At 46.0% G+C, this 116,723-nt stretch overlaps 1 protein-coding gene and 1 pseudogene across 3 annotated transcripts; one reads left to right on the forward strand and one right to left on the reverse strand.

The window, feature by feature from the left end:
• Nucleotides 1-288: 288 nt before the first annotated feature.
• Nucleotides 289-37,226, forward strand: LOC146205297 (uncharacterized; annotated as a pseudogene).
• On the reverse strand, nt 9,300-93,711 carry Prp4k (Pre-mRNA processing factor 4 kinase). 3 transcript variants are annotated; one of them, XR_014704165.1, is made up of 18 exons: nt 93,466-93,711; nt 90,474-90,938; nt 87,983-88,702; nt 85,523-85,717; nt 82,094-82,207; nt 77,246-77,330; nt 73,412-73,516; nt 66,099-66,204; nt 61,758-61,819; nt 61,566-61,653; nt 56,197-56,344; nt 51,131-51,268; nt 50,624-50,777; nt 43,754-43,868; nt 42,378-42,616; nt 38,252-38,457; nt 30,447-30,536; nt 9,300-10,887 (listed from the first exon to the last, which is right to left on the reverse strand). XR_014704165.1 is itself a non-coding variant. In XM_084589961.1 (17 exons), the coding sequence occupies exons 1-16, from the start codon at nt 92,940-92,942 to the stop codon at nt 38,254-38,256; spliced, it is 2,985 nt and encodes a 994-aa protein (XP_084446087.1). In that variant the 5' UTR covers nt 92,943-93,062; the 3' UTR covers nt 9,305-10,887; nt 38,252-38,253. The 3 variants fall into 3 exon arrangements, 2 of the variants coding, with proteins under 2 accessions (XP_084446087.1, XP_084446086.1); XM_084589961.1 differs by lacking the exons at nt 30,447-30,536; nt 93,466-93,711 and adding an exon at nt 92,896-93,062 and having other exon boundaries at nt 9,305-10,887; XM_084589960.1 differs by lacking the exon at nt 30,447-30,536 and having other exon boundaries at nt 9,313-10,887; nt 93,466-93,710.
• Between the last annotated feature and the right edge of the window lie 23,012 nt (nt 93,712-116,723).

The following is a 116,723-nucleotide window of genomic DNA, read 5'->3' on the forward strand; positions in this document are numbered from 1 at the left end:
GCTGTATGAACCTACATCATATTGTTATGTATATGCCACCGAAGAGAACGACGATGAAAAACAGTGAGAGACGACGAAGCCGAAGCCAGGGTTGGTGCTTGCCAGAACACTTACTTCTGTCATCAGCTGTTGTGGTTTTCCAGAACTAGCCTTCTGCCACGTATCATCTTGGTGGAGGTGAATCAAGATCCCCGTGCGCACAGATTAACCCATTTACGCTGCCAAAAGCTGAATTTGCGCAGCAGCCGTCATCTACCTGGCATCACGACGACGTCAAAAACAGTCACGATGACCTCCGAGGCAGTAGCCCCTACCACCGCGGGACCATCACCTCAGCCAGTAGTACTCATGAAACTTCGCCACCCTCCCATCTTTAATGGCGACGACCACCCAGACGTGGACGATTGGCTCGATGAGTATGAGCACAGCAGCAGGAACAACCACTGGGACGCAACTATCATGTTCGCTAACATCATCTTCTATTTGGTGGGAACAGCTCGAACATGGTTTCAAAATCCCGAACAAGAGCTCGTTACTTGGGACATCTGCAAGAAAAAGCTTCAGGACCTGTTCGGGAAGCCCATTGGGCGGGCTCTGGCCGCAAAAACGGAAGGAACTTTCTTCTTGTGTCCAATCCCCGACGGAGTCCTACCTTGCCTACATTCAGGACGTGCTCGCGTTGTGTCGCAAGGTCAACAGCTCCATGGCGGAAATTGACAAGGTAGGGCATATCCTCAAGGGTATCGCGGATGATGCCTTCCACATCCTGTTTCGCACGGACTGCTCCACTGGGGAATCAGTGCTTCAAGTCTGCAGAAAATTTGAGCAGGCAAAACAAAGACGTCTCGTGCATCACTTTGAGCGTCTTCCAAGAATGGTGGCTACTTCATCCTGCGATGACCTGGCCCCTTTGCACCAGCCCTCCCATCCCACGACTGTCACTCGGATCATCCGGAGAGAACTCGAGGCCCTAACTCCTACACCACTCCTGTCTCCGCTGCCCGACACCGTGGTCATGATACAAGCCGTTGTCCGCCAGGAACTTGCAAACGTCAGCCTCTCCTCCAGCCCCGTGCGGCCCCCGCCACCATTGCACCCTGTTCCTTTAGTGGCTGCTGCAACCACCAGCCCAGCCTCCCCACGTCGCTACGTTGGTCACAATCCTGCAGAGTGGCGCACTCAGACGACAGGCCTATCTGTTTTATTTGCTGTCGCGCCGGCCACACTTTGTGTTATTGCCGTAGACATACCTTCCCCACCCCTCGCCCAGCCGAGCCCCACCCCGCCTATGATGGACCTGGCCACTTTCCTCCTCAATCGGATGAGCCTCGCACCGAAACCGTCCCAACTGCTCGTCGCTCCAGTCAATCTCCATCTCCCCTCGCTCCTCGATCTCGTTCCCCGGTACCTCGTCGCAGCTCCTCCCCATCATACGCCGGCACCTACTCGGGAAACTAGCGAATGCAGTGCTCGGGAGTGACACTGCATTACCAACCCGGACTGCCAACTTGGTACTGACCCCCGCACCTAGACGTAACCTCATTGATATTCTTGTGGATGGAGTCCCTATTTCTGCACTTATTGATACTGGCGCCCACATTTCTGTCCTCAGTTCTTCGCTCCGCCGACACCTAAAGAAAGTCCTCACACCCGCTACCTCATCTACCATCCGTGTTGCGGATGGCAACACAGCTACTGTTATCGGCATGTGTACTGCACAAATTAGCATTGCTGGCCACAACATCCTTGTGTTATTTACAGTCATCACCAGTTGCCCTCAAGATGTTATATTGTAACCCGCGCTAACCGTGTCAGTACTGGAGGGGGAAGAAGACGAAGATCGTGCGGAGTGCGTGTGGTTCTGGGCCACCGCTGCTTTTGCCTGGTCAAGCGCCTGCTTTCTGCCTCCTGTGCCTCTGCGCCCCAACCCCGTCCTTTGACCCTGTCCTTCTGGACTGCCGTCCGGGTAGCGATAGAACCCGTGACAATATTAGGCCTCGACTTTTTACCCGACAACCTCGGCTCTTATTGACTGTTCTTCTGGACTGCTTCATCTAGACCTGCCGCTCTGTCCTGACGAACAAGCTCATGAAACTTCAACGCTCTGTCTTCACTCCGCTGCATTTACTTGTCTGCCACCTGAAGCCGCTGCGTATGTGCTCATGTCGCCTTTTCCCCCCATTCCTGATGGCGATTACGTTGTTTCCCCCTTAACCGACGTGACTCTGCAGCGTAGCATAGCTCTCCCTCACAATATCGTGCACGTAGCGAATAACCACGCTCATATTCCCGTCCTCAACTTCAGCTTTTCTGTGCAAGTTCTTCCTGAGGGCATTTCTCTCGCCGAACTGTCCGCACTGTCTGACTTTAATGTGTCAACCCTTTTACCTGACACTACTGCTGGAGTATCGACACGACCTGCACAGTCCCCGCCTATGAAGGCCGCATATCAGGAATGGTAGCTCCTGACTTGTATCCTGATCGTTCTCAAGCACTTACGCACCTTCTGACTTTGTACAGTGACATTTTTGATTTTGGTAACAGACCCTTGGGACAAACGTCCCTCGTTACTCATCGCATCGATACTGGAGATGCCAGACCAATTCACAGAAGACCTTACTGAGTCGCCGTTTCTGAATGTCGCGTCATACAAGATGAAATGGACAAGATGTTGGCAAGAAACATTATAGAGCCTTCGAGCAGCCCCTGGGCGTCCCCTGTCGTGCTTGTTAAAAAGAAGGACAATACCTGGAGGTTCTGCGTTGATTACCGACACCTCAACAAAGTTACAAAGAAGGACGTTTACCCACTTCCCAGGATAGATGATGCCCTCGACTGCTCGCACAGTGCCAGTTATTTCTCTTCGATTGATCTTCGTTCCGGTTATTGGCAGATCGCAGTCGATGAACGAGACCGAGAGACCGCCTTCGTCACACCCGATAGCCTGTACCAATTTAAGGTGAAGCCTTTTGGCCTATGTAACGTGCCCGCTACATTCGAGCGTATGATGGACTCTCTTTTACGTGGTTTCAAATGGACGACGTGCTTATGTTATCTCGATGACGTCATTGTTTTTTCTTCGACCTTCGAGAGCCATCTTCACCGCCTTGATGCCGTTATTGGAGTCTACCGAAGAGCTGGCCTTCAGCTGAATTCAGAGAAGCGTAGCTTCGGTCGACGTGAACTCAAAGTGCTCGGACACCTGGGCGACGCCCACGGCGTTCAACCCGACCCCGACAAAATTCGTGCTGTAAGTGCATTTCCTACACCCCGCTGTACCAGTGATGTTCGTAGTTTCCTTGGCCTTTGCTCGTATTTTTGGCGGTTTGTCCCTAAATTTGCGGACACGGCTCGTCCACTCACACTTCTTCTGAAAAACAACGTTCCATTTTGCTGGGGCCAAGCCTTTTCTGCGCTCATCGCAGCCCTCACCAACCCGCCCATCCTGGCACGCTTCAACCCCTTAGCATGAACGGAGGTATGCGCAGACGCCAGTGGTCACGGTATTGATGCCATTCTCGCCCAACAGCAGACGGGCCGCACTCGCGTCATTGCTTATGCCAGTCGCCTCCTTTTCAGCGGCTGAGCGGAATTATTCGATCACAAAACGAAAGCGTTTAGTCCTCATGTGGGCCATTACAAAGTTTCTTCCTTACTTGTTTGGCCGCCCGTTCTCCGTCACCACCGACCACCACGCCTTATGTTGGCTTTCTATGCTGAAGGACCCTACTGGTCGTCTTGGGCGTTGGGCACTGCGTCTTCAGGAATACACTTTTTCTGTCGTTCACAAGTCCGGCCGGCTACACACTGATGCCGATTGCCTGTCCCGCAACCTGGTAGATCTGCCGCATGAAAGCGAGCGTGACGATGAGACCTGTGTGCTGTCCATCTCTGACCTTTTAAACATTCGTCATGAGCAGCGCTTCGATCCCAAGCTTTGCGACATTATCAACCGCCTCAGCACTGATCACTCTAACGCTACCCTTGCTTTGTTTGTGCTCCACAACGGCACTTTATACCGGCAGAATATGCGCCGAGATGTCATTGAGCTTCTGCTTGTAGTCCCCGACCACCTGCGAGCCACCGTTCTTGAGCAGCTGCATGACGCACCCACTGTTGATCACCTTGGCGTATCTCGTACGTACGACAGCGTCCGCCAACGCTTCTTTTGGCCAGGCCTCTACCGCTCTGTTCGTCGTTACGTGGCTTCTTGTGACAGATGTCAGCGGCGGAAGAAGCCCTCGGTTGTGCCTGCTGGATCCCTACAGCCGATCGACATTCCAATATGCCCATTTTACAGAGTTGGCCTTGATCTCCTCGGGCCTTTCCCTCTGTCTGCTTCGGGGAATAAATGGATTGCAGTTGCTACGGACTATACTACGTGCTGTGCCATTACACGAGCGATACCCACCAGCTGTGCAACTGACGTGGCTGCGTTTCTCCTCCACGACGTTATCCTGCTCCACGGTGCTCCACGCCAGCTGCTCACTGACCGTGGCCGTTGCTTTCTTGCTCGAGTAGTCGAAAAAATTCTCCGATACTGCTCCATTAAGCACTACTTCACCACCGCTTACCATCCACAAACGAACGGCCTCACCGAACGCCTCAATCGCACACTCATGGACATGCTGTCAATGTATGTATCGGCTGATCACCGTGACTGGGATATTACTTTACCGTTTGTTACATTTGCGTATGATTCCTCCCGTCATGATACAATGGGCTGCTCGCCCTTCTATCTTCTGTTCGGCCGTGACCACTCTCTTGCGTTTGACAACGTACTGCCTCACGCTGCTGATGCAAGCTCCCATGTTCGTGACGCCATATCCCGAGCTGACGCTGCCTGTGTTGTTGCTCGCCGCCGACTGGCTTCTTCCTAGAACTCCCAAAAACTGCGCCATGATTCTTGACATCGCGATGTCCACTACTCTCTGGACTCCCGCTCATAGAGTTGGGCTCTGTGAGAAGCTCTTGCCGCGATACACAGGCCCCTACCGTGTTTTACGGCCAGTCACTTCTGTGACATACGAGGTCACCCCTGTGCACCCACGCCGACAGTTCGATACGTCACGTTCCGAAATCGTTCATGTCGCTCGCATGAAGCCCTAGCACTCCAGCTGTAGTTCCCCGACATAGTACGCACCGGGACAGTGCTTTTCGTGGCGGGGTAATGTTACGTATATGCCACCGAAGAAAACGACGATGAAAAACAGTGAGAGACGACGAAGTCGAGGCCAGGGTTGGTGCTTGCCAGAACACTTACGTCTGTCATCAGCTGTTGTGGTTTTCCTGAACTAGCCTTCTGCCACGTATCAATATTATTACCAGTCCAAATGTGACATTCTTTGCAGAAGTTTCAAAGCTTTAACTGCATTTTATAATCATTACTACTTGCCATAGGAATATGGCACAATTTGAGGCGTTTGTTTGGCTGTCATTTTCCATCAGAAGAATGAACTTGGCCAAAGAAGTGCCTTACTAGCACCCAAACGCTGTGCGAGTGACATAAAGCTCAAATTCAAACGAGCTAAGGCAATTGACATGTCCACATTTTCTACATTCCAAAGTGCTGCAGACAAACAGCCTACTTATATCCTCTCAGCCTTTTGAGCAAATGCAGACAGCAGCACACATATCTGTTCATTTTCCAATGTTGTAAATGGACTAAGAAAACAGGGATGTGCTCCCAACACGTCTCCCGCAATAAAGAATTTTGTTGAGTTATGTATATCTAATGAAAACGATGAGGATCTATAGGTGGTGAAAACAAATTTGACCAAGAATGTGTATGACATAGAAGGAAAAAAAGGAACTCCATGAGAGCGCTCTGATGATGCAAGTGAATGTAATTAGCAATATAACAACTTTTACATAATGCACAAAGAATACAGTCACAAAAGGTAGCACAATTAATCTAGGAAAATCTACAGTAGTGATTGGAAACCAATTTCTTATAGCACTAAATGGCACTTCTCACATGCGCAAATTATAAGCACCACACACAAGCACACACACAAAAATATCTTAATTAAGAGCTGCATTTCCTACCTACAAGTAAAGACCAATGGTAAGTCTGTGATGTTCCAGTGATGCATGCACAAACTGACAGCATGCTGAAAGAATTATTGCTGTGGGAGGCTGACAATTCATTTCCATTGTATCAGTTCCAATTTTATATCCATATAGCAGATCCAAATATTTCCCGCAGTACTTATGCACTGAATTATTAGAACGAAATTACCACAACGCAAATATATGAGTAGCAGCAACCTCCATCTATTTTGCCACAATTTCACATACTTGACACAGAACCACTAGTATATTTCAGCTCACATTCGTATGCGTTGAATAATGCACACGCACACTAGTTGACCAATAAAGTAACCAACTGATTTTTCGAACTCTAATAATTTAGACTAGCGATATACAGCCGAACCCAGATATAACAAAATCGACAGGAATCACAACTAGTATGATATATCAAAATTCGATATATATAAAATGTGCCAACAGGTGAACTCCTTTGTAACCCAGAGGCGTGAATATGATGCACCCACGCTAGGATCGTGCTGCCAGTCGAAACACTGGCAGCCCCCACTCTCCACGAGTGCACTGACCCGCAAGGCACACGCGCAAGCATGCAAAGCAGCCATCTGTGCCAGGTGTCAAAAAGGGGGGCACTTTGGGCGCAGTGCCATTCCGTGGGCCAGACTGGAGCATTGGAGCTAGCGCTGCTAGCGCCTCGTGCAACACGGCAAAAGTGCCATTGTAGTTGGGGATTGCGTAAAAGCTGCAACGAATGGTGCTTTGGGAAAGGCCATTACCGGTCATAAGGTGACTAGCTCTGTTACTGGTACATTATAAATGCAATAACGACTTTAAAAAAATCTGGGTACACCGGATTCCTGCGTTGCCTTCAGCAACGAAGCTGGCCACGCGAGAGCTAGACTGGCTTCACCGCACCACTAGTACACCAAACAATGGCTTCTTCGCATAACAGCAGTGTGACGTTCAAAACAAAGATTCCAAACCAGAGGCCACTATTCGACGGATTAGTTCACCTGGTAACACAGTTTTACAGCGTTAGCACTGCCAGCAGGTGCCCAAGGATGCTCAGCCTACCCGGCTCCATATGCGTAAAGTTATTGAGGAAGCACCCTTAGGAGAAGCGTCCCTTGCAGGGGCATGGTAAACAGTTTGATCATTGTATGTTCCGTTATCAGGAGTTTGATAAACGCGAATAACACTGCTATACTTTCGCCTGGGATTTCCAAGGGGATATTCAGGCAGTTCGATATAAACACTAATATCTTATACCTGGGTTTGACTGTATTTCAGACTTTACTGAGGAACTCTCATCCATGTCATAGGAAAGTGTACATAATGATGACCAATATTTCGGGTTCTTTGAAGTCATAAAGGACTGGAACAGATGGCAGCAATATTGTGGGGATAGTTTCTTCCGACACAGAGCTTCTTCGACATATTATATGAAAGGGCCATTGAAAGGGGGTCTCTCAAAAGGTAAAAAAAATGCCAATCCGCCTTTTGCGGGAGGATATGGTGCCATCATGCGGGAGCGGGCGAGAAAGACATTGGACGGCAGTGTAGCAGACGACACGAAGGCGCACCATATGGAAAGGCCATGCCAACGCAGGTAGAAAGCGAAAGCTCCCCCTTCTTTTGGCCTCGGGGCAGAAAATAGTAACAGTGATTGCAGTATATCATGTTCACGCAGTATGGGGGAATGTACAGCGTTTTCACAATCCACTCATAACGCACGCATATACTATCTTCGTATTGTAAGAGCGTGTAGCGCGGGCCGTGTTCGACGTGACAGAATGAGACGCTCTCAGCGTGCAGGTTTTCGGAAGACAGGAGAGCGCGGAGGCAGAGAGAAAGAGAGAGGGATCTCAAAGGGCAAAGCAGCCAGGGGTTTGTTGATGCTGCAGAGCTAGGTGGAATCGTCTCCTGTGACTTCGAGTGGCGCAGATGCGCGGGTTGTCTTGAGTTACCGAGCACAATGCGGTCACCGCGGCGCCGGCATGCTGCGATGGGCGTCGCTTCCTCCTCGCGTCATCTACAAGCGTGCAGCTATAGGATTTCATCTACGAAGCTTGGCAGAGAGGCACTTATACACACCCCCTGAAAAGGGCATTGTCCCGGCCGGAATGCACACCTGCAGGAAACGCGCGGCATTTTTCTGCCAACGGATGATTCAGCGCTGTAGCCGATTTCTGCCCTCGTGAGTCAGAACGGATGTGGTCGCAGTGGTGAAAAGGTTCTCAGTGCACAGCGAATGATCATTCTGGTGTGAAAGGATCCACAACCTTTCTGCCTCCGCCGCGATTTCTGCGGAATCAACGACTTGGTGACACATGTGCATCTCTAACATGTCGGATGCGCATTTCGGCCAGGAACCAACCCTGTTCTATGTCCAGAGCGATCCACTCTGCAAGTGAACGAGCATGAACCCTCCAGGAGACTCATTTGTGCCGGGCGGTTTCCTTGCCGTTGCAAACGGTTGGACGAAGACGACGATTATCAAGCTCCCTAACGAAGTGCATCTGATTGCATACACCAAAGGAACAAAATCTGAATGTTTTGGCGTGCACGAAGGCGAGCATTTAAGGTAAAAAAAAATACTGTACGTCGTGCAAGAGTGTCAAGGGCGTCATATGGTCCGAGCGGCAAAAACACAGATACTACAGGTATGTATGCGTCTAAAGGAAATATGCATGATGGAAAGTACCTACTAGAGTTTGCACCCAGCCTGTAACGCACCAGTGATAGCTGCAAAGAGGATTTCTTCGGTGCGTGATTGCTTTAGTTGCGCCGGGGCCTGAAGGCGATGTATTTTGTCGTTTCTTTATGTGCGAAAGGGCTAGGTAGCTTAGATATCACAGGCGGCTGTGTGCGCTAGGCCGTAATATTTAGCATTTTTTATTGTGACTGCCACCTGACTAACAAGAAAAAAAATACGCCGTTTTAATGCACTGCCGTTCGCGAGCCTCTTGACCAGCTCAACCACTCGGCTCGCGAACGGCGGTGCATCACAACAAACGCCCAATCGTTTTTTCTTTTTAGTCAGGCGGCAGTCGCGATAAAGCATGCTAAATATTACGGTGTAGCGCACACAGCAGCCTGTGATATCTCCGCTACCCGGCCCCTTCGCACATAAAGAAAACAAACGACAAAATACATCGCCATCAGACGCGCCGAACAAATGCTCATTGTGGCTATCACTGGTGGGTTACAGGCTTGGTGCAAACTCCGGTAGATACTTTTCATCATGCACATTTCCTTTAGATGCATACATACCTGTAACGAAGTGTTTTTCGCACAGTCGAGCGTACGCAGTCGGTTGCTAAGGTCGGCCATTCACATCTTGACGCTTGGTGGTCCTAATTCAAGCTTCACGTCGTTGTTGGTCGCGGCTCGCCGAAGGAAACCTGAAAAACCGCGTCTTGCATCTTGGCACGCTTAGAGAGTGGCAGCTGTACGCGGCAGGTGTGGTTGGCATCGCTTTGCCAAGCCTGTGACGGTCACCGTGCCGCCCGGTGCCGCCAGCCCCCATGCATTGGCGGCGCCGAGAAACGCCGTCCAATGTGTTTCCATCGGTCGCCGCTACGACTTCGCGCATGCGCAGAAAATTCGCGCAAAAGGCGGATTAAACTGGCAGATACTGAATCGCCTATCATCCCTCCTCAAAATTTTCGATCTATCTTCTGTAGCGCCAGAGATACGGGTAATAAAAAATGGCCCTCTTGTTTTCTCTCTCAAGTGCAGTCTCTAAACCCTAGAAGCTGCAGCCATGTTTTTCCTTCTATGCTCCACAGTGTATCACTTTTACTTTAGATAAGCCTGGTGATGTAAGCACAACAGGGCACTGTGTATGTGCATGTGTGTGTGTGTAGGTCACCTGTTGTAAAAGCATCCAGGCCAAAAAGGCACTGAACAGAGTCAGTACGGAGGATTACAGTGACACAGTTATTGCTCCTACTGAGCGGTTTCGTGAATAAAAGAGCTGAAGCGTAACTGTGCTAACATTAGCAAGCTTGCACAAACTTATGATCACAGTCAAGTTATCAAGAAACGTGTGTGTCTCTCCTCTGATCACTGGTGTGCTGGCCTGGAAACTTATGCAAAGCATAGCACATATGTACGGCTTTGTTACGCAGTGGCGAGCAGCTAGCACCAGACAAAAGTGGACTCAAGCAATGCTTTTTAGTAGCGTTTACCCACAAGCATACATTCTATAGCCCGAAATAATTCCTAGCAAGCATATATGGTTGGCAATTAAAACAAAATGCATCATTAACAACAAAGAGGAGAAAGAAAACCTCCCTGACAAGACACATGCAGGGGCACTGCACGAGTTTGAAGTCAAGTGAATAAAATACTCAACTACTTTTATCTTTTTTTTTTAGCATTTTTATTGTGTTTTTGATATGCAGTTCTTATGTAACATAAACTAAAGGGGTGAATGTGGTGGAGAAATGAACAGCAGTCATCACTGTGGGATATAATGTCGGAAACGATGTGACATTGCATGGCGAACTACATTTAAGCAACGTATGATGCACCAAGGGACAGTTATCGATATTCTGCTTAAAATTTCAACACAGCAGTGTCGTAGTGCCTACCATTTGTCATAAATCCATTGTATGCTCTCTGCCCCAAGATGTATAAAGTAAGAATGTAAGCAAAATGCTCAATGTAAGCCGACAGTTGTACTGTACTAGAAATACCTGTCAGAAGGCAGTCCAAAGCCTCTATCAGTTTGCAACAAATTGGCAAGTAACCGGAGCTGCCACATGCACCTCCACATGAAGTTGGAAAAATTCTTCAATCCATTGATCGGCAACTTCAGAAAGGTCCATTGCCCTACAAGAAAGAAAAAAAAGTTTTTAATGACCACCTTCAAACTTGTGGCTCACTGCCATTTTCAGCTACAAGGAAAACCTGCTCCGCAAGGACAAGCAAAGCTACTAACAATGACTTGATACATTCACAGCTTCAGGCAGACTAGATAGAGTGCCTACCTTCATTTTCACTTTCTTCTGCAGATTGTTGGAGAGAACTACTGGCTATGTTCCTACCATACTAGGCATAATTAGGTTACTAAATAAGTAAAAGGTAGCAATCATTACAGTAAACTTATTCGGCCAGTACAAGATTAAAGCAAGGTAACAAACTATTTCACACTAAAATGTTTGACTACCTCTTTCGAGTGATCAGCTTTAAACCTGGCTTTGATGTCTAGGGTGCTTAAGGAGCAACTCCGGAGGTTTTTAGACGTTTACATGTTCTGGTAAAAATACTACTGTACGTTTTCCTCGTCACCCTGATGCATTCTACCAAATTTGGGCACTAAGCGATAATTCATTCATGCACAACTGAATTTTAAAATGTGCAGGTTTTGTGGCCTTAGTTCAGATGATTTCTGCGGGCAACATTGCATATGATTTGTGACACCACAAACATTACTACCCATGCTACTAGTAGCCTGCTTCCCATGTGGTCATGAAATTTTGAGGCCTGTGTAAGGCTAGCTCAGGTACTTTGTGCACTGTGTTATGATTTCCAGACTATTTCCACCATCTAAAGAGCACGCGAGTGTTTTTCGAATACTGTATATGACATCCCAATATGCCAACTGGAATGTCGTTTCTGGCCATGAAACCCATTTCGGTTTGCTGTTCTTTCATTTTAAAAATAGTTCCCCACTTGGAATTTCAAAAAATCTTTCTTTTTTTGTGTGTGTCCGAGTTGGGACACACCGATGAATGTAATGAAATTAATTACTCGAACTGATGAAAAAAACCATCGAAATTGCCCTTCAATGAAGCACATGGAACACTTTACATGTCAATCACAACAGATCATCGATAGCTGGCTTTCAAAAGGCTTCTTAAGAGCCAAGAAGGCAAAAGAGCATTCTTTTACTTTCACCTTTCAGTTCCCACTTGAAGCAAGTTGTCACCAACCTCAATAACATCGCCTATGTAACGAATAATTTCAAAAACACAAATTCGCCACAACTGCCTTTTTTAATACTGTGCCAAAGCAAACAAGAACATCACTCATGTTCTCACTAGCGTCAGCCACATTACATTAAGGCAGCTGACAGCTTACCAAAGCATTCCATTTACTTATCCTTGTCACATTATCCAGGCAGGCTACATGGAAGTGTTGAACTTGGTGCCCCTTTTCAGCACTGCTGATAAGCAGCCTTGTTATAATACAACAGTTTATAAGAGGACAATCCCAAAAGTAAGGTCTCCAAAGGGCTGAGGCCGCAGGGAAATTATTTGCGGGGAAACTATTTTTCCTTCTCTCTCAAACAAGCCATGACTCAGCCCGAAAGGGACAGTCAGTCTTGACTCGGCAGCCGTTTGAAATGGCTCCCATTTGTCGCTACCACCAGGTGCAAACTTCGTGTAGTTATTTGGTTTTTAATGCAACAGGCATTCAACCTATCGAAATTCATCTCCAGTTGACAAGTGTACAGAGATGCGTGCATGGATATTAAAAACATCCGCAAGTGTGTAGGTATAGTTTGCAACTGGTTGCACTGAAATTCACGACAAAGAAGCGAGAGACCCTCAAGTTCTGGCGAGACAGTCGCGGAGGTCGAAGAAACGATGCAGCAAGATCGACGAACTCTGCATTTTGGTTCCCGATGTTTCTAGAAGCCATATTCATCAGATTTTTGACAGAAAAGTTGAAATATCGGCAGGTGTGCGCAAGATGGGTCCAGCGAATGCTCACAGTGACCATCAACAGCAACACTTTGGCTCCTCCCACAAATTTTTCTGGAGCTATCGAGATGAAAAGGACATCATTTTGGATAAACATTGTTACAAGTGAGGAAACCTGGGCATTCCACTTCACACCCGAGACTAAACAAGAATCGGGAGTAGCGGCATTCCTCTTCACCCACGCCGCAGAAATTCAAGTGAACACAGTCTACCGACAATATCATGGCAACTTTGCTTTGTGATCGAAAGAGGGTTTTGTTGGTAGACTTCATGGCTCCTAGGACCACAATAAATGCGGACAGATATTGTAGGACACCTAAAAAACTCAGACGGGTGATTCAAAATTGCAGAACAGAAATGTTAGCAAGGGCATGTGCCTTCTTCACGAAAACTGCCCGCACATTGCCCGCCAAACCATCGCTCTCCTGCAACAGTTTGGCTGGAATGTCATCACCCACACATCCTACAGTCCGGACTTCACACCTAGTGGCCATAGATGTGTGCAAGGTTCTACATTAGGGGGAGCCAAGTTTCACAGCAGCATCCCCCCCCCCCACCCCCTCACCCCCCAGGCCTCTACAGCGCAGAAGTGAGGAATTGGTTTGGTTTGGTTTGTGGCGTTTAACGTCCCAAAGCAACTCAGGCTATGAGAGACACCGTAGTGGAGGACTCCGGAAATTTCGACCACCTGGGGTTCTTTAACGTGCACTGACATTGCACTGCACACGGGCACCTTGCTTTTCGCCTCCATCGAAAAGCGGTCGCCGAGGCCGGGATTCGATCGGAGTCGAGCGCCGTAACCACTGCACCACCCCGGCGGGGCAATTGTTGCTAAACATTTACTTCACTGTGATGGAATTGCAAACATATACAAAATATTGTGCGCTTAAAAACAAAGCAAAGTTCACAACAGCGATTATGTGGGTGAAAAAGGAATGACCAGCCTTTCAGATGATTTGTAAACTACAGAAAATAAACATTTCTGTCCACTTATAACAAAACTGCAGACCTTATTTTTGGGATGACTCTCTTTAGGAAAGCACAGCCTACACATCGCGCAGTTATATAAATACGTAAGCATTAAGTGGGTATGTTTTCAAGGTCGGGTCATCAGAAGTTTGTCAGCAATAATAAGTTAGAACGAAACGAGTGATAAGAAAACGAATGGTTGCACATAGAGGATAAAAAAATCTCGCTGGGGAAGAAATTTGGTGCATGCAGAGTAATAAAAGCCAATTAAGTCAATCAGACGTCGGGTATTGTCACCAGCGGCAGGATTACGTTAGAACGAGAAGCGTGATAAGAAAAAGAATGGTTGCACTAGATAGAGGATGAAAAATTTTTCTCGGGGAGAAAATTTGGTGCATGCAGCATAATTAATTAGAGCCAATTAAGTCAACCAGATGTCAAAATAGCCAAGAAGGATAATGTTGATGTCCAAGGGGAGTCACGTGGTACCCCACTTCCATCCACATGACCTATGAGGACGTCGGAATAGTGACAGTTATGTTGACGTCGGATGTGACGTCTTTAAACCAGAAATGGACCTGTTTAGACATGAAAAAGCCGAATAAACGAGTGAAAGTGATAAGAAAGTGTATACAGGGTGTCAATTAATCAAAGGAAGTATAATTGAAGCGAACAGAAGGGAAAAAAGGCGTCCGAAAATATGTAACAAGTATGACGTACAAAAGACGCGGTTGATATAGTAGCTGCGCCTAGCAACGCGTGACATGCTTACGCATTCCCCCAATACAAATGGCCACAGTGATCTTAAACGTTGTATATTTATTCAGTCACAAGACACCTCAGCTTTAGGGACTAGCTACCCAACTGTGATAACTAGGAAGTTAATTAGTTAATTTCAGTTAATTCGCTTGTCAATTAGAGGTGTCTTGCAGCATATAGTGCCTGCCATATCGGAGAGTTCGTTCCTGCAAATATCTTTTTTTCTATTTTGAACCTCCTGTTATGTTTGTCCATTGTCTGAGACGCTGACGACACGGACCAGCCCAGTTGTGAACAGAAAAGAAACTGAGGTTTATTCAGGATTGAGCTTGGTTTGCTGTTATGTAGGTGGCACTGGCTGTGGAGTCTTGTTACGAGTGAGGCGGCCACGTAGAGATGGCGCGACAGGATGAAAAGCCGAGTTGCTGTTGTGCGTACATATAACACGCCCTTCTTTAACGAAAATTGAGAAGGTTGCACACGGAATATCCTGATTATCTGAAGTCACTGATTGTGCTTGGATAATGTGCAGGAGGCTTGATCCTTCTTCCTGATCTAGTAGTATGAGGTGGGCGAGGAGGTACTTGAAGTGGTTGGGGAGGAAGCACCGGATATTCTGGGTTCTGTTGAGGAGTGCTTGAATCGATTACCTCGTAGTCTGCCGGCGAAGTTTGGGCAGTAGGACGTTCCGCTGTTCGAGGTCACAGGTGGATTCGATTTCTTACAAAGATGCCTCCGGTGTCTGTTTCCATGGTGTACCTTCTAGGCTCTGGGCCCACGTTTACCATGGTGACTTTTGTCCAGTTGCGGCTATTTCGTAGCCATACGAGTTGGCCAGAAACAAGCGGGGGAAGGTTTCTTGTGTGCAGGTCAGCATGCTTGTGTTGTTGTTCCTGCCGTTCTTGCAGAAGATTCTGGTGAGCCTCAGTTGGAAAGCTTGGTTTCAAGGCACTTGGTAGTGTTGGTAGGAATGTGCGAAGCTTTCTACCCATCAGGAGCTCAGCCGGTGATTTTTTTCCTGGTATTGGCATGGAGCGGTAGTTGAGGAGCACTACTGCTAGGTCCTTGCCTTCCTCGGTTGCTTTAGTTATCATTGCCTTGATGGTTTGTATTGTTCTTTCCGCTTGACCATTGCTATGGGGGTACAAGGAAGAAGACTGCTGGTGTGTCACATCCCAATCACGAAAGAACTTTCTGAGCTCGTCGCTGTCAAAGGGTGCTCCCTGATCAGATATGACTGTCACTGGAATGCCAAACCTGGCAAATGTTTCCTTCAGTACCTGTATCAGCAAACTTGCTGTGGTTGTCCTCATTTGCCGGACCTTTGTATACTTGGAAAAATAATCGACAATCGACAGGTATGTCTTTCCCTGCAGATGGAAGAAGTCCATGGCGAGTTGTTGCCAAGGTCGATCAGGAAGGTCTTGGTCCAATACAGGCTGGTGTGGATTGCCAATTTGATGTAATATACCCCCCCCCCCCCTCCCCCCATATGTAGCAACTCTAGACGAAAGTCTCGATGTCCTGTTTTAGAGTTGGCCAAGACACACTCTGGCTTGCCAAATTCTTGCACGCAACGATTCTGCAGTGTGCTAGGTGGAGCGTGCAAAGCACATTTGCCTGGCATGCTGCTGGTATAACCAAGCGTTGGCCGTAGCACACGAAGCCTTCTATTGTGTAGAGCTCGCTTCTCATATCCCCTTCAGGCGCTGTGTCCACATATGTGGACGTGACCCAAATTTCCTATATCTTTCCATGGAGTGCGAATTTCTGCTTTTGAATTTGGCACCCGTAACATTTGGAATCGCCCTGTCGAGTACATGGCGCCATATCTTGTTGCTACAGCGAAATGTTTTTGTAAACAGCAAGCAAAGATGGACGTCGCAGCGTTTCACGCCAGGACGAATCAGCAGCTCTAATTATTGCATGCCTCTTTCTAAACCGATGCCTAATAATACTATTTCTTGTAATGAAGGTGTCAATAAGGGAATGTAGATGTTACGTGTAAGATTTCGTTATCTTAGACATTGAAAAAGTGCTTCAGTGGACTTTCAAAGTTTCGCGTCCACAAATGTGGACACGGTGTCTTAATGCCGAAATTGTTGAAGTGGCCGCGGCACTTCGTTATTTCGTGCAGAGCAGTACGTAATACGCTTATTTGCGTGCAGGTGTCATAGTCTTGAAAGCGCAAGGTATTCTGAGAGGAAAACATTTATTCATGCCTAATAATTAGTTATAAAATGCAGAAAATGCTAAAATGTTTTCATTCCTGTAGCAGCTTTGAGGCGCGAAAAAAATATAAATATTTCTGCATAATTTTTTATATTTGAATTCTGCAAGGCCTACTGATCACGCCTGGCGCAAAAAAAAAATTTTCCTTTCAAAAACTTTAATTGGCGCCTGAAGGGGATATGGTAGAATGGTTTGACTGTTGTCTACCTGTGTGAGTCTTTGAGGCCATCCTTCTTTGATGTATTTGGTTACTGTTTGAAGAGTCGAATCTCGTGATGTCTCCTCAGCGATCTCATGAAGTCTGCTAGGAGTTGCTTGAACCAAACTTGAAACGTCAAGTCCGGGGTCGTGATCTGCTGTTTCTATTCTTGTTGACCCATCAAGAGCTCTTGACAAGGCATCTGCAACTGCTAGCTGTTTTCCTGGAACGTAAGTCAGTCACGGTGTACCGATGGAGGCACAGTAGTAGCTTTTCAAGTCGGGGTGACACTTTGTTCAGGTCCTTATTCTGCAGGCTAATCAGAGGTTTGTGATCCGACTGTATGGTCACTTCTCGTGCGAACGTCTAGTAATGAAATATTTCACACGCAAACACGACAGCTAGCAGTTCTTCCTCGATTTGTGCATACTGCTGCTGGGTGACTGCGAGAGCTGCTGAAGCGTAGGCCACGGGTCTGCCTTCTTGCAGTAAGACTGATCCCATTCCGTAGGAGCTGGCATCCGTAGAAATTGTCACGGGCTTTAATGGATCAAAATAGTGAAGCACGGGTGCTGTAATCAACCTTGACTTCAAGAGCTTGATGATGTCGGTATGTTGCTGCATCCAGTGCCAGTAGACATCCGTCTTCAGTAGTTCATGAAAAGGGCTTGCGAGTTCCGAAAAGTTGGCAATGAATTTCGTCAAGTAGGTAACCATTCCAAGAAATCTCTGCAGTTCTTGCTTGTTTGTTGGCAGTGGCATAGATTCGATGGTTGTCACTTCTGCTGGATCTGGAGCAATCCCATGGGATGATAGTTGGTGTCCAAGGTATGTAATGGACGTCAAAGCCAGCTGGAGCTTTTCCTTGTTAAGCTTTAGGTTGTTGGCTCTGGCAATGGTCAGCACTTGTCTCAGGTCGCTTGCATGTTCTTCAAGGCTTCTTGATGCCACAAGGATGTCGTCAAAATAGGGCTTGACAGTGAGTTGCTGCTCAAACACCCTGTCTATGGCTTGTTGGAAAAGTTCAGGAGCTGCTGCAAGGCCGAATGGAACCCAAAGAAAACGATAGCGTCCTCAGGGTGTCGTGAAAGTGCACAAGCGCGAGCTTGGCTCGTCTAGGACCAGCTAGAGGAATGCACTTTTAGCATTGAGAACAGGGAAAATCTTTGCACCATTCAGCATTGCGAACAACTCTTCAGGGACTGGAACCTGATAGTGCTGTTTTTTCACAGCTGCGTTCAGGTTGCGAGGGTCCAAACACAGTCTTACGTTGCCATCGTTTTTGCGAATAATGACAACTGGGTGAACCCACTCAGATGGCTCTGTCACCTTCATTATGATGCCGTTCTCTTCCATACGTTGCAGTTTGGCCTTCACTTTGTGCTCTATTGCGCAGGGTACTCGGCGTGGAGCTGACACCGTAGGAATCACTCCTTTCTGTTGTATGGAGCACACCCCAGATAATTTCCCAATGCCTTCAAATACATCAGAAAAGTCGTTTAGCATGTTCCTTATAGTCTGGGTTGCTGTGCATGCAGTTACAGTTGTTCGCTGCGGCTGTACTCTTTTGATGAGATGCAATGCCTTGCACGCGTCGGCCCCTAAGATTGGCTTCAGCGGCTGGTTGACGACGAGGAAGTTCAAGATGCAGGAGTTTTCGCCCGCTGAGCATTGAAGTTGGCATTCAGCATATATAGGAAGTTCCTGCCCGCTGTACGTCGTCACTCGTGCATATGCCAATTTCTGATTTGATGCATGGGCATGATGTTCACGTCGGAGCCGGTGTCTAACTTGAACCCGATGCTGTGACCATTCATGCAGACTGTTTCAAACCATTCTAAGGCGTGGTTTACGTTGAGGAGGTCAAGACTCTCCAGAAAGAATTCTTGTTGTTGATCCTGCTGCTGAGGACCTTCAAGGAGCTCGATTTGCTGTCTTGTGGAGCTGCTGCCTCGTTGGCGTTGTTTACACATGCGCGAAAATGCCCGAATTTGCTGTAGGCGTAACAGTTGTGACCGTAAGCAAGACAGGTGCGCGGCTTGTGCGTTGTTCCAGAGCGCGAGCATTCGCGTTGCTGCTTCTGCTTCGGAATTGAATGCGAGGTCCTCGAAGCTAGTTGTTTTGAAGAGTTCCATCTTTTCTGATTGCTTATGGCTTGCACTTCAAGCTTGAGCTCTTGCAGGTCTTTTACGTGCTTCTTAGAAAATCTCTGCTGCTTTGCATGTTGTAATTATTGTCAAGCGTGAGGTGCTGTTCGGAAAAGTTGCTCCCTCAATGCTGCAGCTCCGACAACGATGCGGTCCCCGATGAGCCTCTCTGCTTTTTCTCCAAAATCGCATTTTTCTGCTCGTCTCGAGAGGTCAGTTACAAAGTCGTTGAACGGCTGCTTTTCGTTACATGCTGTTGAAGACAGCCGACGCTTGTGTTACGTTTTTGTATCGCTTGTACAGAGAATCGAACTGCTTGAGGAGCTATGTAACTTGATCCGGCGTCTGCGCGCCGTCGGCGCTCGGAGGTTGAGGGAGGAATGTCTGGGCGACGCGTCGGCCGCGGGGCCTGAGAGCATGGAGGAGTAGGGCCTTGCAAGTAGCGGGAGGCTTGCTGGCGTACTCACATGCGAGTTCGTAAATGTTGTAGGAGTCTTTCCAGTCCTCCCATGCCTGATGCAGGTTGTCGCCGGGCTCGAAGTGAGGAAATGGTTGCAGAAACACACTGGCCATATTTACGGGGTTCTAGGTTGCTCTGACACCATGTTATGTTTGGTTATTATCGGAGAGGCTGACGACACGAACCAGCCCAGTTGTGAACAGAAAAGGAACTGAGGTCTATTCAGGATCGAGCTTGGTTTGCTGTTACGTAGCTGGCACTGGCTGTGGAGCCTTGTTAGGAGTGAAGCGGCCACGTAGAGATGGCGCGACAGGATGAGAAGGAGAGTTGCTATTGTGCGTATACATAACACTCCTATTTTCAGGAATTTTTGAAAAGGTTCATTGAAACACCCAGTACATATACTGCCAAGTTTCTGCAATGCTCCATTAAAAAGTAACATTGTATAGAATGTTTTGGCCTGACACCTTTACCGCAGCAGGAAATCCTGTTCTGATTACCGGCAGCATGCCTTAGCAGGTTCACTGTTCGGTTCCCAAGAATGCTTCATTAAGAAACAAAATTTTTATCATGCCTGAGTGAGAACTCAAAGGCTATGTGCTCCACAAAAACGCCAAATGAAAAGTGTCTTCCAAATGTGCAATACTGCACTTCTGCCAAAAGCATATTCACGATGAGCACATAAAAAAAAAATGTTCCACATCATAATTCTGTATCAAAACAACTTCCATAAGTCAGCTGGCATACGCGGGCATGACTTTTTCAAAAGGAGAGAAAGTCTACTCTTCGTTAATACTTACTTCAAGAAAAGCAGAAACTCAGAACTCGCTAATAACCTGTGTTAACAGGCTTTCTCAATGGCCACATGGAAAAAAGGCACAGGACACAAGGATGACATCAGATAAAAAATTATGCTCATGACCCAGAGAGTCTGATTTTACAGTAGCATTTATTTTCCACATGATAATTTCAAGATTCTTCTGAATCGGCAAAGGCTGATAAAAAGACAGTATGAAAAGTCATTCGCATACAACAAGTGCAAAAAAAAAAAAAAAAATGTTAACACGCTTTTAGTTAGTAACAGGCATTTGTCAGTAATAATTCCTTTGCCCTAAACGCAATAACCTGGCTAACATATATAGTCAATCCTGGATATATTGAACATGGATATATGGAATTGCTGCTGACAGAATTGAACTCTCAAAATATCTTCTTGAAAATCCCATGCAACATATAGGAGTGGTATTCGCACTTGCTGAACTCCTGTTTAGTGGAACATTCAATATATGAAATGGCATGCCACACCCCTACAAAATGTGCTTCTCCTAACAGCACACCCAGAATCATTTTGTGCGTGCGAAGCAGGGTTGGCTGTGCAGCCTTGGGTACCTACTGGCAGTTGCTAACACTAAAACTGCATGACAAAGTAAACGTGCTTTTCAGTCTGCCATGCTTGCCTTCCACGCAACACTGCTGTAATGTGGTAAAGCCAGCCTTGCTGACTGAAGGCTTACAGTGGCTCTCACTTGGCCCACTTTGCTGCTGAGAAAGGAGAAGAAATCAACTGCACCATTTTTTACCCATGTTTTTACTGCATATACAGTGTACCAGTAACAAAATTAGGCCTTTTACAACTAGCAATGGCTTCTCTCATCTGTAGCAGCTCTGAAGTGAACTCAACGGCACTTGTGCTGTACAGTGCGAGAAGCGAGGTGCGAGCAGCGCAAGGTCCAATGCTCCATACCAGAGTTGGAGCGTGCTCGTACCTAGTGCGCCCCTCATTCCGATCCCTCGCCTGAGGTAAAGCTTGGTGCTCAGGTGTGCACATCACTACAGGAAGCACGCCGTTAGCATGGGTACACCATATCCACGCTTCTGTGTTACAGTGAAGGGCCTCACGATATACAACATGCAGCCCCATCTCCCACACATCCTACGCGGGGAAGGTGATGGAGTGCATGGTCCTTCGCCAGCTGCAGAAGCACCTCGAAGAAACGGATTAGATGCCGGAGACGATGTACAGCTTCAGGCAACATCTCAGCACCCAAGACATGATGATTCAACTTCACGAACTGGTCGTCAAGCCAGCAACGAGGTAAGTGCCATGCAAGATACTCGCCCTTGACTTGAAGGGAGAGTTTGATAATGTGTCCCACGCGAGCTTGTTGCAGAATCTGAATATGACCAAGTGTGGCCGAAAGACATTCAGCTACATCAAAGATTTTCTGTCAAACCGAACAGTGACCATCAGGATAGGGGAAGAGAAGTCGGACCCTGTCAAGCTCGGTGATAAGGACACCCCACAGGGATCAGTCTTGTCGCCCCTGCTCTTCAATCTGGCCCTCCTGCCCCTGCCTGATCTACTCAAGCAAATCGAAGCCGTGGACCACGCGTTCTACGCTGACGATATTAAGATGTGGACGGCTCGAGCCGGGTCTGATGCCTGGATGGAGAAAGCCTTGCAGAAGGCGGCAACGACCGTGCACGAGTATGCAAAGTTGTGCGGACTGAGCTGCGCTCCCCAGAAATCAGAGCTGCTTATTATCCAACCGGGAAAATCCAAGAAAGAGCTGCTGCCAAACGTGATCGTCACCATCGACGAAACGACCATCAAGCCAAGAAAGCAGATTAGGATCCTTGGCCTACTACTTCAGACTGACGGGAAGGCACACGCCACCGTCACAAAGATAAAGATTGGTTGGTTTGGTTAGTTTGTGGGGTTTAACGTCCCAAAGCGACTCAGGCTATGAGAGATGCTGTAGTGGAGGACTCCGAAAATTTCGACCACCTGGGGTTCTTTAACGTGCACTGACAACACACAGCACATGAACTGAACAACCGAACAGATACTCAGTATAATTAGAAGGGTATCTAACAGAAACCGAGGCCTCAAAGAGGACGATGCCATGCGCCTGATACGCGCGTTCGTCGTGTCGTGGGTTACCCACTCCGCCCCCTATCTCCAGCTGACGAAGGCAAATAGGGACACCCTAAACACGATGCTTCGTAAGGCATCGTGTTCACTTAAGTTCTTAAGTTAAGCGTTCATTTAAGCTGTTTGTAGGCATCAGCTCACTAGCAGGTAGCAGGCAACACCATCGCAGACTACCATGCCCGAGAAATGTCAATCCGGGGCGAGCACGAGCCGGAAGAGCTACCGCTTCCGGTTACCAGCTTTTGGGAAATTACCTGGATGTACCGAGAGGAAAGGTGCAGACCGCCAGAACCGCACCCTAAACTCACCAGGCAACAACAGACGATCCTGCGTCGAGTGCAGGCGGGATCGCTTGCGCATCCCGTACTGATGAATCGCATGTACCCTGCGGAACACGATATGCTCTGTCCTTTGTGCAAAAAAGAAAAGGGCACCCTGCCGCACGTTTTGGCAGAGTGCACAAAACTCAAGACCACCCCCCCACCCCTTCCCGCCAATACCCCCAATCCCCAACCCCTTGAGCGATGGGAGGCCTTGTTATCCAGCCCCGCCCTATCGATGCAGCTCGCACTGATGGACAGGGGCCAGGAGTTGCTGGGAACATATGGGTCCCGTAACTAGAGAACCACACCGTCTGGTGCCTGCATGCACCGCCGAATTATTTCGGGCCTAATAAATGTTGATTCCTACTCCTCATCTGTTGGCATGTTTTATATACCGAAATATTGATATACCGAACTATTTTGTGATCCCCTTCGTAGATATATCCAGGATCGACGACTGTATTAGTAAATGGAATACACGCAAACAAGGAGGGCAGCAGACACAATGACTGAAATCCAGACAGACTCAGTGCAGTGGTGGAACTTGCAACTGGCTTTTTGTAGCAGCTTTTGTAGCAGAAGAAATCACAGTTTGTAGCAGAAAAAATGGCATTTTGTAGCAAATATTTGAGCTTCTGTAGCAGAAAAGGGTGCAGCGGTGGCGTAGTAGTAGAACATCCGCCTCGCATGCAAGAGGACCGGGGTTCAAATCCCAGTGCCGAGCAATTCTCCACCGGATGAAAAAAAATTTTTAAAAATCCGCGTGTCGATGGAATTGCATACACAGGTTTGGGGTGCGACCTGATGCCGGTGAACACCTCCGGCAACGCACTCCTTCACCAGAACAGGAATTGGCCACCCTGGTGCAGTAATTGGCCACAACCTCCTATGATAAGCTCCATAAAACCCCGGCCCTCAGTTACCAGCGGCTGCGGAACAACTGACCACGGCGGCGGTCAGACCTGTGACGCAGCAGGGGGTGCTAAGAAAGCCTGGCTCCGCCGGACAGGCCGCCATTGGAAACTGACCCTGGCAACGTTTAATGCTAGAACCCTAGCTAATGAAGATAGTTTAGCAGTGCTGTTAGAGGAACTACAGGGCATGAAATGGGATGTCATAGGGCTTAGTGAGGTTAGGAGGCCAAATGAGGCATATACTGTACTGAAGGATGGGCATGTACTGTGTTATCTAGGTTTACCAGAAAGGCGACAACTAGGAGTAGGTTTCCTTGTCAGTAAGTATATAGCGGGTAATATAGATGACTTCTATAGTATTAATGAGAGGGTTGCAGGCATCGTAATTGGGCTTAATAAGCGGTATAAACTGAAGGTTGTACAGGCCTATGCACCTACATGTAGTTACGATGACCAGGCAGTTAAAAGCTTCTATGAAGATGTAGAATCGGCAATGTGAAAAGTAAAAACGCAGTATACTGTACTGATGGGCAACTTCAATGCCAAGGTAGGGAAAAAACAGGCAGGAGACAAGACAGTAGGTGACTATGGCATTGGTTCTAGAATAGCAGGGGGGAGTTACTAGTTGAGTTTGCAGAGCGCAATAACTTACGAATCATGAATACCTTCTTCAGCAAATGGAAGAACCGGAAATGGACATGGAAAAGTCCTAACGGAAAGACTAAAAAAGAAATCGACTTCATAATGTGTTCAACCCCCGCCATTGTGCAGGATGTAGAGGTAATCGGCAAAGTGCGATGCAGTGACCACAGGATGGTGAGGTCCCGAATTAGCCTAAATCTGAAGAAGGAACGCAATAGATTAGTAAGAAAGAAACCCATCAACAAATTAGCGGTGAGGGGGAGGGCAGAAGAGTTCAGGATCTCGCTACAGAATAGATATTCAGCTCTAACCGAGGCTGGCGACATTACCCTAGAAGCAATGAACAATAATTTCAGAGATATCATTACTGAGTGCGCGGTAGAAGTAGGCGGTAGGATAGTTAGAGAGGTTACCGGTAAGCTGTCTAAGGAGACGAAAGATTTGATTAAGAAACGCCAGAGTATGAAAGCTTCCAATCCAACAGACCAGATCGAATTGGCCGAGATATCAAAGCTAATCAATAAGCGCAAGGTGGCCGATATAAGGAAGTATAACATGGAGAAAATTGAGCATGCTGTAAAGAACGGCGGAAGCCTTAAAGCGGTAAAGAAGAAATTGAGCATAGGCAAAAACCAGATGTATGCGATAAGGGACAAGGCGGGCAACGTCATCACTAATATGGACAAGGTAGTCAAAGTAGCCGAGGAGTTCTATACAGATCTCTACAGTAGCCAAAGTAGTCAGGACCGTAATGAGATTGGCGGTAGGGAAAAACAGTCAGACGTTCCACCAGTGACGAAGGACGAGGTCAAGAAAGCACTAGAAACTATGAAAAGGGGGAAATCAGCTGGAGAGGATTAGATAACTACAGATTTGCTGAAAGACGGGGGGGATATCGTGCTAGAAAAACTGGCCACCCTGTACACGCAGTGCCTGGTGTCATCGACAGTACCGGAACCATGGAAGAATGCAAACATTATCCTCATTCACAAGAAAGGGGACTCTAAGGACCTTAAAAATTACAGACCAATCAGCTTACTGTCTGTTACGTATAAGGTATTTACTAAGGTAATCGCTAATAGAATCAGGACAACCTTAGACTGCAATCAAGCAAAGGATCAAGCAGGGTTTCGGAAACAGTACTCTACTATCGATCATATCCATACCATCAATCAGGTGATAGAAAAATGCTCGGAATATAACCAGCCCTCATACATAGCATTCATCGATTACGAAAAAGCATTAGACTCAGTTTAAACCTCGGCGGTGATGCGGGGCAGACGAGCCGTACGTGAAAGTGCTGGAAGATATATATAGTGGCTGCACAGCAACCATAGTTCTGCATAAAGAAAGTAACAAAATTCCCATAAAGAAAGGTGTTAGGCAAGGAGGCACAATCTCCCCAGTACTATTCACAGCTTGTTTAGAGGAAGTATTCAGAGACTTGGAATGGGAGCAGTTAGGGATAAGGGTAGATGGAGAATACCTCAGTAATCTGCGATTTGCTGATGACATTGCCTTGCTAAGCAACTCGGGGGATGAACTGCAAATAACGATTGATGACCTAGACAGAAAAAGTAGAAAGGTAGGCTTGAAATTCAATATGCAGAAGACTACGGTAATGTTCAACAGCCTCGGGAAGGAACAGCAGTTTACATTAGGTAGCGAAATACTGGAAGTAGTAGGCGAATATGTCTACTTAGGACAGGTAGTAACCGCAGATCCAGACCATGAAAAGGAAATAACAAGAAGAATAAGGTTGGGATGGAACGCATTTGGCAAGCACTCGCAGATTATGACTAGCAGCTAACCGGTATCGCTCAAAAGGAAAGTATACAACAGTTGCATCTTGCCTGTACTCACCTATGGGGCTGAAACGTGGAGGCTAACGAAGAGAGTTCTACTTAAGTTGAGGACAACCCAGAGGGCTATGGAACGAAAAATGGTAGGGGTAACATTAAGAGATAGAAAGCGTGCAGAGTGGGTCAGAGAAGTAACTCAAGTTACCGACATTCTAGTGGAAATTAAGAAGAAGAAATGGACTTGGGCAGGACATGTAGTGCGAAGAGAGGATAACCGATGGTCGCTGAGGGTAACAAACTGGATTCCAAGGGAAGGAAAGCGTAGCAGGGGGCGGGAGAAAGTTAGGTGGGCGGATGAGATTAAGAAGTCCGCAGGGGTCAAGTGGATGCAGCTAGCACAGAACCGCGTTAAGTGGAGAAATATGGGAGAGGCCTTCGCCCTGCAGTGGGTATAATCAGGCTGATGATGATGATGAGCAGAAAAAAAAAAAAAACTTTTTGTGGCATAATTTCAAATCTCAAGACGCTTAAATAAAGAAGGCTTGTTTTATTTCTGGAACTCAATTGCTCAGATGGCTATAACAACCACAGCCATGCAAAAACAAGCTTCAAGTTCAAATGCAGTTTAAAGTGCTGTTCTTTCCTTAAAAACCCCCCAAATTAGGCAAACAGGAGGTTTTGCTAAAAACAAAGCCGTTTTTATTCGGGGGAAGGCATAATGAAATATGCAACAACCCTATAAACACTGAAGCCTTGGAAAGAAAGTAAGTTAGCTGTCTTAAATTAAAAACTCCCTGTAAAAATTCAGAACTGCCGCTCCTTAAACCTGCAACTTTAAGGCACTATTTCTTTTCTTGCCTTGGTGACTCCAGCTTGGACAATGCCGGTGCGAGCCTTTCCTGTCCATTCTTCAGAAAGACTTGTCCACTCTCAACGTCTCCAAAATTTTTAGGCTTGACGCCTTTTGTGAAAAGCAGCTCAGCATTGGTGCTCATATTCCTGGCCAGCCTATCACTTCCTGTACCTTTTCCTAATTCTGACCTCTTTTCTGGGTGTCCTTGTCCTGTACATCAGGGTAACATTGATGCGCCTTTTTCCTTCAAGACCCGTGCTGATAGAAGGGAAAAGGGGAAGAATATTTTTGCAGATCCTGGGAGATTTTTTTTTTCCCCTCGAGAGAGGCGCGCTGCTGGCGCTGCTTAGTCAAAAAGTGTGTTGCGCGGGGATGTAGAGTGAGCGCCGATTCTGTGCGTTCGCAATTTTGCTTTCGTTTTTTTTCTTCCAGTGGTTTGGCGGGGTGGCTGGTTAATCAAAGCGACGCAGGGACTCGGAGCCATGAGTTTGCTTCTTTGCAGCGCACTGCAGGGATTGTGCGTATGCATTCCTCAATGTAATGATAACGTCCAAGGGTACTTAATGACCGTATGCGGGGCTGAAAATATACTGAGTGCCTGCGCATGAGCTATTTGCCCACGCGCGCGCCCACACACATGCAGTTTTGTAGTGGCGGAAAAGAAATAACTGTCAAGATTGAGATAATATTCTAAAGGGTGCGTAAATGTTGACGTTTTATACAAGATGTTCTACATAAGGGGTTGGACTTAAAGTATGAAAGCGGCCAACAGAGTCCAGTGCGCACGCACAGAAGCAGTCAAATTCTTAACGCTCCTTCCGCTGCTACTCAGGCCATCACAGCCCATACTTCACCGATATAAAAAACAAAAAACAAAAGAAGCAGCGTTTATACTGCTCCAGCTGTGCTTTGCCGAGGGCAGTTCTTAACCGTCACTCGTTTCAAACCGCGCCATCTGCGTTGGCCAGCCTGCTCGCACATCCTTTGCACACACACACACACGCATGAGTGCGCATGCACACAAAATAAGCGAGCGCTCAGGGCAGCTCGAAGCTGTCACGCGTTTGAACGTGCTTGGACCCTTCGACAGCCAGCCTCCCAGCCCCTCTTTTCACCCTTCCCGCGCATTGGACTTGAGCAGACTTGAGAGATATCTTGCAGCCCCTCTCACTCCCTCCCAGTAGATCGAAAAAAAAAAAAAAAAAAAAAAGAGACACCGTGTAGACAAACGTAAATTTTGGGCCATGTGATTGTCTGCCCAGGACCTGCAAAAATGTTCTTCCTCCTTGCACAGTATTGCCAACAGATCTAAGTTTTGGTTGCGCGAGAGTTCAGTTTCGCTGTCGGCAGAGTTATTCAGCAACTTTTCGCGCATGTGTGGCGCAGAAGGAGGCAAAAAATCAATTTTGTAGCAGCATGCAGCAGGAATTCTGATTTGACGCAGTTTGGCGCAGTTTGGCACGATTGGCGCAGCAGTTCCACCACTGTCAGTGCCACCATGTCAATATGCAATGCAATGTTAGGTCTCTTCCATTTGGCTGCACCAGCTGCACTAGTTCAAGTAATGCAGCACCGCCGTCCTCGTTTTGTCAGTGCCACGCGTGCCGTCTGCACTTCTCTCCTCGTTTTGTCAAGGTGCAGGACTAGTTCTGCACTAGTTCTCGCCCGTTCCTGCACTCACTCCAGAGAAGGTGCAGAAAAAAGTGCTGCATGGCGTACGCGCCGCTCGGCCAAGAGCAGACGACGCTGCGCATCATTCTGCAGAGCTTTGTAAACTCCATCTCCTTCAGAACCCGGACGGTTTGTTGAACGGATCCGCAAATGGTTCCGTATACAGGGTAGTTGGGCTGCATGCTGGTGATTATCATTTTGTATTTGGAGGAGCGGTATTACATGTATTTGTGGCCACATATGTAGCAGTACATGGCCGCGATACGACACCTTCGCACGAGCTGTCCTGTAGTTTTTTTTTTTTTTTTATCGTGTTGTGTGGTACTGGTCTTAACCAAAGAAGACGGGTAGCTGCGAACAGAATTGAGTTTCGTGCGCAGCGACTCTTCGACATCAAACTTGTCGCCCATGGAGTACATAGACTGCGCAATGAGGTACGTATGTCCTTTCAGCAACAGTGCGCTTTTGGACAGAAGACCGGAATTTCTCAATTGGATTTATGCCGCTGAACCAGTCAAGTATCTCGTTGGGCAGTCGTATTTAAACTAATACACGTGGCAACTGCTTACAACGTTAATTCTCTCGTACCCAGGCACACGAATGGCACCTTCGCAGACTGATATAACGATTGTGCAGTCACTGTGCAATTGGTACAGTTGCGGGTACGTTGGCAGCTGGCTTCAAAATTGGACATGATCATGCTATAGCACGCGATACATGAAATTGAAATGTATACTGCACACATGCATCTGCTAGCTAGTTGCAGAGTCCTAGACTTGCGTACTCATTTTGGCAGCTGAGTGTCGGAACTGGCACTGTACGCTCACGTGACCCCTGGCACTGCTGCAGCACCTTTCAGAACTAGTGCAGCCAGTGCAAGCCAAATCGAAGAGACCTGTTATACAGTGGGCACTATTACACATGACGTGTATCCTGCCACCGCAAGGGTTGTGCCACCCAAGTTTCCTTGCATGTTAGGGTGCATCGAACATGCCTACAACCCGTTCTAGCTTTCGCACAGGATAATACTTTGTCCTTTCTGGTGTGGACGCACAGCACACGACAAATCAGCATCGCTGAAGCACCCTGTGTTTCCAGGCAGGGTCCAGTGTGAGGAACGACACATTCATGGTTGTAATGATTGTTGCAGGTGATTATCATCTATATTAGCTCCCAGCAGAACATACAACACAGCCAAAATTATGCATCCATAGAATATTTTTGTAATTGCCAGCTGCCAAGTTGGGGGCTCTCACACGAGTATATACAGTATTGCTAGCATTTAGCAAGCATTCACAGAGTTAAGCCTCTTGCAAGAAAAAAAAAAAAAAAAAAAAAGAAAACAATGCAGGAATCAGGTTTCCATGTTTATTAAGATTCCAAATGCACCCTACATTTCTTGCTTTGCATTTGCCTTCTCAATGTGTAAACAAGCAGCACTGCTGATTGCAAAGCAATTTGGAGCGCATTTCTACAATCATTCAGAACAACATAAACGCAACTGGGACAATGTGCAACAAGCACAAAAACCCAAGGTGCCGAAGAAATCACTACCTGTGTTGCTTACACAACGCCCAAAATGTGGTGGCTGTCATGATTTACATGACCAGTAATGAAGCAGCCTTTGGGTCTAGCCACACAAAATAGCTAGAAATCATACAAGACAAACCATAAAATGCAATTAAACTGAAAAAGAAACGCTTGAATGTTTACCCCTGCTCATCTGATCAGTTTTTAGCAGACTCTGATGATTGTATAAATGTTGTATAAACTTACATTTAATCCTTATAATCTCTTTCCAGGAAGCAAATTAAATACATCAATCTTGGATTACCAAACAAGCCAGCTGGTCAATGGTGCCTCAGACTAGGAGTTGGCAAAACAAAACAAACAAAAATGTCAGCAAAACTATGTCAACATCTGTTTAGTCCCACCACATTGCAGCTACTGAGCCCCCATGACAACTTTAAAAGTCTTGATGGGCACCAAAAAAAAGCGAACAAAAGTTGGTGCCTCAAGACGACATGCCTTCTACCCAGTTCCATTGTTACAAGAATGCTAGAAGAATGTTTTTGAACTCTACAGCCACAGAATTACAGATGCTGTTTTATTCTCTTCATTTCTCATGTTTTTCATGACCTTAATTAAAGTATTTGCTTCATACAGGTGCTCACTGATGGTACTGTTAGGTTATCTGGGGTTTAGCATCTTGAGGTGATTCAGGTTTTGAGGGATGCTGTAGTGAAAGGCTCCAGATTGATTTCTATCACCTGGGGAACGTGCACTGACATACAGAAGCCTGTTGAGTATTGCCTCCACCGACATGGCCACTATGTCTACTTGCTTTCTCAACTTCAGCTAAAATAAAACTTTCCACCACAACGATAATAAAAAACAAACACTCATGAAGGCATATCCTGCTAAGAAAACAAAGACAGCAAAAATAATTTCAACTTTCCAGCAAGTACCTTTAAAATTCAACTGTGCAACAATTTCCCTATTCAAGGCAATTCTGAAACACATGTACAGTTAAACCTCTATGTAACGAACCTCCATGTAGTGAATTCCTCTATATTACAAAGTTTTTCAATTCCCCAATGCCGCCCCCAAGGAAGTGCGTGCATTTGAAAACTCCATGTAATGAACATGTCACAGCGATTGACCTCAATATAACGAACTCGCGGCGCCGATTAGGTATCTCTTAGCTAGTGCTGAATTACTGGAAGTTTGGTAGAAGCCTGCAAGTTTCATGACAACAAACCACCAACCGACGTGGAAGGAATGTCTACGACAGCAACAAGCAACCCCAGTTGATACAATGTGCCGCGTTTCAGCACCGACAGCAAATATACGTGGCAACCGCAGCTGTCTCGCTGCTTTTGCTTTTGGAGCATGGCACAATACTTCATGTTTAAGAGCTGCTCAAGAGAAGAGAAAAATAGCATGCTCATGCTCACATATTTAAATAACATGTTATTGTTCGAGAGATAAAAAATAGCAAAACAAAGAAAAAGAGACACGGCGACAGCAGTATGCGCTCACTGCCACAACGTGGTTGCTCGCAAACTCACGCATGTCGGCAGAGGGAACAGGGGCTTTATGCCAGCGATGCGAAGCAGAGTCGGTTTCGTGGGGTGGATAACTTTATATTGCACGCATGACAGTTTGGCACATGAAAGTCTCTGGACACCCGCATGGCCACACTGCACTCAAATGTTCATGTCCCGAAGGCTTGGTTTGGTTTGGTTTTGTGGGGTTTAACATCCCAAAGCGACTTAGGCTATGAGAGACGTCGTTGTGGAGGGCTCCAGAAATTTCGACCACCTGGGGTTTTTTGACATGCACCGAAGTTGCACAGCACATAGGCGCCTTGCTTTTCACCTCTATCGCCGAGGCCGGGATTCGGTCCCGCATCCCTGGGCACAGTAGTCGAGCGCCATAACTACTGCACCACCCCGGCAGGGATGTCTCGAAGGATCATGATGATGGCAGCTTGGTCTGTAGCAATGACTTGCTTGGCCGGGTCCTTGGAACGCAAAAGGATCTTCCAAGCCTCCCTAATGGTAAGGTGCTCCAGGCCCCGCGGGGCAGAGTCCGCCAGAGGAGGATATGTTCGAGGGTAGCTTTGGGGTGGTGGCAGAGGGCACAGGAAGAGTTTGTGTGTACCTGGTGATAGCGCAAGTGTATGTAGGGGGAAGGTAGGGTGTTTGTTTAAAGGCACCTCCAAAGTATCTGGCGATAACTGTCGAGGAAGGTGTGGGGTGGGAGGTAGAGCAGACGCTCAGCCCTGTAGGCCTGTGTTAGCTCACTGAACGAGAGCCTGCACTCTCGCGAGTGCCCCAGATCGGAGGCCGCCAGTGCCCGGTTGAGAACCTCAGGCTAAAGCGTTGGCGGCCTTGTTTCCAAGATACCCGGAGTGGGCAGGCACACATATCAGCTCCCCGTGACGGAGTGGGTGTGCGAGTCCGGTACACAAAATGTATGGACATGAATTCTCCCACAGGCAAAATTTAGTATACTGCAGTTTTGGAATTTGATAGTATGTATTGGGCATCTGTGTGCATCATTGCTGGAGCGACATATCCCCCACTGCCACCGGGGAATACGTGAAGGAGGGAGGCGTTGGCGATGGTTACTACTGCATCCGGGCCCATGCATGCGGCATCCACCCACACAGCATCCGATTCAGTGCCGTAGTATTTGTGCAGTGCCTGCATGCGGGCTCTGCGACGGGGTTCGCGATAGGTGGGGTGCATGTTTTTGGGGAGAGGTCTAATAATTAGTTCCCTTGGTGAATATGGTGGGGGATCTGGAGAAGTGTGGTATTCGTGGCTGATATGTAGATGCGGAGGGTGCATAGGATGTGCCTGCTGGCAGCGGCTTTTGAGATCTGTATGTCTGTCAATGGGCCCGATAAATTCCCCTACCATGTTTTGTAGGCCCATTTTCGGTTGAGGTGTTTGGAAGCAGGTGAAGTAGTGTTTTAAATGCTGTTTGTATCATGTCATGGCATCCAGAGTGGAGATTTCTTGGGCCTGTAGTTCAAGATAGGGGAGCGTGTAGAGAAGGCGGATGAGGACGAAGGCATAAATCTGACAACATAGGTCATGCTCCGTCATGCCTCAATGATGTCCGGAAACTCGGCGGTTGAGGTGGGAAATCGTCATGGTGGTCTGTTTTAGCTTCTGAATGGTGAGTGCGTTTTCCCATTGCTCTGGATGTGGAGGCCCAGGACCCAAAGATTGTCCACCTCCGGGATTTGCCAGTTTTCCAGCCTCACAGTGATGGGGCTGTGGCACAGTTTCGGGTGGTGGGGCGGAGTATGAGGAGCTCCGACTTCTCCGGAGAGCAGGAGAACCCAATACTCCACACGTTTGCTTTGGTGAGGGTAACCGCCAACTGTAGGGTATCCTGTATGTCTCCATCATTGCCATGGGTGGTCCATAGTGTGATATCATTGGCATAGAGGGTATGCTGAAGGTCTGGGGGGTGTCAACCCCGCTATGGGCGTATGGCGGGGATGTGTGAGGGCCTAAGTGAATTTCGACAGTGTGGTTAATAAACAATGCTTAAATCTAGGTGTACACACGTTCTCCTATGTTCAAAAAAGGGAGGGCTGCCACGATCGCACGATGGTCAAGGCAATCCAAGGCTGAGACAGCCTTTATGTGACCCGGGATTAGAGCATTGAAAATGTCCTCTGTGAGCTGGAGCATGGCGCCCTGTGCCGAAAGGTGGGGATAGAAGCCCACCATGCTGTGTGGGTAGAGGTGTTGTTCTGCCATGTGTTGGGTGAGTCGGGTGAATACGATGTGTTCGAAGAAATTACCTAGACATGAGGTTAGTGAGATGGGATGGAAATTTGCTGATGTGAGAGGTTTGCGGGGTTTATGTATGAATGTAACTTTGGCATGACATCAGGGCTGGGGGAGGGTTCCTGCTGCCAACGTTTGTTGAAGTACTCCCGTGAGCTGGACGATCGATTGATCATCCAAATTGCGGAGCATGCTATTGGAGATCAGGTCAACTCCTGGAGTGGAGTTAGAGCGCAGTCAGGAGGGCCACTCTGACTTCTGCTTTTGTGATTTCGGCATCTAGGTCGCGGTTCGGGGTGCCTGTAAGAGCGCAGTCAGGAGGGCCACTCTGACTTCTGCTTTTGTGATTTCGGCATCTAGGTCGCGGTTCGGGGTGCCTGTATAGGGGGGGGGGGGGGGGGGGGCGAGGTTTGAGGTGCTGGAGGTTATGTGAGTATTTAAGTGTATCAATGAGTGCACATGGGGAAAGGTCGGTGTTGTGTATAAGGCGTGTGATGTGGTGTTGTGCGGCTGTTTTGGATTGTGTGGGGACGATTAAGTGACGGAGGAGCTGCCAGCTGTATTTAGAGGACAGATTGCCAGCCAAGCTATCACAAACCTGTTCCCAGTTGGATCTACAGAGCTCTTCCACGTGTTCAGTAATTTTTGTTTGCAGCATGGCTAGCCGCTTTTTAAGGGTACGATTGAACTTTTGTCCTTTCCAGCGCTCTAAGAGGCTATGGTGGGCTTCCCAGAAGTGGGCGAGCCTGGAGTCGAGGTTGGGGGTACCTGATGTGGCGAGGGTTTGTGTGTATGTGGACACTTTGATTATGAGTGATACCACCAAGTAGTCGATTGGGAGCAACAGAGAGGATCATCTGTGCTGTGCGGACCGCATCCCAATCATGAGTTTGTGGGTCAGGTGGCGGGTCTTTGCTTGTATGGTACCGGTATAATGATCACTTCCTAATTTATGTTGTGTTCTGTTCCCTGTAATACCTATGAGGTTGCGGCTCAGTGTGAAGTATGCGCTGGTGTCCGCGCTGACGCTGTTGCCTATTCTCATGGGCACATTATTGTGTATGGTGATGCAGAGCTCCTGTACCAAGGACTAGAGTCTCCAGCCTTGAGCCATCGTCATGGGGTAGCCCCAGCTCGTATGCCGACAGTTGAAATCCCCTCCGATAATCAATGGATGCTTGCCTGCTAGGTGATGAAGACTTTCCAATAAAGCCACTGGCTGGAATAGTGGGTGGTATATGCTGGCAAGAAAAATTAATGGTATGGAGTGTGCGTGGTGTGACTCGGTAATCAAGCAGGGTGTCTCGGAGGAGGTCTTGTGTGTTTGGTGCGTAATGGAGCGATGTATGAGTGTTGTAGACCTGGGTGTTAACTGTGTCCGAGTAGGCAGAAGTGTAGCTAGGAAGTGTGGCAATGCTGTTTGAGTCCTGGAGGAGAAGGATGTGGAGTGTGGGGATGAGTGGGGACGAGTGTGGGGAGGAGGAGTTGGAGCAGTGAACGCTTGCCTCAAAAGTGGCAGCAGTTTCAGTGCAGAACAGAAAAAGAATTAGGAGGCCGCCCCACCGTACTGAAGCATGGGTGGAGCGAGGATAAGTGGATTGCGTGAGGTATTCTGTGTGGTAGGTGTACTGGGTTGAAGCCGTGGATTGAAGAAGGGTAGCGAGGGTAGGGCCTGCTCTATGGTTTGGAGGCGGGTTTGTTGCTGTGCAAGGCTCACTTCTAGGATGTGCATCATGCAGGTAAATGCCACTTCAATTTGCTTCTCGAAGCATTGAGAGAGGCGGTCAATTAGGTGATTAAATTTTGCCTCTAGACACGAGTCCATTTTGGAGAGTTTAGAGTCCATGCATAACCTCTAGAGCTTTAAGGTCATCCTGAGCCACTGGGGAGGCTGCTCTGTTGCCCGTTTTTTCTTAGGTAGTGGACAGGAGGTGTGGGATTTGGAGTGTTACATGTGCTCAGTTGGTATTTGGGGTAGTGGAGGAAGTTGAGAGGAAGCGAGAGTGGGGATTTTTACGAGGGAGGCAGGACGACTCACCTCTTCTCGCAAGGCCCATAGATTCTGGTCATGTGTGTCTACCTGTGGGTGCTGGATAGTAGTGGGCTTAGTCATATTGTTGATTTTGTTGCCTGCTGCTTTGTCGGCCCAGGAAAGTTGTTGAGGCTGTTTGACCTAACCGTGGCAGGATGATGAGCGAGACTTGCTTGAGCGGCGGATGCTAGTATGGTCAGTCTTTCTCAGTCTAGTGCGTGAGGGATGTGGTGCTGTAGCAAGGTGGACGATGAGCGGCATCCCCTGGCTTTGCATTTTTTGGTGCCAGTCATGTGAGTGCCTCTACGTAGAATACAGACTGGGGTAAACGTCAAGGTGTCCTCTCGATGGTTAGGGACACCACATTTTGAACAGTTGTGCGTCTGCGGAAGGGTGCACACATCCGTGCGGTTTTGGTGCTGTTCGTGCAAGCTTCCATGTGTCCTCTTTACAGGGTGCAGCTGTGCAGCCCGCCTCTGTAGATGAACCAGGGCAACAGACCCTCCCGGAAGGTGATCAGTATAGAGCGGGTCTGCCCCATGTGGCGCGTGTCGATGACGGGAGATTGGAGGTTGCCCATGAAGAGGTCTTGCAAGATCTGCATTAGGGTCTTTTGCTTTTGCCAGTATGCGTTGGTTATTACCCCTCTGGCTGCACCATAAGGGGGAGGGAAGGGGGGGGGGGTGACGGTGTAGGTTTGGGACTGTATTGTGAGCTGCATTATGGCAACCAGGCGTAGGGCATTGCTTTTATGCAGGCTGTTCATGGTGCACGCGTTATTGATGGGGTGGATGCGTAGGTAGCAGCCTTCAGATCTTGGAGATCTTTGGCATCAGCTATAAGGGAAAGTTAAAGCTTCGTGGCTTTACGTCAGTAAGCATAAGTCCTCCATTCGAATGGAACACTACCTTATGATCCTCCGCATGTAATAGCGACTGCTGTTGCGACTTTTATGCTGCGCATCGTGTGAAGCTGGCATGTCTGCTGTGTTTGGTATGTGGGAGCTGCAGGTGATGAACTGGCGCTGTTGATGGAAGTGGCGGTGATGTTGTCGGTACGCTTGGTGCTGTGCAGCATGGTGAGCCCAGACTTGACATTGTCTTGAATTTTCTGCAGTTGTTTCTGGTGGGCTGGCAGGCTCAGGATATGGTTCCAATTTCTGTGATCACAACCCTTTGGGTCGATTTCCTCTCCATGCTGTCGGTGTAGGTGAGGCCGAAAAACCTGGCAGGCAGTGACTTACGGGATGCGGGCTCGCAGTCCGCACTATCCACCGGGTGGAGAAAACAGCCACAGCTCCGCGAGGTTGGCTACACGGTTTTCCAGGAACCCCGGCCCTGCTTGGGGCGGGGGAGAGGCACTGGAGCTATGGAAAAAGTGTCCGCCCTCGGTGCATGCTCGAAAAAAACTTTCTGGGGCAATGGTGGTGGGCAAGTGAGAACATGCACCTCCTTGCTCAGCGGCGGTGCGAATGCGCACGCTCTCCCCCAGACTGACTTCTATGTCAACCTCCTTTCCCCGCTCCCTCGTAGACATGTCGTGCGAGCCGCGGTTGAGGTGGAGGCTGCAGCCATGCCATGCCCTCAGCGCAATCGTGAAACGTTTCACTGCTTTTAAAACTTATTAACCATAAGTACTTTCAAGGTGGTCTCCCTTACTATCAAATCTTAATCTTGTTTTTGCTATGCATTATCTTTATGAGTCTTCACACGAAAACTGCATATAACAAAAACCTGGTGTAGCGAAACATCGCAGACATTTTACAGTTTCATTATAACCAGGTTTAACAGCATGCACACATACACACAAGAAAAAAAAAACAGGTTTATGTATATTATCAAATTCCTTATTAACTTTCCAGAAATCAGCCACAGAAGAAACAAACCGAATTTCCTTTATGTACAGTTCAAAACATTCAACAAAAGTCAATCATACAGACATCTTACAAAGCAAGCTAGACCGTGGTGCCATGGTATCATCCAATAAATAAGTGATACCAACACTGCAAGTTTCGCATGGCTTCTCAAAGCAAGGCACCACTGCACAAATCATAGCACCTTGCTTTAAGAACATTTTCAAATAATGCAAAATACATCATGACAAAATAGAAAAATTTTTACCACTGATGATGTAAAGTGCACAGGCACCACACCGTATGCACTTCTTTATATCACCCTCTATACTATATAATTTGTGTGCTAATATTACTGAACTATAAATGGGTAAGTACTCACACTTAAATCTTGTCATGAATGAATGGGTGGGCCAGAGCATGATTGATCGATATTCGCTTTGCAGGGTCTAGCATCAATGTCTTCTCCAGAAGATCCTTCAATTGGCCCACTTTCTTGACTTGGTCCTCTGGCAGCCGCTGTCGTCCAATTAACTCACAGGACAGGTCGCGCGTCTGGTTGATGTTGGTCATGACTACTACTTTCTCCTACATGGTAGCAAACAAAGCATTGATGTTAGCAAGCAATGAATCTCGGTTTAAATAATGAACAATGCAGACTCTTACAGCAATAAGACGCTGCATGCAAGGCACCATAAGGCACCGACTTTTGCACAAGCCTTCTATGACAAACCAGCCGTAGAAGAAGCATGATTAGCATATATATGCTCCGATTATTAGATGACCACTTGCTGCCTTTTCACACAAACAACCTGACAAGTCCTAACCTCAATAACCCTTTCGCTGTCACGAACATACCGGTATTTTTTAGTGCTTCCCTCCCACAGTGTCACTGACATACAGGTACGTTCGCTACCATGCATTCAAAACTTAGCTGGCGAGCTTGGACTGGCTGCGCCACCTGTCAAGTCTTTCTACGCCGCCTTCTTTACTGGGAGGCGCGGTTGCTGTGCGCGCCCTACTCTCTCGCGCTAAGCGATCATGTGGCGCGTGTGTGCGGTTACGGGTTCAAGGGTTGCTCTGCCATCGGCCGCAGGTTTGCAGGTTTTTAGGCCCGTTCGATTCACCTACACTGCCTACACTAGTTCTCTTCGTGGAGCACTTCGCCATTCGTTTCACGAGTGTAGCCTAGCACCCTGTATAAGACGTTGTTCTTTTCACCTAAGTATAGATGTCGTGCAGTCCTAGTTGAGAAAAATTCTACACCCTCTCGACTAACAGTGCCGATTGCGTGCAGCCAGTGCCGCAGCAGACGACAGCGAGAGGCACACGTAACTTCTCCCTTCAGTATTTCAGTTTCAAATGACGGCAGTGTGTTCGGCGTTGTCAACGGCGTAAACACATTATGAAGCCTATCGTTGGAGAAGACGGCCAACAAATGGGCTCAGAGGATGGATATATGTACGCTACACCAGGTAAGACTTCACTCAGTCAACAAAAAGAGAAACACGTGCATGCGTTTCTTTATGCACCGACGCCGTGCTTGCATGGCACTTGTTCTTTTTTGGCTTATTTTACTCATCTAATTTGCTTCTCGCCTTTTTTTCTTGTTCCCCGTAAATGAGCTTGGTATAAACCAAGTTCGTAGTTAGATAGCTTGGCATGTTTGCTATCCAACCTTTTTAAATATGTTGGCTTTATCTAGCTGTGCGTGCGTCGCCTCTTCTCCTTTGACCTTTGACAGGTTTTATTCAAACCTATGACCCAGATTTTAACTATACTGCTTTATTTCGCTGTAGCTCCCAGAACATCAATATTATACTCTCGCAAAGATGGCACAATCGTATCGGCGTCGTTGAGCGACGACACCAGTCACCAAGCTAACCACCCGACTGATTGCCAAACGTCCACGCCGCTGCAGAGTTCCTCAAGTTCCTCTTCGTCACTGCTGCTGGAGCCTACAAGCTCCATAGCTGCTTGTATGCGGTCCATTTTCTTTTCTTTCGTAGCTCAGAGAACAGACAGCAAGCAATAATAAGCGTGACAAGCGCGCCCACGCGTCGTGAACGAAGCAGAAGGCTTGCACTACTCATTCGTTTCTATCTGGCGCTAGTGTCGAGCTGCGCCTGCACATCTGAACTGGCGCTGCATGAGTGCAGCACTTGCACGGCACTTGCTGTGCACTGCATGAACTAGTGTAGATCGTGCAGGGTGAATCAAACGGACCATTTATTTTTATTCTGTTGGCGTGTCTGCTACAACGCTTCAAGTTCAGGGGTGAGCGCCGTTCCCTCTCCAAAAGGTCGACATACGACTCGATCGCTGCTTTCGCTCTCTCTCACCGCGCCCTTGCTTGCGGCTAGCAGCAGCAAAGAAGGTTGTTTTAGCCTCTTTCCATCTCCCTCTGTCATCTTGATTTCACAATGTGCTATTTATCTCTGTTGTGCAGGCCACTAAAAGTGTGCCCTCCGTGCGTGCGATTACTTTCGGATGGCTGACCGCACGGGACCTCGACTGTCGACTGGAGCGATGGCTCTTCTGATTATGAATATGAGCCAAGCTCAGATTCAGACTCTCAAGAAGTATCGAGCAGTGTTTTTTTTTCTTATATTATCCTCATTTGTCTCATTTATAGTCAGATTGATGATGAGATGACTCTAATTAAGAACACCTGCAGAACACTGAAATGCTCATATTCTGTTGACTATGTTATTTGTATAGCAATCATAATCAAAAATAAATCACTACAGCGCGTTGCACAATTAGAGGCGCGATGTAGAATGCTTCTCCCAGCTAAACCGCGGAATCCTCGCAGTTCAAATTTTGCACAGAAATGGTATTTTGTTGCTAGTATTTTTTAATACCAAATTTGTTTGGGGTACTTGCCTGATTCGATCAAAAGAAGTCAAATGTTCCCATCTTATGCAGTGGCGACGACGCCAGACGAGCCGCTGCCCCAGCGATGGTACTGGTGGCACCACCTCATGCTGCTACAACTCTGTAGCAGGAAAAGAGGGGGCGAACGTTTCTGGCAGGAGGTTTGAGTTGTTGTAAGCACCATGAGGTGGCGCCACCAGTACCATCGCTGGGGCAGCGGCTCGTCTGGCGTCGTCGCCGCCGCATAAGATGAGAACATCTGACTTCTTTTGATCGAATCGGGCAAGTACCCCAAACAAATTTGGTATTAAAAAACACTAGCAACAAAATACCATTTCTGTGCAAAATTTGAACTGCGAGGATTCCGCGGTTTAGCTGGGAGAAGCATTCTACATCGCGCCTCTAATTGTGCAACACGCTATATGCTCGTTACCTGATATGCTCGTTCCCTGAAACCAAGCCGACACTGGGGGTGTGTCATGGCCAGAAACACCCTACAGCGAAAGGATTAACTCATTTAAGGTACCCATGTACTATGCGATGTGAGTACATGTCAAAGAATTCCAGGTGGTAAAATTTCTGCAGCTCGTCACTATGGCATCCCACATAGCCTAAGTCGCTTCAGAATGTTAAACCCTATAAACCTATAACCCATTAAAACATAAGTGACATTGGAACCCCTACAAATTACTCTAAAAAAAAAAAAAAAAAAGTGAATAGTACAGCATCTACACCCTTCACTGCTCAAATTTTTTTCGCGGTCATGCTTTTACTTTGGTGGTGACAAAAAGACATACTAGGGTCGTCCGGGAATATGTTATGGATGATTAGCATGTTTTCGTTGCCACAAGCAACAACAATAAATCTGAACAGCAGAGTGCATTAGCACCACGCTATATGCACCTCACTTTGTCACCCTCAGGTGATCCCGGATATATCGAACTCAACGAGAATTGCGAAACGGTTCGATATATCGATAATATAGAACATGCCAAGAGATGAGCTAACGGCACGCTTCCTGCAGCGATGTATTTCACGCCAGTGTACCAGCAGCTCATCGCTCTGCTCGGGCGTAGCGACCCGCGCTGTGCATGTATGCGCACCTTGCGCACCCATGCGCAGAGCCTCGCCAGCCACCAAAAAGAGGAGCGCACCCCAATTTGCCACTCCGTGAACGTAAGCGCAAGCTCTAAGTAATTGGTGAAGTCCGATCGAAGCGTCGAAGCTTACCCTGCTCGCACCTAGCGTCTAGCACCGCTTGGCACACGTGCCGTTGTTGTTGGGGATCCCATCAAAGTTACTGCGGACGATGCTTTAGGAAACCGTTCACTGTAAGAGGTGTGAATCTGTTGGTTTGGTTAACTGTATTTAACGCCCCAAAGCGACTCAGGCTACGAGAGATGCCGCAATGGAGGGCTCCAGAAATTTCAACCACCTGAGGTTCTTTAACGAAGCACTGACATCGCACAGCATATGGCCGCTTTGCATTTTGCCTCCATAAAAAAGCGACCGCCACAGCCAAGTTTCGATCCCGTATCTTTGGACACAGCAGTCAAGCGTTGTAGCCACTGCGCCACCGTGGAGGTGTTCACAGAAAAGACTAATCCCAAAATAAACAAGAAAAAACTTACCCGTTCAGTAACCTTGTCAACTTCATGATAGAGGAAGTTGCAATTAGCATCAAAATGCTGATCTCTGAAGATTCCTTTCCGTATAAGGCGATTGGGAAACTTTCCCTTCAGGTCCATACAGAATTTGAGCATCTGGTTATTAGATTTGCCAGGAAACATAATTTTGCCCGTGTAAAGCTCATACAGAGTGCATCCAACGCTCCACATGTCAATTCCAAAGTCATAACCCAGGCCAAGAACTGCAAGTATATTCAAAGGTATAGAAAAATCCAAAATTATTACCTGCGAAAGCAAAATGTTTCATGCACAAGAAGTTCAAACAGTCCTTTTTTTTTTCCACTGCGTTTCTTCTCAGCTATAAATTTCATAGCACATTTAATACCACTCACTTGTACTTAAATTAGCATTAATTCACAACAATTACCATACATGATAGCTAAGTTTTTCTGTATCCCATAATCAATAAATTACCCACCAATCTTCAATTCCTCTGTGTTCTATGATAGACTCCTGATGCGATATGCTTTGCAAACTGAATAAGCTATGTTTCAGGAACCACCTTGCCTTAGGCAATGCAGTTTCAGCTGTAAACGTTAAATGTGGTTCCATCTGGAAGATGCCACTACAAAAAGAAAGCTGTTTGGAACCAATGTCGCTGCTACTGCCAACGCTGCGCTTCAATCAAATCATGGCTTTTACGTAGGAACAAACAGAAAATGCATAATAAAGCATGTAACTCAATTTATAGTTGCACTTCCAGTTGTCATAACAGCTACAGGAATACCGTCAGGAAGCTGGTGTGAAGATTCAAGTTTTTTCGATCCCAATGGAATTCATACAAGAGTGAAGCGAGACAGCATGCAGACTTTTGTGTAAGCATAAGGTTTGGTTACTCCTTCTAGACATGTGCCTAAATCTATGTTCACAATTTGTGATCTTACGTCAGTCTGGACCAGAGCCTATGGCAACCAGCGCATGCAATGCAAGTGTGCAGCGTTTGGGTATAACCGAATTACACATATGGTAAAAAAAAATATGAGCAGCAGAAAATGAAACCCCTCCAACCAGAAGTTGTACACAACGCCCTTCATTTGGACAGCTGCTGCATATTTGACGAAAGCTAGAGCGCACCCAAGGCACCTATAAGCATTCCCGGCCATGAACAGATAGTGACTTTCTTTGCACTAATGCTGTTAGAAAGCAGCAGACATTTCATGACTCGCACGAGAAACACTAAACTGCTTTTCGTGTGAGGTGGTGCTACTTGTACTGGAGTAGTTGTACCTTCATACCAGTGCATGAGGCCTATAGCTCTCTAAAAAAGTGCCATGCTTAAGACAGCACAAGGGCCATGGCATCAAAGATTTTTTTCTTACCTATTTCTGGAGCACGATAAAATCTGCTGACAAGGTATGGTGTGATGTCGTTTTCAGCCACGTGAGATGCAGAGCCAAAATCACAGAGCTTTAAAACAAGCTTGGTTTCGTTTACCTTGAACAAAAAAAATAAAAAGAATATGACTGCCATGACAAAGAAACAATGAAGCATTCAAAGCTGCAGCACGTATGCCATTTGCAGATTCGACAAGAGTGGTTTGTCAGCGAAGGAAACACACGAAGACCCCAAGCAACCATGTGAACTTTCCTTTTCTTCTACAAAATATAGTTCATAGTGCTGCAAAAAGACAAACTTCTTTCAATAAGCATTCAAGCATTGCATAAAACACTTTCTCAATTCTCATTTTCTTAACTTCTCATAGCTCTTCACATGCAGTAGAACCGTTTCATTCTCTAGCAGATGTAGTCAAAGATGCAATGAAAATCTGCCTGGTCAAGCACAGAAGACAAAGAAAGGATTTATTTTCACTGACGAAGGTGAAACAGAAAGATGCTTTGATCTGTCTAAAAAAAGAAAAGAACAGCAATCCCAGCTCAATATGGTACAACCCAAACTTTCTAGAAATTCATTTTGAAGGTAGCGCAAAAAACGAGAACCAAGGAGTAGAAGGACACAACACGAGCGCTTATGTTTCTAGAAATGGCTAACCTGACTATACTGTAGTGAAAATTGAAAAACAAGCGTTACAGCCGAAGACAGCAGATCCAAATATCTTTGCTGTCAGTGCAGGCATTCCGTATGTCCACAGCATTCCATATGTGTACAGAATAAGAAAGGAATTTTCCCACGTACTTGCAAAGCATGAATTCCGCATTATGCACAAGCCAACCTGCAAGCTATGGAACTTGCTTTAGAGGTGTGCATGGACAGAAAACTTAAGCCCGAGCCCGGCCCGGGCCCGACGCTACAGACCCGAGCCCAGCCCGGCCCGACTTGGATAGGGACCGAGCCCGGCCCATCATGCTATAAATGCAGTTGAAGCTAGCGATGAAAAAAAATAATAATTTCAGGATGATAGGTTTATCCAACATCTTAAAATGTTGAGTTGTCTCGTTTGAAATAACAAATTTGTTGAATATATAGGGGCACATGATGTACGTACAATTAATTTATTGCGCAAAAACAAGTTATCCATCAAATTGAGGCACTTGCGGCGCTCTTGGATAACGAACCCGGTAGCACTGAAGTTTATTTCGGTGCTAAAACTTTTGGCTGGAAAGACTAACACGTTTTTCGATAGCAAAGCAAGTTTTCGGTAAGCAGCCTGTTTGCTTCTCCAAATAAGCACCAGCTCTAAACCTAAATAAGGGGTTAATTTTGTGGCCAAGTACTCGGTGAGCTTGCCTGGCTCACCGAGTACCTGGCTCCTTTAACGTGACATTTTCGCAACAAGAGAAACAAGAGGAAACTCTTGCACTGAAGATGCTTTGAGCTATGTCCCGCTTCAAATGAGGTCATGTTGAGGCAGGAGTAAGTCACAGCAGAGACGTGTGATAGGCGACAGCATGGCACGAATTTTGAAACTGATACCTAAGCATCAGCGCCGGTGTTACCACAACGGAGATGCGACACTCGAAACTAAATAGCCCACATGCGGTCTCTCTGCTCGGTCATTGACGGATACCAAAAATCCGTTTGCAGCGAGGAGGAAAGACGGGCCGATGCTGGCAAAGAACTCGGAAGCTCTTGCATGGAGACGACGCGGGAAAATGCTGTGCATTCTAGACGCTTATCACACCATAGAGTAAGATATATATATTGAGGACACTCCCATAGGGCCCCAGCGGCTCACTTTTGGGTTTCAGCGCATAGCGGAGTTGGCGAAGCATGCCAGCCTCAGAGCGGGGCGCTTAAAAATACCAAATCTCGAAGGCTGCAACGTTACTTTTGGTTTCGGTTTTCCGCATGCGTCTCAACCAAACACACAAGATACTGCCGTGTACAAAAGAACAAAGACATGCGTTAAGACTAAGACCAAGGAAAGGAGCACTACCACGCCTTACTGTTACGAAGAATGTCAGCAAAGAGGCATCAACCTACTCTTGCACCCCTTTTATAGGGCACGACAGGGATGCAAAAAGTGTTCGCACGGGCATATGGATCTATGAATAAAGCAGAACCCTCAGAATCGGGAGGTTGTGGCGAATGCCACCTAGCCGTGACAATAAATACTATTTGCACCTAATCTTGCCTTACTTTTACTTAACCTTGCCTTACTTTTAGTAACCAAGTAATCTATATTCCGTTACTTCGACCTGTCTACAGTCTATTGTTAATTATATACAATCCTGAAGCTAAAACTTTTTTTTTTTTTTGATGCAACGCCGTCTGGCGGAGTTGTGGAACCTTGAGCTGGGCCGCAAATGGTGTCGAGTGTCCTCTTTTTATATATATACCTGACTCTATGATCGCACTAAGGCCGTAATCGTGCTTTCGCAAATGTTGCATGTGTTCGTGATCGGGGTGTCCGGCCCAAGACAAATATCCCTTGGCCTGGGCCCGGCCCAAGCCCGAGCAAAAGGGCTTTTGAGCAGTCCGAGCCCATGCACAGCTCTAACTTGCTCGTTAATTATAAGGACTGCCTGCCAGACATCAACTTTTTTGGTGTTGTCTACCAAATTCCTTGTGGAGACTGCAGCCAGGTCTATACTGGCAAGATGGAGAAGTCCAAGAAGTTCAGTTATGCTACTGGCAAAATGCAAATCTGAGCAATTTTTGAAGCACTAAAATTTCCAATTTGGAGCACTTTGCAGTAGAAGGACACTGATTTAGGAGCAGTCTGGAGCAATTAGTTCCCGACCTGGAGCACTTTGGAGTAATAAAACACTGATTTAGATGCATTTCCAGAGTTTATGTTGGGCAGACGGAACAGCATTACCAGTCTCTGAAACTGGACAATGGCGCCAATCTTCCTAAACACTGCAGAGAATGCGGAGGCTGCTACCCCTTGCTGAACAAGGCCTCCATTATCGGAAGGGGAAAAATTAGGCTCGAAAGGAAAATTTTAGAAGCGGCATACATGAGCAAGCTTAGATCTGAAACATGTGTAAGTAAGCCATCTGTGGCTTTTTCAGTAAAGAGACACTGTTCTTAACCAATCAGTGACGCACATGTCTTCACACTTTTCTGCAGTGTTCAATGGTTATCTCGCCTACCTTTGACGAGTAATAATGTTTTGGCTGGATATTTTCTTTGTAATGCGCAGATACCACTTTTGTTGCTAAAGGGTTTTTTCCAATAAGCCTCAGTTGCAAGTTACCACTCGTCCTGTCCCCTTCTTGTCCTTTGTCCAGTCTGAAGTAGCAATTCTTTTTCCCGACAACAATGTCTTTAATCCTTTGCACAACGCAACATGGCCGTAGCAAGAGTGTTCTCAGTTTAAATTTCGCGGTTTTTCTCACTGCGATTCGTGCGCATTCTTTGCATACATGATGAGCCATCTCAGTTGAAGTTTACTTCTTTTTGCACTAGAGTGGAGCACAACGTTCAGCACGGCTTCTGCATACCAGAGCGTTCTCACTTGCGCACGGAACTGCACATTCGCGCGGTTCGCTGAGAATCATGGCCACTTTTTCACTGCATGCGTTTTACAGTGATGGATTTAGTGAAAGCGATGATGACTTCAGAGAGGAGAATTACGTGCCTCCATCGGATAGTGATGACAGTGATTCGACAGAAGCGAGTGAGGAAGACGACGGTGGTGGTGAAGACAGCACCTCTGTTGACACACAAGGGAACAGTGCGCGACCACGTGCTGCGGACTGGAAGGTGTACGCGAATAATGTGCCTGATTTCACTCAATTTCCCTTCACTGTCACGAACTCAGGATCACAAGTAAGCACTTACAATCTCAGCTATGAGCTGGATTATTTTCAGCTGTTTTTTACAGATGAGCTGATGAACAATATTGTGCGTGAAACAAACCGGTATGCGCGTGAAAAGATTTCAAGTGCCGGTGAGCTTCCAAAGGACTCAATTTGGAAGGACTGGAAAGACGTGACCTTGACAGAATTCAAAGCTTTTCTTGGAGTAATTATACACATGGCTTTGAATCCGAAACCAGAACTGAAGGAGTATTTTAGCCAAGATATTGTAAACAAGATGCCTTTCTTTCTGCACATTTTTTGCCGGAAAAGATTTCTGCAAATATTTTGGATGTTGCACGTTGCCCCATGCCATGATGCCTCTTCAGGTCGGCCGGCAACTCATGGAAGCAAGATCAGGGACGTTGTGCATTACATCGCAGCGAAATGCAGAGAGCCGGCCCCCAAATTTGCATCGATAAGAGCACCGTTGGATTCAAGGGCCATGGCTCGTTCAAATGCTATAATCCGCAAAAGCCAACCAAATGGAGCATGTGTGTTTACATACTTGTCGACTGCCAAACGGGGTACATTTCTGCAACTGAGCTCTACTACGGCAGCACAACAACTGACAGTCTCAGCCGCACCTGTCGGATTGTTCTCCACCTGCTCCAGAAAGTGCAGCAAGCTACGCCGGGGAGTGGCTACCACCTCTACATAGACAGATATTACACTTCGCCAATGCTTGCCAAGGAGTTACTTCGACAGAGAATACTACTGACTGGTACCGTGACGCCAAATTGCAAGCAAATGCCACAGCAGGTCAAGAAAAACCTAAAAAAGGGTGAAGTGGCAGCTTACAGAAAAGGAGACTCCTACATGGTGCTTGCTTAGCGAGACAAGTATCAAGTGACAATGCTTAGTTCTGCCCACAATGTATCTCTGAAAGAAGTGACAAGGACACAAGCAGGAGGGAAGAAAGTGACGATGAAGAAACCAGTGGTCATATGTGACTACACAGAACACATGGGGGCAGTTGACCGTGTGGATCATTACTGTGCGAGCTACGCATTTTGTCAAAAGACAATGAAATGGTTCCGAAAGCCTTTTTCTTAGCTTCTAGAGATTTTCATTGTCAATAGCTTTATTTTGAGGTGCACACAGCTGCAGAATCATGGTGAGGAAGAACAGCAACACCTGTAGTACCGATGCAACCTCATCCAACAGCTGGTGGGTCACGTGAGGGCTAGAGCCAAAACGTGGGGATGTCTGCGCGAAAGGAGTGCGAGGAAAGGCTAGATGGGAGGAGCCATTTCATCTACAAGCTCCCAGGCCGAAAGAGCAAGGAATATGCTGTTTGTAGCAATCGAAAAACAAAAGGAGGCAGAGGTAGAGGAGTTGCCTGCAAAACGCAAGAGAAAAAATAAATATCCCGTGAAGTTTTCTTCCACAGTTTGTGTTTTTCGCGGCGCCACAGACTGGCAAAATAGTTTCGGACCAGGACAGCCGGAAAGTGGGTAAACGTTTCGGACCGCAAAGGGTTAAAGCTGCAAAGTGGCTATGCTATGCTTTCCCACACGAAGTGTAGACAATGGAAGAGCAAGCCCAATGTACACATTTCACTGACATAAAAAGTGCAGCACATTCATAAATACGCTGTGTGCGTGCATGCTATTCTAGGCTTGAGACCACAGTAGATATTGACCTTATTGCAATTGTTTATGTTACTATATACTACCACTGTAAACCCCACAGCCAGTAAGTAACTGCCAGAATTTTTTTTGTGCTTAGCACTACTAGCCGCAATTACGGATTTCACCGATGTCTGTCCAAAGTTGCTCATTCTCTTTCTCTTCGTGAACTTGAAGTGGAGAAAAAGAAACTGGCGACATTGAAAAGGCGGAGTGGCCGCGTGGCTGCAGCAGAAGGCTTTCTCTCTCTCTCCGTCTCGCCGTGAACTTGAAGGGAAAGAGAAGGTGGCGACACTCGCATTACGAGACTTAACAGTGAGGGGGCGGAGTGGCCGCACAGATCCAACCAGAGAGAGTGGGGCATGTCACAGTTGCAGACGTCGCGGCCTCCATATTGTACAAGCGTGTGCTACTCCGGACTGAGCAGACATCTCTGTTGCTCATGCGTCCTCAATTTCGGCATCTCTCCCCTCTCATCAGTCACTCCTCAGCCTTCACGGACAGCAGACATTTACACGCGGTGCTCCCTGGACCTCGGCTCCGAGCCACTCGCTGTGTCGTGAAGCAATTTGTGCTTACCTCCTCGCCTTAACTGGCGCTTGCCTACAAGCGCGTTTCCTTGCTCTTGGATTACCTTTCTTCGTTTTGGAGATCTTCTTTCATGCTCGGAATGTGTTGATGCAGAAACTCTGGAGCATCTGTTTTGTTCATTCTCTACATTCTCCTCAAATCTCTCTTTCTCTCCCCCTTTGATCCCACCCCAGACCTTTCAGGCTCAGAGCAGTGCATTCCTAAGAGGGATGCAATACATCGTGCCTATTTTCGCTCATTTGTAATAAGAACCCCTGAACATGGTGTCAGGAAAGCTGAAGATGCGGCTGCGCTGCACGTTTGCTTTGCATCGCAATGGATGAAGCCTGGCTTTCTGGCACTGCGGCGCAAGTTTGCAGTACTCGATGTGCTGAAGTGTAACGGTTACGAAGACAGCGGGAACGCAACTAATGATTCTGATATTGCAACTAAACGGCACAAGAACTTACAAGCACAAAGAATGAGAAAACGCGCCGAGCGTGCTGATGCAAAACGAAGCATAACAAAGTGTAAAATGCATGAAAAATAGAGCAGGGATAAGCAGTGCTACGCAACTATTTCACTGTAATTGTTTTTTTTTTTTTGTTTGTTTTCTTGAAGCAAAATGAGCTCTAGAAACTACTCTTTTATTTCCTTCATTATGAATTCCAACAAACCAGGAACCAACATACAAGCCTTGCTCTCTATGCCATAACTCAACAATTAGCTTTTAAATCTAAGCTACAAGGCCAACGAATAAAAGGATCAAGTTAAGGAAACTCACCAAAATGTTGTCAGGTTTGATATCAGCATGCAGAATGTTACATCTCTTCAGCAGTTTGAGGGCAAAAAACAACTGCTGGCTGTAGGACCGCACAGCTTTGATGTGCAAGCCAACATCCTTGCCATATTTTTTCAGTACTTCTCTGAGGTTCATGCTGAAAAAAAAAAAAAAAAAAGCAAATATGGTTTAACACAACCCATTTAATAACATGGCATTAAAAACAGCATACTAGAACTGTCACACCAAACACATTCACTGAAATATGGTAGTGCTCTAATCACCAGTACACACTCCACAAACTATCAATCCATTTGTTATAAAGCAGATCATTATTGCCTAGAGCTGCAATCTACGATTGTGCCACATGAATAACAATTACTGAAAGATGGCCCCAACAAGACTAAACACGATTCTTTTACCCTTCTAATATACAGGCATTATTAGCATATTTGCGTGCATTCTCTCGTTCTTTTTAAAGACCAATAACCTGAAAGGAAGAAATCTTACCTCAATGGCTCAAATACAAGGCACAGATGTTGTTTGTGAAAGAAATGCCTGAACAATCGAAGGCAATGAAATTTATCATCAGGATCAGCGTCATTCAGACGCCTTAGCATTTCCAGCTCTTTCAGACCTGTACGATGCCTGGAAAAAAATGCACCTGGTTAAACTTTTTGAAACAGAAAACAGCTCAATTCTACAATTTCAGCAAAAATCCATAAATCCTAACATTTGCTTCCAAAAACTGCACGGTGCACTCACCTATGGGGCTAAAATGCGGAGGCTAAAGAAAAGGATTTTATTTAAAGCTGAGGACACAGAGAGCTACGGAACAGAAAATGGTCGGTGCAGCGCTAAGAAATTGGAAGCGTGTAGAGTGGGTCAAAGAAATAACTAGAGTTAATGACATTCTAGCGGAAATCAAGAAATGGGCACGGGGTGGTGGTCGCTAAGGGCAACAAATTGGATTCTGAGGAAAAAAAAAGCGTTGAAAGGGGAGGCAGAAAGTTAGGTGGGTGGATGAAGTTAAGAAGTTCGCAGGGGTCAAGTGGATGCAGCTAGCACAAGATATGGGAGAGGCCTTCGCCCTGCAGTGGGTATAATCTGGCTAATGGTGACGTGATATGATGATGACAGTGATGACAATGATGATGATGATGCATGTCACGTGGCAAGCGGGTTGGCTCCACCTTTTATGTGCTACCAGCTACCATGTGCAGGCAGATAGCAGACAGTGCAGCTGATACATTCACTGGACAACCGAAGAGCCTGGAAAGCGTGAAGTCAGCATTGAGGAATAGATGTAAATGATGCAGCTTTTACGAAGTAAGCACAACTTTTGGTAGACTTGGTACTTTCTGGCAAAGATGTGGGAGAGCCCATTTACTACAAACATCAGACATACCACAAGGTTCAAGTGGGCTTGACTGCAATGGTTTGACAATATCCACAAACCAGTCAAATTCTAACTCTTAAAATTCAACACAAGATGAAAAAGATAACTCTTCTTTCATTCTATCACACACTGGCAATGGCTTCACGCAAAATAAATTAGGTTTGGACTTATTTCACGTGATCTGAGTTAACCTTTGTAAACCCTCATAAACTATATGTTGCGAATTCGCGACATACTGTGAATGTTGTGTGCTCATTACCACACAGAGCTCAGATACAAAGTCTGACATGTACATGCTCTCAGTAGCAACAGCTTTCTGGTTAAAATGTGTGGCATCACTGTGAACAAGCTACGTAGGGAAAAAGGGGAAAAAGTTACAGGACTGCGCTTAAGCCTATTTGAGAGCGGAAATGATGAAAGCCACTTTACAGTACTATTTTCACTAGCTACATTGTTTTCACAAACTGTATCGTCGTCGTGACCACTATTAGCCTCACACTAAACAAGGGGAATTACGATCAATTTTTCACGCGCCCGGTGTGGCCTAGTGGTTGGCGTGCTAGGGACCACAGGGATAGTGGTTCGATTCGCAGTAGAGACAGACTTTTTTTTCTTGCCCGTTAAACATACCCTGCAACAAACATTTCCTGCAAACATATCCTGCGAGCATTTCCGCAGTTCACGAGCCTAGAAAGGCTTTTGCCTAAATAAATTATAATTGCAGCAAATAGGAAGACATGCGTCACGATAAAAAATTCATACAAGCTCTGGGCTTTCTAGTTCAAGACCTTAAATTTGCTCTTATATAATATTTGGACCAAACAAAATTAACCAAAAATGGCTGATAAGCCCAATAATGTACCCAAACCAAAGCACTTAACAATATCACGAAATACCATTGCTGTCACTTAGCCTTTGTCTCAAATGCATATTCCAAGCATTCATCAGATAAAACTACTGTGAAGCAAACGGTTCTTGGCAGTTTTTAGGGTCATTTGATAATTCGAACATCTTTTCTGGTCCCTTGAAGGCTGAATGAATGTCCAGTCCCTTGAAGGCGCTACGCATGTTTGGCTCTGCTGAACAAAGTTCGATATTCGGGTTTTTTTTTTTTTCTTGATTCGATTTCATATTTCCTTCAAGTGTTCCTATTTGGTATTTGCACACATCTGCTCAAAACACATCTCACTACTACCGAGTGTTTCTCTGCATTCTGCAATGCCGAAAAAGTGGCCATCTTCAAACAAATTGTAAAAACAAGTTCTATCATTATGATCCTGGCTACACATGGTAATGTTTATTTTGTTTACCTCACTGCACAACTCACTTAATTAAAAAGTAGTGACAATGAATGTCCCTCCAAGACAATAAACACAGCCACCATGTTATTATGCAAAATCTTGCCCAAGTTATAGATATGTTCCTGTACTAGCATGGCTCAGAAGTACACATCAAATATGCTATAGACAATTGCCATAGGCCCTCCACACATCAAATATAATTAAACTTTGATACAAAGTATAAAAACATTGCAAATTATTGACTACATTGAACTCCTCCTATATATTTTGATAAACACAAGTAAACTTCACTTTATATATCAAAAGCAGTCCACCCTAGAACGAACACAGTCGAACCTCAATATAATGAAGTCCTACTTACAGGCTAAAATTTCATTAAATCACGAATTTCATTACGTCGAGGTTCCCATGTTTCAGCTGTACAAATAAAGTAACAGGTTCATGGAAAACTGCTAGCAGATAGGAACTTGTAAATTACGAATTCAGGTAATAAGCAAGAAACTCTAGCAATAAACGCACTGACAAGGGCACCGGATGTTCTTTTATATATCAGGAGCATAATGAGTGATAGCAAACGAACGTGAACGCTTTTTCTCCGTGTGCACATAGATAAGAGCAAGCACAGCGCCTAGTACTACTCAAAGCTGCCAGAGGTTGCCACTGCTGGTATCATCACCATCCAACATTTCCAAATGAGGACTAAAGTCTCTAGATAAGCTGGTCTAGGGACTTTAAAGGGGATGCTGTTACATGTTAGCATCGCCCACACCAGAACGGCTACCTTGGGAGTGGCAATCTTTTTCTCAGGCCTCACGTACACATATTTTCCAGCTAGCACCTTCTTGTTCCAACTGGCCAGTGACGTCATGGCGTGACGCGTCCTGAAACTTCTGCAGTGCAGATTTTGTATGCACACGACAGATGGCATGGTGCACGTTCCCATCATTATCGTTTCGTTTCGCTCGCAGATCCCAGACTGCCAGCAAAATTGGCGCGTAAAAGGGAAAATACAAGATGCACTTTGTCTTGACTAATGTTTTAGTTCTCATTCGTTTGTCAAGGTGGCTCCTGGTACATGCATGCAATGTGTCGGAAGTGCAGCAAACATGGTTTTCAACAGGGCGAAGATGGAGACATTAAAAAAAAAATGCGTTGCATCGCAAAGTTCGTTACACTGAGGTTTATTATATCAAGGTTTCACTGTATACTAAACTTCTAAGCGCCAAACGGTGGCCGCTCAGAAGTAGGACACTAATACTGCCACACTACACAAGTGACTGGTAGAGATGCAGCAAGTGTTCCCACCATGGTTCGTGCTTGTTTCTCGTGCTGTTGTGCTCATATCTCATCCTCATCAACCGCACTATGGAAGGTTTGAAAGCCAAATGACCAGCACATGTTACGCCCTTCGCAACCATCGACAGCACCATGGAAGCAGAAGCATGGGCGGTTGTAGCCTTGCGGCAAACATCCTGCACTCATGTCAGCTGTCATGAAGGTAGTGAAAACGACAAACGCTTTCGCTCGTACATAAAATTTTCCATCCTACATAGCAGTAATATACGGAAGCCAACCTAACCAATGCTTGAACCGCAACAGTTGCATACTGCCCGCGCTGTTGAGGAAACCAACCTAATTCCCGCTCAGTTTTTTTGCAGTCTCTGGAATTGCTGCGAGCACCTTCGAAACACAACTTAAGCTCAGGAAAAGGCCTCCCCGTTTCTTGTACTTGGTATAATGAGGTGTTACTGTACCATGGAAAATGGACTCGGATCATTATTTTTAACCTTTTCACGATGTACCGGAACATTTTTGCATTTCCCCTTTGCAGTGTCACTGACGCACCCGTATGTTCTACACTGTGTGCTCAAACATTCGCACCTGAGCGCAAAGCTGACGTGCTCGGACTTGTCCCGCCATATGCTGAATCGTTTTAGAAGCTCATATGTTCATTCAGCGCTGTTGGAGTGTGTATACTGAAGAGTGCTGTTCAGGGGCGAGCGGTCACTCTGCACATGTTACTCCCTCGTGCAGAGCGATCATGTGCGTGTGTGACTTGGTGTACAAAGGTTATTCTGCCACCTGCCACAGATTTGCAGGTGGTTTTTTTTTTTGTTCTGTTGCGGTTTTTGCTACGTCGCATCAAGTTCAGGCACGCACTGTTGCTTGCTCGCTGCTATTAGCAGCAAATCAGGTCCTTGTATTCTCTTTCGATCTCTCTATGTCATACTTTTTTTTTTACAGCCTGCCGCTTCTATTCCTTGTGTGGGCCATTCAAAGTGCTCCGTCCGTGCATGTGATTACTTTTGGATGACTGCCGCACGGGACCTTCGACTGCAGATTAGAGCGGAGCATGGCCCTTTTGATTCCGAATAAGAGCCGAGCTTGGATTCCAGTGGCATAGACAGAAATATTTTTCAGGGGCGTGATATGTCACGGTTGGAAAAAATAAATAAATAAAGGCCAGAATGTGTGGGGGGATGCAGCATCAGGAAATTTTGAGCGATGGGGGAGGGGGTTCTGGCACCAACATCCATGACGGATTATGATTCTGAGAACACTAAAATGTGCATTTCCCGTTAGCTACATTACTAGTATAATGTTCCTAATCAAAAAAAAATTATGTTCAATCCCAGATATTCCCGAAACCAAGCCAGGAACACCCAACGGTGAAAGGGTTAAAGCTATAGACATTTAAGTGCCCCCCCCCCAGCTTTCTTCACGGAAAAAATTATGTGATTCCTGATGTCCACTTACAGGTATAGAATTTGCATTTACCTCTTTTGGAATGATTCGTGGCTCAAACAATCCTATGGCTTCTGATCAGCCTATGATTAGCCTCACATCAAGTAGAACATATGGCAACATTCACTCACATCACTTCATTGTTCCGTATGATCTTCACTGCAACATCCTGATTGCCTCGTGCCATATCCCTTGCCCTCACAACGTTGCTGAAGACTCCTTGACCCGTGTATCCATAAACAGTGTAACGAGTGTCCAGCACTTCACCAATGCGGACACCTGCGTCCCGGGAAAAAAAAAACAATGTGAGCATCCATCTACAACTGCAAACACCACTCCTCTCAAGCTAAACAGATATTTAAGTGTATAAAGTGAATTTCTGCTTACTAATAAGCTATCGTATTCAACACAAATGCATAACCATACACACTATATGTACCTACCACAATCAGTCGCATCAGGTGTGCAAACACATTTCCAAATATAACACATGCACCATCATTGCTGCAATTTATCAGATTGTGTGGGTTGGAACTCACTTGCATAGTTTTAGTCATTCACAATTGCACCAGCTACACTATCTAGCCCACCCCCCCTCTCCCTGCTCCCCATTTAGGCCAAAGAGCCAACCTAGCTCAATAAACGCTTTTACCTTCACCATCTAGTAAGCAATGCTCATGGCCACAACAGCTGAACGAAAATATCACTCAGGCTTTGCACCCTACTTCAGGAAAAATGCAACCGCAATAGCAGTACAGCAGCTTACTCCAAGGCCCACTCTATCCAGATCCACCATCTACTGATGCTGTAATAGGCACATGGCCTTACAACCTTTATGCTGCAATCGTGCCAAGCCAATTTTCACTCATGTAAATCAATGTTGCATATTTTTATTGCCCACCTTTCTCACTTGGCACACTACCAAGCTGAATCACAATTGTCAGCTGAAGGCAGAATTACTAAGTTTTCAGTTACAATGTATGCAGGTAGAGTACAGTCAGTATCACCCTTGCCTAAGACGCTCGCACAATGGGCACCTGAAAATAAAACCCTACACTCTACAGCAGCCAATGGTTTCCAAATGAGGCTCTCATGCCCACCTCACCTGTAAGTCTAAGTGGGTTCACTCACGCAGTGACACAGACTCTATGTATTCAAGGTATGTACTGCCATTGTCAAAGTTTCCTAATCTGTTTGGGTCTTCCGAAATCATGACGAAAAATGCCCGGTCACAGGCACAATAATGAGGTGCATAATGGAAGCCAAGGGAAATCGGCTTGGTGGAGTAGACAGTTAAAGTATGTGCGACAGAATACTCTTGTCAATTATTCGTCGCTATAACTGGATCCAACCGTTTGTCCCGCCAAACTGCACTTTCCATCTAGAAAAACTGCTTTCCATGCCTAATGAAGCACACTGTTTACTTCCCCGTGAATGTCATTTGTCAACAACACTGTCGCAACTTTATGTAGTTAATACACACAGCAAGGCATCGCAGAAGTTAATCATGGCACGACAGCTAGTCACACATAGTGCTGTGCTAAAGCGCCCTATTCTTGCTGCTCCAATATAAGCAAATACACTCGATACCAACCAGCACAACAAACTTAGGCTGTAAACACTTGGGATTTCCTGATGTTTTCTTTTTTTTTTCTATGAAATAACAGTCGAAAGCTACACAAATAATTTTCCCTAAATATACACAACCATACTAAACAAATGGGCACAAGCTAGAAGGGTTTTTCAAAAGGTAACAGCAAACTGATATCAATAGGAGCAAATATAATGGAAAATTTAAACCTTCAACTTGGAAAGACATAGTATGATTAACGAGTGCATTGCTGCCTAGTAAGCGCCAAAATATGCTTAACCGGAAATGAAGCACCTATAACTTGGCAGCACCGTTCATTGTTTGCATGCCAGAGGTGCAGTGAGTAGTAATCAAATTTTGGGAGTCAGTGCCGAACAATGAAATTCAGAAGAACTGACATTCAATCATAGAGATGCCTACAACACTGAGCGAAGACTACCTAGCTGAGAAGACATGTTCTTAAATAGGCAAGCATCAAACTTCGGCATTCCTATTGTTAAAAAAGAGGCCGTGCCCTCTGATCACACCCCGCCATCTGTTTCACATTGGGAATTAGTCGAACCTCGATACAACGAAGTCCTACTTGCAGCCGAAAATTTTGTTATATCGCGAATTTCGTTACGTCGAGGTTGCCATGTTTTAGCTGCCCAAATGATGTAACAGGTTTGTGAAACACTGCTGGAAACATGTAAATTACGAATTCAGGAAATACGCAAGGAATTCTAGCAATAATAGCGCTAACAAGGTCACTGGATGTTATTTTGTAAATCAAGAGCACATAATAGAGACCTTTGGTTTGCCGCTGCCGCTTACCGCAACCATCTACCGCTACAGCGCCCCGTCAGCACAGCATGCGCTGATTGGTCCCTGCGTGCAGAGTCCGTCAGAATTTGACAGAAATGTAGCCCCATCTTTCGTCCGCGGGGTGATCTGCGCATGCGTACTGACGCTCACGTGGTAGTGGTAAGCGGTAGCGCTAAACTAAAAGCCTCTAATGAGGCATAGAAAATGGGCGTGAATGCATAATTTTTCTCCGCGTGTGCAAAGAGCGAGTGCAGTGCTTAACACTCAAAACCGCCGCCAGATGTTGCCACTAGTATCATCGTTTGCAAACGGAGACAAGTCTCTAGATCAGCTGATCTAGGGGCTTAAGGGGGTATGGCCGTATTATAGTGAACTAGATAAGTCTATGTCCACATTGCCCACACCGCTGAGGCTACCTTGGTGGCCACAATCTTTTGCTTAGGCTTCACGTGCGCGTACCGTATTTACTTACATAAGAGCCCACCTCTCATTTTTGCCACTGAGAAATTGGGGAAAAAAAAAAAAATCTAGTCGTTAGCGCGTCCCTCTGTTCGCCTCACAGTCCAGCGTATTTTCTGGCAGTGCACCAAGGTGCTGCACAGCGAGAACATCACGATGTGCTTCGTCTTTAGGCCTAGTGGTGGTGTGAAAAAGAAGAGGGGGGGGGGGGGAGGGGGGCGAACTTGGCAGAGTGCCAGCGGCCTTAAGAGGAGTGCTTGCGGGGTGGTCGTCCCACCCCGCAAGCCCAATTTTGAGTAGGTTCGCTTTATCATGCAGGGATTGGGATGGGCGCTGTCCGCTACCACAAAATCATTGGAATGTGTGATAACAACAAGCACCTTTTGAAGCCAATGATGCTGAAAGCCGGCGTCATGATCACCACTGACCACGTGCTTTCTTTGATGATCGATGGCTGGGATAGACGACTCGTAAAAAAAAAGAAAGAATCTAAACTTTTTCCGCATATTTCAACCTCCCCTCAAACTCACGTCGATTTCTCTTGGAAAAAAAAAAAAGCAGGTTCATTACGTGAGTAAATACGGTATTTCCGGTTAGCGCTTTGTCATTCAGACTGGCCAGTGACATCACGGCATGACGTGTCCTAAAGGTTCCGCATCGCGGGTTTTGTATGCACGCGACGAATGGCACCGTCATCATTTTGTTTAAATTGCAGATTCCAGACTGCCGGCAAAATTGGTGCGTAAAAGGGCAAATTTAAAATGCAGCATGTCGGGGCTGAAGTTTTAGTTCTCATCCGATTGTCCCCGTGGCTGCCGGGTGCTTGCATGCGATGTGCGAAGACTTCGGAATAAAGTGCGGCATAAAATTAGTTCATTAAATCGCAAAAAAATACATGGTTTTCAATGGGGCAGAGATTGGGAAATAAAAAAGTTTGTTACATTGCGAATTTCATTACACTGAGGTTCGTTATATCGAGGTTCGGCTTATTTATTCATACCTCAATTGCCCCTGTGTAGGGGTTTTGCATGAGGGGTATTATATTCTAACAGTTATTGTAATTTTGTGTTCCTAGTGTGCATCTAAAATGCTAACTGTACACAGACTACCAGACACTTTTATCGCAGTACTACGATAAAGCAGAAGAGGCCGCTGAAATTCTTGATAAAATGATATTTGAGATCAATTAATTTAGGTACATCACTGAGAGTGCAAACAGAAGAGGCCACCTTAATTATGGTAGCATACGTATAACCCTCAGCTTAAAATGTACACAAGCAAACTTTGGACCACTGCCACAATAAAGGTAAAGCTGTGAATAGAGCCTTATAAAGCGCAGCGTTAACAAATGAGCTGAAGCCAGCAACATACTAAAGCTATTAGATTGGATTTATGCCTAATGGCATTCATCTTCACGATAATGCACGCCCTTACACGACTGGTGCAACCCTTGACACCATTCGGAAGTTGCGATTCCAGATCTTGGAGCACGCCCCATACAGCCTGGATCTTGGTGCCTGCGATTATCATTTGTTTAGACTGATAAAGGACACAGATAAACAAAGAGTAATTGGGTGATGACAAGGCCCGAGAAGACGTGCAACCCTGGCTCAGACAGCATAGCCTTGCTTGTAGAAAATAGCATGAAATACAGAAGTCGCTTTACCGGTAAGAAATACATTATAAACCTGAGTCATAATATGGACAAAAAATATGTCTTGTACTGATGTCATTTGTATTGCACTTTGCATCACATGTGCCTCAAGATGTTTAGCTGTTACGTTTTGAAACACCCTCATGCCTGCCCTGCAAAATACAAGGTTCTGTTTAGACAAACTTGCTGCCACTGACAGTGCATGCTATCATTAGAACATCTTGAAAATGCTGAATTCCCAATAAATTACTGAGAACTATACTTCGTCTCACAAAATGTTTGCAGCACTGGGTAAGGCAGAGGCACCCCGGCCCAATCAGGATCATGCGCACTACAATAGGCAATTGTGCTCCTGTGTGCCTCTCGCCCCACAAATTGGCAGTGGTGACAGTAGGAGCACAATTTTCTATTACAGTGCGCAGGGGCGAGAGGCACTTAGGAGCCCAATTGCAAGGGCTCCTCTGCCTTTCACAGTGCTGCAGATATCTTGTGAGACGACGTATATATAACGAAACACCAGCAACTGCCTAGTCGCAAGCTTTTCATTACCAATCATTACAGATGAAAATCCTCGATGCACCTGAAATACTATAAAAAAACATACATTACAGCATCTTACACAACCCAAATACAAATGCACAAAGCCTCAATTATGCACCTCGGTTTATAACAAAGTGAGAGTACATGGAAAACAAAGCAAATGGCGCCAACAATGTTGCTCTTGTCAAACAAAGCTCCTAAACATAAACGCTCAGGTTTTTATTAGGTATCTTTGGAGACAAGCTAGCTTGCAATCAATTTCTATGCATTATGTCAATCTGTGTCCAAAAAGAGCTTCAGGTGATCAGCACTGATGAAGTTTGCAACATTTTTGGCCAAAACAGCTCTGCTGCTACTGAAGAAGACCTCCATACCTGCGCATTACCTTATAATGTTCATATCAGAAACATCACACTAAAATACCATGATAAATAAATGCATGGCATACTCACGATAATAGCCTTCTGCATCATCCCAATTGTCTGTAAGGTTAGGGTTTTCTTGGGCACGTGATGAAATCTTTTGAACAGAGCTGGGACTCTAGAAGTACATATGTTTAAAAGTAGCCAAGAGGTCACTCAATCAGAAATACACTACAAATATAAGAAAGCAAAAAATTTAGTAAATGAAATGCTTTCACTTACAGAATAATTTTCAGCAAACATGTCCTCCGAAAACATATCCAACTGCTTCTTTTTCTCTTGACCTAATAGGAATTTTAAAACAGAGGCTTACACCCTACATATGTAACAGCCAACTCAGAAAGAAGCTTGCGAACGCGTGCAAATCAGGCAAAGTTTCAAAAAAGAGAAAGAAAAAAAAACGTAACGATGCACACAGTCACAACACAGCCAAGCTTCTCTGTAATCAAAATAGCTAAGACCAAGTTACACATATGCGAAAAATGTGCGAATGTAACGACAGCAAGCGTCGCGCAAAGCCTTCGCGTGAACAGAAATGCACGTGTTGCAAAGATTTGCCGAAATAGAAAATTTCGCTCTTCACACGAAAGTACAACTGCAATCAGCAATAAATGCTCAACGTATGCCACTGCCGCTCATTTCACACGTTTTTTTGTTTTCTTAAGTGTTACTTGTGTAATGTGCATTGTGAATTGTGGCGTAAACTCTGCGCTTTGTATGAACACTGGCGAATGGCTAAGGATTCAATGAACGTCTAATCGCAACCAAAAAACAAAAGGTCATGTGACTACTTATATACACTGCAAGTTAACACATGTTAAACGGTTCAAATACAATACCGTGTGTTGTAAATGTGTTTTGTTTTCAATGTTGTTGCAAAATACTTCAATTCTTGAAATTGTCATGACTGTTGTGGCATTTGCAAATAGTTTTACGATGCACTGTGCCAGCAACACAAAGCGTTATCGTCGTTTTGAGTTGCCGTTTGTTCGCCCACGCTGTCGCGAGCATGTATCTTTCCCACTAGGCGACGGAGCGAATGATGATCACTTTCGCCGTGCTGCCTCGTCGTGTCGCTCCCTTTTTCACTTACGCATAGCTCAGTCTTTATCCTTATTTTTTCCGGAAATTGGGTGCTTGGTGTGCACTACTATCAAACAGTGCAAGTGCTGTGGTAAAGACATAACTTTAAGTAGATAAATTTAGAGAAAAGTTTACCTTCAAGATTATAGAAAAATCACTCCTTTCACATCAAAAAGTGGGACAATGTATAGTAATAATTTCGTTATTAGTATAAACCAAATACAAAGGGCCTGAAAAAAAAAATGTTGTCACAGTGGCACCTGCGCCATGTGAAATAGGTAGTGATTTTAGAAATCACTGCATCGAGGTTTTGTCAACAAGTCAGAATAAGCCGCTTAACAGCTTGAAAGAATGAGACGCTCGACCCTTTCAAAAGGAACTTTGACTTTCAAGAGTATTCTGCGGTACTCGTCAGAGCACCCACACGCCGAAAGGGCTAGAAACTCCAGCAAATTCTTAATTTAAACCCATATTCACACACCAAGGGCATGCCACATGGCACTTATACATTTGGCCGTTGGCTGTTTTCAATTCCTTGAATGAAGAAATCCAGAACAGTGATATATTAACTGAGAAATTAAAACTGCTGTGCCAGTAAAATGTCAATTTCTGAACGTCTTGAATCATGGCGCCCCTCATGCTGTGCTCTGGCCACAGGCCACAACTCTCTCCACGTGTGGCGCCCATCACTGTAAAAGTTGGCATCTAGCCTCATAGTGTGCAGCATGACTATCTATGCTGGTTCTTCCTCAAAGTAGCTCCGACAAAACAATAAAATGGGGCACGCATACTCTCTCACATACTGTAAAATTAATACCACATAACAGGATCATTCTATATACTGTGTAGCAGTAAACTTAAATTTAGTTGTTTTTTTTTTAACAACAATAAAATTTACAGTTCTGATTCACTTTTACTCACAGTTTTATAACTTGGCGCAGGTGACTGCACAACTATGCTTTGAAAGACACCTCAGGAAACTTGATACGCTGTAGTACAGTGGGGATTTGATATTCTTCACATTGGAAAGAAAACTCAAGCTAGCACTGCATCTATACTGCATTTCAGAGCAGGCATTACAGAAGAGCCCCCATCACTTTTGGCTCTAGTGCTCTAATCAACCAGTGCACACTGATATCCAAGAAATAACCAACATATAATGCTGGCCCTTGGCATTGCATGGTTAGCCTATAAAGAAATTTTAATATAAAAGAAAATGCCATTTTAAAGATCAAGCTATGCTTTACCTGCTCACAACTATTTGCTTTACTTGTGTCACACACGCACGTAAACCCAATTTCCTTTGAGAATCACCTGTAGCTAAAGTGCTTTGGTGCTATTAGCTCGTACTATATTCATGATCAGTCTGTAGATGCTCAATGGTGTTTAAGCATCAAGTTCAGCAAGCTAATTCACCTTTTCCATTTAAATGCACAGCTACCATTTGTACAGGCCTAAAAATTGAAGAGAAGGACAGAGGGCAAAGTGCCACACTTTCAGTCTGCACCCAGCATGGGAGGCACCCCAGAGATTAAGTTGCTTGCCTTGTCAACTTCAATGCGTAACTCTTCATTTGTGGTTTTATCAATGGTAGTGCCTTCTGGGCAGCATTTAACACCTGAACCTTTCAAGCACCCAACGACGGCTAGGCAAGGAGCCTATGGCAGGCTTCTGCAAACACAGAGGGCATCAGATTCATCAGCACCTGTAGCTGCCCATAAAAGTAATAAGAACCTTCCATCAGCAGCTCAAGCAGGTCTGCAAATAATGATAGTGCTTTCTTTTTGTGGAGCTGCATTAGTGTGAGGTCACATACAGGGGGGCAGTGGGTCAGAACTACGGGCAATATCGGGAAATGTATCCAGTATGTTTAACTCTTGGAATTTCTCTTCAAAACAGAGGCAGAGTGGTCATTGCTTGTGGCTTGTTGCTAAACAGTGTTCTAGATGGACACCTTGTACCTGGGATAGCAGACATGTTTCGATAGCGAATGAATCTTTAGAATGTATGAGCATGTGAACATGGTTCCTCTGTCTGCAGTGGCGGTTCATTTATTTCCCCATACAGAGTGTTTATAGGCAACATCCTATGTATACCGGCTGAAAGATACAAACCTAAATTATTTACTCGGTTCAGTTCTTTCAGGCATGAGGGTCTTGCAGACCCATATGCTGTACTGCCATAACCTATGCAAGAACATACAATGGAGCAATAGGTCTGTAAAAGCAGCTCCTGTCAAATCTCCAGTTTCCATGTAAGCACTTTCAGTTATGTTCAGAAATTGGGAGGCTTTCTTTTTGAGGTTGTTTATGTGATGAAAAAAAATGTGACTTTTCTTTCACAAGCACTAATGCCCAAAAATTTGTGCTTATGTTTTAGTGGTGATGCAATTTCATTGAGAAAGGGTGTGGGATCAGTTTGGTATGGTCAGTTAAATGAAGTTTTACTAGTGCTTAATATGTAAGCAGACTGAACTCTATCAAACCTTCAACTACAAAAGGTGACATAGAATGTGAAACTGCTAATCAAAGAAAGATTCCATTGCATTGTGAGCACCTGTCCTAATTACCCGACTGCCCATGTCAAAAAATGCTTTCAGACAGTCTTGACACACCTGATGACTACTTAAGCATCATGTTAACAAACAGCCTCACAATGGCGTCGAAGCTGACTTTGTGCAGCATACAGGAGTAAACAAATGAGCTTTACATGTGTGCACGAACGTGGGCGCATGTGCAAGAAAAAGCCCTCGCTGCTTCTCAAAAGCTGCAGCCATTTCCAACACGCCAGGTCAGGTCACCCATGACAAATTTTGCCACTTTTTCATTAGGACTTAGCGCACGCACAGTTGTATTGGAAAAACAAAATGGTTCATGAAAGGCGAGCAATTTGAATACGCATTATACTCAAGATCCAAGAGTCTGCTGCAAGCTTGGTACAGTGTCAGCCAAGTACTATTAACCCTTTCGCTGTCACGAACGTACCAGTATGTGTGCTTCCCCCCCCCCCCCCCCCCCAGTGTCACCGACGTACCGGTAAGTTCTCTATTATGCGTTCAAAACTTTGCGCCTGAGCGCGAAGCTGGCGTGCTTGAATGTATTTTTGCCCCGCGCTGTGTTGGTACGTATATATTGAAGAGTATGGAGTGACTATGCCCATCCTCGTCACCTTCTTTGCTGGGAGGCGCGGTCGCTCCCCGCCCCCCCCATGCTACTCTATCGCGCTAAACGATCATGCGGCGCGTGCGGGCGGTTACGGGTTGTTCTGACATCTGCTGCAGGTTTGCAGGTTTTTATTTTATTCTGTTGGCAAGGGTTAAAGAACCAAAAATATCTGACCCCAACAGCAGCTAGCAGCATATAGTAGCAGGATTTGCACAAACAAATTTATTGTGCTACTCTAAAATTCATATTGCATCTATGCTACCCTACCAAGCTCTGAATGTACACTGTATGGCCAATACAGAGCTTGATTACCTACCTGTGTCTGTTTCAGTGTTGCCTTCTTGGACAATCATTTGCCTCTTGGCCATTATAGCAGCCTCAAAGTCTGCAGTGTCTTCACTATTTTCATTCATGTCAGTTGCCTGGGGAAAAAATTAAAAAGTGCAACTTTAAACCCATTCGTTACTTAAAACACTTTACGGACCTGCCCTTTAGTATATTTACCTACACAGATGAGTTTTTTAGATATTTGCACACTGTCCCAGCAATCATGCTTGCATGAGTGCACGCGTGCGTATGGCATGAAGCCTACACGCGTGATCTACCTTAAGTCGAACATAGGGAAACCACAGTCAGAGCCCATTCACCAGCATTGTTGCCCGAGCATCTGTTCATTCAGAAAAGGACACAAACGCTATAGCCAGTCACCTTGAGTGGTCACACCGAGCTGCTAAGCGTGATGGTAAACATCAAAATAGCACTGGATTTAGGAGGTAGCACAGCACTTTTCTCTATTTGCACTTTCGTAAGCTTCTACAAGTGATTCATCATCAATCGTAGAAGCACACGTCACTAATCTCGACAAACAATGTAATGTTATTTCGCAGACTAAATTTCAATTTTCTCAAGGAAGCTAGTCGTCGTTCATAACCCCTAACAAACACAAAAATGTAACGCACACTTTTATCGATCAAAATATGAATGATGTTTATGGCACACTGAAGTCTCAAACTGAAATCGAGTAGTGGGGATGCAAAATAAGCAGGATAAGGTGACGCACACTGGAATAAAAAAAATTTCGAAGTTGGTTGGCTTGTTGATTGGTTTGTGGGGTTTAACGTCCCAAAGTGACTCAGGCTATGAGAGACGCCGTAGTGGAGGACTCCGGAAATTTCGACCACCTGGGTTTCTTTAATGTATAAATTACAACAGCTCAGAGTGAGTGCAATTTTCACTAGAAACTCATGAAAAACGCCTGCACATCCAATTGTGTACCTCCTCTATAAAGCCAAAAGAGCAAAATGGGCATTCATGTGGACCTGCAAGCACGCACCATCTGTGAATGACCTTGACTGCATGGTGCCTCAAGTGTCTTTTTCTCAAGCAGAATAAAACAAGTTAGCAGCCCACTCTGTGAAGTTACAAAAAGCAAAGAAGTGGAGCTCTCCCTATTCAAAGAAACTGTATGGATTAAACTGCTAGTAATACCGTATACACGCGTGTAATGGCCGCACGCATGTAATGGCCGCAGCCTGAACTTCAGAAAAAAAAATTGGGAAAAAAAACTTTTAAAAAATTTCCCGAGTAAAAGCCTCACCATGAGTTTCAGGAAGTTGGGCAGTGCCGTCTACTGTGCGGTGCAAGAAATATGGAACGTTTTGTGGTTACTGCCGCCAGGTGGGGCCCAAAAATCAAGTGAAAGCCAAAATGAAGCGTAAGGTTAGAAATAGAATTGCCAATAAGAATTAAGAACAAAATATTTGAGGAAAAAAAAAGTCGAGCATGGGGGCAGCGGCCACCACCTCCGTTACAAAGGGGGCGCTCCTAGCCGCAGCGATGCCCGCCCGTTACAAAGGGTGAGGCCAGCAAATCCAATCCAATCCAATCCAATCCAAGTCTGTTCGCTCCTCCGTTTTACAGCCATTTCCCCGATTGCCCGAAGCATATCACATGCGATCTCGCAATCGGAATGCATCGCTGCCCTGATTTGTTCTGCGCTCGTGAGCTGAAGATTTTCTTTTTCCTCGATGGGAAAATACGTTAGTTATACCGCTCACTTTAAGCTGAAAGTGATTCACTACGCGAAAGAAGGAAAGAGCGGCTAGACGAAAGTTCGGCGTTGACGAAAAATGTGTATGGCGACCGGCCGACTGAAACGGGCATCGCTTGTAGCCGTTTGCCACTGGATACTCGAAGCGTGGGCCACGGTTTCGTGCGAGACTGTGGAAAAAAGTTTCAAGGTGACAGGGATATCAAACAGGCTGGACTGTATGGAGGATGACCTCATCTGGGACAAGGATGAGCCTGAAGTCCCGATGAGTTCGGAGGAGGAGGAGGACGACGACGAGAAGTGATGTTTTGGACACGGGACGAGCCTGAAATCTGACGAGTTTAGCGGAGGAGGACGAGGAGTTTTTTGACAATAATAAAGGCAGGTACCACCGCAAATAATTTTTTTCGCTGTCTTTTTTCTTATGTAATCGCCACACCCCCTGATTTTCATCCCAATCTCTGAAAAAAAAGAGCGGCCATTACACGCGTGTATACGGTATTCTAAGTTTTCTACAGTGAAGCTGCTTGGAGAAGCAGTTTCAAAGACAGCATTGCTTGGCGTGTAGGCATGCTTCGTTTGTGCCTACATCCCACGTTGCTTCAGGCCGCACCAGCTATTTACAAACATGGCGCTTGTCTACAGGTGCTGCTGGACTGTTCCGTGGCGCAACATGCAAGTGAGCTTTTTCTAAGTGCGGCAAGGCACAGAAGGGTTGAAATCACTGTCAACACCTGAGTCACTTTATGCTCCCTTGTGTTTTACTTGCTGGGACTGAATGAATACTCATCCGCACGACTACTGAGAGCATGGTTAACTATAGCACCACTTAAAATAAATGGTCAGCCTGAGCGCACACGCTCTAACATTTGAGCCTATGCATGCATTCAAACATTGAGCAGCCTAATGCGCTGATGTGTGTTCAGAGGACTGCCACGCCAAGTAGAGAACGATCATTTTTGGCTGCCTGGGGTTCTTTAATGTGCGCAGAAATCTTAGAGGCGATTCCGTATTTTGCTTGTATTAGGAATACCGCCTTCGCAGCTATGATCGAGCCCGCATTATCGAGCCCGAGATATCTTAGTGGGTTAAGAGAGCTCGGCAACTGCGCCAAAAGAGGCCGGTACAATTCCGGTTACGACGGCAGCGCTTAGACGGATGCGAAACACAAAAGGCATTCATGTGCTGTGTGATGCAAGCAAATAAGGAATCAAAGGTGACCTAAGATGAACCGGAGCTCTCCACTGCTGCGGCATCCTTTTTAGCATACGTGGCACTTCAGGATGTCAAACTGTGATAATTACATTTATTATCACACCGCAGCCTGATTAGCCATTTTGTTTAACCAGCAAATTTAGTGTTGCAACTGGTCTTGCTGAGAGATGTGGTTTCATGTATCCCCAACGTTAGACTAGCAAGAACATTAGTTGATCACAGCTTAGTGGCCCACTGTACTGTAGCCAGAAGCCCAGACCCTTGCAGCAGTACCGCATTCATTTACTTCTCCGACAAATTCGCATATCTCTCAGGAACATGCATCCACTGAACACTAAACTTAGACATTAACGCTCAGTTGCAATATCCTATCTGCTCTGGGGGACTGCCCGTCGCCACAGTTCCAGGCAAGCATGCATTGATGCAACTTTAAAAAAGCAGCATTCGATCCATGCAAGTTTTAACACCAAACCACTTCTTACCCCCGCAAACAACTTCTTCCAGACGCGGCTGAAATTCGCACTTGTGCTACAACAGTAAAAAAAAATCCACACGCACAAAGGCTTCACTGGCTCGGCCATAGGAGCTCGCGCAACGATTGCTCTGACTGCTACCAAACCACAAAAGAGAAAGCCTAGTTTTAGCAAAACTTGCTCAGCCACAAGCACCCAACAACACAGAAGCAGAAAACCTAGCTGTCATGCTTTGTGATGTACTCTGGTAGCACAAAATACAGCCCAAAACAGCTCCAAAAAACTGGGCACGCCGCTCTGCAAGCAATGGATACTCGCTGCGTTCGACGCACATGCCAGTACCAGAGCACGAATGCAACCTGCGCACAAATGTCCAGCCTCAACTGCTTCTCGCACATGCTGAGATAACATCAAAGTAACAATGCATCCTTATACTCATCTAAGCAGTGCACCAACATGAAATATTTCCGTCAACAGTGCTCTGTTCCACAGGGTACAAAACAGCTCTTCATATGCAATAAAATGGTAGGTAAACAGCATACATGCATAAAAACACAGTAAAAGCATTTACGCTTTCAAACTTGCCAATGCCCATCTAGTGAGCTGTTTCCAACCCTACATGTAAATAACACATTAGAGCTTGAAAACCTCAAAGCTTTTTCCAAGCCCAACAGCTATCAGCAGGCTTTAGCGGACGCTAGACAGATGCCATGTGATGCAGGAATACCCAAACTGGCTTCCACAGGCAAGTGTGCTACACCTGGCATAGATATAAGGTCATAGATAGAGATATAAAAAGACAAATGTGGTGGGTGATGCGTGCACCGCACTGAGATCTGCCATGACCGGCTCTCTGTGTTGTGCCTGTGCCACACAGCATGGCATCACACCAAGTGCTTTCATATCTATCGAGGCAAGTACAGCAGGTGAAACGCACACCATACAGAAATAAAATGCGGCCAGACCTTAGAGCACCGTGCGTCACCTACAAAGCATTGCCTCTGGTCGAACGAAAGGCACTGGGTGCTTGTAAAGCTGGTAACAGCTGTGCTGCGGAAAGAGTGATATACAAGAGAGAAAGAAAGAAAAAAAGAGGCAATCGTGATCTTGGAACCTGTGCCACTCGGCAGAAAGCAAAGCACTGAAGGAGCACTCGGATCTGAAAGTGAACCAAAACAATGCTTTTTTGTCACATATCATGCAATGAATGCTCCTTTTGCAGTTTTCTTGCTTCAAGGCAGTTTAATTCAGTTTCCATGTGACAGACACTTGGGTACACCTGGAATGCTCACATGTATGTTTTGGCGACTTCAATGCCATAGTAGGCAAAAAGCAGGCTGGAGACCAGGCAGTGCGTGAATATGGCATGGGCTCTAGGAATAGCAATGGGGAGTAGTTCGCAAAATGCAATAAATGCAATAAAGAGTTCACAGAATACAATAACTTATGAATCATGAATACCTTCTTCAGCAAACGGAAGAAGCGCAAGTGAACATGGAAAAGCCTAAATAGGGAGACTAAAAATGAAATTGACATCATACTGTGCTCTAACCTTGGAATTGTACAGGATGTCGAGTCTGGCAGGTGCGATGCAGAGACTACAGGATGGTATGGTTTCAAATTGGTCTAGATTTGAAGACTGAATGTAACAGACTACAGTAAAATCTCAGTGATATGAATCCGGTTGATACGAATTTCCGGATGGCACGCATTCGCGAAATTCCCCGGCCGGAGTGCATTGTGTACAATGGGAAAATTTTCGGATGTTCCGAACTCTATCCCGTGCCACTACGAATGGTACGAATGCACGAACTGCGACCGCAACCTTGAGCACAACACACTGTTCACACATCATTGACTCCGCGATCGCCAGCCGCGCTGTATGTACGCATCACGAGCAGTTTGCAGTGACGCGTGGTCCGCACTTCACCAATGTCGCAATTGCCTGTCGGGCTCACGGTGCAAAAATCTTTCAGCAGCGCGCGGCCCACAAACCACAGAGAAACGGCGTCATACACGGCGGGCGCGCATGGACCACACATTGCTGGCTCTGCGATCATGATCCTCAAGCAATTTGCGGCGCCACGCAGCCCCCATGTCGCCATCTCCTGTCGTGCTGTAAGCGCCCCGAGAGTACGCGGAAGCGGGCAGACCGCACATCGCCGACATCACGATCGTTTTCCGCGAAAAGTTTGTAGCGACAGTGCTGTTCCGTCGATTTGCTTGTCCTTCATCTGTCGCACTATGTGTTTAAGAAAAGCACGGCTGTGAGTAGTAGTCGGTGGCACACGCAGCAGGTGCACACAGGCCACACGTCGCAAACTTCGCAACCGCTAGTCATGCTGTACGCATTGCGAGCAGTCTGCTGCGCCGCGTGGCCGGCACGCCGCCATCTCTTGTCCTGCTTTACGCGCCGCGAGAAGTCCGCAGAAGCATGCGGCCCACACATCGCTGACGACGCGATTGCCTGTCGCTCTGTGTGTGCCACGAGTGCCCAACTGTGGCACACACACTCCCAAGTACTATTCACCACTTGCTTATAAGAAGTATTGAGAGTCCTGGAATGGGAGCAATTAGAAATAAGGGTTTATGTAGAATGCCTCAGTAATCTGCAATTCGCTGATGACATTGTCGTGCTAAACAACTTACAGAAAAAATTGCAAAGACTGATTAATGACCTGGACAGTATATAAGCAGAAAGGTAGGCCTAAAAATTAATATGCAAAAGTCTAAGGCAACATTCAACCGCCTCGGAAAGAGACAGCAGTTTACAATAGGTAGCGAAGCACCGGAAGTGGTATTGGAATTTGTCTACTTAAGATAGGTAGTAACCGCAGACCCAGACCATGAAAGGGAAATAACTAGAAGAATAAGATTAGGATATGGAGCATATTTAGCGAGTACTCACAGATTACGACTAGCAGCTTACCGGTATTGCTCAAGAGGAAAGTATATAAGAGTTGCATCTTACCGATACTTGCCTATGGGGCTGAAATGTGGAGGCTAACGAAAACGTTTCTAGGTAAACTGAGGACAATGCAGAAAGCTATGGAACAGAAAATGGTAGGTGTAACGTTAAGAGATAGGAAGTATGCAGAGTCGGTTAGAGAGATAACTCAAGTTACTGATATTCTAGTCGAAATTAAGAGAAGAAATGGGCATGGGCAGGACATGTAGTGCGAAGAGAGGATAACCAATGGTCGCTTAGGGTAACAAACTGGATTTGAAGAGAAGGTAAGCGTATCAGGGGGCGGCAGAAAATTAGGTGGGTGGATGAGGTTAAGAAGTTTGCAGGGGTCAAGTGGGTGTAGCTAGCACAGGACTGGGTTAAAAGGAGGAATATGGGAGAGGCCTTTGTCCTGCAGTGGGTACAGTCCGGCTGATGACGATGACTATGTCGTTTTGGTGGCATTCAAACTTCTGATAAGATACTGATGACAATGACTATGTCGTTTTGGTGGCATTCAAACTTCTCATAAGATAAATTTTCACAATCACTTCAAGTTCATTTCAAAAGGAGCCTACCATACTTCCAAACACACTGCGGACAGAGATAAGATCAGGGAGCAAGAGATGGAAGAAGACATCAAATGCACACACCTGACAAGACAAACAAAATTTGAACAAGTTTATTATTTCAAGGTAGGTTTCACTCCTGAGAACAGCAGCTGAAATTCCTGTCAAATTTTATTTAAGAGAGGAAGTTGCTGATGTCCAATCCAAAATACATTCTGGAAACAAGGGGAATGTTACACACCTGGCAACAAAAATTGTAGCCCACACCCTAATCCCATCTCCTCGAGGTTGAAATAAACTCGAGTGGAAGACTTACTGCCGAGGTTTGTGGCACTACATAAAATTTACAATTTAGAAAGTCCAAAAATCCCTCACCATGTTATCAATGGTAACAGAGTCCGGAGTATGGGTTCCGCTTCCTGGAGAGTGCACAGGTGATGAAAACCCACTGCTTTCTACTTGGTTCTCAACACCCAACCTCTGGAAAACATGGTGTTGTAAGATTTAAGTTGAAGGCAATTTCAGTGTAACATTGAATCAGTGGCATGGCTGCACACACACACACAAAAAAAAGAAGAAAAATCTCCACAAAATAAAAAATTGTAGAGGTTTAAGTATTCTTGAGCCAAGTCTCTCGAGCGCAAGCCATGGGCCGCAACCATAGTTGCTGCTGCTGCTTAAATTGTGGATCGTGGGCTTCTCATTGTTCGGGGGTCTCGGCAGCCTGTCTGGCAAGGCTGCCTATGTCTTCAGTGAGGATGGATGGATGGAATATAGGAGCGTTCCCTTTGAAATAGGGTGGTAGCAGTTGTTGTCATGCTCATTTTTCCCCCTATATCTTTATTATTGTTTTAGATTGGTTAACTATACCATCATTCTATTTATTGAATTTTTCCGTGCAGAATGGCTTCTGTGCACCACGCCACCTAGTGGATTCGCCCAACACTACGGTCTCAGACCTCGCCCAGATGGCGCTTGTGTATAGAGTATTTACCTAGGTTAAATGAAGGAGCAGCGCAGATGAAACTTTATAAATAAGACGATATCGATTCCACAGCGCGAGGACGTGTTGCAGTTGGAAATTGATGAGGTTGACTATGTTTCCTGCACAGCGTGACAGTGTGTTGCAGTTTTACACGACACATGTTCGCTGCAAAGCACAAGGGCTCAAGGTTGAATGTTTGGAGCCAGATGACCTTGAGATTCGGCATGGAAACAGTAGAGCTTACGTTCTAAAAACCATCTCACGGATATTCAAAGTTCTTAAAGAGCAAGTACACTGCAATTGCATTCTACGACAGATTATTGAACTCAAAGGAGATCGCAAAATAGTTAGACATATCAATAACTTGACTAGTAAACGATAGCAACAGATAAGCTTATCTGCAACCTAGAAGAGTGCAGTGTACCAATGCTAGGAATGCATGTTCTGAAACGATGAGCTGCCAGCTAGACATAATACTGGCAGTGTGCCACTTGCCGGGTGCCACTAGGCCTAGTCTGCATTGCATCGAAGACTTGCTTTGTAATTAGGCTAGCGTATTAAGGGGAGACAGGGCTCTTGAAGTGCCAAAAATTGCAAAGACAAAAAAAAAAGCAACTTTTTGTCAGACGTTTTGAAAATCTGCAACCCATCCTCCTACATACCTACTAATTTATTCACTCCCTGGGTCATTCACTCCTTTTATAGGATGCAAATGAGCCAAATAAATCTCATCTCAGTTCATTCGTTCTTGTTTTCTCAAAACAAATTTTTGATAGTTTGCTAGTTTACAAGGATATCTTCACATCTAAAGCAGGTAAGGAATAATCTTTATTGCAGCATGCTCCTGAGTAATTAAACTGTACAATGTTGGGAACAGATTTCTCATTTTATGCTTGCTATATTTTTTGCGTGCCCCAATTTAAATGACTCGTAAACCACTTTTTCTTGCATTCAACTTCAACAAGTTGTAAAATGAGACTAATATTGCCTTAATTAAAAATGTAGTTCCATCGTTGTATTCCTTATACTATATACTATCTAGCCACATACTAATAATAGTTTTCTGATCGGTGGATTATTCTCTACGGAAAGTGATTGATGAACCATGTAAATTAAAGTTAAAAAAAAATTAGAAAGAGCAAAACGAGAAATCTGTTCTCAACATTGTACTTTTTTAATCACTCAGGAGCATGCTGCAATAAAAATTATTCCTTTTTCTGCTCTAGATGTAAAGATATTCTTGTAAACTAGCAATCTGTCAAAGATTTGTGTTAAAGATTTGTGTTTTGTGAAAAACGAGAAAACAAAATGGGGAGATTGGACTTATTCAGCTCGTTAGCACCTTATAAGGTTGAGTTAATTGCCCAGGGAGTGAATAAATTAGTTGCTATCTAGGAAATGGGCTGCAGGTTCCCAAAATGTTATTTTCAAAATGTCACTTTTTTTTGCGCGTTTCGGCCCATCAAGAGCGCTGTCCTTCTTTAAGGTACAGTTGGTTATTAGGCGAGCAGTTGAATTAAGGTGAGCATAGCAAGCCTGCGGCGACCTGTCTGTGGCCATCAGTCAGCCAGGTTAGCTTCACTGCATAGCCAGCACTGCACCAAATTCCAACTTCCCTGCATGGCAACAGTGTAGTGCTTGCTATGCTTTTGCATAGGATTTTCAAACTGCTCTTCCAGTGTTCAATGTAAGCAATAGTTCAATATATACGGGTTCAACGCACTTGAGATATTTTGGGAACCGGGCAGTACATAAGGCCTATTAGGCTTTATATAACTACACAAACCCAAAAGCAAAGTCCATAATACTCTCTTCGCACAGGTCTCAGAAGAGCAGCAATTACAAGAACACACTACAACCGGCAACATAGACTCCCAGATCCCTTCTGTATTGAATCATGTTGAACAAACAAGCTGCCAAAAATTTTCTTAAAGCCCCATCACTAAAGTGTGACATTGCGTGTGCATAATTTACGTACTATTATTCACTGTTCTTTCTTCTGTACCTGGGAATGTGTGTTTTACATTTCTTTACCTGCACTATCACCAAGTGCCACCAAATATTTATAGCATATATATAGACCGGTTTCATTTCTGATTTTCTGATGTTTGGTTATTGCAAAACAATTAGCAATGTTATATACACTGCATCTTATTATGTTACTCATTAGTCATGTTTTACTTTTTGCCATCCCTTGAAATTTTCATGTGTCCAGTGTAACTTTGTATTTATGACCGCTAAGTAATACCGCTGTCACACAGACGCTTGGGATCGCAATTGATAACGATTGTGATTGAAGTTTCAAGTGCGGTCGAGATGGATCATGCTACACGTACCCACTCGACTCCGATCGACAATTTAGGTCGCTACACAAGAGATGGCGCTGTGCACACGATGATCATACATGACCATCAGTTGAAATGCACGCTTGATTAAAACTAAGTTCTTTTTCAGACCGCAGCTTCTGTAGACGAGAAGCAGTTGTGTCGTCCATTGTGCATGCAGCCAGGACACCAGGCGATCAGCAAGTGTGGGGACTGGCAAGCGTGTTCAAGCCTCGCATGTTTGTTTACCACTAGCAATGCCTGCATGTGGTGCCGAGACTTAGACCATAGGTTTGCAATTCAAATTGCATAAATTTTTAAATTGTATGTTTTTCTAGTAAACCATTTTATTAATCTTTACATTTAGTTGGTATATTTGACTGATGTCTGGGAACAAGGATGACAATGACAGCTCAACCGCGACAGAAGCGGTACAGCAGGGTAGTGGGCGATTGCGACATCCACATTGAGCTCGATTTTCATTGACTTAAAAACGATCAAAAGTGCCTATGTGACAGGCGTATAAATTTTCAAGTGCTTTTGTGCAAATTTCTTCTGACAAATTTCTTTGCCTTTTTGCCAAGCACCACCTGAGCCTTTGTCACCAATGCCTTTGTCAGGCATTGTAGCCTTTAACTTTTGCTTCAGCTTTTTGTAAAGGAAAGAAACAAATAAAGAAAGAGATTAATCATATGAGCATTCTGTGTGAAAGCAAACATGAAATGCCTTTGAAAATCAATACACAAATATCATTTCTAAGATTTGTAAGATGGCAGTGTGAACATAATGTCAAGAAAACCTAATGAATGCTATGACGCATGCATGCTCAACCATGAAAGCCGCACACCTTTTTTAAACATATCACAAATGAAATTCAAACAAACATTTTGCTGATAATACCTTAAGCAACTCCTGCCTTTGCTGTCGCTGCCGTTCAATCACCTTCTCTTCATCTTCATCTTCCTCGATTTCTATGTCTTCAATCCTATCAGATGTCCAAGGTATGTATTAGACTCAAAAAATACAAATAAAATGTAAATCAAGAGTGAACAGCAAAACTGGATAAAGAACACAGGTGCACAAGTGAAGTATATAAATGATCAAATCAAATCAAGCACAAATAATAGTGACTAATATTTGAGGCTTAGTGGAATTTATGTAGAATTCCAGGAAAATAAACCAGAGTATGGAAGCCAAGTCACTCACTTGGGTGAACATTTTTACACCATACAGTCAGTCACCCTACTGTACCTCTTAACACAGACTTTACATTGAAAAAGATGCTAGTGCTATTTGCATATTTTTCTAATAGCATGTTATAAGTCCCCTGCATAACAAGGATACAATCACAAATGTAATACCCTTGTCACATGGATATTGTTGACCAGAGTTATGGGTTAAGCGAAACCGCAGTTAGCCCATGTTACATGGCTGATTAAACTCCAGTTACACCACTAAACTAGATTATGAGGGCGTCTGCGACCAGAAAATGCGCATCAGCACCCGAGTGTGAAAAGCGCATGGGCTGGCCCGCGACAACAAGGTACAATTTTCACCAATCACGTTTCAAGAACAACACATAAAGTAAGCAGCGTCCACAGTGGCATCCAACGGTGCCCTTTTTAACAGCCTTCAAGTATGCCCTACGGCGCAGCAATTTCATGCTGTCCCCCCCCCCCCCCCCCCCCTCCCGTCCCCTCTTTGCAGCATTGTGTGTGTGGCGCGCGGTTGAGTGTAACATCAAAAGGTCTGGCCTCAGTGGCATCATGCCACTAAGATGGCAAATTCATAACACTTCCAGCACTGGATGCCATGAGACGATGATGGCGCTCTGATGTCACGCCTAGACTGTTTCACATCGAAGCCACCGCAGACAGTCCTTTGGGATTCACCAGTGCTGTAGTTGGTCTATTCATGGAACTGCTTCACTGTCATTCCCATTCTCTCATAACAAAAGAATGACATGATTCTTAACTGTTCTTAGCTGAATTGTTGCTGGGTCTTTTGTATGAATGTACTGTTCACAGTGCTTTTGCCTTTCCCTTTGCATACCCCCAGTACTTACTCTAATGCCCAGAGGGGCGATTTGTACGTACTCAAATAAATGAATAAATTTTAAAAATTTGTTACAATGACACCTTACCAGCGAAACTAACATACAAGGAGACCAGATGAGCATCACCGCACTGGTGGCAGCTTACTGCCTGCAGGAGCTTGCTTGTACGCAGTTACTGCTCATAACAGCAATTTGTCAGGTCAGTGATCCTCCACAAGGGTTAATTTTTTACATTCAGCTTATTAAAGTAACACATTTTTGCACACCCTTCTGAAGCTGCCGCAAAGGATCCACCCTATCGTTGGCACGGACAGCTTGTAGGAGGCGTGGCCGGCACGAAAAGTCTTCACAGAAGTGCAAGAAGTGCCGCCATTGGACGACACTCCAGAGAAGTGTTACAAACAAGATATTTGCAAATGCAGCTTCGTTATAGTAGGCAATAATTTCTATAATTGAGAATGGCGGCGAGCTATGTAACAACAGTGAATCGCGGCTAAGTCGGATAAACTCAGTTAGCAGCAACCACGGTTAAGTTGGCCATAACACTAAGATATAATTAATTCTATTTCAAATGCAGCGAGCATGTTTTTTTTTTTTGTTGTTGTTTTTTTTACTCTTCAAACTCTCCACTTCCATAATTTTTGGTGCTTTAGAATACAGGGCCCCAAGGTCTGGAGCATCAAAACGCACATGCGCAAAACTCAAGGCACGCTTTGCATATTGTATTAAAGTTAACAACAGACGCTATTTTTCTGAAATAGCATGTGCTTTATGAAATAGCATGTGCTTCGAACCACCTTGCATTACGGCAATGTGGCAGCATCCATTCAAACGGGTGCCACTGCTGCTGAACTGTAAAGATGTATGAAGCTTTTGTCTCGCCTGGAAATGACAAAGAGTGCAGGAGTTCTGAGCAAAAAAAAAGAAAAAAAAGGAGAGACACACAGTACTGACGTTGAATCACCAAGTTGCTTTTATATTTTGAGTGACTTCAATTCCTCATGGATACAGAAAAATTCCATTTGAGAGACTTACTGCCGGGAGCATAAATTTTTGGCCGATATGGCACTGCATGTGGCAAATAACAAAAAAAAAAAAAAAGCAAAGGCATTCCTTGCTATCTGCACAGTAATCAGCATTATTGCACATGCATCACATGATGCAGAAAGATAACCAGAGATACAGTAAAACCTCTCCAGTTCAAAGTCACTGGGACAACAAAAAATATTCCAATTAATCCGAGCACAGCAAGAAGAAAAGGGTGGGGGGCACAGGCGAAACATTTTTTTGCACTGCCTTTATTGAATGAACTTGCCTGTATTATTTAGCCACACAAAAGTTGACACCCAAGCTTGTAGCTCTTTGGTGTCCAGGAAGAACAAAAAAAGAGGCCGAATCGAAATGCTATGTCGACCCCGCCACTTCATCCCGCCACCATCACGTGTTTTAGTTTCCCATTGGGTGGCATCATGGCGCGTGCACCGCAGAGCAACAAAGGCATAATGGTGCGACCACAAAGACAGTGGTATATAAAGCCAATGGAGGTCAAAAATGGAAAAACTGCATTCTACTCTTCTACAGTTGCCTGCAGACTGACTGACTACCGGCAAACAGAATGGTTCTGCAGTTTCGAATTTTGCCACGAAGCATGCACCAGAGAAATCAGGAGTTTGTTCTCATGCTATGTTACACTCATCCCAAACAGCGATTAAAGGGACAGAACACTGGAATTTAGGTCTCAATTGTTTTTCGCCACAGTGGAAAGATTGATGTCTAAAATGTTCGATTCCATAACGGTTGGTTGGTTTGTGGGGTTTAACGTCTCACAGCAACTCACGCTATGAAAGACGGCGTAGTGGAGGACTGCGGATATTTCGACCACTTGGGGTTCTTTAACGTACACTGACATCGCACAGCACACGGGCTTTTCGCCTCCATCGAAAAGCGGCCGCCGAGGCCGAGATTCGATCACGCGTCCTTGAGAACAGTAGTCGAATGCCGTAACCGCTGCGCCACCACGGCGGGGTCGATTCCATAACGGTTTTGTTACAAACGCTGTAGAAAATTTTTACAGAGAATTTTTCGATCAATGCGTGCGCCCGTTTTTATGTAGTCCAATGCTGGAAACCATGAGCAGCGACCGCAATGACGACTGGTGGTCGACAAAAAAGACATACCGAAAACAAATATAACTTTCACTCACCAGACAGTAATCAGACATTTTTTGCGCAGAGTAACGTCCTTTTCAGTTTCACATTCAATGCTGTTATGGCACAATAACGCATGCCTCGTCGAAGAAAGTTTTAATGGGCACTATTTGCTTAGGTTAGGTTAGGTTAGGTTATGAGGTTTTTAACGTCCCAAAGCGACTCAGGCTATGAGAGACGCCATAGTGGAGGACTCCGGAAAATTCGACCACCTGGGGTTCTTTAACGTGCGCTGACATCGCACAGCACACAGGCGCCTAGCTTTTCACCTCCACCGAAAAGCGGCCGCCGAGGCTGGGATTTGATCCCGCGTCCTTGGGCACAGTAGTCGAGCGCCCTAACCACTGCGCCACCCCGGCGGGGTACTATTTGCTTAAATTCACGAAATTGCAAGCACTGTGGCGCCATCTAGTGGCAAGACCTGAAAGCATACATCTCGCGGTGCGAAAGCAGGGGTGGTTTTTATTTAGGGACACACTGGAGAGAGCACAAAATATAATAAATGATGACAAGCACTCCTCAAAGAAAAAAGAACTATGTGCAGTTACGAAAATCAGCGATATTTTGCTGACATGTAGTCACGTAGGGGGCTACACTGAAAGCACTAGGGTTTCTCCGCTAAATAGCGCCTCGGTTGTTTTTATGAGATTTTCAATGGCAAATTAAAATTGTAAAGCCTCTTTTCTTTGATATTGTAGTGCTCGGTCTGTACTATATGAGGCAAGATCTTTTCATCTCCACCATAATCTCATGACATATTTTGGCCAGTGTTCTGTCCCTTTGCATGAACAAGCCGGGTAACGAGTGCGGAACTTGAATTTTTTTAAAACCAAACATACGGTACTAATTTACTTTTCTCGATGCATGGAGCGTCACGCGTCCTGTTATGGGCACTGCCACAGAGATCATACTACCAGCCACTCATCCAGCACATAGAGCTTCGGCATCCCTCTACAATGCTGCCTCATGGCTCTGAGGGGCTGTCGCATCACGGGTTTGAAGTGAAACTGTAATTGGGCAGACCCGCATAGCAGCCATGTGTTGAAATTACCCGAGCTGGTGCGCACCGTCACTTCGAATTATTCAGTCAATTTTACATTAAAAATTAAGGGACCACAAAAATTCTTCGAATTGCTGAGGATTTTAAGTTAACCAAGTTCAGATTATCTATCGCCTTTTAGCTGTAATAGTGCTGCAATCAGAGTATGTAAGCCTGCCGGGCTGCATAGGGAAATCATCTTTTTTAAATGTCACTCGTGCATGCACCTAAAGTGCTACAGTCCTTTATTTGCCTGGTCTCCACGAGCACTGGGTTCCCCATTGTAAATCAGTTTTCTACCTGCAGCACGAAACTTTACATGGTCAAACTGAAAGCTGCATTGGTGGCTAAGCAGCCCAATTACTGCCTAACTGCATAGCCACAGCAGAAAAACAATGTGCTATGCATAAATTACCCTGAGTGCAGTATTGTTTAGTGTCACTTACTCATCCGATGAAGAGGAAGGTGATTTCAGCTTCTTTCTAGAGCTGTTCATATGGCGCCCCCTGTCATCTCTGCGATCCCAGTGATCCCGACCATGCCTCCCTCGGTCGTCATTCCTGTAATGCACAATGAATTCATGCAGGTCCTCATTAGATAATGCTTAATGTTTCAGCATATTAATAATAAGCAGCCTTTTCGCTAGTCCCTACCAAGAAAATCAATATTGCTTGGAAAAACTTTTTTTTTATTAGGAACAGCTGCTATACAAAGCCGATAACAAAAAAAAGTTGCGCAATGCAATAAAGCCACTTGTAACAATATTACTAATATGTAATATTCATTCATTGTCAACAAAAGCATCACAACCATTGCAATTTGCATGTAGGCAATCGGCAAATGGCATTGTGTCCCAGGCAGTTAAATCCATTTCAAGTTGGGATATAGGGGTCACTGCAGAGACTCCATTGGGAGAATGCGAGAGCATTAGCACTCCTGCCATGTAGTTCTTGCAATCTTTACCTTTTACTTTTTAATGTGTTTATTATTTTATGCTATCTGAATTTACTTTGAATTTCTTGATTTTTCATTTTTATATTTACTCTATTTTATTTATGCTTATTTGTTATCTTTGTTTATTTACAAATACCATTAACTACCATTATTTTTATTATTTTAATAGTACTATTACTGATTAACATCCCCAGTATTTTTTTTTACATAGCCTTTACTATTTTGTTTTTTTTACATAGCGCATTGGTCGTTAGTTTACAGGAAAGGAACCGTGCGGTATCTGTAACTTTCTCTGTGGACAGGTGAATCATCCTGGCTTCACTCTTTGCGTCCATGACTTGGCCTCACCAACACAGCCTATCGATGCTTTCGCATTAATAAAAGTACAAGCCCCCTTAAAAAGAATAACACACTCCTTTACAGCACAGTTTCCATCTCAATTCCCTGCAGATTTCACTTCCCACACATGAACACTGCCCACAGCACACTGCCTCACACTTCCTTTCACCCAGAATTTTTTTTTTTTTTTTTTTTTTTTTTTTTTTTCAGTACTATACTACTGCTGGTAAGCTGCACAGCTGGAGCTCCACCTTCATTTTCAGCACCTAACACCCATTGCTTTCTAACCCCATCCCTCCATTGCTTTGTCATCATCTGCACACTGGCTGCAACAAAACTGAGCATGGCAAAAGCAATTTAGTGAAAGGTAGAAAGAGGCAAACTTAAAGGCAGGCGCTCTCAAAAGCACATCATCACAACTTCCCGTCAAGCAGTGCCCCCAAGCAGCCAAAGTAAGGCACTTGGTGAGAACAGATATCAGTGCGATTAGAGTGGCTGATCATATTGGTTCTGTGGAGGTTACCATCTGTATGTGCAATGACAACCGACCGAACACCTCGCAGCCTTTAAAGGGCTACAGATACCCAACTTGGCTGGGCGTCTTCACTGAACTGATGTGTCCGACATTAAAATGTACGGCATTCATTAACATTAACTCCATGGTATTCATCTACAACTGCTAAGTAATTTACAACCAAATTTCTTCCTTGATGCCATTTCTGTTTTTGTTTCACCAACCAAATGACAGCTGTGATGAGTAGTTAAGCCACACGAGACACACACAAAAATAACTGCAGTGTAATCGCCAATACATAGTTACAACTTACTACAACACTTAAGCCAGCCTGCTTCATGAGCTGGAATGACGATAAACGATGTATCAACAGCTATACTGCCATTTTTCTCATGCCTCACGTGACCTAAATGCCAAAAACCTATCACAGCCATCGTTCGGCATACGAAACCAAAACTAAAAGAGCATAAAGAAAAAATTTAGTTATAAATCACCTAGCAGGCGCAGGCAAATATCACGGGTGGGTCCTAGTATACTGATGTCCAATGCATCATTTTAAAGAATAAAACATGCAAGTAAAAATTCGGTGCCTTCTTTACTTTTCTTTTTTGCTTCATGAACTACATTAACAGCAGGCAAATGATTTATGACCATCTGTGTGTGTGTGCTATGGTTTAAGTCCAATATTAAGATGTTAATGAGCTAAAATCATGAGCTAGAAAGCTGTCAAGCATGCTGAGATGTAACCAGAATTGGTGGTGCTGTACATACGAGGGAACAGAATTACACTCTCCCCAAAAAATCCAGGTAACTTCAAACAGCCATCATCAAGTATACTGACGTGGATCTATGAGCACAAAAGCTCCCAGCAAGTTACTCCTGGAACAAACAGCCACCCTTGATTCAATCGAGGCTTCAACATTATGGCTTTGTCAACAGAAACTATGCTTTCACTACTGTGGCAGCTCAATAAAGATGCCTTAAGATACAAGAGAATGATTTTGATATGTTCTGTTGATGACAGTGGATGCCTTTCACTGCAGTGAGGCACTGCAGCAGGTGTGCCGTACAAACATGCAAGTACCCCCATTGGACGACCCTCTGACCATACATGCTGAAATCTCAGCTTACAACATTTTTCTACAACAATTGTGCCTACTTGTGATGTGCCTATCTGAGTATGCAGTAGAGCCCACAAGGCGGCAACTATTTGAGCAACAAGCTGAAGGCCTTGGAAAGTGAAGCAAATAGCGCACAGCTCTGAAGATAAAACTGCCGGCAAGAAAGACAAGCACAAATATTACGTAAACGCCTCTGGCAGCCCCCATTTCATGTACACGTAGCACTGAGTGACTCCGTGGCAGGAGCCCACCTACGCTGTCAGTTTCACGTACTGTGAGAGACGTGAATTCTGATTTCATGAACATAAGCACTGTGAGCAAACGCCAACCAACATGGACTACAATTTGGTCTGCCCTATGCTTGCTACGCTTCTGAAGCGCATGCAAAACATGCGCTCTTATCCGCCACGCACTTTCGTGCCATGGACAGCTATGCAGCATTCTGGCGTTCCAGCATGGTAATCGCTATAGAAATTACAAAAAATTCGCCACTGTAACAAACCTATGAATTCCAAGCCACGTTTCAGCCCTCCAGCTTTTTTTACTTCACGCTGTCCATAGCTCGTACGCCCACAAGGGACACGAAGGGCTTGAGGGCAGTTCTAGAGCACCTCTTTCTATGCCATACCCACCAAGTTGCCAAACTCCACAACACAACACCGGGTGCATACACGCATCGTGTTCTACACAGCTTTTAAAACGCTTTTAACCCACAGACATTTTCTGCCAAAAAGCGTAAAACCTCGTTACAATTAATTTCAGGATTCACCAATCGCAAAACTAAAGCATTGTAGCCAGAGTTAAATTTCGTTGCAGTTGGCCTTTAGAGGTTGAAGCCACCAGGAAAATTTTTATTCCATAAGAGTATGAAGTCTGAATACTCACAAGGGTTTAAAATGAAGATTCTCCTTCTAAGAAAAAAACATAAGGAGTCAACATTTACCAACCTGCTCATTCCATGAGGAGAGCGACTCCGTTGAGCCAGCGACCGAAAATCTCTGCGAGGACTACGTGAGTGTCCACTTCTGCGCCGCAGTGGGCTCCGGGGCCTAGCTCGCCATGGACTTCGTTCTCGTCCAGCCTCACGACTGTCACGGCGGACATCTCGATTAGGATCCCTGCTGGTTTCCCGGCCACTGTTCCTGTTAAAGTGCACAATGCACAAGATCAGCCCCGTGATTCCACGTGATTTCTTGCTAACATCACACACACTGTGCTCCCCTATCAAATATCTGTATACTTTCAAAAGTAATAAGGATGGTAGCTTCAGCACTTGCGTGTACATGAGAACAGTTGCTGGAAAGTGGCAATGATGGTGATAACCTGCCACATCCTTAACATCATCAAAATAACACAGGATATATGCAAAAGTAAACTTCTTTAAAACACTAAAGTATGAAGCCCTGAATTTATAAGTGGTTTCAAAGAAGTGTACATCACCAATACAGGAGTGCCCCATCACTATTTGGACAACACCGGGTTGTACCCAATGCAGTGTTTTTAAATTGTTCTCGATTCAACCATAGTCCAAGCCATATATTCAAAGAAATGCCGAGAAGCACAAAAAGCAATGTTTTGAATGAAAAGCAATGTTTTATGTAAGAAGATTATACTTATTTGGAATCAATAAAAAAACTTCCCTGTATAGAACTCACACAAGCCACATACAACCTGCATACTATATAAAATGGGTCTTCATTGTTCTATATTTTACTAGAATAACAAAGCCTTGTTGATAAGCTCCCGGTCCATGTGCTCATAATAGCAAGCAATAAAAGTGTTCTACTGAGTCACCTTACTTGTCTCCTAGTTAATACATTAGCAGAGATCATAACTTCCCAACTACTACATCAAAAATTTTGACAAATCCTGGTCACAAAATGTTCAGCAGCCAACCGCATATATGTGTAAAAATGCAAGTGGGCCAAACATGGGAGCACACAACATCAAGAGCTAGAATACAGTGACAGTCACTTGCCATTATGGCTTCTTTGAAGTGCCTATGTGTAAAGAGGGCAAAGTAAAGTATATATATATATATATATATATATATATATATATATATATATATATATATATATATATATATATATATATATATATATATATATATATATATATATATATAAACTGGTGCGGTAAGGGCAGCTTGTTTGTGGTGCTAAGGGTAAGGATTAAAAAAAAAAAAAAAAAAAAAAAAGGCTTCTGAGGACTGAAATGACACCTTTACATACTAGCAAGCAGGTTTGGGGAATGCAGCATGACAAGTAGGGGTGTGCACATAATAAAACTTTTCGAAAAGCAAATCAAATGTCTTCCTACTTAAATCACTGACTGTATCACATAGTACACGTTTGCAATTATTTAAAACAAATCAAATATGTTCGTGTACCTCTTAATAGTAAATGAATATTTGGCTGAAAGGATGAATAAGGAATTCGAGTTTGTTTTGTCAGGTTGCCATCAGCAGCAAAAGCTTACAGGATGCAAGTGTGCGGAAAAAAAAAGTTATTCCAGCATAATTGCGCGCCCTAATTTCCTGACATATATATAAAGGTAGGAGGAGATATACTATTGCGCTCAATATGACTTGCAAAACCCAGCAGCGCGGTGGCAGCGCTTCCTGGAAACACAGTGGAGTCGACAAGCGAAGCCAGTTAAAACAACAAAGAAGGATTTTGCTCTTCCATATGCCAGTGTTCTCACCTGCGTCTTCTGCTCTGGCAATATCGAAGTGTTCCGTGCGGTTGAAGCATTATCACATTGCCGGCGCGTGCATGACGATGTTCGAGTGACAACGCAAGGCATGTGGCACAATTGAGACTGTTTACTATCATGGACATTTATCATGCCTGCATCTTGCACCCATGATAGCAAGTTTGGGGCAGGGCAGCCTGTATTTCCCATGCAGTGCCATTTCAACGTGCAACAAAGGCTCCAAGCGGTCAAGGCTTTACGTTTTCTGACTGCATCATAATAGCAATAGTTGCCCTATTCGTACGATGAACATCAATTACCCACCACTCTACTCCAGTATGCATCAAGCAGACGACGCAGGGTATGCAGCTGACTGCCAGAGCAATGGAATCCTTTCCGCTTTGTTTTCATGCGCCGCTTGGTACAACAATACGCGTCTGGAAAGTGCTGCGGCCACACGCTCGCTGGTAGCAAGTCACACTAAGCTCAATAGTACATGCTCTACAAACTGGTAGCAACACCATATGACTATGATCAGAGATAGAACTACAACATGTCCAGTAGATGTTTGCGGCCAACAGTACCATACCTTCTTAAACTGCATAGCAGGATGAAAGAGCAGTGCGATAGCCACTGAGAGCATCATAATGAAATACAGTTGAGCCTCCCAGCATAAGGCAGACCCACCTAGCAACTGCAATGTTACCTACCTGGGTGGTGACAAGCGCCGAGAAGCATGCCGAGGTGAAGGACTTCTCGGAACATAACGATCTCCACTGCGCCTGGGTGATACCGATCGCCGCCGCTCAATCTCAGCTCGATAACGTGATGGTGACAACCGCCTGGATGGCGAGGCTTTCCTAGACGGTGAGCTCTTCCGACTAGGAGAGGCTTTACGTGAAGGCGATCCCTTTCTTATAGGTGATGGCCTTCGAGCTGGTGATAGCCTCCGCGGTGGTGACACCCTTCGAAGAGGCGACACCCTTCGAGGAGGTGAAACCCTCCGGGAGGGTGACACCCTTCGAGGAGGTGACACCCTCCGCGAAGGTGACGCTCTCCAGGAAGGTGACACCTTACGTGGAGGGGATGCCCTGCGTATAGGAGACGGCTTCCGAGGTGAAATTTTGTACACAGGAGACACCCTTCTTGAAGGAGAGGCTCTTCGCAAGGGAGACATCTTGCGGGACGGAGAGGACCTGCGGATTGGAGAAGCACTCTTGTGGGATGGAGAAAGCCTGCGGTTGGGGGAGATTTTTCGGCTAGGTGACGATTTCCGTGATGGAGATTTACGAAGCGGTGAGCTTCGCCTTGAAGGGCTTCTTTTTGGGCTCTTCCGGTGCCGTGAGGACGGACTTTCTCTTTTTTGAGCAGACCGCTTTGGTGTTGGACTGGGGGAGAGGTCCATCTGAGACTTTTCTGCATGTGCTTTCCTGCCAAAGAAATTACTCATGTTCCAATCTGAGGTACTAAACAACATCAGTTACCATCAAAATGAAAAACAAGCGACAATTCAATGAAACGAACATTAAGATTTAAAAAGGCTGCATTTTCATTTTGGACTTCCTGGGAGGACGCTGAAAAAGGAGGGCTTACGTTCCCCACTACTCATTAGACAGTGGTACACACTCTAGGGAATAATGCCAGTGGCAGCCAAGTAGACTGTGCAAAAAAGTTTGGCCGTGCACAATTCCAGCAGCCACTCAAAAAGACACCAATACATATTGCAAAGCAGTTCCTGCCACAACTTTTCTTGCCATCCCTGCTGCCTCCCGATCTCCTGAGTTAAAAGAGATCTACAAGAAAATGACGCTTTTCTATACTGTCTACCGACTCTGCCCACAAGCCATCACGGTCACCTACGGTTCCACATGTCCCACCATCTCTCTGCACAAGCTGTCACACGACATGATGTGCAGCATTTCATTCTAATGTTATATTTTCATGAGAGGAATCAGCATGCCACTAAACAGCTTTTCTTTGGGGTCACATAACAGCTGCATGAAAGCACTTGGCTACCTCTAGAGTTTTCAGGACACACTGGCTTTACAAGGCTACAATGGATGAAACCTCTTTGTTACTAGACACAACGAGCAATAAAACTCTTGAAATACAAACCTGCCCAGCATATACACATCACCACAACCTCACCAAGGTGGTACCACTTCACAAGTTCTCTGGAAGTTTTCATCATAGATGTCCCAGCTTAAAGGGACAGTGTACTCCCGGAGATGAGTATAAAAATATTGGCATGCTCTGGTACAACAGACCACTCGTTGGCAGTATCAAGGGAAGGACTTGCAGTTCAACCAGGAATTTGTACATTAAATTCATCAGAAAAGTCAGGTTTTACTGTGCCCTTTCGTTGCTACTAATATTTCATCTGTTTGAAGCATCTGAAGTGAATATACTACATTTTATGACAATGCCACAACATCATACAGACTTTGTGTCTATATCAACTTAAGGCAGCCACTTTCTCCTCTTTTAATAAATTACAGCTACTTTTATTCTTTAATCTTTTTTTATTCACTTTTAAAATGCGTTCAAAACATAAATCCACACAATCAAAGACGCCGTGCCATACTTGTAGCAGTGCTGCCATCAGCAGCACTGCTATAAGCGAGGACGGTTGTTGGTATCCACGGTAAATGACATTGGGTTTATTTATTTATTCATTCATTTTATTATATTTCAAACTATTTTAGTAACATCAGTTATAGTTTTAACAAAATCTGTGCAACTTAGTTAATGACACACTCTGTATGCGATTTAAGCGGCACTGGAGTCGTCGTATGTCGGACAACACAATTATGACTGCCTATGGCATGAATACATTGCAAAAACAAATAATATGCAAACCTTTGACAAATGACAGCCTGCATTTTAATAGACATGATACAAGAATGAAGATGCATGCAAACCTGCAACAGAATAAACCATCCAAATGCAAAAACAATTTTCGAGTGCAGACTTTACTTTTTGCTGAAATCTACCTGAAAGAAAAAAAAACAAAAAGGCCTCACAGAGGTTATAAATGCACTCTCTGTTCCAAAAAGAAAAAACAAAGGCAAGCATGTTTGAAAAGTGACAATAAAATATGATAAACAGTAAGGCATTTCATTAACACATGTAAACTTTAGCAGGAAACCAACCGGTGCACATGCACCTGCTAGTGATTGAATGAGAATTCAGTTAACAAACCTGCTCAAATGAGGAGAGCCATCCCTTTCCTTACGATGCTCTGAGCGAGAATGATCTCGGCTTTTTCCTTCCCGTTCAGCCTTGTTGTCCAATGACAATGTGTGAGACTTTTTGCTACTGCTCTCATGGCTTTTGCTGGATGACACCTTAGACTTCTTGCTTTTGTGAACTTCTTCATCTGAACTTCCATAGTCACTCGGAACAAGAGTATACAACTTGGCCTGGAGAATTGCCTTCTGCTGTTCCAGCTCTTCAAGGTTCATGTTGCTGACTTGAAGATCTGTTTGATTGCTCTCTGTATCCATAGGGAGGGCTGGTTTGCTACTGCTGCTTGACTTTCGCTTGCTGCTCTTGTCTTTGGATGAGCCATGGTGATGCTTGTGCTTGTGTTTATGTTTGCGCTTCTTGTGCTTGCCGCCCCCTTCCTTGCCCTCCTTCCGAGGAGGCTCTGCAACTTGCTCATCACTGCAAAAGAAAACAAGGATCCAGTGATGAAATTAGGACTGCGTCAAATGCAAACCAAATTTTATGTGGAACTACACATGAGGTCTTTGTTTTGGCCCATGACTGAAACACTGCGCATAGGAAAAAATGTGTAATGGGCCATTATTCAATGCTTTTAGCACCCTGGACGAGACTGTCTTGTTTACAACTTTGTTTTAAAAAGTACCAAACACAGAACTGCCTCATTTAAAGCGTTGTGTGTTTTTTTTTTTTTTTTTTTTTTTTTTTTTTTTTTTTTTTTTTATCAAGGACACCAGAAGACAGATCTCTCAATCTCTAACATCTTTCAAGTGCTAACATTACACACAGAGACAGAAACTTGTGAAAATGGCAGTAGTACCGTATACAAATCAGTAACATAACAATGAAGACTCAACTACAGTTTTCTCCCTATCTTTTAAGAAACAATGTCCACTGGGTAATAATGACATCAGTGCAAGCAGGCACAAAGCTGGCACAGTGGACAAGTGAACTAAATCTGTGAAGCTAATGGCTTCACAGATGTAGGAAATTCTGAAGCAGGCAGTGGCTTGAAAGAAGTATTGGTAGTAATGCCTGCATCCAAATCAATGTGCACCTAAGGACTGTTTCTGCACAAGCAAACTGGAAACTAGCACAGCCGTTGCACTTTTTAATTTCATATAAGTGAAGGCACTTTATACATGAACAGTGACATACTGCAGGTGCTCTTGGCATACCCCTACTTATCCAAAGGTTACCAAAAAGCTATTGCAAAGCAGGTGGCAGCATAGGTGCAAAGATGTCATATTTCAACTGACTGTCCTTTTACTACATTCCTGACACCACACAAAGTGCGCATTAAGTGAGTACTGGATATATATTTTAGCTCACTCCTTTAACCAAGCACCAAAGCAAGCAGGTAGATACTAACAAGTAGATATGAAGGTATCTACCTGCATTCTCTGTTGGACCACAAAACAAATTTACATGAACACTGATCTCAACATTTCAGCTTGAAAAAATTCATATTATTCCATTCTAAAAAAACGGGATCACAATGAACTTATGAATCCAACATGTTTCAATGCACCAATGTTCCCTTGTCTTTACTAGTTAGTGGCATTCACACCCGCTGTAAAACACGTCTGCCGAAATACACCTTCCAATTAAATTTTGCTAGAGGTACAATGCTTGTAACTCTCTGGGCACAGCATTTTCACTTGAACTCTTTGCCATTGCCAAAACTTGACTTTTTCAACTTTCCAGCACCTGCCCCATTTTTAACAGTGTATACCCTTATGAGGCAACATTACAGAAAATGTTCCGTGGTAAATGGCGCATTTTAAATATTTCGTTTGTTTTCTTAATTTTAAACTGCCTGCAAGGGCACCGCAGGTGCATACATGTACGCGATAAATTACACAAGGAAAAGCTCTTGAGCGACGACTAGCCTTGGCTTTTGTGTGATATAGAATCACAAGTTTTTTAGTAAGCGTAGCGGTAAAGCGTAGGTATAAGAAGCGAACTGCAAGACCGCATGCGCCAAAAACTCAAATAAATGTGAGCAGACCGATAGGCAACGGGTACAATTTTGCGTGACGCATGCGCTCCAAAGCAAACGAAGCTAGCGCCTCTTGTTACAATCTATCCCTACATCGGACAAGCTCTGCAGTTACAAAAATGGTACGCGCTAAAAACGTTATAACGCACAACAGCAAACAGCAACGCGGCACGGGTCAGAGACCACACCAGTAGCGCGAGAAAGATGAAGCAGGGTGACCAGGATCAAACTGTTCCATACAAAGATGTACGCAAACGAAACGATTCTCAGTACGCTGTGAAGATTATAACTGAAGGTATTCCCCGGACCGTGTACAAACGATTGCAATTCGTCGAAAAAGCCAATGGCTTCACATGAAAAGAAAAACCGGAGGGTGCGTCTTTAGAGCTTGTTTACCTTTCTGAACGATCCTTTTTGAGTGGCACCATTGCGCCTAACTGCATTTAACACCTTTCTGTTGCAATACACATAAAATCTTTCGCGATCGCTTCTGGCATGAAAAGGAATTCGTTAGCTCCTTTAGCGTAGTTAACGCAACGCCAAAGCGGTCAACCGCGCAATGTTGCTAGGAATGGTCCCGATTCATCACAAAAGTGATCGCCATGTCAAACAATAAATAACAAAGTTACGTCCTTTTTCGTCCTTATAACAAAATACGATTGCTAGCATTTTGCACTCTTACACGTAAAGAAGCCACGCGCAAAGCCTTCATAGAGCCAAACTGCCACTATTGCTTAGCGGCGTAAGGACATTGGCGAACAACACTGTACAAGATCGCCCACTGCGCTTGTGTTCTAATTATAAAATAGTACAGTGCATTCATGCCTTCCGCGGCGTCACGCTTTAACACATCGCTTGCAAATTCTAAGAACAATCGTGCATAATACCTTAACAAACACAGCGCACGCAGCAAGAATAACAAATGATGTCGGCGTTGCGCGCTCACTGATGCAGCATCACACTCACCTAACATCGCCGTTCTTCACGTCCTGCTTGATTTGCTCTACACTACGTACTGTGCTTTGCACACACGGCTTCGCCATTCTTAGTGCACACACTCCGCTCTACTCAACATAAACTACTTAATGCAGCTCACATTGCGATCCCGCCGAACGCAACATGAACTAACAAAGCGCAAGGCAACGCGCAAGGCAACGCAACTAGAACGAAACGCTATCGAAGCCTCCGCAGCTAGCCAGCCGTAGCCAAGTAGCATGGAAGCCCAGCAAGGAATGCGCAGGGAAGTTGAAATAGCCACGCGCAAGAACAGAGCGCGCGCAGCCAGCCAAAGCTGTTGTAAAGGGCGCTGTAATCACTAAAGTGGTTTTGCGCGCGTGAGGACGGCGTCGGTGCACGCCAACTTTTTCTTTTTTCAATAGGCATCTTGCTCTTTTGAGGGGAGGGGGAAGGGGGGGGGGGGGGGCGGCGCTGTGTAAAAGAAGAAAAAACTATCGACGAAGACGAAACATGGTCAATTTGTACGACGTTCATTAAATTTCTGCTTCGCAGTCTGCAGTCTCCCATCTACTCCCGAGTACTTGACAGCCTCCGTCATTTGTAATTGTATAATTGGTTCACAGGAAAGGAAAGGCGCAGTATCTGTCACAATACCTCTGTGGACACCTGAACCTCGCCTTAAAGTCCCACTGTCCACCCTCCGGTCGAAAATATTTTTTTCCCGGTGACTGTGAGACTTCGCCTCTAGAACGCAAGGCCGCAAAATGTTTTTGAAAAGAATAACTAACGCAGTTACAGCCACCGCAATCACCCGATTCTGTCATGCTTCTCTCCTTCCGTTCTTTCGCAAAGGTTTTTCACTCTCCTGCCCGAGGTCGTCTAGCCTCCGCAAGACAAATTCCCCTTCCTCCTCCGCGTTTGGCGGGAGGTGGGGCGTGGCACTCCGCGAGCGCGAAAAAAAAAAAATAAAAACGGTCGAGTGAGCGCGCGCCGCTGGATTCAGTCTGGCCGTGGCGAGGAAAAAGCGCGCTGCGAGCGGTAGACACCCATCCTTCTCCCGTCAGTCAGCGAGACGGACCAATGGACGTCGTTCGCGGTACCGACGTCATAACTGTGGCCCGTCGGGCCAGCGCAGGAAACGGGGAAGCTGGCTTCCCGAAGGAGAACATGAGAGAGCTTTGAATTGTATTTTCGATGCTTTGCGGCGCGCGTGTCACTGTAGCATTTTGCACAGACTATCTCCGGTACCTGATCGAAACACTGGGCTCCTTTGCTTAAAAGGGCCTTCCCTGGACAGTGGCCCTTTAAAGGCCCACTGTCCACCCTCCGGTCGAAAATATTTTCTTCTCCGGTGACTGTGAGAATTCGCCCCTAGAACGCAAGGCCGCAAAATGTTTTTGAAAAGAGTAACTAATAACACAGTTACGGCCACCGCAATCCCCCGATTCTATCATGCCTCTCCTTCCGTGTCATTTGTAACAGATATTCTCAATATTGTCAGTTTCACAACTTTTTTTAATATTCTGCATTACAACCTTGGTGCAAGGTGCTGTTGACAGCTCCTTTGATTATGTGAGCTTGTTAACATTTCGGCAATGTATTTGCGCATGTAAATGGGCGAAATATCATTTCGACCAAGCATTCATTTCGCATTCACTGGAAGAAGGCACTGGAAGGCTGTGCTCATATTGGTCTTTCGGAGTTAACTCTCCTGCCCGAGGTCGTCTAGCCTCCGCAAGACAAATTCCCCTTCCTCCTCCGCGTTTGGCGGGAGGTGGGGCGTGGCACTCCGCGTGCGCGAAAAAAAAAAAAAAACGGGGTAGGGAGCGCGCGCCGCTGGATTCAGTCTGGCCGTGGCGAGGGAAAAGCGCGCTGCGAGCAGTAGACACCCATCCTTCTCCCGTCAGTCCGCGAGACGGACCAATGGACATCGCTTTCAGGAAGTATGTCATAACTTTGGCTCGACGGGCCAGCGCAGGAAACGGGGAAGCTGGCTTCCCGAAGTAGAGCATGAGAGAGCTTTGATTTGTATTTTCGTTGCTTTGCGGCGCGCGTGCCACTGTAGCATTCTGCACAAACTATCTCCGGTACCTGATCGAAACACTGGGCTCCTTTGCTTAAAAGGTCCTTCCCTGGACAGTGGCCCTTTAAGGGAAGGGAGGAAAGTGGGAGTGAAAGGGGAAAGACAGAAGGCCGAGCCGTAGTGGAGGGTTACGGAGTAATTTCGACCACCTGGGGACCCCTTCATGGATCACTGCCTTGTCGTGGCGGAGGGGCTTGCGAAACTCGATGAAGTCGTGAGCTCTGCTGTGTAGGGCCACCCAAGATAGACAGGTCACGGCAGAGAGTTCTGACAAAATGTGATTCACTGGAGAAGGTAATGGCAACCCACTCCAGTATTTCCTGCCAAGAAAACCCTATGGCCAGTCACAATACCATTAATGATATGGCGCCGGAAGATGAGCCCCCCAGGTTGGAAGGCGTCCCATATGTTACTGGGGATGAACAAAGGGCGATTCCTAGTAGCTCCAGGACGAATGAAGCGGCTGGGCTAAAGCCAAAAGGACGCTCAGTTGTGGATGTGTCGGGAAGCGACCGGAAAGTCCGATGTTGCAAGGAGATGTATCACATAGCAACATGGAATGTCAGATCTATGACGCAAGGTAAACTGAATATTGTCAAGCGAGAAATGGACAGATTGAACATTGATATCTTGGGTATCAGCGAGCTCAAGTGGACCGGAATGGGAGAATTTAACTCCGGCGACCATTATGTCTTTTATTGTGGGCACGAATCCAAGAGAAGGAATGGGGTCGCTCTCATAGTAAACAGAAGAATGGGCAAAGCAGTGCTAGGGTACAACCCCAAAAGCGACCGAATGATTTCACTTCGGATCCAAGGTCACCCTTTCAACATAACAGTTATCCAAGTCTATGCACCGACCACTACTGCTGAAGAAGCTGACGTTGAGAGATTTTATGCGGACCTACAATGCCTTTTAGACCGCACCCCATCATCAGACGTCGTTTTTCTCATAGGAGACTGGAATGCTAAGGTAGGGAGTGAAGAAATATCCGGAATTACAGGCAAGTTCGGTCTTGGTGAGCCAAATGAAGCTGGGCAGAGGCTAGTAGAGTTTTGTCAAGAAAACAACCTGTCCATAGCGAATACTCATTTTCAACAGCACAAGAGGCGCCTGTACACACGGACTTCGCCGGACGGTCTGTACAGGAATCAGATCGATTATATTATTTGCCGACAGAGATGGAGAAGCGCTATACAAGCAGTAAAAACAAGGCCTGGGGCCGATTGTGGCACCGATCATCAGCTTCTTGTTGCCAAGATTAAGCTTCGATTGAGGAAAACGCAGAAAACTACAAGGCCTTTCAGGTATAATCTGTATCAAGTTCCTTTAGAATATGCTGTGGAAGTGAGGAATCGATTTCAAGAATTAGATCTAGAAGACAAAGAGCCCGAAGAGATGTGGACTGATGTTCGTGATATAATACAAGAATTTGCTACTAAGGTAGTTCCAAAGCAAAAGAAATGCAAGAAAGCAAACTGGTTATCTGAAGAGGCTTTGCAAATAGCTGAGGAAAGAAGGATGGCAAAAGTTATGGGGGAAAGAGAAAGATACAAGGTTCTCAATGCGGATTTTCAGAAAATAGCAAGGAGAGATAAGAATGCCTTCCTGAACATATAGTGCCAAGCAGTTGAGGACAACAGCCAATTAAGGAACACAAGAGCTCTGTATAAGACAATCAAAGATATCAAAGGAAGCTTCTGTGCTAAGATGGGCGTGATAAAGGACAAACGAGGCAAGGACCTCACTGAAGCCGCAGAGATAAAGAAGAGGTGGCAGGAATACACAGAAGAACTGTACAAGAAGGACCCGAATGTGCAAACCCAACATAAGACGGTTGTGATCACTGATCTCGAGCCGGGCATCCTGAAGAGTGAAGTTGAATGGGCCTTAGCCAGCCTTGCTAAGAACAAAGCTAGCGGAATTGATAGCATTCCAGCTGAGTTGCTTCAAAACCTCAACCATGACGCTGTTAACATTCTGCATACATTATGTCAGAAGATTTGGACAACCCTGCAGTGGCCACAGGATTGGAGGAGGTCAGTTTACATCCCCATTCCAAAGAAAGGCAGTGCCAAAGATTGTTCCAACTACCGCACGATCGCGCTTATGTCGCATGCTAGCAAGGTGATGTTGAAAATCCTCCAAGGTAGGCTGCAGCAGTATGTGGATCGCGAGCTTCCGGACGTGCAAGCTGGGTTTCGCAAGGGCAGAGGAACTAGAGACCAAGTTGCCAACCTTCGCTGGATCATGGAAAAAGCAAGAGAGTTCCAGAAACCCATCTACTTCTGCTTTATTGATTATGCGAAAGCGTTTGACTGCGTAGATCACAGCAGATTGTGGCAAGCTCTCCAAGAGATGGGAGTTCCAATTCACCTCATCTGTCTCCTCAGGAACCTGTATGAAGGGCAAGAGGCCACAGTCAGAACTGGGCATGGTCTTACTGATTGGTTTCCGATTGAGAAAGGAGTGAGGCAAGGCTGCATACTGTCGCCCTGCCTATTTAACCTATATGCAGAGTGCATCATGAGGAAGGCTGGTCTGAACGAGTCTTCAGCTGGAGTGAAGATTGCTGGAAAACGTATCAACAACCTTAGATATGCGGATGATACCACTTTAATGGCAGAAAGTGAAGCGGAACTCAAGAGACTTCTGATGCGCGTACAAGAAGAGAGTGAGAAGTTTGGGCTTAAACTGAACATTAAAAAGACAAAGATCATGGCGTCTTGCCCTATCAAGTCCTGGAGCATCAAGGGACAAGAAGTGGAAGCTGTGACAGATTTTCTCTTCTTGGGCTCCAAGATTACCTCGGAAGGAGACTGCAGCCATGAAATTAGGAGACGCCTGCTTCTGGGAAAGAGAGCAATGGTTAGCCTTGACCGCCTAGTAAAGAGCAGAGACATTAGTCTGCCAACCAAGATCCGTATAACTCGTGCTATGGTCTTTCCAGTAGTGATGTATGGATGCGAGAGTTGGACTGTGAAAAAGGCTGACCGCCGAAGAATTGACGCGTTTGAATTATGGTGCTGGCGAAAACTCTTGAGAGTTCCTTGGACTGCCAGAAGATCAAATCAGTCAATATTGTCGACCATAAACCCTGAGTGCTCATTGGAGGTTCAAATTCTAAAGTTAAAGCTCAGCTATCTTTGGTCATCTGATGAGAAGAGAGGAGTCGCTGGAGAAAGATCTGATGTTGGGAAAGGTTGAGGGTCGCCGGAGGAGAGGTAGGCAGCGAACGCGATGGTTAGATGGCATCCTCGAGGCACTGCAGATGAAGTTATGTGATGTTAGGAAGATAGTGAGAGACCGGAAAGCGTGGCGTGACATGGTCAATAGGGTCACGAAGAGTCGGACACGACTGAACGACTGAACTGATAACTGAACTGGGGATCTTTAACCTGCACTGACGTCGCACAGCACACAGACGCCTTTCCGTTTCGCTTCCATCGAAACGCACCCGCCCGCGGTCAGTATCAAACGCGGGTACTCAACAGATGATCACAGTTTCTCATTCCGGTCTCGAAGAAACGCGCGCTTCTTACCGCCTTCTCATGGTCGGGAAACATCCCAGACCCCAAAAGCGGCCACCACGAGTTCTTCTGTAATAAAAATTAGAGGGTCTCTTAGATGTCTCCTAAGAGGAGAATGGCGAAAACTATACCCTTCCTCTTCTATCATTTGCCTCTCATCGTTTGCCTCTTATTGGCGTTCATTGCAGTGCTGCATATATATATATATATATATATATATATATATATATATATATATATATATATATATATATATATATATATATATATATATATATGTGTGTGTGTGTGTGTGTGTGTGTGTGTGTGTGTGTGTGTGTGTGTGTGTGTGTGTGTGTGTGTGTGTGTGTGTGTGTGTGTGTGTGTGTGTGTGTGTGTGTGTGTGTGTGTGTGTGTGTGTGTGTGTGTGTGTGTGTGTGTGTGTGTGTGTGTGTGTGTGTGTGTGTGTGTGTGTGTGTGTGTGTGTGTGTGTGTGTGTGTGTGTGTGTGTGTGTGTGTGTGTGTGTGTGTGTGTGTGTGTGTGCGTGCGCGCGGGCCGTGCCATTCGGAAGCCCTCTGCCTCGGGCTGTGGGAGAAAGATTTCTGGGAAGGGCATACTTCGTGGAGGGTTTACCGCAGATAGAGATATATGCCGAAGCAGTCTCCTCCAGCGCTTCACCGGAAAGAGAGCAAAAAAAGAGAGCGCTGTCGAGAAAAGAATATATATATATATATATATATATATATATATATATAATAAAGAAAAGCGTAGCAGGGGGCGGCAGAAAGTTAGGTGGGTGGATGAGGTTAAGAAGTTCGCAGGGGTCAAGTGGATGCAGCTAGCACAGAACCGGGTTAAATGGCGAAATATGGGAGAGGCCCACGCCCTGCAGTGGGTATAGTCAGGCGGATGATGATGATGATGATGATGAATTGGTTTACAAGGCGCAGTATCTGTGTGCGCTTGGACGGTACACCATCGCTCCTGTTGCATGGCGTCCTTGGAGCGTTTTCAAGTATGGGATTGCAGATGGCAGGAACACTATAGAGGAGAACACATCTCGCGGAATCTCGCGCACAGATCCAACGCCTCTTGGCGTTAGCACATCTCGCGCACAACTATCGCGCACGGGATATCATTCATGAGCCTAGAAAGGCTTCCGCCTTAAAAATTGGACTGGTTGGCGATTGAGCAAAAGGGCTTCGTCAAAGTATTTTTCTCGAGAAAAAAAAATGTGGTAAAGTAATCGCTATTGGAAGTTTCCGCGAAGAAGCAGAAAGCTGATCTAAGAAAGAAAAATAAATCTTTTGTAAAACGTCGTGTACAATGACCAATATTATTTTGGAATAGTTTACGTGATTTGTTCTTTCGCGTGAGTTCATGGAGCAATATAAGAAATTTTCGCATTTTCTAGGCCTACTAAATATGCAAAAAAAAAATTGCGTGCTTTAGGAAATTTTTTTTACATTAACCCTAATAAAGCACAAGACGAAACAATTTGCGTGCAGGGAAAGCACACAAAAATTGTTTAGGCTTACCCTATATCGAGGTTTTCGAGCTGGATGTTTTAGTTAATGCTAAAATAATGTAAACGTGTCGAACAAAGCATGCAGTTTTTAAAACGATTTGTTCCGAACTTTGCAAAAATTGTATTTTTTCTAGATATCCACACCTTTACTGGGACTAATTACAGTTTGTCAGTGCCTTCCACTGTTGCTGGTTATGGACACCGAAAAGAAATCCCCCTGTCACACAAAATGTATTGCCATAAATGTCTCCAGATTGAAAGCTAGGACGTTGGCGTGTATAATCAGCCATGTCGATCCTTTTCATTGCGTCTTAATTTACGAATGATTAAAAAGGATTACTGAGACCATCTTTTACTTCTTCGCGGAAAATTCAAATAGCGCTGACGACAGGAAATTTTTTTCTTAAATAAGAAATACTTCGACGAAAGGATCTTCGCACAATTGCCAACACGCTTCTTCTTCTTCTTTTTTTAGAAGAATTGGCGGTGGCGGCCTGGGGCGTTTCGCATGGAATGACCCGATGGTGTCTGTTCCCACCACGTACGTGGCTAACCTCCCGCCTTACTTCGGTGGGGTGCGTCGCCACCAGCCGCACTACTCCACTTCTACTACCGCCGTTGACGAGCAAGGAAAGCAACCTGGAAGTCCTGATATCTCGTCTCTTAGGGTTCATACAAAAGACCAGGCCACCATGATTCAGGGTTTAGGGCGCTCCGCTACTGAGCCAGCTCACCTGAGGTCAAGCGCCAGCCGCGGCAGCCACGTTTCGATGCAGGTAAAACTCCAGGCGCCTGAGTTCTACGCGACTCGAGAGAACCCTAGGTGGTTAAAATTATCTGGAGAAATTCACTACCTAAGTTGCTTTGGGATGTTAAATACCATAAACCAAACGAAACAAGGGCCAAGTAATCAGCGCCTCACATTTGCCATCTATGATATATAATAAATAATGAAATAATGAAAAGTTTAGTAAAGAAAAATAGTAAATAATAAAAAAATATGAAAATTGCCTGTGGGTTAGCTTCGGTTAAACCTAGTGTGAAGCAGCGACGGCGGCCATCTGTGCTGCTCGTCGCTCACTTCTTGCAGCATCGTCGCTGCGGCTTTTCCGTGTCTCTTTTAGGTTTAGCCCCTTCTCTCCTACGTAAACTTTCAGCTCGCAACGCAATGTCCTCCGGATCGTCAGATGCCGCCAACCGACGATCCTAACGAGCCCGGCTAATCAGTTGCTCTCCTCTGAGTCCAGGGCGCAGATTCGGCCGAGGCGCGCGGTGGTTTTCAAAAATCCTTCGGCTTGCCGTTACTCATGCGTCGCTAGCCGCGCTTCGAAAATTGCCGTTTTTGTTTTTTCAGCTCTTGTCGATTTTTTCGACGGAGGCATGAAGCATAAAATTAACGTAACTCTTCGGGTAGAAGCGAAAACAATAATGATGCTGCAGCCATTTGCACTACAACATCAAGTCATATATCGTTAGACAGTTTAGGTCGAGTATAACTGCTCTGTAATGATTGCACTTACTTAATTACCGATAATTAATTATTTGCGATTAAAATTTGAAATTTACACATTTACGCAACAACATAAATACAAATATCGTTGGATAAATTAATTACACTGGACTAGATACAGGTCTGAATTAATTGTCAATCATTAGTTAACGATCAAAAATTCAACTTTACACCATAACATCAAGCCATATATCATTGAATAGCTTACACAGAGTACAATTGCACCATCCTGATTGCCGGTCTTAGTTAACCACCACTGATTAGTTAACTGCGATTAAAAATTTAACATTAGGCTACATCGTCATATATCGTTTAAAAGGTCGCAGCGAGTAAATTCAAATCAAGCGCTAAACCATGCAAAAACATTGTAAAATGGAGAGTTCATCATCATCATCATCATCATCATCAGCCTGACTATACCCACAGCAGGGCGAAGGCCTCTCCCATATTTCTCCACTTAACCCGGTTCTGTGCTAACTGCATCCACTGATGCTCGCCTATCCTCCTTCGTCATTGATTCTCCTTCGTCGTTGGAGGTTAACAGTAAGCCGTCTGTGGCGCCGATCTCTGGTGCGTCCGGTTCTCTGTCGGCTGTCAGTGTGGCAGCGAGCGATGTGCTCCAATCAGGTTCGTGGGCCGAAGCCTTGAGTGTCTCAGAGGAGGACATGGACAACACAATGCCTTTGAAGCGTCCCGCAGATGATGAGGTGTGTATCGATGCATGGTGCTGGCCAGAAGGCACACTGTGTAGAGGCCACAGGAAGGGTGACTTTAAAGAGGATGGCGATGTCTGCCCGAAAGGCCGCCAATTTGCAGGCGGGCCACCCCATTCCAGGGGATGATGTTTAAAAGGACTAGTACCAAAAATGGCTAGCGTCGCAGCATATCAAGTCGCTACCCTTAACGTCAGGGGTATGCGTAATCGTCGGAGACAGCAGCAGTTAAGACATCTGTTAAAGAAATGGAGTGTGTCTGTAGCAGCAATTCAGGAAACAAAGCTGTCCTCCGATGAAGAGACGGAAGCTGCTCTTGAGCCGTTTTTGCCGGAATATAACATTACTGTTAGCTTGTCCGGAGGGTGTATGCTATTCCTGGCCAAAACACTAGAGATGACAGCCATGTCTTATTGCATAGATGGCGAGGGACGACTTATATGCTGTGACCTCACAATCTCAGGTGTACAGTGGCAAATTATTTGTGTTTACGCCCCTGTAAAACAGCGAGACAGAAGGCATTTTTTTCTTTCATTAGTTAATCATTTGTGCACAGATCGCAAAATTATGTTGTTGGGAGATTTTAATTGTGTTTGTAGGGATGAGGACCGATCAGCATTATGTAAGAGATATGACCCTAGTGCTGCATTACTTAACGATTTGGCTTGTGAATATAACCTTGTGGATGTGGGGCAGGAAAAAGGCGACAGTATTCATTTCACTCATTTTCAGTTCTCCTCTAATGCCCGCCTTGACAGAATTTATGTTTCTGCAGACACGTTAGCAAATGTGTTTGGTTACTGGGTGCGGCCCATCTTCTTCAGTGACCATTGTATGGTGTCTCTTGTAGGAGGAGGAGGAAACTTTATTGAGGAGAATTTGGAAAGTTCTTTCTTCGTGGGAGTTCGCTTCTCCTCAAGCCGCCCCAGGGGCGGTCATCGCTCGATGGCGCTCGACGACCTCCTTGGCCCAAGCCGTGATTGCGTTTTGCCGGCTTGGATCAGAGCTAGGCAATGCGGCCTCCCACTGTTCCGAATTGGTAATCTGCAGGCCCTCCGGCGGATGCATGCTTTCACATTTAAACATGATGTGTTCGAGATCTGCCCTCTGGTCACCGCAAAGTGAACATGAGGGGCTGTATTCGCCTGGATACCATTGTGCTAGCTTATACGGATTAAAGCACGTATTTGTTTGAAGTTTTCTAAGTAGTGTTTGTTGTGATTTGTTGAGTGTATAGTGGGGCTCCGGATATTTCAGTCTGCTGTTTTTATACCAAGTCGTAATTCCTCTGTACGTAGGGTCTCTCTCGCGAGCTGATCTTAGTTCGGGGTAACGCACCTCCCGGCCTACGACGAATCCTCGGGCATACTGGTGCCCCAGGATGACCCGCGTGTGCGGGGACCCACAAAATTTTAATCGAACGTGCGTTTTTAGAGTAATCAAAAAAATTCAAAATTTTGGCTGCTGGTTGATGGATTCTACCTTTTGCGAAATTTCTAATGGCTGTTTTTGAGTCGCTAAAAATGTATTTAGAGTCCGTCGTGACAATCGCCAGAGCTACAGCCGCCTCTTCTGCCTCCTCTGGCGTTCGTACTTCGTTTATCGTCGCTGAATTTTGTAAGCGATACTTGTGATCGACTAGTGCCAGGGCATAGGCTCTCTTATTCCCGTATTCTGCTGCGTCCACATATGTCGTATTTGGTAGACTGGAATAGTATTTCTCTAATGATTGGGCTCTTGCTACCCGACGCTGCAGGTGAAACTCAGGGTGCATGTTCTTAGGTAGTGGAGGGACTACCAGTATTTTGTGTATTGGACGGGGAACCGACGTTACCTGTGAGTGTCTGCCCTCGTAGTGTATGTCGGTCTTTTGCAGTATCTGTCTTCCGGTCGATGTTGCGGTCAACCGCTCGTACTGCGCCGTGAGGTGTACTTCGATCATTTCTTCTAGTGTGTTATGTATCCCCAATTGCATGAGTTTCTCGGTAGCCGTGCAAATGGGAAGACCGAGTGCTGTTTTGAAGGACTGCCGAATAATGGAATCGATCGCTTCTCTTTCCTTGGCCTGTAGGAATAAGTAGGGCGTGGAATATATAATGCGGCTGAGAATGAATGCTTGCACAAGTTTTAGTGTCTCTTTTTCTTTCATCCCTCTTTCTTTGTTTGATATCCTCCGAATTAGGCGAGATGTTTGATTACTTATCGTTCGGAGTTTTTGGATTAGGCTCGTGGCGCGCCGCGCATTCGAAGGCCGCGCCACTTCCCGATGCTCCCTGCGCGCGGCCCGTTTCCCTTTCCCCGCTTGTTCGGGGATAACCGGTCCCGCGCGAGGGGGCTATAAAAGAAGGCACGCGCCGCCGTCTCGCCCTCTCTTGGTCTCTGGATCCTTGGTCCCTGGCTCTTCGTTCCGGCGCTCTCAACGACCCGCAGCCACCCGGACGACGACACCGACTTCGACGATCCCCGATCCCTGTGAGATTAAAGATGTTTATCATACGGCCCACTGTGTGTTTGTCGTGCGCATCCCTCGGGCAGAGGAATCGCCCACAACTGGCGCCCAACATGGGACCGAATTAGCACCCATGTGGACGATTTCTCTGCCAACGTGGCAGCGCACGGCAACACGACGGGCCGGTCCTTTGTATGTTAGGCACGACGCCATTTTGAGTTTAGGGCTATCGTGTGTGCAGATGACGCGGAGTGTAGTATAGTAGTGTTTGTACAGTGTTTTAATTTTGTTTTGGGTAATGTGTGTGTTTTCTAGTGTCGGGCGGTTTGTGTTTTAATTTTTTTTGTGCATATGTTAGTTTTATGAAGCGTTTAGCCTTTGTGACTAGCCTCCTGACGCGGGTTAGGTGGTAGTCGTTGCGTGCAGCAGTTCTGCGGCACCCTGCCGGCCTTAGTTGTTGAGTGCAATGCCTCCGGGAAAAGACGTGCCAGATAGGGCCGCCGCTTCGGACGCCAGTGCGTCCGGAAGTGAGGTGAGGGATGCGGTAGAGTCTGCGCAGGTTACCGATGCGGCCGCCCTGATGAGGCAGATGAACGAAGTGTTGTCGGTGTTCACCCGTCAGCTCGGTTCGGTGGCTAGCGCCAACCAAGCCACAGCTGCGGCGACAGTCTCGCGTCCGCGGATAAATGTAGAGGTTCTCTCCTTTTCCGGCTACACGGACGTGAAGTCAGTCCACGAGTTCTTGCAAGAGCTCGAGGATTATCAGACGGCACTGGGTTCCCCAGACGACGTGGTGCTAGCGCAGGTAATCCCCGTGGCACTTGTTGAGAGCGCGGCGCGGTGGAGACGCTGCCAGCCGGCCTTCCAGTCGATGGCAGACTTCACAGATCGCTTCCGCGCCGAGTTCTTGCCGCCCGATTACGAACGCCGGATGCTTGAGGAGCTAGCGTTGCGCACACAGCACCCAGAGGAGAGCCTCCTCGAGTATGTACGCGCAATGCAGGAGCTCTACAAGAGGGCAGATCCCACGGCAACCGATCTTGAACAGGTCGCGCGCGTGATGAGGCAATGCCATCCGCGCTTCAAGCCGTATTTGCGGGGACGTGGTTTTGCAAACCTCGAGGCCCTAGCACAGGAAGCGAAGGTAGTACAGGCGGATTTACTCGCTGAATTGCGCTACCAGCCACCCCCCAGGCCAACCGAATCGCTAGAGCCGCGATGCGCCTGGGCCGGAGGCCAAGACTCCGCGCCGCGCGCCAGGGGCGCAGATGTAATGACGGTTGGGCAGGAAAGGCCAGCGGAAGGCTCCGATATTCCTCGCGCTCTTGACCCGTACGCGTTCGAGCTGGGCTCGCCAGCGACGTCCGCAAAGGCCCGGAGAGAGGGGAAATACGTCCCCAACCGCTTCGTGGAACGCGGCATCCCCCGACCGCGCGGCAGGTGAACGATCGGCTTTGCTGGAATTGCAACCAGCCGGGCCACGTGGCACAAGAGTGTCAAGCAAGGCGTACGCAGGGAAACGCGGACCGCCGGCGGCCATAATTGGTGACACCAGCCTGTCGCCGTCGGCGGGAGAATTTCGTGGTAACCACGGCGGAAAATGGGAAATGTACTCCCACGCCGCGTCACCGGGCGACCGCCCCGAGGGCGCAGAGGCTTTTGTCCCCCTCGCCTGTAGAGCGCAAGGAATGTTGTCGCGCTCGAGCCCTTTTATGCTAGTGCGGTTAGTTGGTCAAAGCTACTCGGCACTCGCTGACACGGGCTCAACTCTGTCATTGGTCGGTGATGATGTTTTCGAGGCCTGCCGTAGATGTAACATCCGTGTCAGGCCAGCCGAAACCCCTTTGAGCTTAGCAGCAGGGACGACAAAAGCTGAGGGAGCGGTACGTCTGGTCCTGCGTTTTGACGGCGGGAAGCGGAGGCATCGCTTCGTCTATCTGCCCGGCTTAGCCATACCAGTTATTCTGGGAAGAGATTTTCTTTCGAGCGAAGGCATTGTGCTTGACATGGGGGAGAACGGCTATCGCTACAGCCCCTTCACCCCTTTCATTCCCTTTGTTAGCGCGCCCAAACAGGAATGCGTCGCTCAGCGAGCGAGCGTCCACGCTTTTGTGGCGGACGGCTCCCCCGCGACACTGAATGGTAGCCCATTAGAAGCAATTATCGCGTCCTTCTCAGGAACCGGTAGTCAGCGCCGAAGGCTCGTGGAAACTTTATTCCCGTTTTCGGATTGCTTCACAGAGAAACCAGGCAGAACCGACTTGCTTCAGCACGAGATCGAAACGGGTGATGCGCGTCCTTTCAGATGTAACCCGCGGCCGTTAAGCGCGCATAAGAGACAGCTTCTCGACAGCGCCCTTGACGAGATGATAGATACCGGCGCGGTGAGACCCTCACAAAGTCCCTGGGCGTCCCCAGTGGTTCTAGCGCCAAAGAAAGATGGTTCGGTCAGGCTGTGTGTTGATTATCGAAAGCTCAACTCACTGACGCCTACGGTTGCGTACCGGCTGTGATGTACGCGTTAGGGAACGCAAGGTTCTTCACAGTCCTGGATGCAAGCAGAGGGTACCTGCAGATTGATGTGGCGGAAGGTGACATTCAGAAAACCGCATTCACCTGTCACCGCGGGCTCTTCGAATTTACTCGACTCCCGTTTGGTTTGTCTAATGCACCGAGCACGTTCATGCGATTGATGGACATCGTGCTGCGCGATGCAAGGTTCAACTACGCGATGGCGTACCTCGACGACGTCGTGATATTCTCACGGTCGTTCGAAGAGCATCTCATTCACCTGAATTCCGTTCTTGATAGAATGAGACGTGCGGGTATAACGATCAACCCAAAGAAAGTGCAGTTGGCATCAAAGAGAGTGAACCTCTTGGGATTTGTGGTTGACGATGGCACTTTGAGACCGAACGATGACAAACTGCAGGCAATTCTGAACTACCCCTGCCCGTTGGACGTGAAAAGCTTGCAGAGGTTTTTGGGAATGGTTGCCTTCTACAGACAATTCATCCCTAGTTGTTCAGAGCTCGCTAGGCCGTTGAATCAGCTTTTGCGAAAAGGCTCGAAGTGGGTCTGGGGCAAGGAACAGAACGACGCTTTTGTTGCCTTGGCTCGCGCGATAGCGAACACCGCTAGTTTGCGCGTCCCCGACCTGAACAAGCCGTTTGTCTTGCAGACAGATGCTAGTGATGCCGGTGTAGGAGCTGTTTTGTTGCAGGAACTAGAGGGCAAGCTGCGCCCTGTCGCGTTCGCTAGCCGCACGCTCACATCGGCGGAGCGGAATTACTCCGTGACCGAAAAGGAATGCCTGGCGATAATGTTCGCATTGTCAAAGTTCGACATGTACCTAGACGGAGCGGTTTTCACCGTGCAGACAGATAACCAGGCACTTTCGTGGTTAAAGAGGCTGAAAAACCCCGCAGGCAGACTCGCGAGATGGGCGCTGACGTTGCAACGTTACGCGTACGCCATTGAGTACCGCCGGGGCAGCATGAATAAGGTGGCCGATGCGTTATCGCGCGCACCGTTGAAGGCTGGCAGAAGCGCAGAAGAGGCGCAGACCAGCTTTGCTGAAAGCGGCGTGGCCGCTAGTGGAGAGGAGAGGGCGGACGCGAATGTCGCGCCCTGCGTAGTTAAAGAGAGAAAGGAGGCGGACAGAGTTGCCGCGCGGTGCTGCGAGAGAGAGAAGGCGCAGCAGCTGGTGGCGGCGACTACTCGCCTGCCAAGAAGCGAGGCAGAGAGAAATCTGTCATGGGGAATAGCGGTCAGTAGGGAAGAGCTAATTGAGGCCCAGAAAGCAGACGGTCTATGCCAGCGGGTGCTGACGGAGCTTGCGAGTAGTGCAGCTTGCACCGGGAACGCTGAGGGCAAGTACGACGCGTATCTGCTGGGCGATGATGGCTTACTGCTCCGCTACATCCCCCAACTTGACGAGGAAGAGGCGATTGCATCCCCCTTCCGAGTCGTGGTCCCGAGGAAGTTGCGGAAACGATTCCTCCAGTACTTCCATGACTCAGCGCTGGCAGGCCATGGCAGCGGCAGTAAGACTTACGATAAGTTATGCCGTGTCGCGACCTGGCCAGGTATGAGAAAGGATGTGCTGGGTTACGCCCGTACATGTCCTGTTTGCCAGGTAGCCAAGCCTCGGGCGGGGAAACCCGCTGGCATGATGAAGCCGGTAGTTAGCAACTATCCGTGGCAAGTGGTCGCGTGCGATATCATGGGACCCCTCCCTCGCTCCGCGCGCGGACACCAATATATCCTGGTAATAACGGACCACTATTCCAAGTGGGTTGAGGTTTTCCCCCTTAGGAAGCTTGTGTCAGAACGGATTTGGGAGAAACTGTTGGAGACATTCACTCGTTTCGGTTTCCCTTCCGACCTCATTACAGACAATGCTTCGTATTTCACAAGCAAAGTCTTTGTTGATTCCTGTCGGGCGCTTCAAATCCTCCACAGGAAAACGAGTCCCTACCACGCTCAGAGCAACATAACCGAGAGAGTGAATCGGAATGTTAAGAGTATGCTGGTTGCGACGACCGAGCAGCACAGAGATTGGGACGCACGTTTGTCCGAACTGGCTTTCGCCACTAGAACAACCGTGAACAGGTCGGTGGGTATGACACCTGCTTACTTGAATTTTGGGAAAGAGATCGCTTCTCCGCTAGAGAACGCCCTACTTGACGCGGCAGGGCCCGCGCCCCCTCCGCTTACACAGCACGCGGCAAAGCTCCGCGAGCGCCTTGAGGCAGCGCAGCGCGCGGCTCGTGAAAACCTCGATGTCGCGCGCATGGAGCAAGCGGATCAGTACAACAAAGGTCGTCGTCACGTCGTTTTCAACACGGGCGACTTGGTACTGAAAAGAACGCACCCGCTTAGTAACGCAGCGCGTGGTTTCGCCGCGTCGCTAGCGCACAAGTGGGTTGGACCGTTCGAAGTTACGGCACGGACTACGCCACTCACCTACCAGCTGCGGTTGTTGGCGAGTGGTGAAACCGCTGGTCCGGTGCACGTCGCAGACTTGAAAGCTTACCACCTTCGCAAGGACGATAACTGCGAAGCGGGGGAAGCTCAAAGCGATGCAGCGATCTCCCCCAAAGTAAGGCGTACAGGTAGCAACCCGGTTCGCAACCGACGCTATAACCTAAGGCCAAGGTAGTGCACTACTTTGTCTAACGTCTTTGCTTCTTTCAGAATGCATTCTGATAAGATTTTGCAGCAGCCAGATGAACCACCATCGCTGGGGCGGGAAACCGCACCCAGCGCTTGGTTCAAGGAGGGGCCACTTAAACAGGGGGTACCCCCCTAGTTTGTAGTGGTTTGTGGCCCATTATTGTGACCAGCGCGGCCATGCTGGCCGTCTTCAACGCGTCTGGAGTGGAGCCCGCTGCCCAGGCCTGGAGTACGGGCCTCAGGAAGCCAGGTGTGCCCGGGGCGAAAACTGCAATGTGCATCCAGCACGGCGCCACGTCGAAAGTGGTCAACGATGTAGAGCAGCAGCTCAGGGTCGCTGCCAGTCGTATCCGTGGCCGAGCCCAGCTGCGCGGTGACCCCGTGGATGTGGCCGCTGCCGGAGAGGGACCAGCCGGAACAGTCCCGCCATGCCTGCTGCTTCTCCCGTCCCACGGACCAGCTGAGATGGCATGGCATCCCACCAGAGCCTGGCGACAAGGCTTCATATTTTACGCCGACCCGGGCTCGGACATGGACATGGCCCGGCTGTTGGCGGAGCCCGGGTCGGACGCTGAGGGGGGGGGGGGGGGGGGGAAGATGTAAGGCTCGTGGCGCGCCGCGCATTCGAAGGCCGCGCCACTTCCCGATGCTCCCTGCGCGCGGCCCGTTTCCCTTTCCCCGCTTGTTCGGGGATAACCGGTCCCGCGCGAGGGGGCTATAAAAGAAGGCACGCGCCGCCGTCTCGCCCTCTCTTGGTCTCTGGCTCCTTGGTCCCTGGCTCTTCGTTCCGGCGCTCTCAACGACCCGCAGCCACCCGGACGACGACACCGACTTCGACGATCCCCGATCCCTGTGAGATTAAAGATGTTTATCATACGGCCCACTGTGTGTTTGTCGTGCGCATCCCTCGGGCAGAGGAATCGCCCACACTCTTCAGGTAGGGAGGTACAGTCGGCAGATACTTCACCCTCGGTGGGAACTGTGGAAAATGAATAACTGTCTGCTCTCAGATGAAATCTTTAAGCGTGCTGTACCTACTTGTTTGAAAGACATATGGTCCCGCCATAATCTGTCAGTTTTTCAAAAATGGGCCTTGTTGAAACAGGAAACCAAAAACTTAGCAATTGAAGCCTCTGCAAGAATCGCGTACCTAAAGAGACACCACCTTCGTGAGCTTGGGCGCACTCTAACTGAGCTACATGAGCTAGAGAGGGTTAGCCCGGGTGCCTATGTTGAAGAAATTAATAACGTAAAGGCAGAGCTTCAACAATTTGCGACGGAAAGATACAAGGGGGCCCTAATAAGATCTAGGACTCGAAGGTTTCTTGACGAGCAACCTTCACGTCGGGCCTTCAGTGATGAAAGAGAGAATGCTCTTACGAAGGAAATATTGGAAATTCAGTATGGTGATTGCACATATAGTGATGCTCCTAGTATTCTTGCTGCTTTCTATGATTATTATCGAAAGCTGTTCGGCAGTTGTAAAGATCCAAATCAGGGTTTCGATTATAATTTCTTACTTGAGAACTTTCCTCGACTAGACGATGAGAAGTGTGCTGTAGTAGAGGGACCCATGACTTTGGAAGAAATTAAATCAGCCATTTCAGACCTTCAGAACCAGAAATCTCCTGGCCCAGATGGTATTACTAGCGAATTTTATAAAACATTTTCGCCTTGCCTAACGCCTGTTTTGATGGAAGTATTCCAAGCATCTTATAATGTGGGTTTCCTGCCTCCCACTTTCTATTCAGGCCACACAATATTAATTCCCAAAAGCAAAGATACTAATCGGTTGAAAACTGTTTAAGGATATCGTCCAATTTCCCTCTGTAATGTTGATTACAAAATTTTTGCCAAGATCCTTTGTTCTCGTTTGCAGCTGGTTATCATGGACTTGATAGGTTCGCATCAGGTGTGTGGTATCAGAGGGCGCAGTATTCAAACACACATCCATATTGCACGTTCAGTAATCGAGACAGTATCAGATGAGACAGGCCAAGTAGCTCTGATTCAAATTGACCTGGCGAAGGCGTTTGATAAAGTTCGGCACAATTTCTTGTTCGCGGTCTTGGAGAATGCAAACATTGGTGACGTTTTGCTCAAAGTCATAAGGCTGTGCTAGATGAACTCGTATACAAGACTAATTGTTAATCAGGAGCTAACGAAACCAATACCACTGGAATCATCTGTTCGTCAAGGATGTCCACTGTCTCCACTGTTGTTTGGCTTATATCTGGAACCCCTCTGTCTCAGTATAATTAACAGTGCAGCCATCCGTGGTTTCTCTCTGGCTCAATGTGAAGTTAAGATTTTAGCTTACGCGGATGATATCGCCCTCTTTTGTTCTGACAAAAAGAGTGTACTTGAGGCTTTACACTTGACTGAACAGTTCTGCGATGTATCAGGCGCGGCCCTTAATTTAGATAAATCCAAACGTTTTTGGTTGGGACACTGGGGCACTAGACCAAGCCAGTTTGGGGGAATATGCTGGGACTGTAGTCCTCTTCAGTACCTAGGGGTTCCGCTGCCCCAAGTTCGTAACAGCGCAGCCTACTGGGATTCACAAATCGTACCTATGCGGCGACAAACGCAGGCTTGGATGGGTAGGGAACTCTCAGTGTTTGCTAGGGCACAGGTCTGTAACATATTTTTGTTTGCAAAGCTTGCGTATGTCCTTCAAGTCCTGCATTGTGCGAGGAGCAAAGTACAAGTTATACACAGAATATTTGCAACATTTGTGTGGCGCTCTCAATGGGAGCCCATGCGGCGTGACAACTTGTTTCTTCCCTTAGAGTCTGGTGAAGTGGGCCTTGTTCACTTGTTTGTGCATCAACTTGTTTCCCGTTTTTTCTTTTTCAAATCGGCAAACCATCCGTTTCTTGTAACTGTGCTCATTAGGCGTCTTAGTCCACATTTGCCTTACTTATTAGCACCAACTGGGCAGGCTCGTGAGGGGCGTTTATGGGGATTTCTTAAGGAGGTTGCTGACACTTTAAATTTTCTCACTGTGCGTTTCTCTGTAGATTACCTGTATAGCCTCTCGAGAAAGCAGATGACCCAGGCTGTCACTGAGTCTTTGTTCCCTACACCGTTGTATCGGCAGCCTTATCTGGGGTTTTTGGACACCACTGTTCTAAAGCGTGTTAGGCAAATGTGCATTCAGGCAGCTGCAAAAACGTTCTTTTTCAAATTACATGCAGCGACGTTGCCTGTCAAGACATTTCTTCACAATAAGGAGATGTTTGTGCCCTGGTCGGTAAATTGTCGTCTCTGTAACGTGCCTGAGACAAGTGATCATTGCTTTATTCTGTGCCGTGATGCTATGTTCTTTTGGGACATACTACAAACAACTCTTAAAAAGGACATTGAAATTACGCCTTATACAATTAGATTTTTGCCTCCTGACAAAAACTCTGTCGTGCCTTACGATCTATTTGTGTTGATGGGACTGTTCAGCCTTTGGAAAAGCCGCATGATCGACAGGCATGCAGAGCCACCAAGATCGTCCAAATCCGTGTTTCGGGAGTAGTGTGCTTTGGTGAGAAGTGTATATGCTGCACGTGAAGAACCTCCAAATTGGATGCCGTATCTAGACGCATGTGTATGTCTCCCAGACTTTTGATGTTCTGATGATTGTGCATTGTCGGGCTGGGGCCGGGCTCGTATTAAGCTGCCCGGTAACTTAAGACATGGACATGTTTAAGTAAGTGGAGTCGTTCCTTTTTACGGAAGTTTTTCCATGCAATAAAGAAGAAAAAATTCCCCAAGTGGCCGAGTGGTTAGCGTAGGAAGCTAGGGAGTAAGAGGTACCGAGTTCGAATCGCGCCAGAGGTGCAGTTTTTTTCGCTTAGTTTTAATCTTTTTTTTTTATTTTTTAGCTTTTTTAAATGTAGTTGAGGTGCTTCGCTACGTTTTAGCTTTTACCTTTTATCCAAAAGTGAAAGCCATCAGGTGCTCATTGGTCAACACTCATGAACAACACACAAGAAATGCACACATTAGGTACCAACCAGAAACACGGTGGCCAACTTTCTTGTGAAACTCATCAAAAATGCATCAAGAAAATGTATAGAAATGTTAATGTGCATGATGAGAAATGTAATTAACATTTAATCAGAAACTCATTAAGTTTTTTTGTAAGGGTGTGAACTTGCTCATTGGAGTGGAGGTGCATGTTGCATTTTCTATAGCTGGCTTGATGCGCTCTTCAATACCTGAGTAAAAGGCTTCTCTGTATAATTCCTCCGCAAGGGTTCTTAGCATATGCCAGTCAGTGCGCTGTGATCATTTGTCAGGTGTGCATACAAGGAGAACAGTAATAATATATGTAGGGATATGGTCCCTCCCAGGTTTTTCTACATCCACACTTCACAAGTGCAGGGAAGTGCTGCAAAATAGCCCACAAAACAGTGGGCTAGCAAAATTTTAAGTTGCCTGTACATGAAGAATGTTGACACAAAATGGAGAAAAATAACTAGAAAATTAATTGATCATCAACTATTTGGACAGCAGCGGGGGAACCAACCAGGAACTATCGGTTAACAAAAATGTTAAGGAACAAAGAAGGGTTTGAGGAAAGGGATGTAGACCAAATCTGCGCTGGAAATGTAGATAACATTCAAGCACGGTAACAGCCACCGTTAATCGAGGACAGGAGTATTGCGGACTAAGACGTACTAAGTCAGGTACCGAGAGATAGACACGTTATGCGGTGCGTGTGGAGAGAAAACGGCTGAATACTTTATAATTTTCTGTAATAGGCTCAGCCCTACAGTTCAAGGCAACAAGACTGATTTAGCCAAAACGTTTGGGTTTAAGGAAGGTGGAGGAGAAATAGACTGGACGGTTAGCAATAGACAAACTGAGGTTATCTGATTAGTGACTAAAATCAAGGCCAAAGTAAGTACAAAACATTAAGTATTACTAACTGTCGTGCGCCGCTGCCGCCCGTTTCAAAGCGTTCAGCTTTATATACCATGCATCTTACCCACCCACCCACTTATTCCGTTTATTCCGTCCGTCCGTCCGTCCGTCCGTCCATCCATCCACCCATCCATCCATCCATCCATCCATCCATCCATCCATCCATCCATCCATCCATCCATCCATCCATCCATCCATCCATCCATCCATCCATCCATCCATCCATCCATCCATCCATCCATCCATCCATCCATCCATCCATCCATCCATCCATCCATCCATCCATCCATCCATCCATCCATCCATCCATCCATCCATCCATCCATCCATCCATCCATCCATCCATCCATCCATCCATCCATCCATCCATCCATCCATCCAAATCAGTACCAAAGCAAAGGTTCATTTTCTTTTCTAATTTACCAGTAAGCCTCACTATATTCAATATTATTTAAAATTTATGTGACCATTATGGCGTGTCTCGGCACATAATTTGCGCCATGACGTTTTATTATTAGCTTTCTCCAGTGAAAAATGCCTTTTGCCTTTTTTTTTTTTACTTAAAATTTCCGAGTGTTCGGTCGGCTCTTTTGTCTGCTGCATTTATAGCTGTATTTATGACTGTACGTGTGGCAGACGTTATGGCTGCTATGTTGGCCTCTACTCTAGGTCCTCTTGGTATATCACTTCGCAGGCCACTCGTGGCGCAGTCGCGCAGTCATGCACCACTGTCCAGAAAGGTGGGTGTTCCAAACATAGCTGCGCGAGAGGCTTGTGATACCTATCTTTCTCTTCCCAAGCCAACTAGCTCGACCGATCATTAATTTAACTGTCCCTGCAACGGAGGTCCGTAAATTTCCTCTTAATCCCGTAGGCAGGCTCATAGATTATGAGGAGTTTAATGTTACCGCTCCTGGCACAGGGGTGCAGCCATAGAGTTTCTTACTCTTATACCTAGACGGCAAGCTGGTGCCGCCTCCTAAGGGAGTTTGCATGCAGTTTCCTGACGACCAGTTCAGCCACCATGGGTGCTCAAAGCATCATGGTGGAGAGCTACCGCGTGCAGAACTACAACATTTGGCCAAAAATAATGCAAAAATAAACATTGTTCTGCAATAAAAATGTCTCAACATTCAATATCGTGAGATTCGTGACTATAAGTCTCAAAAAGCAAGGGAAACAGTGTGTAGGTGGTAAATGTGTTCAAAATAAACGCTGGCTCTCTCTCCTATTGGCTACGATTTGAGCCGCACGGGAAAAAAATATTTCACACTTAATAGGCACACTTTAAAAAGGAAAAAAAAAAAATATATATATATGGTTTAAATAGTTCTTTAATGGCATTTCGGAAAACAGAATCCTTTTATTGGCGT

This window comes from Amblyomma maculatum, chromosome 1 (assembly GCF_055883805.1).
Source record: "Amblyomma maculatum isolate TAMU_Amacu chromosome 1, ASM5588380v1, whole genome shotgun sequence".
Lineage (NCBI taxonomy): Eukaryota > Metazoa > Arthropoda > Arachnida > Ixodida > Ixodidae > Amblyomma > Amblyomma maculatum.

What these genes read in the sequence shown, in the direction of transcription:
- Prp4k (XM_084589960.1), bottom strand. Translation starts at nt 93,542, where the DNA reads ATGGCGAAGCCGTGTGTGCAAAGCACAGTACGTAGTGTAGAGCAAATC. An exon ending in CGGCGCTTGTCACCACCCAG is followed by an intron (nt 85,718 to 87,982) that starts GTAGGTAACATT and finishes GCACTTTAACAG; the next exon opens with GAACAGTGGCCGGGAAACCA. An exon ending in ATACGGAACAATGAAGTGAT is followed by an intron (nt 51,269 to 56,196) that starts GTGAGTGAATGT and finishes ATTTTTTTCCAG; the next exon opens with GCATCGTACAGGTCTGAAAG.